This window comes from Cannabis sativa, chromosome 4 (genome assembly GCF_029168945.1).
Source record: "Cannabis sativa cultivar Pink pepper isolate KNU-18-1 chromosome 4, ASM2916894v1, whole genome shotgun sequence".
NCBI classification, from domain to species: domain Eukaryota; kingdom Viridiplantae; phylum Streptophyta; class Magnoliopsida; order Rosales; family Cannabaceae; genus Cannabis; species Cannabis sativa.
Window position 1 is genome coordinate 19,227,827 of NC_083604.1, and position 144,179 is coordinate 19,372,005.

The window sequence follows — 144,179 nt, forward strand, 5'->3', positions numbered from 1 at the left end:
TTTAAGCTTTAACTCTCCTTGAAGCAGATTTTCCCAAGTTTCAAGCAACTGCAGTGAAGAACATACATGGTTAGTAGACCCAGAATCAACAATCCAGATGGATTTTTCGTTCTCTAAAACACATGATTCAAAGACAAAAGCATTACCTTCGTTTGAATTGTTTAGAAGCCTGGGACATCGTTCTTCATGATGTCCCTTTTCATTACAATTCGAACATAGAAGATTATGTCTGATAATTGTACTTGAAGAAGCAGCTTTGCTAGATCCTTCATACCTAGTCCTTTTCCTCTGATTATGAATTGCAAACCCAGGGGGACCCATTGCAATCAAATTCTGTTCATGGGCTCGTAATTCTGCTTCGAGCTTGTTCATGTCGGAGGAGTTGGAATTGTTAATCATGTAAGAGATAACAAATTCATTATACTCCGGAGGAAGACTATTAAGGATGAGTTGGACCCATTGTTCTCTTGATAAATCAATTCCTAGTAGATTTGCCTTTTGGAACTTCAGATTCATCATCAACAGGTGCGAATTTATGCAACTACCAAGATGCATTTTCACATTATAGAGTTCTTTTGCTAAGATATTAACTAGGAGAGGATCGGGGTGAGGGTTATTCATAATGACACTACAACACATCAATAAAACAGAAGTAAGGTTTTGGTTCATAAATTCATACACAGTTCAGAAAATAACAAGTAATCACATATGTTATAGAAATACTAAATCTAACATAGTTTATTTTCCAAGGTTTTTCAACAAACTGATACAGTGTCCCGTTTAGGCGAGAGTCAAAGCATCATCCATTGAATAGAGTTGTCAACTCATCTAAAATGATAACCATTCTAGCAACCTTTTATTCGATCAAGATTGGAATTCAGCGTTATCCCGTTTAGGCGAGAGTCAAGGCAATTCTATCTTATGAGCTTCCACCATAGTTTCATAATTTGCAAGTCAAGTATGGTCGCCACCATTAGGGTGATCCATACCATACAAAACACTTACAAAATACTTATCTTTCGAGATTAAACGGTGCGAAATTGCTAATGAACATTCCTCCATTAGGGAGGATTACTCACTAAAACAAACGCGGTGTAAAACCAACAATGGAGATCGAATGTCTCTTGATTAAAAGCTCATTATTTAAAAAAAAATATGTATTTTGTATAATCATTTTATTCGATATTATAATAATGAAAAATTACAAAGTAAAGTTGGTTTAAATAAAAAATCAACTTCAATTAATTTTCAATTATTATTTAATTCGAAAAATAAATTCGAATAAATATCGAACAAGTTCCATATTATAATAATGAAAAATTACAAATCAAAGTTGGTTTAAATAAAAAATCAACTTTAATTAAATTTTAATTATTATTTAAATTCGAAAAATAAATTCGAATATTAAATGGAACAAATTTGAAAATATCTTATTTAAGTTGTTTTAGAAGAATCTAAAAAAAACAACTTAAATATCTTTCAAATCAAATTTAATTAAATAAAAATTAAGTTGTAACCACTTAATTTGAAAATATTTTATTTTAAGTTAATATTCGAAAAGATATTAACTTAAAAAATATCTAAAATATTCTATTTTAAGTTAATATTCGAAAAGATATTAACTTAAAAAAAAATATCTAAAGAATCTTAATAACCAATGCCTAAAATACCTCAACTTAATTTTGAAATTTTAAATCCAAAAGATATTCAGATTTAAGTTGGTTAGTTGTAGATAACTAAATATCAACTTAAATAGGAATATTTAATGAAAATTTAAATTAAGCTTCAGAAAGAATCTAGATGGTTATAATTCTATATTTAATTAAATACAAGAAAATACATATAGTTTAGCTTAGAATATAAAATTCTTTAAACTATGGTTTTCTTAAATTAATTTCAAAATAAATGAAATTAATTATGTTGCTAATCAATTTTATTAGGTTAAACTAGTGTAATTAACCTAGTACAGTTATTCAAATCAGGCAAATGGGCCTTCACAATTGGGGTGGTTCATGTGAGGGGGTGCTGGGTTCAGTATGTCGTACCCACTACTATGGCTCCCAACTCTCACACAAGGCCCAAAAGAGAGGAATTTAACCTTAAAATGAACAACAGTTATTAATTGAATAGGCCCAAAAACTAAATGGGCCTAAATAAAATCTATCAAGAACTATGACATTTTATTTAGCAACAACAACTTATATGCATCTATAATGAAATTAAACACATAGGCTCACACATGCACACTTTGGATGGGTCCTATCATATTGCTAGGTCATACACAGATGAAAGAAGATTGTAAATATACCTGTTACAAATTATTTACTTGACCAAGGGAGCCATGAGTTAAAATCAGATCATTGGATCTGTCAACAAGTTAACCATGGCTATTTGCAATCAAGCAATAATAGGTTTTAAAAACTTACAAACAAGCTAAAATACATACTCCTGCAACAAGGTTAGCTGGATAGTTGGATGTAGGATTTATTTAATTTTAAATAAATAATTAATTAAATAAAAAATAATTTTCGAAAATTTAAAAAAAAAATTGAAAAAAAAATTTCGAAATTAAATTAAAAATTTAAATTTAAAATTAAACCTACAATTTTGAAAAATTAGGTTTCAACCAACCTAAATATCATTTCAAAATATGCTAACTACTTTTAAAAAATTAAATGTTATTTTATAAATAAAAATTAAATAAAAAATTAAAAAAGATAAATGAATATCTTTTTCAGATTTTAAATGTAATTTAAATAAATAAAATAACAAAATTTAAAAGTTAGCAAAATATCTTACATCTATTTAAAATTACATGATTATAGTTATCTTATTTTAAATTTAAATAAGGTCAAATTATTTAAAAAAAATTTAAATTTAAAAAATTTAAAATCTCACCTTAATTTTAAAAAAAAAGATAAGATATAATCAAATTTAAAAATAAGATAGATAATTAAGCAAAAAAGATAGATATTGACTATTTCAAATTCAAATTACACTAATATCATGAATTAAATTTAAAAAATATTAAATTAATTCATTATGATAATTAGAGTTGAATTAGGAATAGTAAATATATAAATACAGAACTACACAAAAAATCGGAAGTTAATTCCATGAAAAAGCATGAAAAAACGAAGAAAAACGAAAAAATTGCAAGCTGTACGGACGGGTTGCAGTGCATACCCGTCCGCGCGCGCGTGCTGGGTGCTGGGCCGAGTTTGCTCGGCGGAATGCGTGTCACGCATGATTTCCACACGCGCAGGTGGGTGTCAGCTCAACCCCGATTTTTTCGAAACTTCAAAAAATCATAACTAATTCAAATTAAATCGAAATTGAGTTATGTAAGAAAGTAACTTGCTTAATTTTTTCCATATTATCCAATAAAAATAATTCCAGAAACAGATATTCAATAATTTTTCACGAAAAATTCACAAACATCAATCAATCATCAAATAACACTCAATACAACATGATACCATCCAAAACATCAAACAATCGTTTTAAAGTCCAAATTTCTTGCAAGCAAATCAATTACCATGGCTCTGAGGACAGTTATTGGAAATTATTTTACCAGGATCTTAGATCTACTCACAAGTACGTTGATTAACACCCTAAATATGAACTTTCTAAAACGATGAAATAAACACGTATAAAGTTTAGGAAACCTTACATTGGGTGCAGCGGAATTAAATGACTCCTTCCGTTCAGATCTCTAACCCTTGTATCCTTTCTGTAGCAAAGTATTATCAAGATCTGAACTTGGATATCTTTCTCTGAATCTTTGATGCTGAAACTCCTTTGCTGATGATCTTTCTTCAGGATCTTCCTCACTATGATTGAGGTATTGCTTGCTGTATATGGGAACTACTCTAATCACTAAAGTGTTTCAAAATTATCAAGGAAGAAGAGAGAGAGAGAGTGGCGGCCAAGGTAGAGAGAGAGGCTCAGGTTTTCTGAATCAGAAGTGTAATTTTCCTGAAGCCTTCACTACCTATTTATAGCATTCCACTAGGGTTAGGTTTGAATTATTTGGCATTAAAATAATGAAAATATCAGTTTAAATTGCCTACAAAAGTGGCCCGCCATGGCTTATTGGGTTTGGGCCTTGCTTTTTGCAATTTTGCAGTTTTAACACTTTTGTATCTGATTTTCTCAAAAACGCCAATTTTCTAATTCAACCATTTAAATGCCAATTCTAACTATTTAATAACTATAAATAATTATTAAATAATATTGTTATTTATCATATATATTAATTGAACCATACAAAGTATCATAATTAACAAATATGCCCCTAACTACTCTTTCTTTACAATTTCGCCCTTACTTAGTGAAAATTTCACAAATAGACACAGTCTAATTTGAGAATTATAATTGATTAATCAAAACCAATTACATGAGTCTTACAATATTATCTCAACTAGTGCGGGGACCATGGGTCTATATAACCGAGCTTCCAATAAGTAGATCAAGTATTTAGCACTAAAATTCACTAACTTATTAATTCTTCGTTGAATCCACGCATAGAACTTAGAATTGCACTCTCAGTATATAGAATGCTCTATATGTTCTACCATATAGACGCATCATTAGTTATCCATTGTTATAATCCTAATGTGATCAATGATCCTCTATATGAATGATCTACACTGTAAAGGGATTAGATTACCGTAACACCCTACTATGTATTTTATCCTTAAAACACTTGACCCCGTATAAATGATATTTCAGCTTATGTGAAATGAGTACTCCACCATTTATGTTCGTTTGGTCAAGCTGGAAGGAGATCATCCTTTGCTTACTATTCACCAGATAGAAGCTATAGATTCCATGTTTATGTTAGCGCTCCCACTCAATTGCACTACCGTGTTCCCAAAATGTACGTATCACCCTGACCTAAAAGTAGGCTTAACTAACAAATCAAAGAACACGAATAGCCTTTCAAGATTGAGCCTAATCATAACAGGATTAAGAACATTTGATCTAGGATCAACTTGGCGATATTGACTTGAATAGATTTTACGGTAAGTTTAATTAAATCTAAGTCAAAGTTCAATATCGGTCCCTTCCGATGCATACTCCATGCATCCAACCTGAGCTTTACTTTAACCAATGTTCTTGAAAGAACATAACATTTCTCCATATGCAAGTAAACTCTTGTTGTGGATTATCATATCAGTAAAATCCTGTGTCTGATAAATCTAGGAAACTTTATTCACATAGTCATGTTTACTTTCCAATGTGATGACAACACAATAAAACGGATCAAGTATGTGAAAAGGGTTTAAGATGAATTTATAAACCAAATAGACTAATTGATAAAGTGAACCAAAACATACACAAATGAATGAAAAATACTTCTGTTTCTTTATTGATGTTGAATAAAATAGATTACATTGAAATGGAGTTTTATTTAGGGCATAAAACCCAACAAAAATCCCATGCATTAAACTTTCTACAACTCTTCTTATATATAACTTAACTGGTTGTCGAAAACCTCGATCAACATTTTGGTGCTTTCATTGAGAGCTGAAGGAAGCATCTTCAAACAGACAATAATCTGAGAAGTTGAGTCAACAATGGTGGAAACTCGCAACAACACACGTCAACCCCGTCCTCCTCAGGATGCTAAAAATCCAGAGGACGAGGAAGTGGCCTCGAGAGTAAACGTGGACTCGGAAGAACGAGATGAGGCCAACGACGACGAGTACGAGGGAAACTTTGATGAGTATGACGCCTACAACGAAGGAAGTTATATAGAGTTGTTTCTATTGAGACAAAAGGCCGCTGATCATGAAGCTGAAATCGCGACCCAAAAAGAACAAAATAGAAAGATGCAAGAGGTGATGGTCGCCATGCAAAAAGCCATGGAGACAGTAGGGATTCATATACACCCTAAGGCCATCCAGGCAGGACCCGAAGATACGCCGGAAGAATCCTCTCCAAACACCCAGAAACATAAGAGTAGGGAACCAAGTTATATACGGTACCCTTCCAAAGAAAACCAAAGAAAAAACCCTACCTCTATCCCACGGAAAAAGAAAAAGGCACAGGATCCGCGAAAGGTCCGCTCAAATTTCCCAAAAGGGAAAGGTCCACAGAGGGGTAGACTCTAAAAAGGGAGTCTTGGCCCTCAGGATCGAGAGGACCGAAAGAGCGTGTCCGTGCACCAAGAGCCTGGGGAGAGAGGAAGGGGAAATCGGAGATACCATCCCGTTAACTTAAGACACCAAATCAACAAAAAGCACGGGGATTTGTGGGGTCACCTGGACAAAATGAAACATATACCAGCGGTCTCCGCGGGGACACTAAATGAAGGAATTTTAGCAGAGTTGGCGACACTGCGCAAAGACGTCCCTCGGGTCTCCTTGAGGCAAAAAGGGGATGAAGACTCCGAATGCGAGGATCGAGAGCCATGTGCCCGGCACATATTGGAGGCAGAGCTTCCCAAAAACTTTAAGATGACTGAAATGGCAGCATACACCGGAGACTCGGACCCCAGCGACCACTTGTCTCGTTTCAATCGGGTAATGACGGTCATGAGGGTCAGTAATGACGCCAAATGTTTTTGCTTTCCACTAACATTGAGCGCCTCTGCGGAGGAATGGTTTGAAAAATTGGAACCGAGATCCGTGGATTGCTGGAACAAGTTGCAAGTTAGCTTTCAGAGACAGTTTGTTGCGGCAAGAAAGATTAATCTCGAAGTCAGCGCCTTGACTAACATCAAGCAACTACCCACAGAAACCTTGAAGAATTTTATGAAGAGGTTCAAAGAAGAAGCCTCAAAAACTAAGAAGGTTGATGACGAACAACAACTTGCACTTCTTCAAGCCGGGATCTGTACAGGGACCCCAAACTGGAATGAATTACAACAGGAGGGAGCTGCCAATCTCTAAGACTTCCAGAAGAGGGTCCAAAGTACATCAACTTGGAAGAGGCCCAAATAGTGGCCTATGGAGGGTACTATCTAATTGGGGTATCAAGGTATGTACCCGGAGCACAGCTCTCGGGGACCCTTCCTCCGGTTACTCCACAAATGAGCGGAATACGATTCTCCGCTACCCAGGATACAATTAGAGCCCAGCCTTGGCTCCCGCATCATCGCATTACGGGAATACCCTAAGTAACCCCTCAGGGATGAGCAGACAAGCCCCGTCTCACTCCGCTCCTACCGCAAGCCTAACCGGACCTCCTCAGAGCTCTCGGAGCAAGAGGTCCTCAAAAGGCAGCAACTGGACGGAGGACAAGCGTCAAAGAAGGGGGTGTACTCCCCAATATACCCAATACATAGAGTTGACGGACACACAAGAGCGAGTGTATTTCGCCACAAGGCAAAGCACACACTACCGAAAGCCTCTTCCTCTGTACAGGGACAGTTCACGAAGAGATCCCAGCAAGAGATGCGAATACCACAACAATATTGGTCACAGTACCAATGAATGCAAGAATTTGAAAGACGAAATCGAAAACTTGATCCGGTTGGGTCATTTGTATGAGTGGATTAAGAACCGGCTGCCCCATCTTAACCTAGTTCCGGCAGTAGGCCCGTTGCCTCAAGAGGCACCAGGGGGTGCGCCCGGAGCAGTAACACCCGTGGTACCCCCCAGCGGGACGATCCCTCAGCAGACCCCTAGGCAGCCACCAAGACCCCTAGGCACTCGTGGTACCCCCCGGCAGGACGATCCCTCACCACGAAGTTTGGGAAGTCACCCAGCTTCCAGCACAAAGACCTGACTCATGGATCAGCCTATTACCTTCACGGAGGAAGACACAAAACTGGTGCGTTTCCCTCATCATGACCCCTTGGTCATAGAGACTCCCATTGCTAACAAAATTTTGGCTAGAATATTGATCAATAATGGGAGTTCCGTGAACTTATTATTCAAAGAAGCCTTCACACCCATAGGCCTCACGGACCAGGATCTATCACCCAACGGTTCCCAACTCAATCGATTCAATGGAACCATGCTTATCCCAATGGGAAAAGTAAGGTTGCCAGTCACCCTATGCCCGGATACACCTCAAAGTACTTTTAAGTACTGCACCTTTGTGGTGGTAGACTGCCCAACTGCGTACAACGCAATCCTTGGTCGATCGGCCTTGGTAGATTTTAGCGCAATCACATCCATTCGGCACTTGTGCCTGAAATTCCCCACTTAGGAGGCCAGATTCGGAACAGTGAGGGGCAACCAGGGAAAGGCCAGGCATTGTTATAATGTCGTAGCCCACTTGCCAGTGTTGATGGTCCGTGAGAATTTTGAGCCAAAGTTGGTAAAAGAAGATGAATTGGATCCCCGTGTGGGATCCGAAAAAATTGTAGAACCCATGGAAGACGCCGAGGAAGTGCAAGTATGCAACCTTGACCCTACCAAGATCCTCTGCCTGGGAAAGAGCCTAGAGCCGGAGGAGAGAGAGAAAATTATCAAATCATTAAGGGCGGCCACAGATCTTTTTGCGTGGTGCCAAGGAGACATGACCGACATAAGTCCACATGTGATTACCCATGTCCTGAACGTCAATCCAGATATGCCACCAGTACAGCAGAAGTGGTGTCCCCTTGACCCAATAAAGGTGGATGCCCTAGAAAAAGAAGTGGATAAGCTGCTAGCCAATGGCCTAATTTGGGATGTGTATTACCCAGAATGGCTGGCCAATCCGGTGCGGGTGCCAAAGCCAAATGGGACATGGCGGGTATGTATAGACTTTACCGATCTCACAAGGCCTGCCCTAAAGACTGCTTCCCCTTACCCCGGATTGACCAGATGGTGGACGCCACCTCCAGGTTTAAGCTATTGTCCTTCATGGATGTCTACTCCGGTTATAACCAGATTAAGATGCACGTTGCAGATCAAGAATGCACTAGCTTCTGGACCGATAAGGGGGTATACTGCTACTTGGTCATGCCTTTCAGACTAAAAAATGCTGGTGCAACATACCAAAGAATGGTAAACTGGATGTTCAAGGGCCTTCTAGGATGAAATATGGAAGTTTACGTGGACGACATGCTGGTCAAGTCCAAAGCGTGCGTGAGCCATGCGGACGATCTTACAAAATGCTTCGAAGTAGTCCGGAGATATGGAATGAAACTTAACTCGAAGAAGTGCACTTTTGGGGTCAAGTTAGGGAAATTTTTGGGATTCATCGTCAGCCAAAGGGGAATAGAGGCAAGTCCTAAAAAAATTCAAGCCTTACTGAACATGCCTTCTCCTAAGAAGCACAAAGATGTGCAAAGCTTGACGGGAAAGGTTACCGCCTTAAGCTGATTCATTTCTCGATCAACCGACAAGTGCATCCCTTTCTTTAACATTTTAAAGAAGTGCCAAAAATTTGAATGGACTGAAGAATGCGAGGAGGCATTCAGAAAACTGAAAGAGCACATGACCAAACCACCAATTCTATCAAAGCCAGTTCACGGAGAAGACTTGCTATTATACCTGGCCGTCTCCGAGAACGCTGTCAGCGCAGCCCTAGTCCAGGAAGAAGAAAAAGTCCAACATCCTATGTACTACGTCAGTAAGCGTACGATAGGGACCGAGATACAGTATCCATTGATTGAGAAGCTAGTTTTCTACCTCCTGATGGCTTCAAGAAAGTTAAGACCCTACTTCCAAAGTCCTACAGAAGCCGGAAGCGTCAGGGAGACTCCTCAAATAGACCATGGAATTAAGTCAGTTCGACATACACTACGTACCACGCATTTCCATAAAGGGACAAGCCCTAGCTAACTTCATAAGAGAGTGCAATGAAGCAGAGGCTAGTGCAAGCATGCCCAAACCACAAACCCCGACATGGAAAATATTCGTCGACAGAGCGTCGAACAAAAATGGATCAGGAGTCGGGATAGTTTTGGTATCTCTGAACAGGCTTCGACTCCAGGCGGCCCTGCGTTTCGAATTTCTGGCTTCTAACAATGAATCTGAAAATGAAGCCCTCATTGCAGGATTGAAATTAGCAAAAATCGTGGGATCCGCGAGAGTAGAAGTCTTCAGCAATTCGCAATTAGTGGTAAACCAAGTCTCGGGAGAGTATCAAACGCATGGAGAAAAAATGGTTGCGTATGTAGCTATTGTACAGGAGCTACTCCATGAATTCATGGATTACAAAGTGGAAGAATCCCCAAAGAAAAGAATACTCACACAGACTGTTAATTGGCTAAGTTGGCATCAGACAAAGAGGTTGAGAGACTGGGGGTGGTGCCCGTTGAGCGCCTCACGGAACCAAGCATTAAAGTTAAAGATACTGTGGCTACAATTGAGCCGGAGCCCAACTAGATGGACCCCATCATCAAATACATAACCAAAGGCGAGTTGCCTCAAGAAAGGGCCCTGTCCAGAAGGATACAGTATCAAGCACATCGATATGTGATGATGGATAATATTCTCTACCGAATAGGACTTAGCATGCCGTACTTAAGGTGTGTATCGGACCCTGAACTAGATAGATTATGCTAGAGGTCCATGAGGGGTTCTGCAGAGATCATACCAGAGGTCCAAGTCTCTCAAAGAAAATATTGAGGCAAGGATACTTCTGGCCAACAATGAAAAAAGATTGTATAGACTATGTCCTGAAATGTGATTCGTGCCAAAGGTTCGCGAACATACCAAGAGGCCCACCCAACGAGATCACCCTGATGATTAGCCCATGGCCCTTCACGGCATGGGGGATAGATCTTATTGGGTCGCTACCAACAGGAAAGGGAGGGGTAAAGTATGCTATAGTAGCAGTAGACTACTTCACAAAGTGGACAGAGGCCGAGCCAATGAAGACTATAACTGCTAAAAAAGCACTAGACTTTGTTATCAAAAACATAGTGTGTCGATATGGCTTGCCTCATAAGATAGTCTCAGACAACGGGAAGTAGTTTGACTGCGAAGAATTCACCGACTTCTGCAACCAACACGGAGTCATCAAAAGCTTCTCCGCGGTGGCAAGACCACAAACAAATGGACAAGCAGAAGTCGTCAATAAAATCTTAAAGGTCACCCTAAAGAAGAAGCTGCTGGCCTGCAAAAACAATTGGCCTGAAGAATTGCCAAGAGTGCTATGGGCCTACCAGACCGCTCCAAGAACCACAATTGGCCACTCGCCATTTTCAATGGCGTACGGTTGTGAGGCCATGGTCCCGGTGGAAACACTGTCTCCATCCCATAGGGGAACGACTTACGATCCAACAATAAACAAGGCTTTATTACAAGAAGCACTGGATCAAATTGACGAACTCCGGGATGAGTCTTAAATACGAATGGCAGCTTATCAAAAGAAGGTGGCTAAACACTTCAACTCAAAAGTGAGAAACAGGAAATTCACTATTGGTGATCTAGTCCTAAGAAGGGTCTTCCCAGCTACTCAGGAACCCGAAGTGGGGGTACTTGGGCCAAATTGGGAAGGATCGTACGAAATTGAGGACGAAATCGGTTATGGGACCTACAAGCTAAAAAGAATGGACGGAACCATGGTGCCTAGGGCCTGGAATGTCGATCACCTCCGGAAGTATATTACCAATAGTTGAAAAATAAAGTTTATGTTCTATAAAGAAAATTTGTACCGAACAAATATGTGCAACCTCTAACTTGATTTTGTAAAACTGAGCGACTTAAAAATTGATTTTCATGTCACTCAGGGGGTAGTAAGGCATATCACACGGACAAATGTAAACAGACCAAAATTAGGAAAGTTAAAAGCTATATATATATTCAAACATAAATATAAATTGTTTGGATCTCAAAGAAAAGCTTTAAAAAGATAAATAAGGGCCTGAGGACGGGCCATAAGTGTCTCCCCTTATGAAAAAAGAAAATAAATTATCTTAAAGAAAGGGGAAGGACTGAATATGTAATAGAAAAAGAAAAAGAGAACATAATAGTGATGGTGGTGGTGAACAACCAGCTTAATCAATGCGGGGTGGAAGACGAGGGCCCCTGCGCTCCTCCAACACTGCGTCAACTTTTTTCTTCTTTTCTGAGAAGCAAACAAGGACCTCTTTAGGCTTGGGATAAAAGTCGAGCTTAAGATTCTGGCCATTGGTCTGCCAAGCCATGAAAACTCCGTCGTCAAAATGCTTCTTGTAGTGTTCGCATGTAATTGGGGCCAGGAGGGCATCTCTTTTCACCTTAGCCACCTCCACTACTCTTTGAATTCACGAAGCCCCTTCACGTCAACAATTAGGTTGGCTATCGTTTGCAAATTAGCTTGGTGCAGCTCTTCTAGAGACTTTAGCTTGGCGGAAAATTCCTGCACGGACTCCTTAGCATCTCGGAGCTCTCGCCTCGCCGTGCCCACAGCCGCGTCCCTGGCTTTCAACGCATCATCCTTAGCCTTCAGCTCCTCGGCCTTTGCCTTTAGAGCCTCTTGATGACTCTGTTCCAAAAGAGCCTCCCTCTGCTGGGCCTCCTCCCAGATAGCTTTTCTCAGTGCCGCCAAGTCCCGAAGACTCTTCATGGCCTCATCCATGCCCCCAAACTCGGACATGATGTACCCATGGTCAATCAAAGTCTTTCAGAGGCGACTAGTCTCTGCAGCAATCTGGCAAAACAAGAAAAATGTATAAGCACGTGAGGACAAGCGCCAAAAGACTAAGCCCTAAAACACTACTAGATAGAAACTTACCGCGGTCATGGCTGCACTTATATCCTGGATCTGGTAGACCGAGTTTGTGGAAGCACAGGCTGCATATCTCTTCGCCGAAAGTTGGGTCAGGTTGGAGACGAAGTGGCTTGTTAGTTCTGAGGCAAAAGGAGCAAGGGTAGGCCCGATGAAGTGGTTGAAGCAGTCTGTCAAAGGATACATATTTAAATCCCAAGCATTCCCAGAGTACTCACTGCGAGAGGAACTGTCCTGAGCTTCCCTTAGGACCTTTTTCAAGGCCTCCACCTCCGCGTTCCCCTTCGTGTATTCTGCCATAGCATAATTGTGCTTGGCAATCCGGAGTTGCGTCTTTCCTCATCATCAGAAATGGGGGTCAGGATAATACTGGGAGGAACAGTGTACTCCTCCGCCTCAGGTGGGATCCCCAAATTAGAGCTAGGGGCCGGAGTGTCGGCTCTCCTGGGCTTCTTGGCAGCCTCGACCTCCACCATCTTGCCTTTACGCTTCCGGTCCAGAGGGTTGAGAATCTCGCCCTCCTCTTCCTCCTCGACCTCCCCGTCTTCTTCAATAAGTATGATTTGGCTTAAAGGGAGGCTAGATGAAGGATTCTCGGAGGTCACCTCCAAGTCTTGTGTTTGAGGCTGGATCGGGTCGGGACTGTAAGTCTGAGAAAGGGTAGCCAAAAGTTCGTCCATTGGCCTAGCTGCTTCAAGAAAAAGAAATAAGTATCACCACGTTAACGAGAAACTGCGCACACAAGAACAAAGCAGTAAAACTAATCCTACCCAGACAATCTAATTCAGCGCTAGCAAAGTCCTGCACTAAAAGGCTGGCGTCGTCATCCCCAAGAAAGCTGTTTGAGGGGAGAAACCAGCTGGAAGACAGGTAGGCTGAATGATCCAGAAGGATAGGTGTAGGAGGTCCAGACCCCATCCGGGACCGGCCTAAAAAATGACCTAAGTTGTAAAAATAAAAACCTTTGGCATGATCGCCCCATCGGGTAGGGGCATTCTAAATCTAAGGAGACGTTCATCAAACTCTACAGGCCTACATCGAGAATAATATTGAGTAGAAGGGACATGATGAACAACTAAGGGAGACTTACCGGATCCGAAGGTGTTGGCGCCAGGAGCCCTAATGTTGGGAACTGGGAACAGCAGTTTAGGCCGGGAAGGCGCCTGCTCTTTCCCAGCTTCTATCCAGAGGGCCCTCCTAGTAGTGGCCTGAGCCTTAATATAAGCCAACTCTTGCTCCCTCCTAAAGAGGTATTTCTGGTACCGGTCTTCCGCTGAGGCAATAATGTCCGCCCAGAGTGCCTTTTCAGAGTCTGGACTGCGAATGTTGGAATAAAGAACCTTGGATAAGTTGAAATCATACACTGATTGGCTCTCTGTGATGAGCTTAGCCCTCCTGCAGTTTGCAGTTGTGACTAAGTCCCCCACATTCAGTCCGTCCTTGTCATATGTGGAGAAGACCTTGGCGTGCTGGAGGAAGAGTTGGGTAGAGGCAGTGCGGTGTATCGAAGGAACCCTAAAACACTCCGTGAGCAATTCTGGGCATTCCACGGCTTGGAAGCCAGAAGAAAAGAAAAACCGGTGACGATACTCTTTAACATTCTTTTGAAAATTAAAAGGAACAGGAACCTCATTAGCCAGATGGGCCCGGAGTGTTAAAAAACCGTCTTTAAGCCTATCCCCCTTCTTGGGGACAGACACAAGTTCGTAAAAGTATCAAATCTCGTCTGGGCTAGGTGAAGCCCAGCCTTTGGCTACATAAAAAATGTACAAGCCTGAAAGCAGGCGGTATGCTTGGGAAATAAGTTGATAAGGCCCAAGGCAAACAAAAACTAGAAAATTTATAAAATAGTGCTAAAGTGGAAGCATGGCTCCGGACATAAGGTGGGTCTGGCTCCAAGCTCCAAAACCACCATAGTTATGGTTGGGCGTCTCCTCATCTCTGGGCAAGCGGTGGAAGACCCCAGAGGCAGAAGGCTTAATCCCGGCCACAATCACGATCTTCTCCAACTGATGGGCACAGGTCAAAGTTGAGTGAAGCTCATCCGCCTCCCAACCGTTGGAGCGACACGTGTAATTCTCTTGGACAACAGGTCCCTTCATCACTTCTTTCAAGGTGGCCAGGGTAACCGCTCCTTGGCTGGAGGATTCAGCTTCGAATGTAGAGACAAACATTTCTCAAAGAGTAATAAGATTCTGAAAAAAGGAAAATCTAGCAGTTAGCCCCCAAACCAAACCCTAACGTGAAAAGAGGGAATAGGGGTCCCCTAACCGCTAGAAAGAGCCTCCCTCCGGATGTTTGCCAAAAATGGAAACTCCAGGGTTTCCCCTAGACAAACATCGGGTGCAAATATCTCAAAAGTAGCGAAAGCAGAGGAAAAGAAAAATAAAAGAAACATAACGTGGACGTGAAAACTGTCTCATATTCTGAGCAATCTCTCAGCAGAATGGTTGATTGGAAATTAAAAGAAAAAGAAAGTAGCAGAGCACAAATAAAAGAGGGTATATACACCACACGGAAGTCTTCGCCAAAGTCATTTCCTAGAAATCAAGCACTTAACCAATTTTTTTTTTACCCTAGCATGCAAGTGAACAACAAAAGTATAAAGTACCCAGAAAACTTACACAAAGGTTGTGAACTGGGGGCTGGTAGTGATCGACGGTAGAATGTTGATTGGCAACGACAGAGGAATAGCAGTAAAAAATCTATGGTTTCTAGAATTTTTCTCGAAGATGTTATTGGGGCGAAATGGCAAAGTGGTGAAGGTAACCCAGTGAAGAAAAAAGGAAGGCTTTTATAGACCAGAAAGGGTGCAAGGCAGCTGTGATCGGGCGCCATCGTACGGTGGGAATGGTAATCGATTCACATTCTACGAATCCAACGGTGGAGACAAATGGACGCCAGGGCGGTTGAAAACGTTTGAGTACTTAGCTGACACTCGGATTAAATACCCCGGTTTCTCAATGGATGGGAAGCGAATCGTCGCCTGCAAAAGGAAATCAATATTAATGACGGCCATCATAAATGTAGCCCACGCGCTTGAAGAACGTGCCAATAAATCAATTAACCAATCGGAGGCATCGAACAAGCCTCGTTCATCCTTCGCTAAACAAGGCTTAGGGGTAAATGTTGCCCTTATCTTTTCCCAAAATACGTGGACCTGGATAAGGCTGACACGTGGATCTGTAAGAATTAACACTTAGAAGAAATCGACTAAGTCCTAGGCGAAAGAGGAGTATCTCAGGAAGGTGTCTCCCGGAAGAGAGCATAAGAAGTATTTTTTCCCTTCGGGAGGCGAGATGTATGCTAAGGCATTTTTGGGAAGAACTGAGATCTCTTGAACAGTCCCTTCGCATTTAATGCTGCATGGGGGAAGACGTATTGAAATTTCCATAAAGGACATGACAGATGGCGTAACCCCCGTTTTTTAGCTATTACACTATAATCAATAAGGCTAGTGACGACTTCTTTATGAGGAATCACATCAATCAAGAGGGGATAAAAGATTATATCCACCTAACTCCTAAGATACCTACGGTATAGGTCATGTATTTCTTATTTTGTATCTATTGGGAATATGTGCCCCTATGAAGCTAACACAGAAAGACAAGTGATCCATTCCTTGAGATCACCCCAGAAAAACACTATAAATACCCCACAAACAGACTGAAAGAGGGTCGAACATTCTGGGCTTAAAGGAACCAAAGAGAGAAAATATGAGAGAAATCCACCAAGAACATTCTCTGTAATAAATACTCTCATTAATAACCAAGACTCCTGGACTAAGGCTCATTAATGTCCCAACCACGTAAAAATCCCATGCATTAAATTTTCTACAGCTCTTCTTATATATTACTTAACTGGTTGCCGAAAACATCGGTCAACAGTTATGTATGATAAAATCGAATTAAAATACACAAAATAAGTGAATAACTTCAATCAAATTATAATTAGTCTAGTGTCGTGTAAGTTCAGTCAATAATAATAATAGTACACACCTTACTTCAATTGGAAAGAAAACACCTTTTGTTATATTTTCTGAAGACAAAAGATATATAGTGGTAGTTCGATTAATATAATCAAATTCATATTTATAATTTTCTTTTTTTGGAAAAAGTTCACAACAATATTGATTTTATGTAATTCATATCGCAGAGTGTTATACCCGAAATTTGACTGTGCTTCAGAAAGTGACACGTGTCAATCTCGTGAAATGTGAACCAACAGATATAATAATGATTATTTCATTAAATGCAAAATGGAATAACTCATTAAATATGGAATTAATAGAATATATTCATAACTCGCTGACTGTATAGTCTTAAGCAAGACACGGATACACAAACTATCAATTCGTGTATTGACGAGAAACCATCTTGCCTCGGAAGGCATAATCCCGAGGGAGCTACAAACAGTGCATAGCAAGACACCTAACTCGCTACATGTAAGAAGGTATTGACGAGGAAAATCGGCTGTTGAAACACTTAGCGTATAATATAATAATTAAGTATAACAACTGGAAACATGGAGGACATGATTGTATAGTCTGCAAGGCCTTATGGTCAAACAACAGCTCTTAAGTTTGCTCAGAACACTGGTGCTCATCCCATTGCTGGAATACACATAGGTCAAGTCATTCATTCATCTATGTACAAAGCGAGATGCCTCTAGCGAGATGCTCCTATCCCACGTCCATGTCCACTACTTCAAAGATGAGAATAACAAACTGTTATACGAATTTTTAGCTATACACGTGTTAAAATAGGACGTGGTCAAAGTCCACGTTTCATGGAAACAGTTATGTATTTCAAATTCAAATGTAAATAATTGCCTACCTATATTCATATAAATAGGGGCAGATTATACAGAAAGAGGGACAAAAAATCTTTGAGAGGAAAAAGATCACTGATTGTAAAACCATAATTCTGTATCTAAAAATATCTTAATAAGATAGACTCGTGGACTGTGCACAGTTAACTGCAAAACTACATAAAAAAACCTGGTGTCACTATTGTTATTATTATTCTTCTCAAATTTCGTATAGTTTCTGTGTCTAATTTATTATGATAAAGGCTTATTGATTAGTTAACGAAAGTCTATGTTAACAGTTTAGTACTTTCATTGAGAGTTGAACTCAAGACCTCCCGCTTACCAAACGGGTGCTCTAAAGAGTAATTCTCAATGAAAGCACCAAATTCACCATGCAAGGTTTTAACATTGCATTTTGCAATCCCATTTTCTTCAGTGTATCCTTGTATAGGATATTCACCGAGCTCCCATTATCCACCAACACCCATTTTATTCTTTTGTTGACTAGCCGAATTGTAATGACGAGAGGGTCGACGTGTGGATACCTCACGTGCTTTGTGTCTTCCTCCAAAAATACAACTAGAGGTTCTTTAGTCTTGATCTTTTAGATGATTCTGGAGCGAAAATTGACCGCTCGTATTTTATTTCCTTGACATATCTTTTTTGGGCATTACTGCTTTCTCCAGCGAGATGCGGCCCTCACGAGATGACCAAAATGTCCTCTCCTTCTATAAGAGGAGGTTGTAATCTTTGGTTGACTGGATTATTGGGCAGATTTGGCTAGTTTTGTCCATTACCCTATCGTCTTGCATACTGCTGGAAATAACCATGTGAGATAAGGCTCTCTATCTCGTCTTTCAACTGACGACATTCTTTCGTTGTATGCCTTATGTCCTTATGAAATCGATAGAATTTTATTGCATCCCTTTTATGTCTCGCATGTCTCATGGGCTCAGGCTTGCGAAATGCAACCCTGTGCTCATTGGCGAGGAAAATGTTTTCCCAAGTTTCATTAAGCTTAGGATACATAGTGTCAATTGGCATGTATTTATTGTGCTTCTTTTGTTTTTTCTTATCTTTGGCTGATTCCCTAGAGTCATCTTTTCTCTTGGTGTTAGAGCCACCTGGATTGTGCCTTTGTCAAAACGGTGCTTACTAAGATAGTACTGGGTTTACTTCCCGAGCCACTCTTTAGCAATTTCATCTCGAAATTAACCAACAAGTGCTTACCATTCTTCAATGTGTTGCGAGGCAACAAAAATTTTGAATGGACAAACGAGTGCGAGGAAGCCTTTAAAAACATAAAGAATCATCTATCAACGCCTCCAGTAAGTATACCTTATCGCTGATTATCATGTCAGTCTAAATCCAGTGAACTGCCAAATCATAGGAATTAAACTTTTGAACATATAATCATGATTATATTCCATTGTGCTGATGACATTATGATCATGAACAAATATATACATATTTATATATGCTCTGGACTTAATAGAATTTATATATCAAACATAATCATGAAATAAATCATGTGAACCATGCAATATAAAAGCGATTTCTGTTCTTTATTAATTAGTAAATCTGATTTTATTGAAATGGATTTTATTTAGGGTACAAAACCCAACAGTTCCTTGTTTCCCCTGGTTGCTGCTCTTGAGGGCGAGTGGGGTTATTTGGCTCATGCTCTTCAATGTTGGGTCCTAGTGCCCTTTTGGTTCGTGAACCATAGGGCCTTCCTTGTGGTCGCCGCGTAGGCTGCTCTTCCTACATTGGTGGTGCATCATTTTGAGTCGCTCTAGCTGTAGCCATGGCCCATTCCAACTCCTAATTTCTTTAGTTGGATTTTGCAAGCCTCTGACGGAGTTGTCAATTTTCTAACTCCATAATGGAGACGTATCTTGTGGGGTCATAAGCATCTGACTCCCTTCTCTAAAGAATTTCTTTCTCAGGGTCACTTCTCTCAAAGTTCCTCTTAGTAGGACCCCTTCCTTGATTAGTCTGAGTTTGTGCCCACTGGGGCTCTTTTCCTAGTGGACGTGTTGTCTCTTCTTTCACGACTGGTTCATCGTGTTCAGTATTTTCCATGATAAATGGTCTGGTTTAAACAAGGGGAGATGTGTTTTGAGTTTTTTTTTTTATAAAGGCTCTCAATGAAAGCACCAAGCTCTTCACTCAGATTTTTGTTAACAATAAATGAAGCCTCGTAAATAAAAATTAATTATGTATATTTAATAAATATATGTGAAACACTATGAACTTTTACATGGTCTTGTAGTTAAAATCTACATACTCCACGAGTCATTATTATTTCTAAGTATTTTCTCATAATATCTCTGGATTACAAGAGAATAATTATTAATATTCACTCAATCTTACATGGTCTTTCTTTCCCAAAAATGATTGCCCTTTTCCCCTTTAGATTTTGTCCCTATTTATAGGGTTTTTAGGGATGACAGTTACTTCCTTTTTGATCTTATCTAGGTAACCACTCATGAAACGTGGACAATCTGTTGGAAGTTATTTTACCAGGATCTTAGATCTACTCACAAGTATGTTGATTTAACAACCTAAATATGAACTTCTAAAACGATATGAAATTAAACACATAAGAGTATCAGAAATCTTACAGTGATTGCAGCGGAATATATATGTCTCCTCCCACTCAGATCTCTAACCCTTGATTCCTTTACGTAGCAGCGAGTATAATCAAGAATCCCGAGCCGAAAGTCCTTCTTTGTTATCTCTGAAATCTACACAGCCTTCCTCACTATGATTGAGGTATTACTTGATGTGTGTGGGCACTACTCTAGATCCCGCTCATGGGCCCTCAACTAAGACTCGAGTTGGTCCATGTCGGAGGAGTTAGGATTGTTCAATAAGTAATATAGAACAAAACTGTTATACTCCTGAGGAAGACTATAAAGTATGAGTTTCACCCATTGTTCCTTTGATAAATCAATTCCTAGTAGATTTGCCTTTTGGAATTTCAGATTCATCAACAATAGGTGCGAGTTAATGCAACTACCAAGATGCATTTTCACACTATTGAGTTCTTTTGCAAAGATACTAACTAGGAGTGGATCGGGATGAGGGTTATTCATATTGGCACTACAACATATCAATAAACAGAAGTAAGGTTTCGGTTCTATAAATTCATACACAGGTTCAGAAAACAAACAATCACTTATGTTATAAAAATACTAAATCTAACATAGTTTATTTTCCAATGTTTCCAACGAACTGATACAGTGTCCCGTTTAGGCGAGAGTCAAACCATCATCCATTGAATAGAGTTGTCAATTCATCTAAAATGTCAAACATTCTAGCAACCTTTTATTCGATCAAGATTGGAATTCACCGTTGTCCCGTTTAGGCGAGAGTCAAGGCAATTCTATCTTATGAGCTTCTACCATTGTTTCGCATTCTTATAAGTCTTACATGGTTGCCACCATTAGGGTGGTCATGAACCATGTAAATAAACCTATAAGAATACTTATCTTTCGAGATTAAACGGCGCTAACTTGCTAATGAACGTTCCTCCATTAGGGAGGATTACTCACTAAAACAATAGCTATGTAAAACCAACAATGGAGATCGAATTTCTCTTTGATTAAAGCTCATTATTTAAACATGTATTTTGTCTAATCATTTATATTCCATATCTCAATAATGAAATATTACAAATTAAAGTAAAAACTTTAATCAAATTTCAAAAATGGAATAATTTTGAAAAATATCTTATTTAAGTTGCTTAGAAAATCTAAAAACCCAACTTAAAATATTCTTCAAACAATGACTTAATTAAATATTACCAATTAAGTAGTAACCACTTAATTTAGAAGATATTCCATTTTAAGTTCCCATATTTAGAAAATATCAACTTAAAAAATATCTAAGGAATCTTAATAACCAATTTCCAAAATTCTTCAACTTAATTTATAATAGGAAATTCAAAAATATTCAAATCTAAGTTGATTTGATAGATTTAACTAAATCTCAACTTAAATAGGAATATTTAATGAAATTATAAAATTAAGATTCAGAAAGAATTTATATGGTTATAATTCCATATTTAATTAAAACAAGAAAAATACATATAGCTTTCTAGAATATGACTATTCAAACTATGTTTTTCTTAAATTAATTTCAAGGAACCATGAAATTAATTATGTTGCTAATCAATCTTTTATTAGGTCAAACTAATATAATTAACCTATCACAATTATCCAAATCAGGCAAATGGGCCTTCACAATTGGGGTTGTTCATGTGAGGGGGAGCTGGGTCCAGTATGTCGCACCCAACCCAAGGCTCCCAACTCTCACACAAGGCCCAAAAGAGAGGAATTTAACCTTACAATGAATAACTGTTATTAATTGAATAGGCTCACAACTAAATGAGCCTAAATAAAATCTATCAGTTATGATATTTTATTTAGCAACAACCACCTATATGTATCTATAATAGAAATTAAACATATAGGCTCACACAGGCATACACATTTGGATGGATCCTATCATGTTGCTAAGTCATACACAGATGAAAGAAGTTTGTAAAAATTGCTTACAAATTATTTACTTGATCTATCGTCAATTGAACCTTTGGTTAAAACTAGATCAGCTGATCTATCTTCAAGTTAACCAAGGCAATTTAGATCAAGCAATAATAGGTTTTAGAAAAATTACAAACAATCTAAAACACATACTCCTGCAACAAGGTTAGATTTGGATAGTTGGATGTAGGATTTTTTTTTTAATTTTAATCATTTATTTCGAAAAATAAAAATAAAATTAAACCTACCATTTTGAAAAATTAGGTTTTGGGTAACCTAAATGTCATTTCAAAATAAATTGCTAACTTTCCTTTTAAATTTCATGTTATTTAATAAATTAAAAATAAAATAGAAAATGGTAAATACATACCCTTTTCTTGTTTTACAATTTAATTTAATTGAAAAATAACAAAATTTAAAAAGTTAACAAAAATACCTTATTTCCTCTTTTAAAATTATCATGATTATTGTGATCTTATTTTAATTAAGGTCAAGTTACCAAAAAAAATTAATATCTGACCTTAAAAAAAATAAAATAATCAAATTTTAAAGGAAATAAGAAAAAGGTAAGCAAAACTTGATTTTTTCCTATTTTCAAAATCAAATTACACTAATATCTAAAATTAATTTTAAAAAATAAAATTAATTTATTTCTGATAATTAGATTTGAAATTTGAAAAACAAAAATCAATATACAAAACTACACAAAAAATCGGAATTTAATTCCATGAAATAGCATGAAAAATCGAAAAAATTGGAAAATTGGATGAACTGTACGGATGGCATGCTGTGCATAGCCATCCGCGCGCGGATCAGGGGTGTTTGGCCGAGAAATCACGGCGCAGGGAGGCTGCAAGCAGCCCTTCCGCGCGCGTGATGAAGTTGCTCGTCACCCCGATTTTTCCAATTTTCAAAAATTCATAACTAATTCAAATTAAATCGAAATCGAGTTCTGTAAGAAAGTAAATTGCTTAGAATTTTCCAAACTATCCAACAAAAATAATTACAGAATAAAAACAGTAACCATTTTTCCCAGAATTCACAAACAACATTCAAACATCAATATGACACTCAAAGCAACATGATACCATCCAAAAAACAACCAAATCGTTTTAAGTCCAAATTTCTTGCAAGAAAATCAATTACCATGGCTCTGGTGCCAGTTGTTGGAAGTTCTTTTACCAGGATCTTAGATCTACTCACAAGTATGTTGATTTAACAACCTAAATATGAACTTCTAAAACGATATGAAATTAAACACATAAGAGTATCGAAATCTTACGTTGATTGCGGCGGAATATATATGTCTCCTCCCACTCGGATCTCTAACCCGATTCCTTTCTCGTAGCGAGTATAATCAAGATCCGAGCCCGAAAGTCCTTCTTTGTTGTCTGCGAAATCTACACGGCCTTCCTCACTATGATTGAGGTATTACTTGATGTGTGTGGGCACTACTCTAGCACTCATATATTTCGAAAACGGTGAAGGTATAGAGAGAGAGAGGGTGGCGGCTCAGAGAGAATTTTCTGAGAGAAAATTCTTTCAGAATAATGCTGAGAAAAGCTTTTTCAGAGATACAGAGATGTGTTAAAAATCTGAAGCCTTTTCCTTCTATTTATAGAAGACCACCAAGGGCTATGATTGACATTTTGAACTGAGAAAATCAAGGGAAAAGGAAGGTAAAGGGGGCCGGCCTAGGCAATGTGGAACAAGGCTTGCCTCTTTTCCAACTTTCCTTTTTCCTACACTTGATAGTTTCCCTTTTTGTGAAATATTGCCATTTCCATTGTTCAACCATATTAATGATAAATATAATTACTTAATAATTAAAAATAATTATCAAATAATATATTATCATTTATTTTATTAATAATGAAACTAATTAAAGTTTCCCAATTAATAAATATGCCCTTCAAAATCTCTATTTACTGTTTTGCCCTTAATGAGTGCCAAATTCTCAAACTGACAAGTTTATCTTGAGAATTCTTAATTGATTAATTAAAATCAATTAAATGAGTCCTACAAGTAATATCATCTCAACTAGTGAGGGGACCATGGGTCTATATATCCGAGCTTCCAATAAGCAGATCTTGAATTTACCACTTAAATTCACTGACTTATTAATTCTTCGTTGAATCCACACATAGAACTCAGAATTGCACTCTCAGTATATAGAATGCTCTGTATGTTCCACCACATAGACACATTATTAGTTATCCATTGTTATAATCCTAATGTGATCAATGATCCTCTATATGGATGATCTACACTGTAAAGGGACTTAGATTACCGTAACACCCTACAATGTATTTTATCCTTAAAACACTTAACCCTGTATAAATGATATTTCAACTAAGTGAAATGAGTACTCAATCATTTATCTCGTTTGGTTAAGCTCGAAGGAGATCACCCTTTGCTTACTATTCGCCAGATAGAAGCTATAGATTCCATATTTATGTTAGCGCTCCCACTCAATCGCACTACCGTGTTCCCAAAATGTATGTATTGCCAGACTACAGTTTTAGGCTTAACTAACAAATCAAAGAACACGAATAACACTCTTGAAATTAAGCCTAACCATATCAGGATTTAGATCATGTGATCTAGGATCAACTTCTGATATTGAATTGAATAGATGTTTACGGTAAGTTTCAAAATCTAATTCAAAGTTCAATATCGGTCCATTCCAATGCATACTCCATGCATCCAACCTGAGCTTTACTTTAACCTATGTTCTGGAAAGAACATAACATTTCTCCAAATGTAAGTAAACTCTGTTGTAGATTATCATATCAGTGAAACCCAGTGTTCTGATAAATCTAGGAATACTTTATTCACATAGTCATGTTTATTTTCCACTGTGTTGACAACACAATAAACATGTTCAAGTATGTGAAAGGGGTTTGGATGAATTTATAAACCAAATAGACAAGCAATTGATTAAGTGAACCAAAACATACACAAGTGAATGGAAAAATTACTTCTGTTACTTTATTGATATAGAATAATCTGGATTACATTGAAACATAGTTTTATTTAGGGCATAAAACCCAACACAGTCCCCACGTTTCACATTTACAACATGTGGATATAGTGAAATAAATATTGATAACCACTTTTTGATCTTATCAAGAAATAATCTTTTTGAAACCGAGGTTATGTATCCCAACTATGGCTCACGTCTTTTGATCAGTTTTCAAGAAATAGTTGGTCACATTCTGCAAGACATTAGTTATGATGATTGTCCTCGATGTTGCCTTTCATGAAAACTCCTAAACTAGTCTTTTGAGATTTCTAGGATATAAATCACATTTTTCTTATTTCTCTTAATCTTTTAGCATACTCACAAGTGTGTGGGTAAATGAGTTGCAAGCTTTAGAAATTCATTATCTACCCTTTCTAGCAATACAGTTTCAGTCTGCTATTTTGCCATCCTAGTTGCTCCCCCAGATGATCTCAAAATATTGCTACCTCGCAATGCTGTGTTTTATCAGTGCCATTGTTGGGACATGGTGCGAGACAGATATCTGTTTATTACTGCTTAACCTGAAGCCAGATATCCGTTGTACTTCATAAACTCATTCAATGTTCAAGACTATTATCCACGTGTCATGTCTATATTTATGGCTTGAAATATGGGCATAAGATGAGTGTTTGATTTAAAATTGTGGTTACCAAAATACTATAAACAGAGACCTATATGATTCATTTTTGTACCACTTATGTTCTTTCAAGATTGTACCTTGCTAGAAATATTTTAAGCTTGATAAATCCATAAAGTTATTATCACTTCTTTTCTTCCCTAAGTTCTTGTGGTAGGGGGCAATAATAGCTTTTGGACTAAATTGTAAAACCTTATTCAAGTTTGTTGATTCCCCTACTTGTCACTTGTGGTTTTAGTGTTGATATTGCTCTCACATTTTCTTTATATATTATGCAATTTATTTTGTGCTATTTACTTGTTGCTTATTGGTTTTGAGTTGCACTATTTTCTTCATCTTGTATTCTTCATTTTACATGTATTTTTTGAAATAGAGTTGTAACTATTTAATCATTATTATACTCTTTGTATTGTTGAGCACAGAGTTGTAATTTTGTTGATTTTATATTTTCATTGAAGATTAATATTTTTCAGTAGATATATATTTTTATTATCTTCTTGTCAATTTTTTATCTTCCTAATTTTTTATTCCTTCCTATTTTTTTCTTTGCTACCAAACATATAGTTTAGTTGTTTGTTCGTTTGTTGAATTGGACTTGCTGAGACCATCTCCAATGGTTAAACTAATTTGGTGTAGAATCTTCTACGTTTTGGTGTAACAACTGTAATGATTCACATTAAATGTCACACTAAATATTCCACTAAATAAATATATCTTACTTAAAAGATATTGCATTTTATATCATTTATATTAATAACTAAAATAACTAATTCATCATGTAATATCATGACTACTAATAAGAATTTAAGATTTTAAAATAATTTAATATCAAATAAAATATTAATATCAATAATTTAAACAGCGAAATTGTTATGTGAGGAAATAATTTTGAAATTAGTTTGTTTTAATAATAATAATAATAATAATAATAATAATAATAATAATAAAACTGAGTAATAGGATGGATATTGATGATGACTACAAGAAATGATGATAATACGGTAATGACATCAACTTTAAATGTAGTAGCGACTATAAGAAATGATGATAACACTTATTTTGAAATTATAAGATGAGTTTTCTATAAATTTATTGTATTCTTTATATTTTAAATCTATATTTTATGTGAGTATTGTTTAATTTAGTTCGTTATTATAATATACATTTGAAAATATTTTTTATGTGTTTTTATTTTATATATGAAAAATTGTACGAAGAATTGTTTTATTTAGAATTTTTTAGAGTAGTCTATATAAATTTATTTATTATTTTTAAATAAATATATACTTTTTATAATATTCAAACATATAATTTAAAATATTTATAAAGAGCTGCACGCAAAGTGCAACCTATTTACTAATTTTAATACTTTTAAGAAAAAATTTAAATAAAATCACACAAAATAATATATTATTGGAGATGCTCTGAGTATTTCTTTATTTGTTTAATGAGGTTCTTCCCTATAAAAAACAAATAATATAAGTTCCATCAAAAATTAAAATCGTAGATAATATTTTGCAACTTGCCCATGGTAATGTTTGTCTCATTCACTCTATTTATTTATAACTGACCATTAATTAAATTACAAGTTAATTATATATGTTACATCTAGGAATAATTTTCTTTTTGTAAGGAGGTACATCTAGGAATTTTTAAGTCTTCGACTATTATTATTATTATTATTTTGACAAAATATATAAAAGATATATAATATATAGGATTATTTAATTACTCATTCAAAGAAGGAAAAAAAAAATGCCCCCAAAGAAACAGAAGAGAGGAGAATAAGAGTAATCCTAATTCTATGTTTAACAGTAAGAATAAGAAGAGAGGAGGATAGAGAGAGAGAGGAGAAAGGAAACAAATCATAAAACATATAAAGAAAACAAAAAGTGAGAGAGAAAATGGTGACCAATAAAATTGAATCGATTACTGGAGTGAGCCAAGATGAGAACAGTAGTAATAATTCAAGCTCAGTGTCAGGGTCAGTGTTGGTTCAAAGGATTTTGAGAAGAACAGTTTTAATTGGAGCTGTGGTTTTGGGCTGTTATGTTCTATTCTCCTCCATAAGCCCTCATCAATTTCTCCCTTCTTTCTTTTATCCATTAACTTCCAATTCCTCTTTTCCGGTTAGTAATTATTACTCTATACTCTTCTCTTCGTTTTATATATACTTATCATCAGAAAATTAAAAGTTTTGCTTTAGTTTTTTTGTTTTTTTTGTTTTTTCCATATTTTTATTCATAAGTTTATCTTCTTTATTATGTATCTATACTTTGTACATAAAAAGGAAACTTACATGGTTTCATTTCATTATATGATGAGGTGTTACATCGTTTGATCTCCTTCTTCTTCTTTTATATAAGTTCAATACAAGTGATTTGTTTGCCTTTAACTTTAAAATTGATAGAAATCTCAATTTCTTGGAGAAATTTCAATGGCTTTAGAAACCAAACAAATTGAGATAATAAGATATTTAATAATATAGTATATTTAATTAACTCTCTTGTTGTAACATTTTAAATTATATATTACTTTCTAAATAATTAGTGAATATCAAAGAAATTAATATGAGAGAGAACAGTAGTGTATGTCCACAATAGAACGTTTCATTTAGTGGCCGACCTAGCATTAAAGGTTACACACTAGTCGTCAGGTTTCTATTGCTGTCTTTTTCTGGCAAAACTGTCAATTGAAAAAGGAAAGCTTATATATATTTTTGCCAAAAAATGGCAACCCACTAGGATAAGAATTTTCAACTACTCCCTCTCAATAAGTTCTAATGAAAAAAAAAAAAAACCATTTTTGATAAAAAGAATCTTTTTTGGAGGGTATCAGATCATAATCACGTTATAAAAATATTTAGGCCAGCTGTTTCAATTTACATGTTTGTTTGATAATATTATTTTATATATTTTTTGAAAAATTAATGGTAATAATTTTGGTAAAATAACTAGGAAAATAAAAGGAAGAATCTGTGTGTAAGTATATATAATATAAGCTTTCCTTTTCCTTATCGATTTAGACATACAACTACTGTTTGTTTATTTATTGAAAAAAATTGGAATATTCAACTTGTGTGTACCATATGATGGCTTTCGTTAAACAGTAAGCAGTAGGCACACATGGGTTCCATCGATATTAAAGTCTAATCACTTATGTAATTTATTTACTTAATTTGGCAGAACTAATTAATTAAATGATTGAGTTTAGGTGCCACCGTTGACTTAAAAAGTACATATTATTACTCTTGATTTCAGTACATGGTTAATTAAAAGTGAATTTAATTCCATATGCACTAATTTTTTTTTTTTTGAATTTCCATAAACTATTTTGTTCATATTTTTTTTTTTTTTGGATCTAAAAATGCCAAAACAATTCAACTTCATTGTTGATTGAATATTTTAATTTTAGTTCGGTTATTTTTGTAGTATTAAATTATTTAATATTTCACTAAATTATATTGATTTAGACCGGATATTTTCTACACTTTACTATTATTTAGATTACACACTATACTAGATTATTTACTGCATTAGCATTATTTAGTTCAAGATATTAATTAAGAGAAAATTTTAGTTGGTAGGATACTAGCTAACAATAAAATAAATAGGGAAATTGCAATTCAAATGAATCAAACATCAATTAATTTTAGAGTATTGTTAGTAGATACTAATAATTTTCATTAATAGGTGATATTTTGTGAAGAGTTATTTTTATATTAATTATTAAATTAAAATATGTAATACTAACATGACACTTGGTGATATAATACACCTACCGGTATTTTAATATTTTTATTAGCTTTATGAGATGGAGAAAATCATAGAATGTAAATTTCTTGTTTTTTTAATAATTATCTCTTTAATAAATAATGAATTGAGATGACCTTCAGCAAAAATAATGAATTGAGATGACGTGTAAATATAGTAGAACCCTTCTGATGATCTTTTTTTTTTTTTTTTTTTTTTTTTTTATTTCTTTCCTAATAATAAATATTGTATATATAGGTATGTTTTTAATGGGTATTACTTATATATGGGTATTTTATTATTGACTATTAAATCAAATCTAATAGTTGATATTTATAATCATTAATTAAATATTTTTTTTGAATCAACCATTAATTAAATATTAAAAATTAATATTTTTAATTTTCCCACTTTTTTGTTTGATTTTTTTATTTTCTCTACATTCTTAAAATAAATGACACTATTAATAGAAAAATAAATTATATATAAAATTGTTGTTAAAGAAGTGAAACAACACGTACAAAAAACTAACAAACTATTTTTTTTTTAACAAAAACCATTTTAAAGATTAAAAGAAAAGTGTATATTTATTTTTTATAAAATTTTTCCAATTTATTTTTGTCTACTGTTTGTTATGTTTATTATGCTTACACGTTAATATACATTAATATATATTTTTCCAATTTATCTTTGCCTACTGTTTGTTATGTTTAGGATTTTGCAATTTATCTTTGCCTACTTGTTTTTTCAATTTATCTTTGCCTACCAATTTTTCTAATAATAAATAATATATAAGAGCAACTCCAAGGATTCCTCAAATTTGAGGATGCAATGGCTAATCTTCTCCAAGGTAGCACCATTTTGATGGACAATATGCAGTCTTTGCTACAGTGCTAATGCATAAATGCAGTGCACTGTAGCAACTGTATTTTTTTATTATTATTATTAATATTTAATAACTGATTTTTGTTTATATATATTGTTTAATATTAAAATATCTTATATTTTATTAATATAATAATAAAATATATTTTTTGGTGTAAATTTTAGTGTTGTGGTTAGAGTGGAAATATTTTTTGACATCAAATTTAGTGATAGTGTAACACTAAATTTAATGTGTCCTTGGAGATGCTCTAAGGTTTCTGTCTTCTAATAAAAAAAAAAACACATTAATACACATGTAAGTGATTCTTAATTTTATAATAATAAATTAATAATTAAAGACCTCATAATTTTTTTTTAAAGGGAAGACCTCATAATTTCATAAAATAATAAGATAGTAATTTAAATTAGTTTCTAAAAATAATTTATAATTTTTTAACATATTGATTGTAATCGTTATATTCAGTTTTATAAAAGATAAATATAATTTTTTTAAAAAAAAATATTATTAGTAACTTACTATAAAAAGTTATTAAATTATTATATTATTAATTTTTTTTAGTACTCATCAATAATATTAATCATTAAAAATTGTTCCACATATATCTAAACAAATCGGTCAAACATTATTTATTCTTGCTTTTGAGTTTAAGATGGCTAGGTTCCTTACGCAATATAATACCATCATATAATTGTATTCGGTCATGTTTTTTATAAATGGTTTTTGATTTTTCTTGGTCTTCTTTTCTTTCTATTAATTGGTTGAATCAGAGAATAAGTGGAAAGAAATGATGGTTTTTTTTTTTTTTTTTTTTTTTTTTTTCTTTTGTTTGTTTTTATAAAATCACACCAATTAACCATTTAAAGGTACAAAAATTCTCTTGGTCAAAAAAAGTACAAAAATTCTCTTTGAAAAAAAAAAGGACACAATTAATTATTGTTGATCAGTTAATAGTTATGGATTAGTTTGATATGTAATTTTATAATGGATTGAACCGATCATTTAATAATAGTTATGTAGTATTTTGATTTAGATATTTTATATAATTATTTATTTGTGATTTAGTATAAATTTAATTTTCTTTTCGGTCATTTAATTAAAATATAAAATTTTAATATTTTTAAAATTAATATTTATATTATTTCCTTGTAAGTGTTCCATATATGTCTATATAAATATTCGGTAGTACCAGGGCCGTCTCAAGGTGTTGAGAGGCCTAGGGCGAATTTTGAAATGAGGCTTTTTTTTTTTTTTTTTCACAAAAATTTAAAATAAATATTATTTAAATTTTGACACAATATCGATTTTAACTATTTTATCTCCATATAACAAATAATTTTTCTTGCCACGTAAATTAACTCGATAATGTAATATTTAATTATTAATAACATCTCTATTGGAGTACTATATATTTTGGTACTTTTGTTAAAAATATAATAAAAAAAAATAGTATATCAAAAATTATTTTAATTTTTGTTACTAGTTTGTATCTTGAAATGCTACTGTACTTTATATATTAGAGTAATTTCATAAAAAAAATATACTAAATATAATATTGGGGCTCTTTCATTTTTACACTTTAAAATAGTTTTTTTTTTTTTTTTTTTTTTTTGCATTTTACGAAATTCTACATAGAAACCCCTATTGCAACTAGCGCTGCAACAATTTTAGAAAGCTAAACCGTAAATTTGAAAAAAAAAATAAAAAAAATAGTATATGGAGTAATTTCCCTTTAATATTTTCTCTAATTTTTGTACCAGTATGTACCTTAAAATACTATTGTACATTATATATTAAAGTAATTTCACAAAAAATATACAAAATATAATATTTGGTCCAAAATATTATATTCTTATTTTAAAGAAATAAATAAATAAAATAAACCTTACAAATTTAAACTAATTCTTCACTATGTATTTGTTCTTATATGGATGTATTATGTAAAACACAAAAAAATTTAAAATAACCAAAATTGGTCTCAACAATGAATCGAACCTTGGACCTCAACAATCTCTACAAAATTCAGCTTCCTTGCTTCCCACTTGTGCTACAGCTTTCTCTAGATATTTGTTGAACTAAAAGATATATATACTCTTTTGTGTGTATATATATCAATTTAATTTTTCGGGGGCCTCCAAAATAGTGGGGCCTGGGGCGTATGCCCCGGCCGCCCCACCCTCTGGCCGGCCCTGGGTAGTACACACATTTATTGTTATTATATGCTCTATTAAATGATGATATATCAGGTGTTGATGAATAATAATAGTGTGGATGAATTAGAAGGAGTTCTAAGAAATGCAACAATGAAAGACAAAACGGTAATAATGACAACACTAAACGATGCATGGGCAGAACCAAATTCAGTATTCGATCTATTTATAAAGAGTTTCAAAGTTGGGAATAATACAAAGGGACTATTGAAACATTTGGTGGTGATATGCCTAGACGATAAGGCCTACAGTCGATGCATAGACTCACACCCTCATTGCTATCAGCTTAGGACGAGTGGTGCGAATTTCACGAATGAGGCTGCCTTTATGTCCCCTCACTACTTGGACATGATGTGGAGAAGGATTGAGTTTCTTGGTTATGTTCTTGAGTTGGGATACAGCTTCGTATTCACGGTATGTATATTCTATATATTTAATAATAAAAATATATTAAATACCAATTTATTAGACCATCATTTTGTTTGATGAGCATTTTAATATTCTCAGTTTAATTATTTAATTAAGTGATTAATTAAATGCGGAATAATGAAACTGGTAACTCTGTAACTCCAGAGAAACCCAGAAATACAAACAGTGCATAAAAATAAAAACACACAAGATTTTTGTACATGGTTTCAACAATCCTTTCAGATTGTTACTAGTCCACGGGGCCACGCCCAGAGATAAGATTCATTAGATCAGTATCAAAAATACAAAGTAATTGACTTATGCATAAATAGACTCCCTCTTATTGTATGTCGCAAGCTTGATGTATTCCACCTACTAACCGAATCTTGATAAAACTCCAAGAGCTCGAACTCCCTTCGATCACCTTGAAGAGTGCTTGAATCCTCCTGATTCAAGGCTTAAAGGCTATCTCCCGAAAGCCTATACAACCATCTCCTGAAGGTTGTGTGCTTGTATCATCCTGATGCAAGACTTCAAAAGCAATCTCCCAAAACTTATAAAAACCCTTCTCCCGAAGGTGTGCTTGTATCCTCCCGATGTAAGACTTCAAAAGCAATCTCCCGAATGCTTGTAAATACCTTCTCCCGAAGGTGCACTGATGTTCTTCTTCGTTGTAGACTTGAATACAGACTCAAGACAATACAAACTACAAATAAACAGAGTAAGAGTCGAACAACTCTTCTCTACATAACAAAGACACTCTTTCCTTAAGATATGAAAGTGAAAATGAAAGAGATACAAAACCTAGCTGTTATACGATGTATTTATAATGAATATACATCTTATTGACATCTTACATTCGGTCTGAACAAGACCTCAGCCCACTAGAAACTTCCCTAAAATAATTCTTCAATCAGTCCAGGAATTTCTGTTCCTGTACCTACAGAATCGTGAGCAGTAAGTACAGCTTTCCTTTTATAGAAAAGGAAAGTTTAGCTCTGGTTTTCTCTTCAAGTAATCTGATCTGAGAAAATGAGAAACTCAACAAAGGAACAGATTATACAGCTGGTTAGATAAAAAACGAAATGGGTAACCAAACTTACCATTTTTACCTTCTTTTTTTTTTCTAAAATTAGGAAAGCTAGACAACTTTCCTTCCAAGTTTGAATACACAAAATAGGAAACCATATTAAAGCATACCATCCAAAAATATACAATGAATAATAAATTATTTTTGTCAATTAAATATGCCAAAAATAGAATTAACAATCTCCCCCTTTGGCACTTTGATTGACAAAACATTTTATTATGAGAAAACTTGCATCAAGTGTTAGAAACCAAAGCAAATAGCTTCTTAAAGATAAAAGAGTATAGAAAATACTCCCCCTGCATGAAAGCACTCTAACACATAAAACAAAGAACTTTTTTTGGACGGAAAAGCTTACAAACCGAAGACAACTTTTTAAACGAAAAAGTGCAAAACCACAAACAGCCAACTCCCCCTAAAAACAAGGGTCCAGAGTTGTAACATAGAATCCAAACAATGAATCCAAAAAAAAGAAAAAAACTACTCCCCCTTTTTGTCTATCAAGGAGCCAAAGATAACAAAAACAAACATGGACAAAGTCATAAGTTCAAGCATACAATAATAAAAAGCAAGAGATAAAAAAAAGTTGAACCACTTATTCATCATCATTGGGTCGGAAGTATTTCATGATGCTGTCCATTTTCCTAAGAAGCAAGGCTTGACTTGTCTCCATTCTTCCCAAACGCAAATTGAATTCTGCCATTTCTGTAGGAGCAGAAGTTGAAGCAGATGCAGCAGCACGATCATTTCTAATACCAATTGAAACTTTAAAGGAATACCAGTGTCCTCTGACAAATACTTTGCCAAACATAAAAGAGTCCTCATCGAGAAAATCATCAGTGATGTTAGCATAAAATTCCTTCACAATTCTATCCACATACCCATCGAAGCCAATCAAAGTATCCACCCATTGTCTTTCTTTCAACATGTTATAAACCACAAATGGCTTATGAGCAATGACATTAAAATTTTTCTCCACAGTAAAATTCCTATTCTCATAGAATTTCATATCTCTAGCATGATCATTATAACAAAAATAATGAGAGTGGGGCTTGAAGTTATCAAGAGAAATACCAGAGGGCCTCTTTCTTTTCTGTGGAAGAACAGGACTTGGAGAGACAATGGGCCTTTTTCCTTTGTCCTTCTTTAGAACTGTAGCACGGACAGGAACAGGTTCTGTAGTGACAGGATCAACTTCTGGTTCTTCACTTTCGGATGCAGAATCATGAACAGCAGGTTGATCTTTGGGCACAAATTCTTCACTTGAATCGGACAAGCCCTCTGAATCATGATCCTCCTCAGTTTCTTCTTCAGGTTTAGAATCCGAAGATGAGGCGGAAGGGGGATTCTCCTTGAGATTTTTGGCCTTTGAAGATGAAGACACCACCTTTTTCCCTTTGGAAACATTTTTGGGCAGAACCACTTCGGGCTTTTGAGAAGTAAATACCTTGGACCTTGTTCGAGAACTCACCATGGGCAAGGTCACTATAGCTTTGTCGACATTGGGAGCACCAATTGAAGAGGAAGACTTCGACAATGTGTGATCGGATGAATGAGATTCATCATGATCACCAAACCCAGGTGTTGAAGAAGCAATTGGAGAAGCAACGACTGGTGGAGAGGCGAGATTGATGACTGATTTTCGAGCTTGGGTCTTCGATTTTCTAGCAGATTTTGTCGGAGCAGAGGACGAACCAGGTACTTCAGTCACTGGTGCAGGCGGCGCAGGTGGGGTGATCGGAGATGCAGAAGTAGAGCCTCGAGAGGGCTTCTTGGACGGTTGAGCATTTTTGGTTTTTGACATTTCTCTTTGAAACCCTAGAAAAATACACTCTCACACTTGAAAAGATTAGACTTTTGAAAAAAAAAATAAAAAAGAGAAGAGAGAGTGGTGATCGTGGATGAGTGGGTAGTTGAGAATATATACACTTTGATTTTACTTACCCAAAATCAGAAAAAGAATGAAAAGGAAAGTAACTTTCTTACCTTAGACACCACGTGTGGAGAGGAAAAAGGGAAACCAAAAAGATTTTTCAAAAATTGGTCAAGGTTTCCTTAAATGGAAAAAGGAAACAACATATCCCCACACAATCTAAGAATTAAACACCCTACCAAAACCGAAATTGCCACCAAAAAAGGAAACCAAAAAATAATTAAATAATTTAGAACAAGTTTCCTAAAGCACCACAAGAATAAGACCAAATCTCCAAAAATAAAGGAAACACACTAGATATAAAGCAATTAACACATGCTTCCATAAATGCAAAAATAAAAGGAAAAAATATTAACAAAGAATCGAAAAAATATGCCCCCTTTTTTCTTTAATTTTTTCAAAAAATGCCCCCCAAAATAATTTGCAAATAATGAAAAAGAAAGCACATAGAGACACATAAAGCACCAATCAACACTTAAGAGCAAAAAAATAGTGCCTAAGAAAATAATGAAACATAACAAGATAAAGAACAAGAAATTTTTAAGAAAGCTCAATTGACAAAATCGATCACAATTTTTTTTTTTTTATTTAAAAGACAGAAAAATAAAATGACCTTGATATTTTTGCAACTAAAATTCACAATGTCCGCTTGTCTTTGTCCCTGATGAAAAAATCAAACTTATAAGAATAGTCAGAAATTATTTTATCAAGCTAATGAAGTAGTAGAATGAAGTCATACCGGTTACGCAGGAAAAAAATTGACTCAGTCACCAAGAATATTAAAGCAAATCAAACAGTATGTAACAGCTTTATAACACCATTGCCGAGGATAGAAATTTTTTACCACAAACTGTGTTAAGCATAAGTGTGTGAAAGTGTAAGCAGAGAACATTTCCCAATTTGTCAAAAAGACTTTTTCTGATAAATTGTAACCATAGGAGACGCTGTCACACTACCTCAATGGTAGCCCTTTTCAATGATAGCGTATCTTCTACATAACTCCTAATTACATAGTTCCAACTTACTCAGAGACGGCTTTCACACATTGAGATAGGTAGCTCTATTCATCCAATGGAACTTGAACACACAGTTTTTAAACATTATTATTCGAAAATGGTAGCTTACATAACACTGTTTGATGTATCTGAATAATCCTATGAGGAGTGAATACTTTTCCTGAACAAACATGTATGACACCATAACATTACAAACATTAGTAATAGAATAATGACTGTAATTCTTATAAGGTTGAGATTTTCTTCTAGGACAAGGACAAAACATTATGAACTCTAAGACAACTCAAATATCAAGGATCAATAAGTACAAACACATTAAACAGTACAAACCCCTAAGGATTTCCTTAGAGAAATAAAACGTACCGAGTCTAGAGCTTTAGTAAAAATATCTGCAATTTGCTTACTAGTTTCAACATATTCTAAGACAAGAGTTTTATTTTCCACAAGCTCTTTAATAAAGTGATGACGGATGTCTATGTGCTTTGTGCGTGAGTGTTGAACAGGATTCTTTGAAATGTTTATAGCACTAGTATTATCACAGAAAATGGTTAAAGTTTTCAAATCAAACCCATAGTCTGCCATCATTTGTTTCATCCATAACAATTGGGTACAACAACTACCCGCAACAATGTACTCAGCCTTAGCTGTGGACAGAGAGATTGAGTTTTGCGTCTTACTGTGCCATGAAACAAGATTGTTTCTAAGATAGAAACATCCACCACTAGTACTTTTTCTATCATTAGCATTACCTACCCAATCAGCATCACTAAAGCAAACAAGATTAGAGTTAGTGTCTTTAGAAAACCAAATCCCAAAATCAATAGTGCTATTTACATAGCGAATAATTCTTTTCACCGTAGAAAGATGGGATTCCATGGGATTTGCCTGATATCGTGCACAAACACCAACACTATAACAAATGTCAGGACGACTAGCAGTAAGATAAGGCAAACTACCTATCATACTTCGATACAAAGTTTGATCTACCTTTACTCCTTGCTCATCTTTGCTTAATTTTAAAGTTGTGCTCATTAGAGTGTTGGTATATTTGGCTTGCTCAAGACCAAACTTTTTCACCAAGTTCTTTACATACTTGCTTTGAGTGACAAAAGTTCCCTCATTTGATTGCTTCACTTGAAGACCGAGAAAATAAGTGAGTTCACCTACCATGCTCATTTCAAACTCCTTTTGCATTTGGGAAACAAAAACCTCCACTTCAGAGTTAGAAGTAGAGCCAAACACAATATCATCAACATATATTTGAGCAAAAATTACATCAAAATTAATATTTTTGATGAAAAGTGTTTTATCAACATTTCCTCTCTTGTAATCAATGGAAAGTAAAAATTCAGTTAGACGCTCATACCAAGCACGTGGTGCTTGTTTTAGACCATACAAAGCTTTGTCTAACTTATAGACATGATCAGGAAAATGAGAATCCCCAAACCCTTTAGGTTGTTCAACATACACCTCTCCTTTTAATAGCCCATTGAAAAAGGCAGATTTGACATCCATTTGATACAATTTAATATCAAGAATGCAAGCTATGGAAAGAAGTAACCTGATCGATTCCAGTCTAGCTACTGGAGCAAATGTTTTATCAAAGTCAATACCCTCAACTTGAGTGTATCCTTGGGCAACCAACCTTGCTGTTAGATATTAGTTGTATATTAGCGGTAAAAGAATTATATATTTAGTAGATATTTAGTCTCCTAGCTTTGTATATAAATATGTACTATTCTATGAAATATACACATAATTCGATCACTATTTTCTACATGGTATCAGAGCATTGTGATTCAAAATTCGAAATTCGAAATTAGGGTTCTTAAAAAAAAGAAAAAGAAAAGAAAAAATTAGGGTTTGAGTTTAGGGTTGTTTTTCGGAAACCCTATTTGGAGTTAAAATTTTTTCTCACCGCCCACATAGGAGGACTGCCCAGCCGCCAGACTGCAAAACCCAAAAATCCGACGTCCAGATTCACCGCGCGTGGGGCCCACGCCCGCCATTTGCCGCTGCCCGACATCCCACGCGCCGGCGCGTGAGGGCGCGTCCGGCGTCTTCTCCGGTGGCGGTCGACGTCCGTCACACTCCTGCCCCTTTCTCGTCCTCCTTGCATCGCTTTTCGGCGGTTCTTGGCATTTTGTGGTTTAATACTTTTGCCTTCTTTGTGTTTGGGTATCTATTCCTTTGAGTTTGCTCACTTCCTTTTTTCTATCAATTGTTTTTTTTTGGTTTCGAGATTATGGCAGAGATAAAATCAGATTCAAAATCAGTCGTTGTTTTTGATGTGGTTCCCGTGATGTCTTAAATCACGGACCATAAATTGATTGGTTCGAATTATTTAGAATGGAGTAAGACTATTCGATTGTATTTGAGGAGTATTGACAAAGATGATCACTTGACTGATGAACCTCCCAAAGAAAAAGACGATTCAAGGAAATTATGGCTCCGTGAGGATGCTCGCTTATTTCTTCAAATTCGAAATTCTATCGATAATGAGGTAATTAGTTTGATTAATCATTGTGAATTGGTTAAAGAATTCATGGATTACTTGGAGTTTTTGTATTATGGCAAAGACAACATATCTCGCATATATGATGTTTGCAAAGCCTTCTATCGTGCGGAGAAACAAGATAAGTCTCTTATGAATTATTTTATGGCGTTCAAGAAAACGTATGAAGAACTTAATGTGCTATTACCCTTTAGTCCTGATGTAAAAGTTCAACAGCGTCAAAGAGAGCAGATGGCTATTATGAGTTTTCTTGCAGGACTTTCATCTGAATTTGACTCTGCAAAGTCACAAGTTCTCTCTGGTTCTGATGTCTCCTCTTTACAAGATGTGTTTACTCGTGTTCTTCGCACAGAAACTACCTCTTCGCTCCTCTTAATAGCGCCTTGGTGAGTCGTAATACTTCTGCACCGGAAAAAAACTCTACTCCAAGTGGTTTCAAAGGAGGCAATTCACAAGGACCTGATAATCGAACACCAAATTCTAGAAGCATCATGTGCAACTATTGTAAGAAACCAGGCCACACCAAGTTTGAGTGTAGGAAGTTACAGTTTAAGAATCGACAACAACACTCTGCCAATATTGCAAGCACTAGTGATGCATCTGATAAATCGGTCCTTATTTCTGCTGATGAATTTACCAAGTTCTCAAGGTATCAGGAAACACTTAAGTCTTCATCTTCTTCTGTCACTGTGATTGCTGATTTAGGTAACTCTAATGCATGCCTTCTTTCCAAATCCTCAAAATGGGTCATTGATTCTGGTGCCACAGATCATATGACAGGTAATTCCCGTCTCTTTTCCACTTTTTAGTCTCACAGTCCCACTTCTATTGTCACCTTAGCTGATGGGTCAACAGCTTCTGTTCTTGGATTTGCACTATTGTTCCTACACCTATGCTATCTTTGTCATCAGTCTTACATTTACCTCATTTGTCCTTTAATTTGCTTTCTGTTAGTCAACTCACTCGTAATTTAAATTGTTGCATCTCATTCTTTCCTGATCATTGTTTGTTTCAGGATCTTATGACGAAGAAGATTATTGGTAAAGGACATGAATCTGGTGGCTTGTATGTTCTTGACCCACTTTCGCCAACCTCTATTGCTTGTTCGAGTGTTGCTTCCGCTTTTGAGGCTCATTGTCGTTTAGGTCATCCATCCCTTCCTTTGCTCAAGAAACTTTGTCCCCAATATAGTAGTTTATCATCATTAGATTGTGAGCATGTCAATTTTCCAAACATCATCGTGTTAGTTTGAGTCCTCGCGTCAATAAACGTGCTAGTATTCCTTTTGAGTTAGTTCATTCTGATGTTTGGGTTCCTTCTCCTATTTTGTCTCAACCTGGATTCAGGTATTTTGTTACTTTTGTGGATGATTATTCTCGTGTAACTTGGTTATATTTGATGAAAAATCGTTCTGAGTTGTTTTCTATATTCTGTGCTTTTTGTGCTGAGATTCAAACTCAATTTAATGTATCTATTCGTACTTTGAGAAGTGATAATGCGTAACAGTACACGTCTGCTCAATTTCAATATTATATGACCTCTAATGGCATGCTTCATGAAACTTCTTGTGTTGATACGACACCTCAAAATGGTGTTGCAGAACGTAAAAACAGACATCTTCTTGAAAATGCGCGTGCTCTCTTGTTTCAAATGAAAGTTCCTAAACCTTTTTGGACCGATGCAATTTCCACGACATGCTTTCTTATTAATCGCATGCCATCCTCTGTTCTTAATGGTGAAATTCCATTTAACATTCTTTTTCCTAATAAGTCATTGTTTCCAGTTGCTCCGCGAGTATTTGGCAGTGTTTGTTTTGCTCGCGATGTCCGCCCATCTGTCACCAAATTAGACCCTAAGGCACTAAAGTGTGTCTTTCTTGGTTATTCTCGTCTTCAGAAAGGGTATAGGTGTTATTGTCCTGATCTCAACAAATATCTAGTTTCTATTGATGTTACCTTTGTAGAAAATACACCTTATTTTTCATCTTCCCCTACTTCTACTAGTCAGGGGGAGGATGATGATTTGTTGGTTTATTCTGTCACATCCTATGCGCCTGATACATGTTCTGGCGGGTCTCTTGTTCCTTCACCTGCCTCGGTCGTCACCCCCACAATGTCTACACCTCCACCACCTCCACCACCTTTACCACCTCCTGTTTCATGTCCTGCACCTGCATCTTCGTCATCAGATCCGGAAATCCCAGATGATCTTCCCATTGCACTACGTAAAGGTAAACGCCAATGTACTTTTCCCATTTCTTCTTTTGTGTCTTATAATCATCTCTCCTCTTCTTCTTGCTCTTTTATTGCGTCTCTTGATTCTATCACTATTCCTAAAACTGTTCGAGAAGCGATGTCTCATCCTGGTTGGCTTGCTGCAATGATTGAAAAGATGAATGCTTTGGTTGCGAATGGTACTTGGGTCTTGGTTGATTTACCTTAAGGAAAATAGGCCATCAGGTGCAAATGGGTGTTCACGGTTAAATTCAATCTAGACGGCACAGTTGCTCGCTTAAAGGCCCGTCTTGTTGCCAAGGGTTATGCTCAAACCTATGGAGTGGACTATTGTGGTACTTTTTCTCCTGTTGCTAAACTCACATCTGTTCGACTGTTCATTTCCATGGCAGCTACTCATCATTGGCCTTTGCATCAGCTTGATATTAAAAATACTTTTCTTCATGGAGATCTTGAAGAAGAAGTATATATGGAGCAACCTCCTGGGTTTGTTGCTCAGGGCGAGTTAGGGCGAGTTTGTCATCTTCGCAAATCTTTATATGGATTGAAACAAAGCCCTCGTGCTTGGTTTGGTAAATTTAGTCAGGGTGTTGAGAAGTTTGGTTTGCTGAAAAGTAAGTCAGATCATTCTGTGTTTTATAAAAGATCAACTGCTGGTATCATTTTGTTAGTGGTGTATGTTGATGACATCGTTATTACTGGAAATGATACTGAAGGCATCTCATCCCTTAAGTCTTTCATTCACACCCAATTTAACATGAAATATTGAGGGGAGCTTAAGTATTTCTTGGGTATCGAAGTTACTCGGAGTAAACAAGGTATTTTTCTGTCTCAAAGAAAGTATGTACTTGATTTGTTAACTGAGACAGGAAAATTGGGAGCAAAACCTTGTAATGCTCCGATGAATCCAGTTGTGCATCTTACACGTGATGGGAAACCATTTGAAGATCCTGAGAAATATCGCAGGTTAGTTGGAAAGTTGAATTATCTAACTGTGACTCGTCCAGATATTGCATTCCCGGTTAGTGTCATAAGTCAGTTTATGTCTTCTCCAACAATTCATCATTGGGCAGCATTAGAGCAAATTTTATGTTACTTGAAAGGAGCACCAGGACGAGGTATAATTTACAAAGATCATGGACATACCCAGATTGAGTGTTTTTCTGATGCAGATTGGGCAGGCTCCAAAGTAGATAAACGATCTACTTCAGGATATTGTGTATTTGTTGGGGGCAATCTGGTCTCTTGGAAGAGTAAGAAACAAAATGTTGTATCTAGATCCAGTGCTGAATCAGAATATAGAGCTATGGCCCAGTCTGTGTGTGAGGTAATATGGATTTATCAGCTTTTGACTGAATTCGGGTTTAAGACTTCTATTCCAGCAAAATTATGGTGTGATAATCAAGCTGCTCTTCATATTGCCTCAAATCCCGTATTCCACGAGCGAACTAAGCACATTGAGATTGATTGTCATTTTGTTCGTGAGAAAATTCAACAAGGTCTGATCTCCACAGGATATGTGAAGACCGGAGAACAACTAGGAGATATTTTTACAAAGGCTTTGAATGGGGTGCGGGTTCATTATTTTTGTAACAAGCTGGGCATGATTAACATCTATGCTCCAGCTTGAGGCGTAGTGTTAGATATTAGCTGTATATTAGCTGTAAAAGAATTAGATATTTAGTAGATATTTAGTAGATATTTAGTCTCCTAGCTTTGTATATAAATATGTACTATTCTATGAAATATACACATAATTCGAATCAATATTTTCTACACTTGCCTTGTTCCGAATGATATTGCCAAACTCATCACTCTTATTTTTGAAGATCCACTTAGTTCCAATGATGTTCACAAACGGTGGTCTTGGAATCATTTTTCAGACTTTGTTTCGAACAAACTGATGTAGCTCATCCTGCATAGCAAGAAACCAATCTTCATCCATTAGTGCTTCTTTTACAGATTTTGGTTCTAAAGAAGAAATAAAACATAAGAATTGAATTATATTAGCATATTTTCTTCTTGTAACCATGCTCTCATCCAAGTTTCCAAGGATGAGATCTGAAGGATGATTCTTTTTAACCCTGGAGGATGGTTCCCTCTGTACGGGATCAGTGATTGAATTTGATGAATGCTCGGATTCTTTTGTTGTTGAGATTTCTGTAGCAACAGATTCCTGCACTGTAACCTCGACTACTGCTTCTGTAGCTTCGTCAGGTTCCTTTTCCTCGGCAGCAGGCTTTTCAAGCAGGTCTTCAATCTATTCTTCTGTAGAAAACTCAGACAAATCTTTTAGATCATCAACAACAACATTAGCAGATTCCATAATAGTTTGGGTTCTCATGTTATACACACGATATGCCCTACTATTTGTGGAATATCCTAAGAAAACACCTTCATCACTTTTAGCATCAAATTTACCAATATAATCACGATCTCATAAAATATAACAAGCACATCCAAACACATGAAAGTGACTTACATTTGGTTTCTTACCTTTCCAGATTTCATATGGTGTTTTGTGAGTACCTGGACGTAAGAATACTCTGTTGATGGTATAGCAAGTAGTGTTAATAGCTTCGGCCCAAAGACTCCTTGTAAGCTTCTTGCCATTCAACATTACTCTAGCCATTTCTGTTAGAGTACGATTCTTTCTTTCAACCACTCCATTTTGTTCAGGAGTTTTAGGAGCAGAAAATTCATGAGAAATACCGTTAACTTTACAAAATTCATCATATATAGTATTTTCAAATTCCTTTCCATGATCACTCCTAATCCTTACAATTTTTCCAATGTTACAATCTTTTTCAACTCTTAATTTCAAACACAAGGATTGGAAAGCTTCAAAAGTATCAAATTTTTCTCTCAAAAAATCCACCCATGAAAATCGAGAAAAATCATCAACACAAACAAAAATATACCTTTTACCAGTCCAGCTTTCTACTTGGATTGGACCCATCAAATCCATGTGCAGGAGTTCGAGAACTCTAGAAGTATTGACATCAGGGACACTCTTGTGAGAAATTTTCAGTTGCTTACCTAGCTGACATGGTCCACATTTTCCCAAAGACTCCTTACCTAATTTAGCTAATCCTCGAACAATCCCTGCAATAGACAATTTCTTCAGATTTTTAAAATGAATATGACCAAGTTTTTCATACCATAGATCAGTAACATTTTCAATGACAGAATGACAAGTAGCATACGTAGTGAGAGTATAACAATTATCACTAGATCTCAGCCCTTGTAAGAGAATTTCATCAAGAATATTATATACATAGCAATGATTGATATCAAAGCTCACAGTATAACCCTGATCACAAATCTGACTAATGCTAGGTAGATTAGCTTTTAGTCCTTCAACCAACATGACATTCTTTAGTTTAGGAAGCCCTTCGAACTTGAGAGTTCCCATTCCTATGAATTTTTCAGTAAGACCGTTACCAAATGTAAGTTCTCCATAGCGCATTGGTCTAATGTTCACAAGATATTCTTTTTCACCTGTCATGTGTCTAGAGCAACCACTATCAAAGTACCACATGTTAGAAGCAACAATTTTAAAACAAGTAGAACCTACCAAGCATTTGTTTTTGACAACCCATTTTTGTTTTTGTAAAACATGTTTATTTCCAAGATAATTAGATTTTAAACATGTTTTGCATGGTTATGCACTTAGGTCGAATGTGACCTTTTATTCTACAAAAATGGCAAATAGGGATGAAACGTCTTCCAATCCCTTTGAAATTGTCAAACTTACCGTGCTGCGTCTTTTCTGTAACAGCAGAGTGCTTTGCTGTAGAGACAGAAACCTGCAAGGTAGAAACAGTTCTTCCAGAAACAAAACTATTAGATTTAACAAAAGTGGTATTAGAATTAGGTTGAGTAGAAGCATAACCCAGACCAGCATGATTAGTTTGGCCAGATTTTTGAATTTTTTCAAAAATAGTGGAACTTGGATTTAGCATTTTAACATTCTTTTTAATGTTATCAAGTTCCTTGGTTAAAGAAATAATTTTAGACTCTTTCAAAGACAGTTCAGGTTCACAACATTTGAGTTTATCTTCCAACTCATTAATGTTGTTACACAAGACTTTATTATCTTTAACCAGGGAGCGATTTTCAGCACATGTTTTCAACCACTTACCAAACATTACCTTGTAAGATTCAGCCATAGAATTCTCATCAATTTCTGACTCATCTGATTCAGATCTAGATTCTTCCTTGTTGTCATCGATCAGGATATTATTCATGCAAATGGTCATTTCTTTTTCCTCCAAATTTCTTGACAAAACACTTGTTAGGACAACCTTTTCTTTTTCATCCTCACTACTCTCGGAATCATCACTCCAAGTAACATTTAACCCCTTTTTATTTTTCTTTAAGGTATTCGCACATTCGGATTGAGTGTGACCAAATCCTTCACATTCTCTGCATTTAATACCTTTTTTACTGTTAGATGAAAAAGGTTTAGAGGGAATATTACCAGAAATGTTACCTTTTGAGCTCTTTGAAAAGTTCTTTTTATTTCCAACAGATTTCATGTATTTTTGAAATTTTTTGCCAACAGAGCCATTTCATCATCATTTTCATCATCAGAAATAATATTTTCAGAAGCATTAAAGGCAATACCTTTACTTTTCTTATTCGAGAGACTTTGCTTACTCTTTTTCTTGATCTGTTGATTCAACTCAAAAGTTCTTAAAGATCCCATGAGTTCCTCAACCTTCATTTTGCCAAAATCTTTTGCCTCTTCCATTGCAAGTAATTTTGTGTCAAACCTATCAGGAAGCACTCGAACAATTTTCCGAACCAAGACAGATTCTTCTAATTTTTCTCCCAAGGTAAAAAACTCATTAGAAATATCAGATAATCTTTCATAAAAATCATTTAAAGTTTCAGTTTCTGACATTCTCAATTCATCAAATCAGTGGTACCTTCAAATTGAATTTGAAGGATTTCCCATGCCTCCTTTGCAGATTCACTAGATAAAATTAATTTAATAAAGCCTTCACCAACACCATTAAAAGTAGCATGTAAAGCCTTATTATTATAACCAGACAATTTTTCATCTTCAATAGTCCAATTGAGTTCGATTTTACCTTAGTATTACCTTTATCATCACTTTCAGTAGGTTGAGACTAGCCTGTAAGTATAGCTCTCTATGCCTTCTCATCTTGCGATTTCATGAATTCTCTCATCCTGACCTTCCAATAAGGATAATTCGACTCATTCAACAGAGGTGGTCGAGTGATAAAGCTTCATTCTGCAAACAAAGACATCTCACACAAAACAAGTCAAACGGAATAACCTCAAGATCTCACTAAGAATTTAGTGACTTTCTTTGACACCAAATGTAATTCTGTATTTTAATATTCCCAGTTTAATTATTTAATTGAGTGATTAATTAAATGCGAAATAATGAAACTGGTACTGAAAACAATTTTTCCGTAGTTACAGAATACAACTCTGTAACTCCAGAGAAACCCAGAAAAACAAACAGTGCATAAAAGTAAAAACACACAAGATTTTTGTACGTGGTTTCAACAATCCTTTCAGATTGTTACTAGTCCACGGGGCCACGCCCAGAGATAAGGTTCATTAGATCGGTATCAAAAATACAAAGTAATTGACTTATGCATAAATAGACTCCCTCTTATTGTATGCCGCAAGCTTGATGTATTCCACCTACTAACCGAATCTTGATAAAACTCCAAGAGCTCGAACTCCCTTTGATCACCTTGAAGAGTGCTTGAATCCTCCCAATTCAAGGCTTAAAGGCTATCTCCCGAAAGCCTATACAACCATCTCCCGAAGGTTGTGTGCTTGTATCATCCCGAGGCAAGACTTCAAAAATAATCTCCCGAAAGCTTGTAAATACCTTCTCCCGAAGGTGCACTGATGTTCTTCTTCGTTGTAGACTTGAATACAGACTCAAGACAATACAAACTACAAATAAACAGAGTAAGAGTCGAACAACTCTTCTCTACATAACAAAGACACTCTTTCTTAAGATATGAAAGTGAAAATGAAAGAGATACAAAACCTAGCTGCTATAAAATGTATTTATAATGAGTATACATCTTATTGACAGCTTACATTCGGTCTGAACAAGACCTCAGCCCACTAGAAACTTCCCTAAAATAATTCTTCAATCAGTCATGGAATTTTCGTTTCTGTACCTATAGAATCGTGGGCAGTAAGTACAACTTTCCTTTTATAGAAAAGGAAAGTTTAGCTCCGGTTCTCTTCAAGAAATCTGATCTGAGAAAATGAGAAACTCAACAAAGGATCAGATTATACAGCTGGTTAGATAAAAAACGAAATGGGTAACCAAACTTACCATTTTTACCTTTTTTCTAAAAATAGATAAACTAGACAACTTTCCTTCCAAGTTTGAATACACAAAATAGGAAACCATATTAAAGCATACCAACCGAAAATATACAATGAATAATAAAATATTTTTGTCAATTAAATATGCCAAAAATAGAATTAACAATCATCATAATTAATTTGAATTCTAATCTCTCAATAATAATAATAATAATAATAATAATAATAATAATAATAATAATAATAATAATAATAATATATACATTGTAATAATAATTTAATATAGTTTGGATTCTTTTTCTCACTGTTATTTTTATTCTTTCTCTCATTCATATAAATTGAATTTTTAGATCGAGTAACAAAAATTAAAATTAGTTGTTGTTGATTAAATTTAAGTAATTCTATTTTTTTTTTCATGTATTTACTTCATTTCTTTGAAGTAATTAAAAGTTTCATTTTTTAGTGTAGTAAAATTTAATATGTAAAAATTTTAACATTATTATCATGTAGTATTGACTTTAATTTATGATATAATTAATTTTTCCAGTCACACTCATGTTATTCATTTACTTAACATTCTTTGAATGTAGTTAGTTGATTAGTAAACTTTGTCTTAGCTATCATTATTAATTAAAGAGTTGTATTATATTATTTGTATTAGGACAGCATATACATAATCTTGATCAAGGTTTTATTGAATTAATAAGATCATTATTCAGTTCTTCTTTATTTTTAGCTGAGCTCTATGAGCTAAAATGGTATCAGAGCTTTAGAATTTCATTCTGAGTTTTTTTTTCACTTCATCTTCTCTGATCATGCTTCGATCGTTGTTTTTCTTCTTCATCTCCTTCGATCATGAATCAATTTCTTTTTTTTTTGAGCGCTTATGGCTCGTGGTGGTGGTCGTAATCAAGCTTTTGAATTAACTGGTGTTTAGACTCGGAGAAAGACAATGGAGGCGAATCATTTCTCAATCATCCATCTGTCTTCTCGTTTTGGTACTGATGATCCAAGAAATCATTATTTCTTAACTAATGGCGATCATCCAAGAGCTAGTTTGGTGGCAGAAGGGAGAAATTATAGCTTCTGACATCTTTCCATGACAATTGCATTTCTCACCAAGAACGAGGTTAAGTTCATCAATGGCTAACTGATGATGACTGCAATGCTTGGTGTCGCTATAATAATATGTTAATTTCTTGGATCATTCACATTTTCTTCTAAAATATCAGAGATAATTTATCTTTATTATGCTTCCATGATATAGAATGATCTTTATAAACACGTTTCATTAAAACAATGGGCCTTTTGTTTTTTAGGCTAAACGATTGATGCAATTATTCTGTAAAGAATCTACCAATGTTACGACCTATTTCACTCGTCTTAAAGAAATTTGGATTATGGTTAAAGAATATCGTCCTATTTCTATCGATCCTTAAGTATAAAGAACAAGACAGGGTTCTTGAAATTTTTATGTCTGAATGATTTATACAATACTGCTCATTCTCATCTTTAGATGCAAGATCCATTTCTTAGTCTTATCAAGGTGAATTATGAATTATACAAGAGGAATGACAACAAAGAATTCATCTTATCTCCTCTTCTTCCAGTGAGAGTTCTTATTCTTCTTTCTCGGGATAATTTGTCACTTTTACTAGCACAGTTTGCTACTGTTTTACCAGTGCATTTCGCAAACTGCGTTGGCAAAGAGGTCAAAGTTTTACCAGCATACATTTGCAGTGGCAAAAATCTAACTTTTACCAGTGCATTTACGCGCTGGGAAAAGTCATTTTTGCTAGCACTTTTTATTTTATGCTTGTAAAAGTTCTAATACCAACGTTGATTTGTCAACCCCCTTTTGCCAACACATCACAAGTAAATTCTATTTTACCAGCGCAATACTAACTTTTTGCCAGCACATTTTAGTGACATTTCTTATAGTATTGGTGCATCACATTTTGGGAGATCTAAGATAACCTATCATCACTGTCGAATCACTGGCCATACTATTTCTAAAAATTGTAAACTTCTTGGCTATCCACTAGGCCATACATTTCATGGTAGAGTGAAAATGCTCACCCTTAGAATAAACCTACTACTCATCTAGTTTGATCTTATTTCCAAACTCAACCAATGTCAAAAGATGATTGCCTTACTCTCTTAGAAGGTTCAAGACTACTCTTCCTTCTACATCTCAATCTCCTTCTCTTGATTAACTTTTGGTGTCACACTTCACTGGTAAGTTTTTATCTTTCTCTACATGCACTTGGATTCTTGACTAGGTGTCACCCATCATGTGTGTCATGATTTAGCCTTGTTTACTCAGACATATACTCATGCTTCTTTATCTTCAATTGCATTTCCAAATGGTAAATTTGCTATAGGTTTTTGCATTGACACGATTTCTATTTCCTATCTATTATATTAACTGATCTCTTTCAGGTTTCCAAACTTCATTATAATTTTGTCTGTGAGTGCTTTCACTTACTCATCTCACTACACTTTCACTTTTTTTGACAACAAATGTGTCATTCAGGACACTACTTAGAATCAGATGGTTGGGATGGTTGATCAAGTTGGAAACTTTTATTACTTACACACTTCAAATTCAAATTTACTCAATAAAACTCGTCACTTATTCATTTTTTTTTTCTAAAACTTCTAATGATATTGTGTGGCATTACCAATTGGGGCATCCCTCCTTTAAAAAGATTATCATCCTCTCAATAAAGATTTACATTTTTCTTCCTCTTCTTGTCCTAATTTCTATTGTTCTATTCGTGATTACGCCAAATAAAAGAAATTTCCTTTTATCTCTAATCATAATATTTCACCAAATAATTTTGATCTTATACATGTAGATATTTGGGACCCTTTCTAGCATTAATGGTTACCGATATTTTATAACAATTATGGATGATTTTTCTTGGGACACTTAGGTTTATTTTCTTAAGTAAAAGTCTGAAACATAGCAAGTTATCCTTGCCTTTTTAACTCTTATTAAAACTAAATTTAATGTCCAAGTCAAAGCTATTCGATTACAATGCAAAGGAACCTCAGTTCCCTACATAATTCACTTTTCTTTGCATTATTCATTATACTTCATGTGTCTAAAGGCTACAACAAAATTTTATACAGAGGAAACATTAAGATCTCGCTAGGGTCAGCCATGAGTTAAATTGCTTTCTAAAGCTGGTCGGGCAACACTTATTAAGTCTGTAGGTCTCTTTTTACCTATGTATGCCATGTAAACCACCATACTCTCTAATCGACTGGTTACCAAGATTGATGGTATAGTTTGTGACTTCGGTGGGGTTTTGAGAAGGGGAACCATGGGCTACACATGAAAGCCTGGGATATGCTTTGTCTTCCCAAATCAAGAGGAGGCCTTGGATTTAGGAAAACAAAAGAGATGAATCTAGCCTTCCTGGCTAAGTGGGGATGAAACTTATTTAATGGAAGTCAATCTTTGTATTTTAGGATTATGGAAGCCAAGTATTTAAAAGGGAAGGAGTTTGCAAGTATAAAGACTCGGGCTCCTGGTTTTGGAAGAATGTGGTGAAAGTGACTGATATCCTCCGAAAAGGAGCGTGCAAAGTGGTATCTGATGGCAAGGATACGAGAATTTGGGATGATCCTTGGGTGACACATGGAACATCTTTCTTCCCCAAATCACATGGGCGTTCAACGATTGGGTTCAATAGGATGGCATATCTTTTAACTAGTGATGGGAAATGGGACATCCCAAAATTGACAAGCTTGTTTGATCATGATACAATAGCTGCAATTCTGAAAGGGGGCAATCTTTCTGGTAATGGTTCTAATAAGTGGATTTGGCTAAGGATCGTAATGAAAGGTTAACGTGCAAGTTGGCCTATCTTGTTTAGGCTTTATAGAGAGATCCTAGTAGTGATGTTGCCCCTTCTCTTTGGAACAGACTTTGGAATATTAAAATCATGGAGAGACACAAAGTTCATTGGTGGTGCATTCTTTTGAATGCCCTCCCTCTTAGCGCCAACATTAAGAAAAGATTCCTTATTGAGGAAGTGAACTGCCCTTTATGTGGAGGGGAAGAAGAAACTACAGAGCATTTGTTCCTTTATTGTGACTTTGCGTTTAATCTTTGGAGATCGTCCCCCTAGGGGATTTATCCTATTACTAGTTTTGACATTCGTGTCCGGGATTAGGTCAAATTCTTATGGGGGCTCAGTTCTAAAGGTTTAAATGTTGAGGAAGTCTTTATTTATGCGTCAGTTGTGGTGGATACTATATGGCATGCCATGAATGAAAAGATCCTCAATAATTGATTTCTTAACTCGGATAATTGTATTGACTCTACCCTTTGTGCTTTTACAAATTTGAAAGGTACTTTGTTACCCGCTGTGACCTCGGTCCAGAGGGAAGACTAGCGCAATCTTCCCCAGTATTGGCTGAAGCTTAATTGTGATGTAAGAGTTGGTTTGGGTAGTTCCTGTATTGCTGTGGTTGCTAGAAACAATTTAGATGAGGTGGTCTAGCTTCATTCAGCTAGACTAGACTATGTGGATGCTCTCTCTGGTGAGGCATCTCTGGTGAGGCAGCGGCTTGATGCCTAGCCCTGGATATCGCAAAGATCAACGGTCACAAGTTCGTCATTGTGGAGAGTGACTCTGGGATTGTGATCAACTCTCTCAACCTTGTTTCGTCTTGTTGGGATATTGAGAACTACTCTAATTGTTGTTTTGAGCTCTCTAGATTTTTTTGATGGTTGCTTGTTTTGGTGTATTCCCAGAATTTGTAATTTTGTTGCCCATAATGTGGCTAAGTGAGCCTTCACCCACAATCAGTTTGGTTGCTTACCTATTTCTCACATTCGGAAAAGACTTATTTTGTAATGACCACGAGGTCTAATTTTCTTATTAATAGATGATCATTTAAAAAAAAATAAATAAATAAATAAAGGAAGAAAATTTAATATTTTAATTGTTGGAGAAAGGAAAAAAACCCAAAACGTTCAAGGTATACATATACAAAATGACCTATTTATTTTAGCCTTATCTTCTAGATCTTCAAATCCCTTTTTCTCCATATCTCTCTTCCAAGTACACTCATTCATCATAATCGACAAACTATGAATACAAATCAAAATACATTTGCTACTAGTCAAAGATTAATTGTTGGAAAAAACTAAATTGGTGAAATATGGTACAACACTATAGAGCAACTAGAAAATTAAGGACCCACATAAATTTTATATTATTTTAATCTATGCCATTGTCGGCCACTAGAGAATTGCTAAAAGGTGTCGTATCTAACACTTTTCTCAGTGTCATAATGTTATTTCATATAACTTAAGAAAATAATTTTTATGGAATATTGCTAACCAATCGTGAGGTGCTACCTATAAAAGGTGTTAGACACTACTAAAACCTAATAACAATGCTTTGGTTACTAAGGGAAATTTCAACTTCAAAGGCTTTCCGGTGAGAGGAATTCAGCCGTTTCTTGTCCAGGATTTTTTTTTTTTTTGGGTGATTGCCATCTGAGAATTTTAGTATGTTTTCTAACTTATTTGTGCTTGCTGGTAATTAAGTGTTCTATTACAAATAAATAAAATTATAAAATTAAATTAAATTAAAAAAAAATAATAAATTAAGAAAGTATACACACATAAAAAGTATATTCAAGTGTTTCTCATACAAGCAAAACCAAATTTCATTAAATGAAGTGTTATCATCATATTGGGTCCGACACACTCTATGGGATCTTTTCCCACGCCTCTATAAAATAATTGTCCTATATATTTATTATAATTATATTTTAATGAAATTATATATTGTTACTAAAAAAGAAATAAAAAACTTTACAATATAACTAAAGTTTTTAAAAATTAGATTTTGAACCTCCATGTTTTTTAATCAAACCTATTGAAGCATCACACACAATTTGGACAATATACAATATTTTGCAAAATATTATATTAAACATATGTGTTATACATATATAGATATGCATATTTATACAAGGTTGATGTTACGTTTAATGCACGTATAATTAGTTTTTTTTTTGTTTTTTAAATTAGGTGATGTTAAGTGCAATACATGTATGTTTAATTTTTTTTTATTAAGTAATGTATTTTTTTTTTAATTTTTTAATAAGGTTTGAGATTTTTATTTTTAAGAAAAAAATTTAACTATTTCTACATTAGTGTGTCATTTGGATATGATTATATATATATATATACGTATTTTTTAAATTTTTAAAATTTTCTTAATTAGGTAACGTATATTATATTCTTAACCAAAACTCACATGATTAGATTTAAGTGTGTCTATATATAGGTTGGATTCGTAAATTTGATAGAAAGATTTTTTATATCCGCACTTTATGAAACTTTACGAAAATATGGTGTGTGAATCGATTTACCATAATTAAAATGGAAAGCAATCAATTTCTTATTACAACCATCTTTAAAATATAAAATAAATAATAATAAAGTTAAAAATATGGTTAAAAATATTTATAAAATTTGAAATTTAAATTTCTTTATATAAAATATTTACTTAATTTTTTTAATTTTAATTTAAAATTAAACTAATAAATTTAAAAATATAATTAAAAATATTTATAATATTTTAAGTATTTTAAATTTAAATTAAAAGTTCTTTATATAAAATATCTACATAATTTTTATTTTTTAAATATATATATAATAATATTATAAAATTAATAAATAATATTTTGTTAATTGATATGATATTCGTTTAAAGTTAATATAGAAACTAAAAAAAAAAAAATCATTAAACCAAGAATTTTTTCCACACTTCATATTAAACCAACAATTTTGTTAAATAGTCACATTTTATATAGAATAGATATGTATAAATAATTAGTAAAAATGAAGTGAAGCACTTTATACTACGTATTTAAATTAATAATATTGTTTTAATTTTTAATATGATCGATCTGACCAGGACACTGATATAATGTGGCTACGAGACCCATTCGAGAGATTTTTCAAAGAAGCAGATTTCCAAATAGCATGCGATTACTTCAAAGGAAATCCTTACGACAGAAAAAACAATCCCAACGGAGGGTTTACATACGTGAGATCAAACACAAGATCCATTAATTTTTACAAGTTTTGGTACTTTTCGAGGTGGGCTCATCCAGGTCTACACGACCAAGATGTTCTCAACTTGATAAAGTTTGATCCCTTCATAAACAGAATTGGGCTCAAAATGGTATTTTTAGACACTGCTTACTTTGGTGGGTTTTGTCAGCCCAGTAGAGATTTAGACCTTGTTTGTACTATGCATGCAAATTGTTGTGTGGGTCTCCACAACAAAATCAATGATCTTACCATTTTGCTTGACCAAGATTGGAAAACATATATGCAACAACACGAACAACCAACTCTCAATTCTAGTACAAATTCTACTACTACTCATGCTTCATGGACTGTACCTCAAAATTGCAGGTACGTATATTTATATTTATTGAGTCCATACCCTTTTTACTTTTTTTTTTTTAATGTAGTCGATAGTGAAAATTGATTACATGATTCGTCCTGAAATGATATCAATATTAGAGTACATATAATTATTGACCATATTAAAATTATCAAGCATATTCACGACGAACTGTACTATTCTCTTAAAAAACAAACACTAGTTACTTGGACTTTCTTAACCGGAAATATCTAGATTATATATAATATATAGAGTAAATATTAATTTGAATCCTATATTTTGTAAAAATTATGGATTGAATTATTTATTTTATTAAATGATAATTAAGATAATATATATTTTAAAATAGTACAAAATAGTACTATAGACTAATTTTTCTTTTAAAATAAAATTTAATAATAATTTAATGACATAAAAATATTATAATTAATTTAATTTTCTACACATTTTTATATCATATAGACATTAGTTTTAAGTTGGTTATATTAAAAAATTAAATTATAAAATTAAACCAATAATACTATTTCGTACGGTTTTAAAAAAAAATATATAATTTAATTTATCCCAATTAATAAATTTTACAAAATAAAAAATCTAATAATTATCCTAATATATAAGCTTTTGTTGAGTTAAAGAGATGGACAAGCTAGGCAGTCGGCCACGTCCATATGAGAAATATTTAGGAATTTATATATATATTTTTTGAATATTTACATATATACATATATATGAGTCAATCAATACTGTAATAACTTAATCTTTTGGATTGGATATATAGATACGGTGTAAAAATATAATTGGTATGATTGATAATAAATCTAAGAGTAGAATATATTACGAGGGTACCTATATTTTCGTTTTGGTATGCATTCCATGAGAACTTTAATCTTAAAAGCCAAACCACATCAAACTAAATTTATAATACATCAAACTTTGATCAAAATTTATTCAAAAACAAAAGTTGTAGTACATAATAACATGTATTCTGTTTTTTTCCGAAACAAAATTCATTGTATATTTATATAAATCATATTTTTGTATAAATTAACACACAAATTGATTATATATAGAGAGATAATAAAATAGTAGCCTTTGTATGTCGAATATATTTATAGGGGAACGATTTAGTCCTGCCCAGTACGGAGGCGAAACATATCTCGTGGATGCAACGTGTTAAATCGAAGTGCTCAAATTGATATACACTTATTTAATCACCAGGCTATAGTGGTAGGGACAGATCATCCTAATACTTTTAGATGTTTTTTGTTATTTTTTTATATAACCTTTTTGTTATTTACTAAAATTTATTAATTGTTAGAAAATATTTGATATAATAAGTGGCTATCAAATTAAATGTTTTTTTTTTATTTTATTTTTATTTTTTTTATTTTATCACGTTTACATTTTTTTTAATACGACTACTTCTTTCTTTTTGAAAGGTAATACCATCATTTTTTAAATTAATATACACTAGTCATATTAATCATACCTTTAATTTTTCTTTTTCATGTTGGCTAATTAGCAATTTTCTCCCCCGAACTTTGACATGTACTAAATCATGCTCCCTGATTTTTTTTGGCGGTTAAAAATTCTCCTAAACTATTAAGATTGTTAAATTTAAAGATTTTTATCTAATTTTAGTAAAAAGAATTCTAACATGTATGAAAGTTCAGGGGGCATGATTTAATACATATAAAAGTTTGAGGGACATAATTTGGTAGATATCAAAGTCTGGGGAGCATGATTTAGTACCTGAAACAGTAAAATTGAATGAAATTAGACAAAAGTCCATAAATTTAACAATCTCAATAGTTCAGGGGGAATTTTTAACGGCCAAAAAGTTCAGGAGGCATAATTTGGTATATGTCAAAGTTCGAGAAGAAAAATTGCTAATTAGCCTTTTTTTTTTAAAAAAAAAAATAATATCTTTATTTTTTTTATTTTTTTTTTATTTTTACTACTCTTAATTAGATAGTATATTCTTTTCTACTTTAAAAACATGTGATATTATTTACCTAAAATTTTCTCATTTAATATATTATCATAATCATGTTAATAATAAAAAGCTGTATCATGTATAAGAAAAAATAATCACAAGTACAATAAATATTTAAACATTATTTTTTATATATATTATAAATTATTTAATTTTTTTGTTACAAAATTTACAAATAAATAGTTACAACATACATGACCATAAAAAAAAATTAAACTAATAAATTATCTTAAATGTCGAACTATATAGAAATTTATTGAAATAATCATTTAAAGAGTACTATACAGTTTTTCTTCTTTTTATATGATTGTTAGTTTACTATATGTTTCCATCTTTTCATTAATCTATTTTGCACAATTTTAATAAATAATGAAACATTTATACCTCAATTATCAGTTTTCTTAGTCACAAATAAATTTTAGGGATGAATTTTTACTTTTGTAGGTTATAAAGGTTTGATTTATTATTTTATTTAAATAATTATTTTATAAAGATATGTTGTTTTTTTTTTAGCTGTAAATTTCATTCAACTAGATCAACTCAACCTCAACAATATTAAGAACATCAAAAAAGAGATTATACTCCAAAAAAATATGATCAACATATAAGCAAGATGCTCTAACCTTAAGATGAGAAGCCTGATTAGCAGAGTGTTTGACAAAACGTAAAGAAACATCCCTAAAAGAAGATAAAAGTTGTTTACAATCCTCAACGACACCACCAAAAGTGGATGATAAAACATTCAAATTTCTAACAGCTTGTACCAATACTAGACAAACAGATTTAATGATACTAACACCTAGAAAATCGTGCTTCAACCATGATAACACTTCCTTGAGAGCCATGGCTTCAACAATCTCTGAAAAGACTTGCCCAATCCGTAATTTCGTAATCCCAGCCACGACCTGGCCCTTGGGATCCTAAACAATCCACCAAAACCATCCCTTCCCTCCTCATCAAACAATCGAGAATCAATATTCACCTTGAGTTTTTCATAACCTCGTTTAGACCATAGCTCATCTCCATCCGAAAGATACCAAGTATCAAACGCAGGAAACAAACTTCTTTCTTAAGCTTTCCTCCACTGATCAAGAGTGATACAAGCTAAATTGACAACGAATTCCAAATCGCCCAAATTAACATCACCGCCTAACCACTTTGTTCCTCACCCAATCGTGAGAACAAATGTAGAAACCAGGTCCCAAATGACCCTGCATCAATTGGAATCATAGCCAAACTCGCTACCTGCCGATAATTCTACACAAAATCACAGGTAACTAAACAGTGAAAAATTAATTCACCTGTCCCATGAAAAATCGGACACAACAAAGAGACATCCACATGTTTATTCTTCAACTAAACTCTCATAGGAAGACACCCACTAACCGCCCTCCATACAAAATCTTTTGCCTTTGGAGGAAGCTTTAATTTCCAAAACGCCACAATCTCCTCGTCAACACTACCCTCATAGTTTGCTTGTAATAATTTAAACACACTTTAACAGTATACTCACCAGAAGATTGAACCCCCCAATACCAGTAATCCTTAGTAATTGAATTAGAAGGGGAATACAAGGAATCGTGCCCGCCACTTCCTCATCAAACAAATCTTTGACAGCATAAACATCCTAAGCTTTCTCACCCACCACAAAAAAAACTACTAACCTTTTCATTATCCTAACTAGGATCCAAACTACCTTGACTCGGAATTGACCCATTTGGAAGCCACAAAGCATTAAATAAAAGAGTCTCCTCTCTATTACTAATATCCCTTCACACCCCCTTATGAATCAAATTCTTTACCGCAATAAGACTTCTACAAATATAACTTGGATTATTAACAAGTTCTGCCAAAAAAAAGTTCTCATTTTTAAAGTAACAAGCTTTGTACACTCTAGAAACTAACGAACCAGGCTGGGTTAGGAACCTCCAAAGTTTGTTTACCCAACATAGCCAAATTAAAATCATAAAGAAAGCGAAAACATATGTTGTTAATAAAAACGACTTTAAAATTAAAAAAAATAATTCACTTTAATTTTTATCCAAACACCTTCGGAATGACTTTTTTTTAAAAAAAAAGAGAAAAATCTATAACCTAACAAAACATCTATAGAAGTTAAGCCGGCTGTAATATATGATTATAAATTATAAAAACAAACTAACGAATAAGTGAAAAATAAAGTAGATGTAAGAAAAAGAACAATATATATATTAATTTAATAATGTAGAATTTAAACTAGAGAAACTAATTTATATGTTGCACAATTTCAAGTTATCAAATATCAACTATAATTTTTAATTTTCTTAATTTATATTTGATAACTTGATATTTTTAATTTAATAATCGAAGGTTTTGTACCTTATTTTTGTAATAAAAGCCAATGTTAAGACTTTGACCAAACGACAAAAGACAAAATAAAAGCCAAACTTGAAAAATGTGCCAAGTGACACCTTGTTTGAATGCCATGGCATGTTAAGAAGGCATGCACTAGCAGGGTCAAAATCAGTCCTTGCTCGTGTAAACTGAGTGTTGGCCTTAGGAACCCTTTTTCCAATACCTTAAACAGAGTCGACTCAAATCCTTTGTTCAAGACAACCATTTGGAAACCCTAATACAACTGACCACAAACAACGTAACACATCATAATCTTGCTTGTGTGGTATGGTTCAAGAACTAATAAATAATTCCACAAAGGTGGAAAACCTTACTTGGTTAGAATATCAAGATATGAAGAATGGCATTACCAATGTCAAACAAATGTAGAACTCGAGCAAAGGCACTATGGTTACCTTGCTCAAGTACGTCAAGGAAATTATAAAGGAGATACACAAGCCAAGGCCTGTGCATGCCCTTGCTTGTGCCCTATTTAAGAAACATAAGCAATAATCTCGAACAAAGACATTATTTTGACCTTGTCGAGTGTTAAACTCTAGGTGTACCAAGGTACACGAGCCAAGGTAGTAATGCCTCCTTGCTTGTGTAAGTAAATGGAGTAAAAAGCTAATTTACACGAGTAAATGCGCAAATGTACCCTCTCTCATGTAAGCATGATGATAAATGCTAAGTTACACGGGTCAAGGCACCAAGATACCCTTGGTCGTGTAACATGAAGATAAAAGAAGAGTGTGTACACCCTAGTACATGAGCAAGGCTAGAGACATGTCTTTGCTCATGTAGATCAATAAGGGTTAGGATTTTTGGGTAGTTAGAAGCCCAAGGCCATCAAAACTTGGACCAAGTCTCAAGAATTCAATCAAAGCATCATCAAGGTCCCTGGTGGGGAGTAATTCATAAAGCATGTGAACATGGTCAAGTTATGCCACTGATCATGTACAAGAACTAAAGAAATTTAGAAAGGTTTAAGGAAATTTTCTGAAGAGAAATATGTGATATACTCGAACATGATAGGAATTTTGCTCCTGTCAAGTATGTGAGGACCATCTAGAGTTTTTGACCTTATTAAACAAATGCATTGCCTTTTCCAAGAAATGAAAGCTTCTAGAAATATTTCATATGATAACTAACTCTGTGAATCAAGAGATAGTTGCATTTTATGTATTATATTTATTATTATTTAAATCTAAGGTATGTGATATCTTGTTATTCAAACTTGAATCCAAATTCAAATGTAAAGATCTCCCTAAATGTAAGGGAATGACACGTCATGCTCTAGTTTTATAAAAATCCTTAATCTAAGCGTATAAATAGATTCAATTCAATTCATTGAACTCTGAATCACACTTAGAAATCGTAGAAAGAGAATCTGTACTCATTATAATCATTCATGAACTACTGCGTTGGGAAAATAACCCTAGCACTGTTCTTGAGCATTGAAAACAATAAAGAAAAAATAAGTTGACTAGCCAGTTACTGCTGAAAGGGGGTGAACCACTGCCAAATTCATTCGTCATTATTATTATAAATTCTTATAATTGGTTTGTTTTTAACAACAATTAAAGTATTTTGTTCAAATTACTTGTTTATGATTTTTTAGATTAGTTGATGAAAAACTACGTCAATAATTTGGTACTTTCATTAAGTGCATTGAATTAAAGACAAGGTTGTCACTGCTCTAGATACCTCAACTCACCCTTCCCTAGACAATTGTGAGCACTGGACATGACATTCGTGAAGGCTGTTTTGTAATCCCACAAAATAACACAACTACTTAAAACCCTAGTGATGGGTTAAACTCCACTAGGTACAAATCTTTGCCATTATTGAGGAGATTGAAGAATTTAAAACCCCAAAGGTAAAAGAGATTGACCCTTGTATAGGTGATGACAGAGCTAATATCGACCCCATTGATGAACTTGAAGAGGTAATGCATAACCCGAATGAACTGTCCAAAACGGTCAAAGTTTGGAAATACCTCTACAAGGAAATCAAAAAGGCTATTATCTAATTTTTGTGTAAGAACCTTATGTTTTTGCTTGGGTGCCTTAAGAAATTGTGGGAATTAGTCCAGATGTCATTAGCCACATGTTAAAAAACCTTGGAAAAAATACTTAAAAAGCACCATAAACAGAGACTCTTTGATGAGGCAAGGTACGTGACCCTAAAAGAAGAGGTTGACAAAACTTGGGCCAAAAATTTCATTTGGGAAGAAGTGGTTGACAAAAATCTTGGCCAAAAATTTCTATCTCATATGGGCTGAAAACCCAATCTTGGTTCCTAAAACAAATGGGAAGTGGTAGACATGCATATATTTCATCTAATCAAAGCATACCCCAAGGATTACTTTTCCCTACTCTTTACGGAGATTTTTAAAAACTAAATTAAATAAGAGCTTAAACAATTAATTAAGTAATTAAGTAATGAGATGGAAATTTTTATGTGGTTCAGGTATTAATGAACCTTAGTCCATGAGTCAATGTATTGGCCTAAAAAGGCTTGATGTGTTACAAATGGGTCTTACAATTTGAAGAACCCTTATTCTTGCTATAATGTTTTTCTCTCTTGGTTTGTCTTAGAAGAAGAAGAAAAAAACTTAGAGAGAACTTAGAATACATGAAGTGGTAAATGGATTTTTCTTGGCTTAGATTTGGATTCGGGCATACTCGTGACCTGTTAGGGTTTTTATGCAAAATGGATCCACTATTGGGGTAAATACATAGAATATATGACTTTGAGGCCCATAACAAGATTTTGCCTCGTGGGGTGGAAACTTCCGTATGGAAGAGGGCCCACGCGGTCTGGATAGGTGTCACGTGAGGGTTCTCCTACAATAGATAGGAATGTCAGATGGTTGTCTTTGGACAAAAGGAATATATTCATTTTTTCAGTATGCGCAATACCATGTCCTGTCATAGGGGACATGATTTGATTTGGTGAGACCAAGCGTTAGAGGGAAACCATGTCACCCTATAAGGGCTTCTAGATGCATCTCTTAGACTTCCTATTCCAATATGCCTTATTGATTTTCTGGAGGACTTTGTTTGCTACGTCTCTTGGAAGGCCTGATGGGCTCTCGAGAGTGGAAAGATTGTGTCTTCAGAGGTGAGGCTCTTAGAGTTTAGAAGGGCTCGGGCCATCTCCGACTTGGACTGGGCCTTCGTACGCAAGAAGGCTTAGGCTTGGAATTATGCAGACCAGACAAACCTTGAGGATCCCACATGTCTCTTATCTGGAAATGTAGATAACACCTACCATGCATTGATCAGCTAGTTGATGCTACCACTAGATACAAACTCATGTCATTCATGGAAGCATATTCTAGATATATCTAGATTTCTATGAATGTTGTTGACGAAGAGCATACAAGCTTTACTATTGACATGGGTCCATATTTTTATATTGTAACACCATTTGGATTGAAAAACGGTGATGCCACATACCAATGTCTAATAAAAAATAATTTTGTTGACCAAATTAATAAAAACATGGAGATCTACGTAGACGACATGTTGGTGAAATCAAATCAAGCTTGAGACCACGTTAAGGATTTGGAAATATGTTTCACTTTGCTAAAACAATACAACATAAAACCCAAACCTTTAAATTGTTTCTTTGTTATTTCATCTAGAATGTTCTTGGGCTTTATAGTTAATTCAAGGGGTATCGAAGCAAACCTTGAGAAAATAAAAGCCCTCCCCAAAATTTCATCACCACAAAGAAAGGACATGCAAAGTTTAACTCCATTGATGATGCAATTGTATTATTGGCAACAATAAAAGAGGTTGAAATGCTAAACGTGATGCCAGTGGAATACCTACCTAAGCAAAGTATCACTCCCAAAGAAGTTCAAGACTATGTTCCAATAGACTTGTGGATGGCATCTATAAATGAGTAGCTCACTTATGAGATCTTTCCAAATGACAAAAATAGGCTCACAAACTACTATACAAGGTGCGAAGGTTTAGCTTGCTCGATGGAAGGTGGTATAGGAGAGGTTATTCCATGTCCTTATTTAAGTGCGTGACTACAAAGGAATCATAAGACATACTTAAAGAGATTCGCAAGGGATTTTGTAGCAACCATGCTGAAAGACAAAGCCTTATAAAAAATTAATTCAACAAAGATATTATTACCCTACTATAAAAAAGAACTCCCTCTAATACATACAAAGGTGTGACAAGTGTTAGTACGTCTCCTAATTCCACGCACACCTCCAGTAGAGTTGACTATAATGACATCCCCTTGGTCCTTCGCAATATGGGGAATATATCTAGTTGGGTCCTTACCTCCAGGAAATGGAGGTGTAAACTATGTCGTGTTCGTAGTCAATTACTTCACTAAATGGACTAAGGCAAACCTTTGGCGACAATAGAGTCAAAGAAAATTTTAGACTTTATAGTGAAGAACATTATATGTTGCTATAGAATACCGCTAAAATTAGCATTAGTTTGATAGTGACATCCTCACCAAATTTTATGAGAAAGATGGAATTACCAAGAGTTTTACTTCAGCCGCTCAACCTTAAGCAAATGGACAAGTAGAAGTTGTGAACAAGACTTTGAAATTTTCTTACAAAGATACTTGAAGAAGTGAAAGGAAGATGGCCTAAAGAGCTTCCCCAAGTACTTTGGCCCTATTGCACAACTCATCGAACTATGACTAGGAACACTCCCTTTTGACTCACCTTTGGTAGCGAGACGACGATTCTTATTGAAATCAATATCACCTCTCATCAAATATAGTATTACGAGCAAAATCAAAACCACTTACTAGTATAAGAAGTTTTAGGCATGCTTGATGAGAGAAGAGAAGAATCATAAATTTGCAGTGTAGCATACAAACAATGTGTCAAAAAAATATTATGACTCCAAAGTTCAAAATAGGGAGTTTGAAATGGGAGAACTTATACAAAGAAGGGTTTTCTTTTCTACTCGTGACCCATTGGTTGGAGTGCTTAGACAGAATTGAGAACATTCATACCAATATCATCCACGATCCGTCCTAGATGTGTAAACTTCCCAAATTAAAGGGGGAGTGTAGTGGCATGTAGAAAGAACCAAGGGTTGTCAGTGGTATCAAGGAAGAGGAATCGAAGAAAGAAGTTGACAGTGAACTTGTGGAAAGCCAATCTGGTTGGAGGATTTCTCCATCATTTTTTATTTTTAATAATTTGTCATTTTAATGATTTGGTTTTTATTTCTGGAACAATTATCATGTTTTGTTAAGTACTATTAGGGCATCATTAACGCAGGCAACAATAAATGTTGACTTCTTGATCTCACATAATCTTTTATTAATTTTTTAAATTAAATTAACCAATCAATTAAAAAGGAATAAATTAAAAATAAAGTTAAGCTATATTGTTTACTATTTTTCTACTATATATGGGCCTACCAATCTGACAAACAACATCAATGGCATTACCCTTGTTGGTGCTCTTAGCATAGGTATGACTAGTTTTCTTTTAAGAACAATTATTAATTTTAAGTTTTTCAATATTTTAAACTTAATATTGTCTAATATTTGTTACTACCAAACCCAACTAAACAAGTTACAAAAATAATTTAAAGTTTTATAACTTGGGGTATAAGGTATAAACATTTAACTACACTTGCCGTAAATTTTATAACTATTGTAGATAATAGTTCCTTTGAAAATTGTGAATGTTTTTTGAAAATTTGTAACATGCATAACTGGAACTATACGATTCGACAAGATTTGACATGATAGGTGCTTATCTAGTAAACTTTCTCTCAAATTTCATTTTTACTAGACCAAACTTTCACTTACTAGTTTTAGCTTACTATAAATCTATTTTTATGTTTTAATTTTTTAATTGAGAGTCAAAATTTTAAAAATTTTAAAAATAAAAAAAATGTCACTTTCCAAAAAATTTAAAATAATTTTTTTTTAAATCAATATTTTGGACTCCGACTAAACTTAGACCCAAGTCCCTAAGACTGGGACTTGGAATCGAACCCCGAACCCTTACCCTGGCCCCAAACCCAAACATCGAACCTAGCCCCAACCCTGAACCCAACCCTAACCCCGAACTTGAACCCAGCCCCTAACCCAAATGTCAAACCTGAACCCAGATTTCGGGCCCAAACCCTAGACCCGGACCCAAATCCCAACCTCGGACACCAGACCCCGAACGTCAAACCTAGCCCCATACCACAACCCCAAACCTAGCCTCAAACTCAAACCCAAGCACGAAACCTGAACCCGGATTCAGCCTCGAACCCCAACCTTGACTTTAAACCCAAAACGGGACCCAAAATGCAGCCCCTAGACCTAGACCGCAAACCCCGACCTGAACCCGACACCAGACCCCAACCCCCAAACTCAGACCCAAATGGGATTTAATTTAAATAAAAAAATTAAAAATAAAAATAAACGTTACAGAATACCCTTTTGTATTATGTTTTTATAATTAAAAAATAAAAGTGATTACAGAATGCATTTTTGTTTTTTAAAAATAAAATTTTGAAAAACATAATTTTAAAAACAAAAATTCTACTTTAATTTTTGTGATTAAAAAATTAAAAAAAACAAAAGTATTTCTAAACGCCACCTTAGGTTAATTACTTAGATTCCCAGAGTTGTATAGATAAATGAGTCAAAAGTTGTTTAACTAAAACAACAAAAGACCTTGGGCAAATCAATCCTTGGCCAGACACTAACCAAGACAAAAGAGGCCGAGCATTCTCAAAAATAAAATAAAAGCCCAAACCAAACATATGAGTAAAAAGAAAATATTACAAGGACTACTAGGAAGCCTCAAAGTCACAACAAATTAGCAAAATTGCTCAAGCACTAAAGGACAACAATAAAGTGATAAATAAATACAATTAAAAAATTAAATAAGTTGTACTAAAAGTCAAGAAGATACCCATCAACTCAAGAAGATGAAACCACATAAGAAGTGGCCCCTTGCTAGCTTCCTCGATCTCCATGTCAATTACCGTATCATTGGTGTGAGACCCTTCCACCTCGGCCCGCTCAATGTACGCTACTACCTCAAGTTCCTTGTCTCTAAAAACTCAAAGTTCATAGTCTTGTGTTGGAGCCAACACACAGAGACCATCAAGAAGACAATGTGCTCACAAAGCCTCTCAAGGTGAGCTAGGGCAGCTTTTGTGTCTACCTCGCATTGTTCCTTAGAAGCTTCAAGCTCTTCCTGTGATGTCTTTTATATGACCTCAACTACAATTTGACAAGCATCGAGAGACTCTTATTCATTGGATTCCACAATTCGACCTTTTCCTCAAAATATTAACCTTCAAGTCGTTAGCCTCCTCAACTGCCTTTAACTTGCCCTTGGCTTCTTTAAATTTTCCTTTAGATTATTGATAGATGTTGGTAAGTGAGGTCAACTATCCTTCCAACTCTTTCACTTTCATGGCCTCAGCATTACAAAGCACAACAAACTTCTCCTTTTCTTTCTCAAGTTGGATGGACTTTGTGAGAAAGAAATTGTGAGTACCGCTCTATTTTCAAACGAGCTCGGCATTTTCCGTGACTGCCTACCAAAGAAAGAAGAAATGTTAATATGCAAAGCAAAAATGATAGTTGTAATGAACATTTGGAAGAAAAAAATCTACTTTGGCTTAGATGTCCACACGCCTTTGTATGAGTTTATTAGGCATATGAGAGTCACTAGCAAGTTCCTACTAGATAGCTGCATTCATGTGGATGAGGCTAGTACTGAGTGAGTTCATTACTTTAACCCTTCGAATGATTAAATCCATCAAGTTGGCAAGGGGAAGTTCCACCTCTTTGTAGTGACATCTAATGGGTGATCCTTGACTGCTCGAATGGTGGAGCTATCATGGAAGAAGATAAAGTCATCGTTATCGAAGGGGTTACCAAGCCTTTTGAGGGCAAAGGTTGTGGTGGTGCCAGAGACTGTGGCACAAAAGCAATTTGAGTAAAGACCATAACCAAAGTAGAAGAGGAGTAGGGTCTACCTTCAGAGTCACCATCACAAGAGTAGGTGGTGTGATAGCAATGTTGGGAGCCACTTTCGATGTAGATCCACCATTCAAAGAAGGCAAAGACATCAAAGTCTTAGAAGAAGTTTTTTGTTTCTTTTGCTTCAAAGTTGATATGCATTTGATTCATATTACCTAAAAAAAGAGGAAAGCATGTAAGTTATTAAAATGTGTGTCAAAGGCAAAAGATGTAAGCATTAAGGAACCAAATCATTCAAGCAAGCTTTGAGCAAGATGAATACAATATGAGCAAAGTATTAAATCATAACCTATAGAAAAAAAAAGGAAGACCTTCTCCTAATGTTACGCTCTCTCGATCAAAGGGAAGTAACATGGAATTATCACTCTCTCGACGAAAGGGAAGTAACATGGAGTTATCTTTCTTAGACTAGAAATTGGAGCCATATTTGTCTAATCTAGACGCATATAAGACTTTAAAAGTTGGACTACTTGCAATCAAGGCCTCTCCTCTCCACCTATGGACTTTTTTGTCTACTCTCGTATAAAGCAACAACTCAACTCCCAGTTCTTTATTGGTAAAAAGAGTGAGTTCACTAGAAAGTTAAGTAGGGGACCACCCTCCACTAGAGAACCTAGTATATAAGTCGCACACTTTTCCTTCCAAATTAGAGGTCACACACTCAGTGTGTCATGACATAGATATTAATTGGGAGAGTTCAAGGTGTCTTCAAGCTTAGTTGGCGGTGGTCAGATAAGATGCACTGGCTCGATTATACTTTTCCAGTTTTCCACCTCGTCAAGGTAAGTGTCCTTGGTTTTCTTGTCGGTTTTAAAAAGACCATACACCCTAAAATGACATTTGTGAAGCAAGAAGCGAAGAGTTTGTTGCACTAGGGGAATGTCTTATAAAAACTAAACCATTGCACGACTTTAATCGATGGGTTCAAGGCAAACATCTGGCACTATAATCATCAAAATAATTTCTGTGAGCATGAGAAGATGAACTAGAGAAGAAAAAAATCTCAAGGTACCTGTTCACTGTGCTTGGCTATTAATTAAAAAATGATTCTAGAGTTTTACCTCAGAAAAAGTAGAATAGGAACAAGGAAGATGGATGGTAAGGCTCCAACAAGACTTGACTCGACTCTACACAAAAATAAAAAAAAATATGTTAGTCCAAGCTTAAATGTGCCATAACATCACCAGGAAAATTCAAGGAAAAAGTTCCAATTCAAAGTTGATTTCTTGGTTTAAGAACTAACATTTCACAACAATTTCAAGACTTGAAGTTGTAATACCATAGCCATCATGAGAAGTTCATCAACAAAGCTCAAGATTTAAAAATATCAAATTATTCATCTGTGCCAAGATTATCCAAGAAAAATTCAAGACTATCATAGTTATTTAAATATTCACATGGTCAAATAAACACAAACTAAGCTCTAAAACCCTACCTTGGGTCACGACCATGTATGGAGAAATTCAAAATTTTTCATTAATATAAATCCCAAATACAATCTAAATCCACATAAAAAACCATTAAAAAAATTTCCAAATCCAGTCACCACCATTATCTCGGTCACAAAGGAAATTTACAAGCTCAATTATATTCAAATTTCAACAATTCCAAATCAAGTTCTATTTTCCAAGGGTTCAACCACAAAAAGTTTCAGGAAAATTCAATCCCTACTATCAAGAACATCCCATGGCATGAAGAGTAAATTGCCAATTGAAAAGATATTAAAGATTTACATTGTAACTTGGGAAATGATGACAAAGATTGAGGACAAGGTTTCCCTTGATCTTTTGAAGCTCTCGACTAGAACAAAGAAAGGAAAAAAAGAAACTTTTCAATTGCTAAACCCTAGAAATAAGGAAAAGAAAATGGAGATGAGGAAATAAGATTTAGCTCTGGTCGTCTAGGTTAATGAGAGTGGAAGAGATTTTATTGTCTTTAATCTTGATGAGGGTTGAAATGATGAAGGAGAGAGGTTTTGTAAGGTCGCAACTATGGTGAGTTGTGGAGTGGTTTGTAAAAGATTTGAAATATGCAAAGGAGAATGACTTAAATAGGAAAAGAGAAAATCCCTTTGGGCCTGAGCGTATAATCCAAAGAAGCAAGGTATTGCCTAAAGAATTTGTGGGGGGAAATTATCTCTCAAATCAAAAATTTAAATTTTTACCACCAAAACCTATTTACCACGTATTAAAAAGAGTTTTTGGCGGTTAAATTGTCTTAATTATCATTTTACTTGCACTTAAGCCTTATGAACTCAAATTTTAGTAGTAAAACCCTCCCAACTACTAAACTCTTAGTACATTTAAGGCATCATCCAATCATCTAGTTAAATGCCAACATTTTTTAATGCAAAGTTAAATGTCAACATAGATTGCTTATGTGTACAATTTTATGTTAGACATTTATATGTATAATATAAAATATATGTATGTGTATAAAACATGCGGAATAAATAAACATATACACTATATGAATATAAGGATCGAAATACCTCCAGCCATTGATTCTTTGAGCATTAATCCCACATAAGCTTGATCTGCAAAAGAAACCGATTAATGTGGGTAATCGGGCTTCCTCGCTCTCTCAACTCTCTTTAGATGGATTTTGCTGTTATGAACAGAATGAGTGAGGAGCTCGGGGACCGAGACCCTATATTTATAGGTGAGATACTCCATCAGTATCTGTGCCACATTAATTGTCAGAATATTTTGACAATTAATTCAGGAAATTAAATCAGGTAATGAATATAGAAATCTGACCATATATAGAATATTACGTAATTGATTATCGAGATTCAATGAATATAAAATATTCATTTATCAGAATCAATAATATTATTTTATTTCCTTAATTAGAAATATTCTAATATTCTCCCACTTGGTCAGCATTTAAACTAAAACATTCAAACCCAAACGTTCCTCATTATATAACAAACATACGAATCATAGCGACAAGTCCTCATTATAAGTCGAGTATTATCTTCCATGTATTACGATATATTTATTATATAACAATGTACTTTATGTGGCAATGTACTTAAGTGAATAAACCCTAACCCTTATGTTTATTCAGGTCCTCTTACGATAGTTTTCTCAGATGAAATTAAGGTGCACATAAATATGAGAAAATATCGAAATTAGAGTTTCATTAAATAATTTTTGGTTGTACAAATAAAAAAAAACTGCATATGGGTTAACTGAATCCCATATTTACTTTATGATCCTTGAATTTGTGTTGCGGCATGCCTTTAGTCAAGGATCTATGCGATCACCCAATTCAGTTTGTGTGATTAATGACCACTTATCACACCTTTTTATGGCTAAATACTTAATGTCGATATGCTAGCTTCGACCAGTACTCTTAGAGTTATTAGCCATAAATATTGTAGCTGAATTTATCGCAAAATTTTTTTAATGGCCTAATGAAACTGTAATTCTGAACTCTAGGCCTACTATGAAACTCTATAATACATCATACGAGATGTATCCTCAAAACAATAAATGAATCTGACTTCTATAGTGGAAATAACAATCAACATTCTCTACAATGTAACTTACTGGTAATCTTAAGGACGTAATAAAATATTGATTTACGTGAATCAATACAACCAGTGAAGTATGTTAGAATCTAATTGGTTAACTATATTTCCAGATGGTCAATTCATCTTAAAATATGTATGAATATAATTTTTAGTATCTTAAAGATACGTCATCACTTTGTATGAAAAATAAAGTGGTCTTAACTTTAGTTATTCTGATACTACTTAACGATTCTGAAACAAATGTAATGCAAAGTCTTATTCAGACTCTTAGGCATACATTAGGCTTCTAAAATAGAAGCAAATGAATGTTCTTAATTTATTCTCGCTCCAGATTATTTTTCAGATGCTGGTTCGAGTTGAATTTATCACACTTAAAGATAAAAGTTATATCTAATGAATAATACATAATTTTATTTAATCAGAGATGCTGTGGCTACTCTCTAATTAATTAAAATTATATATATTATTTATATTCCTTATCTCAAAATAATAATTTAAGATATGAATGATTTCAACTTATATAGAAAACTTTTATCATCATTTGCAAGTAACATATTGTCGACGTATAAAACAAATATTACTCCCACTAACTTTTGGTATATAATTATTTCCATAATTCTCTTTTCAAACCTAAAGAAAAGATGATATAATACCAATTTGTGAGATGTTTGTTTTAATATATAGGTAGACACTTTAAGCTTGCATATGTTCACCACTATTAGAGGAAAATCTTTATGGCAGTCTATATACCTTCTCCTCTAGTTCACTATTTGGAATTGATTAATGAATTAAAACAAGCAACAAATGCCAAGGTCTATAATAGAATCTTTTATAAAAACAATTGAGAATGTAAATCTCCTTTGTTATTGATTCTTAGTTCAAAATGAACTTCTTGTAAGAATGAATATTCTTTTATATCTTTATGTTTCTCAATGTTGCCTAATGAATATTATTGGTGAAAAAATCTATGCTTAATTAATGTTCTCCACCCCATTAGGCAACTTTACTAAAGATAAACTTTATTGCTATTTAAGACATTCATTTCTTCATTCATGGCATATTGTACTACAACTTCAATTCTTTATCATTCTATAATTTAATTTGTGTTTCAAATTAATATTGTAGTTGAACTCTTATTGTACAAAATGTGATCACTAGAATACATTGATCTTACTGTTCTAATAAGTCATCTTAAGGATGGACCAACAAACTCTTAAAAGAGCAAATGGTTCAATAGCATGTTATTTTAGAAATTGTAAGCAATTACTAAATAACATAACTTATTAGAATTTTACCAATGACTTGTATATTATTAATGATTAGTTATGAATTCTCAATAACCATTAATCTTAAGGGTTGTTGTGAATCATAATTAATCTAACACTTGAGGTGGAAGTTTGAGAAAATATGAATGATCTTTCTCGGAAACTAGGTTCCTAGATTGATCACTCCCACTGATCAAGTCAAATCTTAATTCCACAATTCTAGTGTTGTGAGATGGATAATAAAATATGTAACCCTTAAACCTTATAGCTTTTCAAATGAAATATGCTCATTTATGGTTTAGGGCCCAGATCTTTTCTTTGACAATTGTAATCTAACTATATATGGGTATTTATAAAATGTGTACATGTCATCAAGTCAGTTTTCAGCCTTATCACAACTCAAAATATGTTCGAGAAACAACTTTGGTTAGAACACGATTCGATATGTACACCCCATTGCTTCGAGTATCAATAGACAAAGATTTAGGAAGGATTGGAGTTTGCTATGTAGGCTCCACCCCATGTCCAAAAAATGCTTAGTTTCTTAAATCTGTTACTTATAATTTTGGGTGTACCAAGCATATGTATCGGGCAATGAACCCATGCTTTTAAAGAAACTTTACAAATAGACTGGGAGTTTATCCATACTCAAGAATTTTAATGTAGTATTCTCCATTTTATATTTGATCTCACTATCTTAATATGAAAAATGCACCATTTCTCTACTTAAGATTTAAATGTCTTTGAAACATATAAATCTATACTTTTGTAGAAAAATTATTTATGTGAGTAATCGTTAAAAAAGAGATGCAAAATTTGAGTCCATGTCTTCAAAATTAATTGACTTGTATGATTTCTAATATGATAGAATTCTAGTATGCACCGATTTTGACTTGTTGGAATACATATTCTTAATGAAATTCACACAAGTTCTAAATAAAGTTAGTAAAATCACGTGTAATGAAGATCCCCACCATTTACTAACATTTATTCTATTTATGGAGATATGTTCCATAATTTTTGGTGCTATAATGTAGAAGAATTCTTATTAATAACACATTTCTTATTGTCAGATTGAACTTGCATATCTTTATGAGTGACATCATTTGTAGTAAAGACCTCTAAATGTGTCTAAATCAAGTTTCAATAGAATCTTGGAACATAAAGGTCTTTGCCAATTTTAAAACAAAGCCACTACTATATTGCTTGTTCCTTAAACTTCTAAATGTGAGAACTTATCTTGTCTGTGGATAAGATTTGCTCACAGTTACTGACTTTCTTAGGTTTAATTGTAAACCTTGCAAGAAATTATGAATGTGGAATAACAATCTAAAATAATCCACTATGCGTTAATAATCACATTAACTATATTAGAATGAATTCATACACAATAAATTAAAATTTATTGGTGATAATAAAGTGTGATTTATTTTTCTTAATTATACAGTAAAAACTGTACATTTTGGATGAAGTTATCAGAATAAATTTTGGAAATTTCTACTAGTATGGTAAAAATTTATGAATAGTGATGTAATAAAATTACATATATAGTTTTGACGTTTAAATATCATGTTTTTACCAATGAATAAACATGCTTACATATGAAATCTTATTAAACAAAAATTGCCTGTGGGCTAAATTTTTAATTTAATAAGATTAGATTTAGATGTAGATTATGATAGATTTACACAATTTATGAAAAACTTAAAGTTTAATATTTCTATCTCAATGAAAGGTATGAAACACTTAATTATTTATAAATGTTTCAAAATTTTATACTTTATGATAAAATTATTAAATTAAATCTACATAATTTCCTGTGGGATAAATTAAGAGAATTTAATTTAACATATTAATTATGTAAATATAATAAAATCCCTGTAGGGTAAGATTATTATGTTCACATAATTCATGTCCATTATGTGATCTTAATCCACTTAATATATATAATTTTATATAATTAAGGATGCTGTGGCTACTCCCTAATTATTTAAAATTATGTGGTTCACTAGACACCAAAGTATAAACTGAAGATTAAAATTTTACTAAATCCAAAATTGCCTGTGGGCTAAATTTTAAATTTAATAAAATTAGATGAACTTTATGATAGATTTAATTAAACAATTAGTTTTGAAAAATGAAGGTTTATTATCTATCTTTAATTAAATTTGTGATAACACTATTAAATTAAATCCCTATAACTCCATGTGGGGTAAATTAAGAGAATTTAATTTAACATATTATCCTAATTAATTATACAAATATAATAAAATCCTGTGGGGTAAAATTATTATACCTATATAATTAATTACAAGTTATGTCCATTAAGGTGAATTTTAATTAATGTATAATTTTATACAAATAAGGATGCTGTGACTACTCCCTAATTATATAAAATTATATTTTCACTTTGACATTAGGTATTGGGCTCTACCTAAAAGTAATTTCGTTGTTAACATAATAAACAATCACTGAGATTAGTGCTCCTAGTGTGGTCGTCCGAAGATCATTAAAAACCGTTTTAGATATGAGCATTTGTCCCAAGTTCATGTTTTCTTATGTCAAACCATAAAATTACTTACATTTTATTCATATTTTATTCATTTTAGGAAGTTTTATGAATATTTTATGAATAATTTTATGAATTTTTATGAAACTTAATGTGCTATAATAAAATATTCAACCTATCTTAATGTTTGAATATTGCTAAATATATCTAGCACTATAAAAGGAATTTATGTATAGCATTTAAATCATACAAATCAAATTTAATTGTATTAAAAATAAATTTGCCAAATAAATACAAATTAAAACAATTATTGTATGATAATAAATTAAATGCTTAATTCCATGACATGTAATTAATTATGCATTTATAACCATATAATATCTTAAATATTTATACTAATAATTAATTTGTATAAATAAGGTAAATATACAAATTAGTAAAATTAATTATATGGAATGAATTAAATGCAAAATTAAAGAATATACTTAATGACAGATTATCAATTAATTTAATTAATAAATTACTTAATTGGTAAATAAATACAATAATTGCGCACTTAATTGTAGAATAATTAAATATTCACATTCTTAAAATATCACAATTATTGTAATTACATGAAAAAATAAAACATGTAATTAATTTACCAAATTACAAACTTTCCATAATAATTTATTACTAAATAACATATAATATATGAAGATATATGTTAAATAAGAATGGAAAGTTAAACAAATGTAATTTAATTGACTAAATCAACAAAAATAAGGAAATAAAATAAAATTCCAAAAATAAATCAAAGTAACAAAATTTCGGAATTTTCTTAAATTTTTCTTAATTTTCCTTTTTTTTTTTTTTGAAAAAACTGCCATGAAAAACAACACCGATGACCAAAATTCATGAAACCAATTCCAAAATGATCTAAATGAATAAATTAAGAGATCCATATTGATTTCAAGCATCGAAAACACGTAAAATGTAGACTTTAATTTCATAAAAAAATTCTTTCGGGTCAGATCGTGTTCTTAAGAGAATTTTTTCAGTTTTCAGATGGGTTTTAAATCCTTTTCATTCATAAAATCGATCTAAAATATTATATGAATATAGTAATGAATAGAGGATTTAAAATAAATACCGAAAATGAAAACGAAAAAATTATAGACCGAAAAATAAAACTTTCATGTATATATATACTCGTATACAATGTATATATACTGCATAAAATCATCATTAATGTATGAAAGAGAGTATTACATACAATTTTATGCAACAAAAATATGAAAGCATTAAGTATTATACATAAACATATATACATGAAAATTATATGTATACACACAGTATATGAATATAAATATGAATGTGCATATATATATGAACATATAGATTATGAAATATTAATATAAAAGTATATATATATATAAATATATATACGTAAATGAAAAGAAAATGTATATAAAATATATATACAAGCAAAAACTAATACTGGATATGTATATATATACATATATACTTACATATACACATTAAACCATATAAAATATCATAAAGATATATAAAAGAATATGATAATCAATTATATGGAAAGAAATCAATGAATATAATATGAAAGTGTATACTCAGAAACATATATATATATTATACGGTATAAATGAATGTATATAATATATATATGAACGTAAATATGAAGATGAATATATATATGTATATATTAAAAAATTGAGTATATGAATATATATATAATCGGGAATTATATAATATGAAAGTATATATTATATTATAAATGAAGAACCCCGTAAATGTATGTATATATATATATATATATGAAACTCAAAATAAATCAAGGCAGAGATATATAATCCGCTCTGATACCAACTGTTAGACATTTATATGTATAATATAAAATATATGTATGTGTATAAAACATGCGGAATAAATAAACATATACACTATATGAATATAAGGATCGAAATACCTCCAGCCATTGATTCTTTGAGCATTAATCCCACATAAGCTTGATCTGCAAAAGAAACCGATTAATGTGGGTAATCGGGCTTCCTCGCTCTCTCAACTCTCTTTAGATGGATTTTGCTGTTATGAACAGAATGACTGAGGAGCTCGGGGACCGAGACCCTATATTTATAGGTGAGATACTCCATCGCATTCGTGCCCACATTAATTGTCAGAATATTTTGACAATTAATTCAGGAAATCAAATCAGGTAATGAATATAGAAATCTGACCATATATAGAATATTACGTAATTGATTCTGTCCAGATTCAATGAATATAAAATATTCATTTATCAGAATCAATAATATTATTTTATTTCCTTAATTAGAAATATTCTAATATTTTATACACGTGACACATTTATATCGGTACATGTAATATAATTATTTTAAAATTCACACTAAAATTAAAACATAATTTAGCATTATTAAGAAAATTAAAAAAAAAAAACTAAACAATAAAGATATTTTCTTTAATTAAATAAAAAATATAAAAAAAATAAAAATAAATGAATCATCTTCTTCATGAAAACCCATTCCCTGCAAAAATAAATTCTCAGAAAATTTGAAGCAACCTTATTGCATTCAAACTCCATAGCCACTTTACCTTCTTCGGCACCATCTGAAGCTTCCCCTTAGCCAACAGAGCACCTGAGAGTCACTAAACAAGCACATTAACCATTCGATATTGGTGGCATCTTGCTGGAGTAGATCGAAAAAATGTTTAGGATATGAAATTTGAAAAATATGATCAGTGACCACGACTTAAGCACCATTCTTGCCGTGAAGCCATTTTCGTCAAAACCAACCCAAATCGACTTTGACCTAGCCACCATTATTCGCGATCGAGAAGATCAAACAGATCCAAAGTTAGAGGCTCCACCACCTCTTCATTGGGCTGGACTTTGAGTTGCGACATTCCATTGATTTCTATGTTGAGAAACCAGCATGGGTTGCACCATTCTAGATCTAAAATTTTTTTTTGGAGGGAATGGGTTTTCACGAAGAAATTGATTCGTTCATCTTTACTTTTTATTTTTTATTTAATTAATGAAAATATCTTTATTTTTTTAATTATTTATAATAACAGTAAATTATTTTTTTAATTTTAGAGTGAATTTTAAAATAATTATATTAGGGTACCAATATAAATGGTCACATGTATAAAAGTATGCACATAAACAATCCATGTTAGCATTTAATTAGGTAAGTAGATGATACCTTTGAATTTGCTAATGGTTTATTAGTTTGGAGAGTTTTACAGCAAAAGTTTAAGTTCAGAGGATTAAGTAAAAGTAAAATAATAATTGAGAGGGTTTAGCAGCCGGAAAATCTATGAAAAATGTATTGGTAAGTAGGTTAAGATGATTAAGTCCCCACATGCTCAAATTCCTATTCATTAAAAACAATGGCTTGAAAATTAATTATGTGAAAGAATAAGAATTTGTCTCATGAAAATAAGTTAATTTATTATAAACAAGTATAATATTCTTGAAATATAATTAATAAATTCAAATTAAATTTCTTGATTTACAAGAAATATTTCCTTAGTAAATAAAAATGCAAAAATGCGTTGCAAATCTGTAAATACATAAAATGTGAAAAACAGATTAAATTCTTGTCTCGTAAGTATCTGACTCAAACTTGAATTTACATGGGTACTTGGAGAACTATTCTGAGTGATGAACATAGCGCCCATGATTTGGTCAAGATGGAGGCAGGAAAACTGCAAAAGTCTTTCTTTAATGTTTACGACAAACACTTTTGGAGGTAGATGTTGTATCCGATTTTTTTACAAAATCGTAAAAGTCAATGATAAAACTTTGACCAAGACAAAAGATGAAACAGAGGCCAAACTCGAATAGTGTGTCAAGTGACACTTTGTTTGAGTTCCACGTGGCATGTTAAGAAGGAATGCACGAGCATGGTCAAATAGGTCCTTGCTCGTGTAAACCTAGGGTTCGCCTAAGGGAACCTTTTCCATGACCTCGAACGGAGTTGACTCAAATCCGTTGTTCATGACAACCATTTGAGAGCCCTAATAACACTGACCACAAATAAGGTAAAACATCATGACCTTGCTCATGTGTTAGGATTCATAAACCTAGAAAGAATTCCACAAAGGTGCCAAACCCTACATGGTTGGAATATCATGACATGAAGAATGACATTACCAATGTCAAAACAAGTGTTCAACCCAAAAAAGAAACTGAGGTACTCTTGATTGAATACATTAAGGAAATTATATAGGCCATACACAAGCCAAGCCCTATGCATGCCCTTGCTTGTGCCTTATTAAAGAAACATAAGGAGGAATCTTGAACAAGGCAATTTCTTTGACCTTGATCGAGTGTCAAACTCTAGGTGCACCAAGGTACACGAGCCAAGGTACTAATTTGTCTTTGCTCATTTAAGGAAATGGAGTAAAGAGCTAATTCACACGAGTCAAGGCACAAAAATTACCCTTGCTCATGTAACCATGAGGATAAATGCTAACTTACATGAGCCAAGACACCAAGATTTCCTTGCTCATGTGACACATAAATGACAAGGGACACGAGCCAAGGCAATAATATTTCCTTGCTCGTGTAACATGAAGACAAAAGAAGAATGCCTACATCTTACTACATGAGTAAGGCTAGAGACATGTCTTTGCTCGTATAGATCAATAGGGATTAGAGTTTCTGGTAAATTTAGAATCTCATGGCCATCCAAACTTGGACCATGTCTCGAGGATTAGATCAAAGCATCATCAAGGTCCTTGGTGGGGAGTATTTGATGAAGCATGTGAATAGGGTGAAGCATATGCCCGTATTTTTGTATGTTAAGAACCAAAATTTTTTTAGAGGTTCACGGTAATTTCTCAAGGATAAATAAGTGATATACTCGAACATGGTAGGATCTATGGCTTTGTTCGAGTATGTGAGTACCTTCTAGAGTTCGGACCTTATCAAACAGATGTAATACATTTCTTAAGAATTTGAGGCTTCTAAAACATTTCAAATGATAGCAAACTCCGCGTATCAAGAGATTCTTATATTTTATGTATTATATTTATTATTATTTAAATGTAAAGTACAAAATATACTATTATCTAAACTCAAATCAAAATTATAATGTAAAGATTTTCCTAAATATAAGAGAGTGACATGTCAGACTTTAGTACTATAGAAAGCCTTAACCTAAGCGTGCAAAGGGATTCGATTCAAGTCATTAAACTCTCAGTCAGACTTAAAAACCCTAAAGAGAGAATCCTTACTTATTGTAATCACTCAAGAATAGTCGCCTCAGGAACATAACTCTGGCACTATTCCTAAGCATTGAAAACAATAAAAATACTAAGTGGAGTAGTCTGTTACCACTAAAAATAGGTGAACCACTATAAAATCCCTGCATAATTATTGTTATAAATTCTTCAAATCAGTTTCTTTTTTAAAACCATTGAAGTCTTTAGAACAAGTTGCTCATTTACATTCTTCTTCGACCACTTGAAGAAAAACCGCGTCAACAGAAAGGATGTAAAAGTAAATTCTCAATTTGTAAGCTAAATGATTATAAATTATGTTTTTAACAAAAAATAAAGAAACTAAATGGAATAATTAAAAATATATATTTTTAATAATGTTGAATTTTAATAGAAATCATACTGAAAAATAGTTTTAACAATTATAAGGTATGTTTATACAAAATGATATGAATATTTTTAATAATGAAATCTATTTAATTAAGTTAGTAATTTTAATTTTAATTTTATTTTAATATATTTAAATAATATTATATATATTCATTTGAAGTTGACAATTTTTTCATTACTATATATGTGGGGTCATCGTCAAGTACATCCTTTCAACGAATGCAACACTAGCTCTCGCAGTAGCGGCAAACAAAGGAGTAGAAGTTGAAAATTTATTTTTATTTCTGTATTAATGGATAAAGGTATTTAATTTGTTAGATTTTTTTTTACTTTTCAGGAGTTTCCATTAATCAAAACTCTATTTTGCCAAGCAAATTTTCAACCATTTGTTTCATTTTACTTAAAATTCTATTTTGTTTTGTTTTGTCTTGTTTTTTTTTTCTTTTTTATTTTACCAAAAATATTGTAACTCATAATCATTCAATATAGCATAATAAAACAATTTTTTTTTGGTATTGGATGATTGCGATTGAGAAAAGAAATACCTACAAATAAATAAATTTTATTGTAATATTTTTGTTATATTTCTGAATATAATCAATTAATTTAGTATATCAAATCTTTTTCTCCAAACATGTCTAATATTAATTTAAGCGTCTAATTATGTACTTTAGTAACATACAAAAATGATTGACAAAACTGTAATATAGTGAGAAAAATTAGATAGTTTCTTTGGATAGTACTTTTAATAGATTTTTTTTTTTACAAAATTATATTCAAAAAATTTATTTGGACATGTATTGTTCTTTTGGTAAATCAACTTCTGTATATTACCTCAACAAAACTAATGCAAGACAAATAGGTTACTTATAGAGCTTTATTTTGAAGTTTCCGCCCAATTTCTATCTACCTTATTCAACTTTTTTAGACTCACAAAGTCTATTCTATTACAAACATCATGTTTCACCATTTCGAACATTACATGAATAGTAAGAAGGAAAAAAATTCACAAAACTTTGTTTCTACAATGCCAAATACTATACATCAAAGCATTGATTACACCACAAAAATCTTCCTTTTACCCCTTGAGGCTTTACAATTCTGAATCCACTTTAAGATTTGATGAAGCTCTATTTTAAGGTACTTATCATATCCTGACTTCAACAGTTTTTAACAGTGTTATAAAACTACTCTAAGTTTTTCCAAAAAGAAGAGTACTTGAATGGCTTCCTGGTACTTTTTTTTATCTCCAGATAAACCAAAATCAACATGGGTGAATGATTAAAGTCCCCTTCTAGCAAGAAGGTAACTTCTCCAGTTTCAAACTTCGATAACCAGCCAGCATTTGCAAGGACACAATCCAACTTGGCATAATTCCTGTCATTTTCTTCTTGCTTATTGTTCCAAGCAAAATAATTACGATTTTACTTGACATATTCTAAACTACAAAAGCTTATACAATTTTGGAGCGGAACCATCTTTTTAATATTTCCTCTATAGTTTACCCTTTTCTCCATTGACAAAACAGAGTTGAAAACCCCACAAACAATCCAAGGGTCCTTATTACTGGCAGTAATGGAAGTCAAAGCACTCCACAAATCTTGCTTGCCTTTGCTTTCATTAAAGGCATAAATCACAGTAATCACAAACTTTTTTTCTCTTTTCGGAGTCACAAATTAATGAATCACTAGCTAGACTATTCCTAATGTCCACATCAAAGATGTTTGGGTTCCAAGTAATAACAATTTTACCATTAGGATGATTAGAAATGTTGGAAGTAAAGCACCACCATTATAACATATTAAGGTATAAGACCCCTAATTCGGAAGCCTTAACCATTGTTTCGAGGAGACCTACAATGTTCTTATAATTTATCATTCACATGACATCTTTTTGCTTATTGGCTTTGTTATCCCTCAAACATTCCATGTGAACAATTTACCCAATTATTAGTGGAGGGTCACCCTCGCCATCAACAATAGAATTAAAATTACAATTAACATTTCCTACTAGCACTTCTTAAGCAAAAATCTCCTCTAAAGCTTCAAAAACATTACTTGTTTTCACTTTATAAAGGGCTACTATAACAACTTCTTTTCCTTTTACTACCTTAAAACCTTGGTCATCCACTTTGGCTTCCTTATTAGTTTTTCCTTAGTTATAGGGGCTTTTGGCTATCATCTTTTAGAATTGTTCTATCTTTTTTCCTTTCTTTCATACCTCTTTTGTGTGCCCAATTTCTTTGTGATTCTCACATTTTTCTGGGTTCCATTCATAAGCTACATTAATGTATACCATGTTTCATTTCTCATCTTCAAAACTAAGATTGTATGGAATTCCTTTTCAGATATCCATTCCAATTAAGACCTGAGCATAATGTAATTTGTCTCTTTTCATTGTAGCTTGATCATATTTTAGCATTTTCCCTAACATACTGACTATTTTTGACATAGATTGTTCTCCCCAATATTTCAATTTAAGTTGCCACAACTGTATCCACAATAGAATTTGCCAAACTTCCTCTCTAGTAAAACTTGTGTCCGGATCCCAAGCTTTCATTATCAAAGGTTCCTATAAAAAAATTGATATTCTACTTTCAAAACACAATCCCTTGCCTCTAAGTATGGAACTGAACCAAAAAAACCCCATGAGTTTGCAAACTCACTTTATGTTGGGATTTTATGCCCTAAATAAAACCCATTACAATTTAATCTGATTTGTTACCAATAAGAGAATTAGAAGTGTTTTATGTTAACATGTAGTTTTCATGCTTATGGTTTAATATATGAACAAAATCTGTTAAGTCCAGAACATATAGTCATTCACAATTACAGTGATGTCAACACAGTGGAATGTGATTGTGATTATATGATTTGAAAGACTAAGTCCTTGTTTTATCAGTGCTTTGGATTTACACTGATATGATAATCAGCGATGAAGTATACTTACACTTTGCATAAGTGTTATGATCCTTCCAGAACATTGTCAAAGTATACTAGTTTCGAATGTATGGAGTATACATTGGACTGGACCGATATTGATCTTAGTTAAGATATTATAATACTTACCATTGTATCTTTCCAAGTCAATATCACTAGTTGATCTTAGATCAAAAGATCCAAATCCTGATATGCTTAGGCTCAATCTCAGGAGTGCTACTCCTGTTCTTTGATTTGTTAGTTAAGCCTACTTTTGGGTCAGGGTGATACGTACATTATGGGAACATGATAGTATGATTGAGTGGGAGCGCTAAACATAAATATGGAATCTATAGCTTTTATAGGTGTTTAGAAGTCAAGTGACGATTTCCTTCGAGCTTAGTTAAATAGAAGTAAATGGAAGAGCTCTTGTTTCAGTGATTATATTTTAGTTCACTAAAACATCATTTACAGGTAGCTAAGTGTTTTAAGGAGCAAAATAAATTGAGGGGTGAAACGGTAAATTTATCCCTACTCGATGTAAATCATCTACATAGAGGATCTTTGATCAATTCAGATTATAACTATGGTTAAATGTGATAGCGTATCTATATGGTGGAACATATAGAGCGTTCTATATAACTGAGAGTGCAATTCCAAGTTCTAAAAGTGGATTCAACAAGGAATTAATAAGTTAAGGAATTTACTTGGTAAATTCGGTTCAACTTATTGGAAGCTCAGTAATATAGGTCCATGGTCCCCATTCTAGTTGCGACCATACTGCTTGTAAGACTCAGATAATTGATTTTTATTAATCAATTATAATTCTAAAATTAGACTAAGCAAGGGCAAAATTGTCAAGAAAAGAGATTCTAGATTTTATTTATTAATTAAGAGACTCTATATGTCTAATTAATAATTATGTTAAATGAAAATATTATTTAATAATTTATTTTAGTTATTAAATAATTAGTTTTAGCATTTAAATGGTTATGTTGACCGAGGTTTTCGGCAACTAATAAAATATGATTATACTATTGAGCTGTAAGAAAGTGAGAGAAGGATTTTTACGTGGTTGGGGCGTTAATGAGCCTTAGTCCACGAGTCTTTGTTATTTATGGATGTATTTAATACAGATTTTATACTTGGGAGAATGTTACCCTTATAAATACAGAGAATGTTCTTGGTGAGTATTTACTCTTCTTGCTCATATGCAGCCCAAGATTCTCGATCCCATTTAATGAGCTTTGAGGGGGTATTTATAGTGTTTTGGTGGGGTAATCTCGAGAATTGTTCTTACAAGTGTATCTGTAAGTATCCATAAAGTTGGGTATTCCCAATGAATATACCATGAGTAATGCATGGTCAAATCCCTAGGTGTTGTAGGGTTTTTATGAAGAATGTCCTTTTTGCCTTGTGATTGATGTGACTCTTCCCAGTGTAGCCGTCGCTAGACTTAAATGATCATTACTGTGGCGCTGCTGGTTGGAGGTTGTGCCGTCAGACTTTATTACGTGTTGCAGTCCCAACACGCTTCCTCCCATACATCATTTAATGCGACTTGATTGCTCAGGAGAATCCTGACACCTCACGGAGAGGCTTTATGCTATGCGAGCTTCCGGGAGCACCTTGCACTCCGGGTGCCTCCTCCGGGATCTATGTCCAGGATGTTTCCTGGTGGCATACAAAGACTTAGCAAATATTTATAAATTATCTGATCCACGTGTCCCTGTCCGGTTGGTCCACGTATATTGGGCGAAATCAGGGGCAACATTTACCCCCCAAGCCTTGTTTACTTGACAAATAAACCAAGGCTTGCTCAGGTGCCTCCGCTGACTCTGGTTTCCTTCGGCTCACGCTTAGAGCGCGTGAGGGTGTATTTTAATGATGGCATTTAATGCAACGATTCGTTTTTTGCAGCAGGTGTTCCTGGCCGACTCCTCATTTCCTAAGACGAGCTTAGAGCGCGTGAGGGTGCATTTAATGATGGCATTAAATGCAGCGATTCACTTTTTTGCAGAGGTCGATTCGTTTCATGCCCATTGATTGATGCGGCGCATTAATGGTTTCAGACGGATACTCAAACGTTTCCACCGCCTTTATTGCGAATCAATCTGGCCCGTTAATCTTTGGGTATTTGAATCGTGCGTTTCCCCCACCGTTCGATTGGTAGGTGGTGACGCCTGTTCCTCATGCACTTTTGCCTATAAAAGCCACCATCTTTCCTTCGTTTCTCGTTACTTTCCCATTTCTTGCCAACTTTGCTCGAATTTCCTAGAGAGAAAATTCTCAAACCCAAAGACGAAACCTTTGAACACTTTGCAATTTTCCCGCTTCTTCCTTGCTTGCTGCTATCAGTCCTTCTCGTCTTTACGCGACTCACATCAGGACCCCCAGTTCAACACTTCATTGTAAGTTTCTTGCATCCTTTGGTAGTGACATGCTTTTACTCGTTCTGTTTGTTCTTTTCTGGGTTCGCATTCGAGATTTCTGGGCATGCAAGTGTTTAAGTCCTTCATGTATTCTGTTTTGCATTTACTGCTTTAGTTGTAGGATCGCCATTGTCATGCCTCTGTTGTTATTGTGCATTTTTATTGTAGAAGGCCATACTCTCTTTGTTCAATGGTTGTTTAGGGCATAGAATAGGATCTTTTCTTTCTGTTCCCCTTATTGTGTGAAACCACCTTCTGCGATTTTACTGCACCCGACACTTGTTCAGGGAATCCTTCTAGGGTTTCCCGTGTGACACGTGTCCGGAGGCCTTTTCCACAGCTAGGGGACCCCCATTCCTTTTTTCTTGACTTAGGGTTTGGTACGGGGCCTAACTGCTGGAATTTTTTCTTTGTTCTTTTTTTTTTCACAGAATAGACAATGTCTGCCTCTGGTTCGAAGTCCTCAAAGAAAAGCGGGAAACGCATGGCTACTCTAGAGGAGGTCTCCTTGGGACCCGTTGCCCAGGAGGGGTATAAGTCCCGGGAGACCGGATGGGAAGCGGCCGAGCTTCATTCCACCTTAACCTGTCCCCATGAACTGGAGAATATTGTGGAAGTTGCCGGGATCAAGCCTTCCACATCAGGGACCTACCATCGGCCACCTCGCGACGCGGAGACGCCCAACCATAATTATGGCGGCTGTGAGCTGAGCGACGCACCCGATGGCCGTGCCATGCTTCCTCTTCAGACTATTTTGTTAATTTTCTTGTTTTTGTCGGCCTTGCGCCATACCAACTCATTCCCCAAGCTTATCGCCTGCTCTCAGGCTTATTTATTTTTTATGCCGGCCGCGGATGGGGATCTCCCCGCCCGGCGGAAATTTTGTATTTTTATGAACTTGTATCCGTCCCCAAGAAGGGGGACAAACTTAAGGACGATTTTTATGGGTTCCGGATCCATCCTGCTAACGAAGGGGTGGTTCCGTATAATAGGCAGACTCACGTCAAGGAGTATCGCTATCGCTTTTTCTTTTCCTCCGGGTTCAGGGCAATGGACCACCTGGAGCTCCTTATTGAGTGGGTGAGGATCCCTCCCTATCAGCGGACGGCCCCTACACAGACCTTCCTCCGGAGGGCCCAGGCCTTTGCCTCCTATGACCGAGCCGATCTTGACGTCGGGGGTTTGGTCACTACGGAAAACTGCAGGAAGGCCAAACTTATCCTTCCGCATCAATCCGTGGAGGACTCTAACCTCTCCCGGGTCATCTGTCCCAATGTAAGGGTGCCGGTCGCGGAGAAGACCTTCCAGGACGAGATTATCGCCACTACAGAGAAGAAATACCAGACTATCTCACCGGAAGGCCCAAGAGAAGGCATACTCAAAGCCCGTGCGCCTCCTGAGGGGACTTCGTGTGGGGAGTCCCGGGTGGTGTAAGAAGCCAGGCGATTGCCGGGAAGTCCGAGGCTAAATTTTTTGACAAGATTCTTTAAGAAGAGATTGGGGATTGTCCCGCCGGGAGGCCCCTTCGCATTGAGGATTCTTCGGAGAGAAGGGCTCCCAGGCCACAGCCTTCCTTCCGCAGCCAAACTCGGGGCCTCGGTGCCGCACTTCCGTGCCTGGCCAGTAAGTCTCCTTTGATAATTCATTATGTTCCTTCCGTTGGCGAATATGCCAGTCGTAGGCCCGTAGGGTTCGACGAGCGTCTATATAGGTTTAGGATGCCCTCGACCCGGTGGGGGGATCGTTTGAAGGAGTTTTACTTTTCAAACTTAGGAGATTTTCTAGGCCTGGCCCCGATGGGTTCCTGCCCTCCGAACTCGTTCCCTTAGGTCCTTCAGCCTACATTACATCCACTGTTCCGCTTCGACAAATTATCTCGAGATGATGCCGGCATTAAAGTTCGTGACTTTGCTAGGGCCGAATTAGGAAGTCCGGTAGGAGTAGCTTATTTGCCATACCTTGTGTAAGTGGTTTCCCACGGATGTCTAACACTTGCCTATTTTTGTTAAATGTACCTCCATGGACGCCATCTTGGACCAGCTTTGCCGTAGTTCATACTCCCGAGGCTCCTCCGCCTTTACTTCTTCCCCAATAGCCCCCGCCCCTAAAGGCCTCTTCCGCCGCTCCCCCCGACACTATTGACTTAGTGGATGACGAGGAGGTGCTGCCGGGAGAAGGTCAAGAAAAGCAATGGGGCTTTTCTGAGGAAGTCGCAGAAGGTGCGGGAGAGCTCCGGGCTCTTCCTGAGGAAGCTGAAAAAAGGTGAAGAAGAGCCTGAGATTGCTCTGATTCGCAAGCACAAGGGCAAGATGGTTGCCCAGGACGAGCCCAAGCGGCCTCGGAGAGCTGACACTCCTGCCCATGGTCTCGACGGTGGGGTCTCCCCCATGGAAGAACATCCTGCTCCTCCCAACATTGTGCTGACTCCGGGCCTTCCCGGGGATGAGGTGAGGCAAGAGCTCGGATAGCCAAGCATAACTATGCCATGGACGAATACTCCCGGGGTATGCCGAGGTGGAAGCCCTTAGGAGGGTTTTGCGAGTTGAGGTACAGAAAGTATCAACAAGCCGAGTACCGTGTTCCGTGGGACCTTAACTTGGACCCCCGTCTGACCGGTTCCGTCGCTTCCTTGGGGCCCACCTTGGCTCCCTTCGCCGCGAGATGACCGGCGAGTTCTCTTCTCGCCCACCCGTGCGCGCTGCGCTCGCAACTTGCGCCTCCCTGAACTCTATCTTCCAGGTCCAGGACCTCAGCCATTCCCTCACCGTGGTAAGTGTTTTACAAGTTTGCTTTTCCCTTTATTTTTCTTCTTGGGAATTCTTTCTTACGCTTGTGTTATTGTTCAGCTTGCTGCTGAGGCTGGCCGCCTCTCCAAGAACATCATTAATCATGGCTTCGTTCTGTCTGATTTTGGGGACATGAACGACGTTAGGAAGGTCCTTCAGGACCTCACTGCAGAGGCAGGCCACCAGAGGCCGGCCGAGCGCCCAGAGGCGGCCGCCAAGGCCAATGAGGAGGAGGCCAAACAGAGGGAGGCCCAAGCGAGGCCATGATCCGGACGAGGCCCACGGAGGGACAGCCGGGAGGCCCAAGCATCGGGAGGAGCCGAGGCACAAAGCGAGGCCGCCGATAAGGCGAAGCGCGGAGCTCCGGAGGCCGGGGAAGCTTTGGATGAAATGGTTGCCAAGGTGAGATCCCAGAGGAAACTCACCAGCGAACTTAGAGTCCAAGGCCGCTCTAGCCGCGGAGTTGAAGGAGCTCAGGGACTTCAAGGAGCAAACCATCAAGAAGGCAAAAGAGCCGAGCTCCTTTCTCCTCGTTTCGCGGCCGGCGGCCCAAAGCGCTTCGACGATGGAGTCTACATGGCTTGGTCTACCAACGACCAAAATATCAAGCTTACCTTCTATCCCAAACCTGAGGAAATGATTGCCAAATTTCGGGAGAAGAAGAAGAAGCTTGATGCCATGGTAGAGGCGCGTATTGGACCTCGCCTTCCTCTGCGCATTGACTGAGCTGCTTTAAAATTGACCCAGTACAACCAAGATTCCACCCGCTTCTTTTATTATTATTATCTCTTTTTTTCTTTATTCGAAGGGGAGACAATTTTTTAAGGCCTATCCCCGGGCCGTTTGTATGTATATGACCTGCTCTTTGGGTCAGGATATTTATATGTGATCTTTCTTTTGCCACATACTTCTCTTTTTAACCTGTCCTTTGGATCAGGATTTTTATACTTATGCTTTTTATTTTTGTGCACACTTTTAACTCTCGCCCTTTGGGTCAGATATTTTACTTAGTTTGTTTTCTCGTCCGTCCGTGCGTATACCCTAGTACCCCCTCGAAAGGGCATAGAAACTTTGTTTTTAAGGCACTCGCCTTTATTCAACATGTAGAGGAGGTATACATTTGGACGGTACAAACTCTTTGAACAAAATCTAAGTTATATTTTTGCTATTGGTAATATTTTCTGAGGTGATCGGCATTCCAGGCTCTTGGCACAATGGTTCCATCCATTCTTTTTAGCTTGTAAGTGCCGGAGCCGATTTCGTCCTCGATTTCATATGGTCCTTCCCAATTTGGCCCAAGTACCCCTACTCCGGGTTCTTGGGTGGCTGGGAAGACTCTTCTTAGGACCATATCCCCAATAGCAAATTTTCTGTTTTTAACCTTAGAGTTAAAATACTTGGTCACCTTCTTTTGATAAGCAGCCATCCGTATTTGAGACTCATCCCGGAGTTCTTCGACTTGATCCAAAGCCTCTTGAAGCAGAGCTTGATTCGTGGCAGGATCGTAAGTCGTCCTCCTGTGGGATGGGAATAATGTTTCTACTGGGACCATCGCTTCACAACCGTACGCCATTGAAAAAGGCGAGTGGCCGGTCGTGGTTCTGGGGGTCGTCCGGTAGGCCCATAATACCGTTGGCAATTCTTGAGGCCAGTTGTTTTTGCAGGCCAGCAGCTTCTTCTTCAAGGTGACCTTCAGGATTTTATTGACTGCTTCCGCCTGGCCGTTTGTTTGAGGCCTGGCTACCGCGGAGAAGCTTTTCACTACTCCGTGTTGGTTACAGAAGTCAGTAAATTCCTCGCAATCAAATTGCTTTCCATTTTCAGAGACTATTTTGTGAGGCAAGCCATATTGACACACTATGTTTTTGATAACAAAGTCCAGTGCTTTCTTGGCAGTTATTGTCTTCATAGGCTCAGCCTCTGTCTATTTGGTGAAGTAGTCTACTGCTACTATTGCATACTTTACCCCTCCTTTTCCTGTTGGTAGGGACCCCATGAGATCTATTCCCCAAACCGCGAAGGGCCAAGGACTAGTCATCAAGGTGATTTCATTTGGAGGAGCTCTCGGTATGTTCGCGTACCTTTGGCACGAGTCACACTTTTGGACATAGTCTATACAATCTTTTTTCATTGTTGGCCAGAAGTACCCTTGCCTCAATATTTTCTTTGAGAGGCTGGGTCCTCCCGTATGATCTCCACAGAACCCTTCATGGACCTCTAGCATGATTTGTCTAGCTTCAGGGTCCGACACACACCTTAAATAAGGCATGCTGAGTCCTCTCCGGTAGAGAATTTGATCCATCATCACATAACGATGAGCCTGATACTGAATCTTCCGAGACAGTGCCCTTTCTTGGGGCAACTCACCTGTTGTTATGTATTTTATGATGGGGACCATCCAGCTGGGTTCTTGCCCAACCGTTAGTGTGGTCTCTTTTATTTTGATGCTTGGTTCTGCCAAGCGTTCCACTGGTACTACCCCCAGCTCTTCGATTTCGCTATCCGAGGCTAACTTAGCCAGACAGTCCGCGTGAGCGTTCTTTTCTCGGGGGATTCTTTCTATTTTTTAGTCCGCGAACTCGTGGAGCAGCTCTCGTACTATTGTTACGTACGCGGCCATCCGCTCGCCGCGAGTTTGGTATTCTCCGGATACCTGGTTTACGACCAGTTGGGAGTTACTGTAGACTTCCACTCTTTTGGCTCCTACAGCTTTTGCTAATTTCAGCCCTGCTATCAGGGCTTCATATTCGGCCTCATTGTTTGAAGTTGCGAAGTCGAATCGGAGGGCCGCTTGGAGTCGCAGTCCAGTTGGTGATATCATAGCCACTCCGGCTCCAGAACCGTTCTCATTAGAAGCTCCGTCCACAAATACCCTCCACGTGGGGATTGGTGGTACCGGCGTGTTTCCTGTTGCCTCGGCTTCGTTGCATTCAGTAATGAAGTCTGCCAAGGCTTGGCCTTTTATGGAAATCCGGGGGACGTAGTGCAAGTCGAATTGACTTAGTTCCATTGCCCACTTGAGGAGCCTTCCGGACGCTTCAGGCTTTTGGAGAACTTGCCGGAGCGGGTGATTGGTCAGAATCTTGATCGGATGGGCTTGGTAGTATGGCCTTAACTTCCTTGACGCCATCAGGAGGCAAAATACCAGTTTTTCAATGACCGGGTATCTCGTTTCGGCCCCTATCATGCGCTTACTGACATAGTACACGGGATGCTGAGTTTTTTCTTCTTCCCGGACCAGGGCGGCCGACCGCGTGTTCAGAGACGGCCAAATAAAGAAATAAGTCTTCTCCGAGGACGGGTTTTGATAGGATAGGAGGCTTGGCCATGTGGTCTTTTAGCTTTCTGAATGCCTCCTCGCACTCGTCCGACCATTCAAACTTTTGGCATTTCTTTAGCACGTTGAAGAAGGGTATGCACTTGTCCGTGGACCGTGAGATAAAACGACTCAATGCAGCTACCTTTCCGGTCAAGCTCTGCACATCTTTATGCTTCTTGGGGGATGGCATATTCAGGAGGGCCTGGATTTTTTCCGGATTTGCTTCAATCCCCCTTTGGCTGACTATGAAACCCAGGAACTTTCCTGATTTGACCCCGAAGGTGCATTTCTTTGGGTTGAGTTTCATGCCATATCTCTGGACAACTTCAAAGCATTCTTCTAAGTCGCTTGCATGGCTGCTGCATGCTTTGGATTTGACGAGCATGTCGCCCACGTACACCTCCATGTTTCGCCCCAGGAGGCCTTTAAACATCCGGTTAACCATTCTTTGATAGGTTGCTCCGGCGTTTTTCAGTCCGAAAGGCATGACTAGGTAGCAGTATACCCCCTTGTCGGTCCTGAAGCTAGTGCACTCCTGGTCTGCCGTATGCATTTTTATTTGATTGTACCCAGCATAGGCGTCCATGAAGGATAACAGCTTGAATCCGGAAGTGGCATCTACCATTTGGTCGATCCTGGGCAGCGGAAAACAGTCCTTTGGACAAGCTTTGTTTAGATCGGTGAAGTCTATACAAACTCGCCAAGTTCCATTTGGCTTGGGCACGAGGACCGGATTGGCCAGCCACTCCGGATAGTACACGTCGCGGATCATGCCGTTAGTCAAAAGTTTGTCCACCTCTTTCTCTAGAGCTTCGGCTTTCACCGAGTCGAGCGGGCGTCTCTTTTGCTGGATAGGAGGCATGTCCGGGTTGACATTGAGTACATGTGTGATGACATGAGGGCTTATGCTAGTCATGTCTTCTTGGCGCCATGCAAAGATGTCGATGGCGCCCTTCAGTATTTTTATTATTTTGTCTTTTTCCTCCTGGTCAAGGTTTTTCCCTAACCGGAGTACTTTGGTGGAGTCGACGTCGCACACTGATATTTCTTCGACGTCCTCCATTGGTTCCACGATTCTTTCGAACCCTACACGAGGGTCCAACTCATCCTCTTCAGCCATTTCTGGCTCAGCGGACTCCCGAACCATAAGTACGGGCAGGTGGGTTGCGACATTATAACATTGCCTTGCTTCCCCCTGATTTCCCCTCACTGTCCCGACTCCGGCCTCCTGGGTAGGGAACTTTAGGCACAGATGTCGAATTGAAGTGACAGCGCCAAAGTCTACTAGGGCCGGTCGGCCGAGGATCGCATTGTAAGCTGTCGGACAGTCCACCACCACGAAGGTGCAGTATTTAAATGTGCTTTGGGGAGTATCCGGGCACAGGGTGACCGGGAGCCTCACTTTTCCCATTGGGATAAGTGTCGTCCCGTTAAACCCTGTGAGCTGGGATCCACTAGGCGAGAGGTCACGATCTGTCAAGCCTATCGCGGTGAAGGCTTCTTTGAAGAGCAAGTTCACGGAACTCCCATTGTCAATTAAGACTCTAGCCACCACTTTATTCGTGATGGGGGTCTCTATGACCAACGGGTCGTGATGAGGGAAGCGCACCGTCTTGGCATCTTCTTCCGTGAATGTGATGGGTTGGTCCATCAGCCGAGGCCTTTGAGCTGGGAGTTGAGTAACTTCCCATATCTCATTGTGTTTTGCGGCCCCGGCGTATCGCTTTCGCTCCTTGCGAGTATTCCCTCCGCTATGGGGACCTCCGGAGATCATGGCAGTCCGGGGATATGCTGGGCATCACCTGCGGGAGCAGCTGGAGCCAATACTCCTGCTGTACCCCCTGGTGTTCCTGGAGGCATACCCCCAGCCACCTGACCCGGATTGAGGTGGGGCAACCTATTCTTGATCCACTCATAGAGGTGGCCCAATCGGATTAGATTTTTGATCTCGTCCTTGAGATTCTTACATTCATTGTTGCTATCACCAATGTCGTTGTGGTACTCACATCTTTTGCTCAGATCTCTCCGGGAGCTGTCTTTGTACAATGGCTGTGGTCTCCGGAAGTGTGTATTTTGCCTAGTGGCGAAGTACACACGCTCTTGGGAGTCCGATAGCTCCGTGTATTGAGTATATTGAGGGGTGTACCCCCTTTTTTGGCGCTTCTCTCCCGTCCGGGTGCTGCCTTTGGAGGACTTTTTACTCCTTGATCCCTGGGAAGGGCTCGTTAAGCTAGCAGCCGGAGCGGAATGTGAAGGAGTTTGCCCATTTACTCCGGACGGGTTGCCAAAATGAGAAGATGCTGGTGCCAAAGCTTGGCCCTGGCTATACCCGGGGGTAGCAGAGAATTGTATGCCACTTGCTTGTGGAGTTGCGGTCGGGGCAGTACCTGAGGGCGATACTCCGGGCATGTACCCTGCTATCCCGGTGGGATAGTAGCCTCCATAAGCCACGATTTGGGCTTCTTCGAGGTTGATATATTTTTGGACTCTCTTTTGGAAGTCCTGGAGGCTAGCAGCCCCTTCTTGCTGCAACTCATTCCAGAAAGGAGTTCCAGTACGGATTCCTGCTTGGAGAAGTGCAAGCTGTTGTCCGTCATCAACCTTTTTGGTTTTTCGAGGCTTCCTCTCGGAACCTCTTGATGTAATTCTTCAAGGTCTCGGTGGGCAGTTGCTTGATATTAGTCAAGGCACTGACCTCGAGGTTGACCTTTCTTGCGGCGACAAACTGTCTCCGGAAGTTGGTCTGAACCTTGTTCCAACAGCTCACGGATCCTGGTTCCAGCTTTTTGAACCATTCCTCCGCGGACCCACTCAGAGTGAGTGGGAAGCACAGACACTTGGCGTCATTGCTGACCCTCATGACCGTCATGACACGGTTGAACCGTGACAGGTGGTCGCTGGGATCGGAGTTCCCGGTATATGCTGCCATTTTGGGCATCTTGAAGTTTTTAGGGAGCTCCGCCTCTGGGATGTGCTTGGCACATGGCTCGCGATCCTCGCTGTCCGAATCGGAGTCGTCTCCCTTCTGCCTCCGGGAGACTCGGGCAATGTCTTTTCGGAGTATGGCGAGTTCCGCCATAATTCCTTCATTCAACGTACCCGAGGAAACCACGGGCCCGTATCTTTTTTGGTCAAGGTGATCCCGAAGGTCACCTTGGTTCCCATTGATTTGGTTTCTCAGATCAACGGGAGGACATCTCTGTCCTCTTCTCCCTCTACCCCCGGGTTCCTGGTGTACAGAAACGATTTTTCGGTCCCCTCGATCCTGAGGGCCAAGACTCCCTTTTTGGGGCTTGCCCCTCTGCGGACCTTTCCCTTTAGGGAAATCTGAGTGGACCTTTCGCGGATCCTGCACCTTTTTCTTTCGCCCAGGGGTAGAAGTAGGGTTTTTTGTTTGATTCCCCTCAGCAGGATATCTTATAGGGCTAGGCTCCCTAGATTTCTGCTGCTGGGAATTAGGCGAAGATGTCGCTGGCTCCTTGTTGAGTCCAGCGGTCATTGCCTTGGGGTGCACGTGAATGCCAGCTGCTTCCATGGCTTTTTTCACGGCCAGCATCACTTCCTGCATTTTCTGGTTTTGCGCTTTCTGAGCTTCGATCTCGGCTTCGTGATCGATAGCTTTTTGTCTAAGAAGCACCAGTTCTAAGTAACTACCTTCATCATAGGCATACTTATCGAGGTTTCCCTCGTAGTCATCATCGGGGACTATTTCTTCTTCCTCGGATTCCTCTGCTGCTCTTGAGGCTACATCTTCCTCGTTTGGGTCTTGAGCGTCTTCCAGAGGGAGAGGCTGATGAGTACTTCTTGTCTCCACCATATTTGTGAAGTCAAATGCTTGTTTTGTAGCAGCTTCCTTCAGCTCTCAATGAAAGCACCAAAATGTTGACCGAGGTTTTCGGCAACTAATAAAATATGATTATACTATTGAGCTGTAAGAAAGTGAGAGAAGGATTTTTACGTGGTTGGGGCGTTAATGAGCCTTAGTCCACGAGTCTTTGTTATTTATGGATGTATTTAATACAGATTTTATACTTGGGAGAATGTCACCCTTATAAATACAGAGAATGTTCTTGGTGAGTATTTACTCTTCTTGCTCATATGCAGCCCAAGATTCTCGATCCCATTTAATGAGCTTTGAGGGGGTATTTATAGTGTTTTGGTGGGGTAATCCCGAGAATTGTTCTTACAAGTGTATCTGTAAGTATCCATAAAGTTGGGTATTCCCAATGAATATACCATGAGTAATGCATGGTCAAACCCCTAGGTGCTGTAGGGTTTTAATGAAGAATGTCCTTTTTGCCTTGTGATTGATGTGACTCTTCGCAGTGTAGCCGTCGCTACACTTAAATGATCATTACTGTGGCGCTGCTGGTTGGAGGTTGTGCCGTCAGACTTTATTGCGTGTTGCAGTCCCAACACGCTTCCTCCCATACATCATTTAATGCGACTTGATTGCTCAGGAGAATCTTGACACCTCACGGAGAGGCTTTATGCTATGCGAGCTTCCGGGAGCACCTTGCACTCCGGGTGCCTCCTCCGGGACCTATGTCCAGGATGTTTCCTGGTGGCATACAAAGACTTAGCAAATATTTATAAATTATCTGATCCACGTGTCCCTGTCCGGTTGGTCCACGTATATTGGGCGAAATAAGGGGCAACAGGTTAGAATTAGAAAATTGATATTTTTGAGAAAATAGAAATGAAAATTGTCAAAATTTTAAAATTCCAAGTGGGGCCCATTAACACCATGGCCGACAACTTGGAGAGGCTTTTTTTTAATTAATATTTTCATTATTTTAATGCCAAATAATTACTAACCTAAACCTAGTGGTTACCTATAAATAGATAGTGATGGCTCACACCAAAATAAGTTTTTCAAGTGGTTCAAGAGATTGCCTTCAGAAAATTGAGCCACTCACTATCCTTCTATAACCGACCCCCTCTCTCTCTCTTTTCTTCTTCTAATTTCGAATATCTTGAGTGATAGAGTAGTGCCCACACACATCAAGTGGTACCTCAATCATATTTTGGAAGATCGTGAAGAATCCAAATTGAAGAGAAGGACATTCGGACTCAAATCCTGTTGATACTCTGTGACAGAAAGGATACAAGGGTTAGACATCTGAGTGGAAGGAGATATATTATTCTGCTGCAACCAATGTAATGTTTCCTAAACTTTATATGTGTTCATTATCATTTTAGAAGTTCATATTTAGGATGTTAAACAACATACTTGTTAGTAAATCTAAGATACTGATAAAATAAATTTCAACAACTGGCCTCAGAGCCATGGTAACTAATTTACTTTAAAGAAATTTAGACTTAAAATGATTTGTGTGTGATTTGGATGGTTTCATGTTGATTTGTGTGTTATTAGATGATTGATTGATGTTTGTAACGCCCGTATTTTATATTTACTAAACTCGAAAGTTAACTTTAATGTATTATATCTTTATAACCATATGAGTCGGGATCCCGAGTATCAAAATACAACTTAAAAGTATTTTACTAATATGTACATGTAATTTTTTTAAAAAAAAACCCGCTAGCATGCAACCTCAAAATACAGACTCCAAAATAGTAAAAGACCGAAACCCTCCAGGCTGCACTGCCGCGATATGTACAATCACTGCCGAGCCCTATCTCACTGTTCCTCCAGCTTTGCTTTTCCTTTACCTACACAAGGTAGCAAACTGATGAGTCAACAGACTCAGTAAGATATGCAAGATATATATATAAAAATAAAGCGATGCCGGGATTATGATTAAGCCGCCCTGAGCTCAATAATTAAGCTCACCAAATGGATAAGAACGTTCTTAAGGGAAGTACGGCTACTGTACCAAATGCACTAAAGTACCAATTCTGTACTCGTGTTGGTAGAGCCTTAACTGTACTCCCGCGAATTACTAAATGTTGTACCACGAACACGACGTACCATTGGTACTCGTGTTGGTAACACCGTAAGCACACTAATATGCAACACTGTACTAACACCCTAATAATCACATTCACATTAGTGCTAGTAGTGCAAATAACTAAAACAAGCATATATTCATATATATATATTCTTATGCTATCTTACCTCGTTGCTGTTGGGTTTTATGCCCTAAATAAAACTCATTTCAATATAATCAGATTTACTTATTAATATAGATCAGAAATAACATTTAATGTTGCATGGTTCACATGATTTATTTCATGATTATATGTACATAATGTATAAACTCATCTGAAACCCTTTTCACATACTTGATCCTGTTTATTGTGTCGTCAACACATTGGAAAGTAAACATGACTATGTGAATAAAGTTTCCTAGATTTATCAGACACAGGGTTTTACTGATATGATAATCTACAACAGAGTTTACTTGCATTTGGAGAAGTGCTATGTTCTTTCCAGAGCATTGGTTAAAGTAAAGCTTAGGTTGGATGCATGGAGTACGCATCGGAAGGGACCGATATTGAACTTTCACTTAGATTTATTAAACTTACCGTAATATATATTCAAGTCAATATCGCCTAGTTGATCCTAGATCAAATGTTCTTAATCCTGTTATGATTAGGCTCAATCTTGAAAGGCTATTCTTGTTCTTTGATTTGTTAGTTAAGCCTACTTTTAGGTCAGTGTGATACGTACATTTGGGGAACAAGGTAGTGCAATTGAGTGGGAGCGCTAGCATAAACATGGAATCTATAGCTTCTATCTGGCGAATAGTAAGCAAAGGATGATATCCTTCGAGCTTGACCAAACGAACATAAATGGTGGAGTACTCATTTCACATAAGCTGAAATATCATTTATACGGGGTCAAGTGTTTTAAGGATAAAATATATAGTAGGGTGTTACGGTAATCTAATCCCTTTACAGTGTAGATCATTCATATAGAGGATCATTGATCACATTAGGATTATAACAATGGATAACTAATGATGCATCTATATGGTGGAACATATAGAGCATTCTATATACTGAGAGTGCAATTCTAAGTTCTATGCGTGGATTCAACGAAGAATTAATAAGTTAGTGAATTTTAGTAATAAATTCTTGATCTACTTATTGGAAGCTCGGTTATATAGACCCATGATCCCCGCACTAGTTGAGATAATATTGCTTGTAAGACTCATGTAATTGGTTTTGATTAATCAATTATAATTCTCAATTTAGACTATGTCTATTTGTGAATTTTCACTAAGTAAGGGCGAAATTGTAAAGAAAGAGTTTTAATGGCATATTTGTTAATTATGATACTTTGTATGGTTCAATTAATAAATATGATAAATAAAAATATTATTTAATAATTATTTATAGTTATTAAATAGTTAGAGTTGGCATTTAAATGGTTGAATTAGAAAATTGGCGTTTTTGAGAAAATCAGATGCAGAAAAGATAAAACAGCAAAATTGCAAAAAGTGAGGCCCAAATCCACATGTATAGGGCCGGCCACTTTTATAGGAATTTACCTCTGATATTTTCATTATTTTAAATGCCAAATAATTCAAACCTAACCCTAGTGGAATTCTATAAATAGATAGTGAAGGCTTCAGGAAATTTACACTTAAAATTTCTACACTTCTGATTCAGAAAAACTGAGCCTCTCTCTCTCCCTATCTTTAGCTGCCACTTCCCTCTTCTTTTCTTCTTCAATATTTCAAAATTCTTAGTGTGAGAATAGTGCCCACACACAGCAAGTGATACCTCAATCATAGTGAGGAAGATCGTGAAGAAAGACTTTCAGCAAGAAGGAGTTTCAGCACTAAAGAATCAGAGAAAGAGATCCAGGTTCAGATATTGATAATGCTCTGCTACAGAATGGAATCAAGGGCTAGATATCTGAACGGAAGGAGTCATTTAATTCTGTTGCACCCAATGTAAGGTTTCTTTAACTTTATACGTGTTTATTTCATCGTTTTAGAAAGTTCATATTTAGGGTGTTAATCAACATACTTGTGAGTAGATCTAAGATCCTGGTAGAATAATTTTCAACAACTGGCATCAGAGCAATAGTAGTTGATTTACTTGCAAGAAATTTGGACTTTAAAACGATTGTTTGATGTTTTGGATGGTATCATGTTGTATTGAGTGTTATTTGATGATTCATTGATGTTTGTGAATTTTCGTGAAAAATAATTTAACATCTGTTTCTGGAATTATTTTTATTTGATATTATGGAAAAAATTAAGCAAGTTACTTTTTTTACAAAACTCAATTTCGATTTAATTTGAATTAGTTATGATTTTTTGAAGTTTTGAAAAAATCGGGTTGTGTCGCTGCACCACGTGCGCGCGCGGAGAGGCTGCAAGCAGCCCCCTGCGCCTACGTTTCACGCCCACAAGTGCGCCCATGGACAGTATGCTTGGCATACTGTCCGTACAGCTCACAATTTTTTCTTTTTTCTTCGTTTTTTCATGCTTTTTCATGGAATTAACTTCCGATTTTTTGTGTAGTTCTGTATTTATACTATTACTATTCCTAATTCAATTCTAATTATCATTATGAATTAATTTAATATTTTTTAAATTTAATTCAAGATATTAGTGTAATTTGAATTTAAAAAAATAGTAAATATTTATCTTTTTTGCTTAATTATCTATCTTATTTTTAAATTTGATTATATCTTATCTTATTTTTAAATTTAAGGTCAGATATTAAATTTTAAAATTAATTTTTTTAAAAATAATTTGACTTTATTTAAATTTAAAATAAGATAACTATAATCATGTAATTTTAAATAGATGTAAGATATTTTGCTAAATTTTAAATTTTATTATTTTATTTATTTAAATTACAATTAAAATCTGAAAAAGATATTCATTTATCTTTTTTAATTTTTTATTTAATTTTTATTTATAAAATAACATTTAAATTTTAAAAGTAGTTAGCAAATTTTGAAATGATATTTAGGTTGGTTGAAACCTAATTTTTCAAAATTGTAGGTTTAATTTTAAATTTAAATTATTTTTAAATTTTCGAATTTTTCAAATATTTTTTTTTTAAATTTTCGAAAATTATTATTTTTATTTAATTAATTATTTTTGATATTAATTATTTAATTTAAAATTAAATAAATCTTACATCCAACTATCCAGCTAACCTTGTTGCAGGAGTTTATGTTTTAGCTTATGTGTAAGTTTTCAAAACCTATTATTGCTTGATTGCAAATAGCCATGGTTAACTTGTTGACAGATCCAATGATTTGATTTTAACTCATGGCTCCCTTGGTCAAGTAAATAATTTGTAACAGGTAATTTCACAATCTTCTTTCATCTGTGTATGACCTAGCAACATGAAAGGACCCATCCAAAGTGTGCCTGTGTGAGCCTATGTGTTTAATTTCATTATAGATGCATATAGGTTGCTCTTGCTAAATAAAATGTCATAGTTCTTGATAGATTTTATTTAGGCCCATTTAGTTTTTGGGCTTAGTCAATTAATAACAGTTGTTCATTTTAAGGTTAAATTCCTCTCTTTTAGGCCTTGTGTGAGAGTTGGGAGCCATAGTAGTGGGTACGACATACTGAACCCAGCACCCCCTCACATGAACCACCCCAATTGTGAAGGCCCATTTGCCTGATTTGAATAACTGTACTAGGTTAATTAAACTAGTTTAACCTAATAAAATTGATTAGCAACATAATTAATTTCATTTATTTTGAAATTAATTTAAGAAAATTATAGTTTAAAGAATTTTTTATTTTAAGCTAAACTATATGTATTTTCTTGTATTTAATTAAATATAGAATTATAACCATCTAGATTCTTTCTGAAGCTTAATTTAAATTTTTCATTAAATATTCCTATTTAAGTTGATATTTAGTTATCTACAACTAACCAACTTAAATCTGAATATCTTTTGGATTTAAAATTTCAAAATTAAGTTGAGGAATTTTAGGCATTGGTTATTAAGATTCTTTAGATATTTTTTTTAAGTTAATATCTTTTCGAATATTAACTTAAAATGGAATATTTTATATATTTTTTAGGTTAATATCTTTTCGAATATTAACTTAAAATGAAATATTTTTGAATTAAGTGGTTACAACTTAATTTTTGATATTTAATTAAATTTAAATTTGAAAATATTTAAGTTCTAGATTTTTTCTAATACAACTTAAATTATATATTTTTTCAAATTTTGTGGAAAAGATACTTAGTCAAATAAGATATTTTCTAGATAGTTATTTCTAGACTACTTATTATTTCTAATATTAAAATAGGAAAATATTATAAATTGTGAAATTAATTATTTAAATAATTAATTTTGGTACAATTTATTTTAAGTATATTTTTTCCTAGTATTAAACTAGAGATTAATAATTAAGCCTTCTCTACACTTAATTATTTATTTCTTGAATTTAATACATTTAATTAATTTGAAAATTAAATATCTAAGTTGATTTTCATCATGATACTTAAATATTTCTTTTTCATGACACTTAATTAAATAGAAAATTATTTTAGTTGAAATTTATTTTTTCAACTAAATTTAAATAATTTTCAAAATATATTTTTCTTTATTTTATGAATCAAATTTCGAAATTGCATTTGTTAAATGCTGGGATTTCGAATTTTATTTGAAAAATAGATTAAAGTTGTAAATTATTTATTTTAATTTTGGACCAACTTAAATCAATGATTTTTTCATTTAATGATTAATTAAAATAAATGAAGTAAAACATATTTTTCTTTATTTTATTAATCAATTTTCGAAATTGCATTTCTTAAATGCTGGAATTTCGAATTTTATCTTGAAAAATAGATTAAGTTGTAAATTAATTATTTATTTTAATTAATTTTTGGACCAACTTAAATCAATGATTTTTTCATTTATTGATTAATTTAAAATAAATTGAATTAAAGTATATTATTAGAAATTGAATTAATTAGTCAAAGGAAAATCTAGATATGTGATATTTTTTGCTTGAAGTATTTTTCTAGTGTATTTAATTAAATAGAAAATTAATATTTAAGTTGATTTTCATCATCATACTTAAATATTTGAAATTTTTCTTATATATTTAATTAAATAGGAAAATTATATTTTTTGTTGTAAATTAATTTTATTAATTAATTTTGGGCCAACATTAAATTAGAATAATTTTTCTAGGATTAATTTTTTATTTTAACATGCATTTTCGAAAATTGTATCCTTGAATACTTTAATTTTTCGAAATGCAATATATATTTATAGAAAATTCAATTTCAGTTGTAAATTAATTTAAATTAATTTTGTAACAACTTAAATTGAATATTTTTCTAAATATTTATTGGAAATTATTACTAAGATGGAATTAATTCATGTTATTTTCTTATCCATCTAAGTAAAATTTATAAATATTAAATTAAAATTTATATTTAGAATTTTTCATTCCAAACTGGAAATTTTAATTAAATAAATATATATTTAAAATAAATAGATTAAATAAAGAGAATCAAAAAAATACAACTCTCTATAAATAATGAGCTTTTAATCAAGAGACATTCGATCTCCATTGTGGGTTTTACATCGCGTTTATTTTAGTGAGTAATCCTCCCTAATGGAGGAACGTTCATTAGCAATTTCGCACCGTTTAATCTCGAATGATAAGTAGTTTGTAAGTGTTTTGTATGGTATGGATCACCCTAATGGTGGCGACCATACTTGACTTGCAAATTATGAAACAATGGTGGAAGCTCATAAGATAGAATTGCCTTGACTCTCGCCTAAACGGGACAACGCTGAATTCCAATCTTGATCGAATAAAAGGTTGCTAGAATGTTTAACATTTTAGATGAGCTGACAACTCTATTCAATGAATGGTAGCTTTGACTCTCGCCTAAACGGGACACTGATATCAGTTTGTTGAAAACCTTGGAAATTATTTAGGATTGTATGTTTTAGTATTTTCACTTGTCATTCCTACTTGCTATATGTTTAATAATTTCTGAATTGTGTATGAATTTATATTGAACCATGTTATTTTCTGTTATTAAGTTGTAGTTGAATTTAGAATCTTCATTGTTGGTCTAACTTGGTTTGTTTATCTAATGAGATAAATCCCTAATGGATTTTCACCATTAGACATACATAATAGTGTTAGATCTCGAAAGTTAAATATTGTATATGCGACATCTAGCTATTCATCAATTGATGACACCTTTTACTAGTATTTTTACGATATGAAACAAGAAGATTATATAAATAAGATTACTTTGTCTTTCGCTAATCGAAGCATCGTTGGATTCTTATTTAAACAACGAAATCATCCTAATTCCTCTTAGCTTATTCATTTCGAATTAGCTTCAAAACATATCATTGGATGAATGGTCTATAAATCATTTCATGTCATTCTATATTTTCTCTTAAGAAATTAAATGACGCATATGATTATAATCCCAAAATTCTATTCCCAATCGATATAAATTCTCAATCTTAGAAATCTCCCGCTTGTATGGGCAAATCAGACTTAGAATTAAATTAGTAGTGGTGGTCTAAGATAGAATTACTCATTATATTTGGTATAAATTTTAAGTCTTTGACTTTAATTTTAGATTCCAAATAGAAATTTGCTTATATTTCGAATTCTAGATACAATACAGTTACACTTTCTCAAGTGTTTGATATCCATCTTCTATTAATGGATTCAAACTGTACGGAATATGAGTTTGGTATTCTGTGACCAGGATCCACTTGCACTATTCTAAGAATTCTTTGATGTAACTAAACCTAAGTCATCAAAAGACACTACCAAATTTTTATTAATCTATGGCATTTGTATCTTGTTCATAGTGGATTTGACAAGATCAATCTCTGCAAAGAGTTAATATGCCTATATCCACTGAAAGTAGTTCATCTCATTCACAGATGGATGTACATTCAGGGGTGGATATGAGTTTTTCGTTGTATTCTGAAAACATAACTCTAGATTATACCTTATGCAAAGAAATTTGAAATGTTTGAAAAAATTTCATTAATTTCTAGCAATGGTTAAAACCATTAAGGTAAGTGGTTAAAGATCTTGCGAACTGATAGGGGTGGAGAAATAGTTAGTAGATATGCAGTTCAAAGATCATTAAATTAATTTTTTGAATTATATCCAAACTTACCTCCCTAGAAATTTCGAGTTGCATATTGATGATTAGTTACTAATCGTTGCCTAATTCCTTCTATGGTAATACAATTTCAGAATGATGTAATGGTTGTATACTTAATGTAAATCATTACTAGATTCATGGATGACCTAATCAAAATCTTAAGAAAAGCTAGAACTGTTAACCAAGGTTTGTTAGCTATTCTAAGTGATTAGGGGTGGACCATCCCATTGTCAATAGATGAGAAAGTGTTTGTTCAAACAAACACTACTTTTCTAAGAAAATGACTAAGTCCGAAAACAAGTAGCAAATAAAGGAGATATTTTTCTTGATTCCGAAAGTGTTCTATCATCTTATATGACATATGATGATCCCACTAGCTCTGTTTTCTTGTCACAACCGAAGAGATCAATACCATGAAGTTTTCTTAGACATAATTCACGGTACCTTGTCGTAGTGGGAGAGTTTCTAGGAACTCACCTTCTTATGACTTGGGAGACACTAGTGATTAAAATCCATTCTGAGTTTAAACAAGTAATGGATTGTCAAGATAAGAAACTAAGAAGAAAAGCCAATAAAACTATGGTTTAATCCATTCACATGGAATAACCTAAATTTTTCTATTACAAGGACGTAAAAGGAAATTTTGTATATAAGTCTGTTCAATGGACTTAACAAAACTTCATGTTCCTAGTATTATAGGTTTGAGTTTATCTAAACCTATGGCTTGTGGTATACCTGGTAATTACTTACTCTAATGCAAGCAACTTACTTTAGTAAGATGCTAAAGCATCTTCTTTCTAATGGCAATCTATAGAAGCTTCACAACTTCTTAGACATAGATTTTATTTATCTAAGGAAAAGTCTCAACTATTCCAGAAAAGATAAAGCCATGAAATAATTTCTTAAATCAACAGTGAGAGGTCTTAGATATGCTTTTGTATGCCTTAGACCAGACACATGCTGTTGAGTGAGAGTAATGAGTAGGTATCAGATTAATCCAGGAGAAGAACATTGGAAGACAATCAAGTAAATCTTAAGATTAAGAAGAGGAACTATATGTTAGTCTATAAGGGTGTGTTTAAAACTCTTAGACTACACCACATCAAATTTCGAAATTTTGCCTTTGTGCTAGAAAATCTTTCTGATAAGATGGTGATTACTCTGGGGGTGGAATAGTGATTTTGGAGTAGTGTAAAAACCTATCTGAAGTCTCTAGGTCTACCAGAGAGGGACTGAATGTTAAGGTTGCAGGAAAGGTACTTATTCAGTCTAAGGAAAGTTCTATACATTTTTGGCATCATTCCAAATTGCCTTAAACTACTAGTGTTAATTTCTTGATTAACCAAAAGTAGTTGCCAAAGATATAGAATCCAGTATCCCAAGAGAGTATACATATAGAGAGGAATTTCACATTATCAATGATTTTATGATTAAGAAAGAGTAATGGTGGAGAAAAGGTTGTGGTTAATTCAACCTTTCAGATCCTATTACGAGGAGTTTACTACTACTATACTTGATTTGTATATCAAGGTGTTGAGATTATTTGAAATGCACATTTTGTTTTATATTAGTGCAAGTGGGAGTTTGTTGGGTTTTATGCCCTAAATAAAACTCATTTCAATATAATCAGATTTACTTATTAATATAGATCAGAAATAACATTTAATGTTGCATGGTTCACATGATTTATTTCATGATTATATGTACATAATGTATAAATTCATCTGAAACCCTTTTCACATACTTGATCCTGTTTATTGTGTCGTCAACACATTGGAAATTAAACATGACTATGTGAATAAAGTTTCCTAGATTTATCAGACACAGGGTTTTACTGATATGATAATCTACAGCAGAGTTTACTTGCATTTGGAGAAGTGCTATGTTCTTTCTAGAGCATTGGTTAAAGTAAAGCTCAGGTTGGATGGATGGAGTATGCATCGGAAGGGAGCGATATTGAACTTTGACTTAGATTTATTAAACTTACCGTAATATCTATTCAAGTCAATATCGCCTAGTTGATCCTAGATCAAATGTTCTTAATCCTGTTATGATTAGGCTCAATCTTGAAAGGCTATTCGTGTTCTTTGATTTGTTAGTTAAGCCTACTTTTAGGTCAGGGTGATACGTACATTTGGGGAACACGGTAGTCCAATTGAGTGGGAGCGCTAGCATAAACATGGAATCTATAGCTTCTATCTGGCGAATAGTAAGCAAAGGATGATATCCTTCGAGCTTGACCAAACGAACATAAATGGTGGAGTACTCATTTCACATAAGCTGAAATATCATTTATACGGGGTCAAGTGTTTTAAGGATAAAATACATAGTAGGGTGTTACGATAATCTAATCCCTTTACAGTGTAGATCATTCATATAGAGGATCATTGATCACATTAGGATTATAACAATGGATAACTAATGATGCGTCTATATGGTGGAACATATAGAACATTCTATATACTGAGAGTGCAATTCTAAGTTCTATGCGTGGATTCAACGAAGAATTAATAAGTTAGTGAATTTTAGTAATAAATTCTTGATCTACTTATTGAAAGCTCGGTTATATAGACCCATGGTCCCCGCACTAGTTGAGATAATATTGCTTGTAAGACTCATGTAATTGGTTTTGAGTAATCAATTATAATTCTCAATTTAGACTATGTCTATTTGTGAATTTTCACTAAGTAAGGGCGAAATTGTAAAGAAAGAGTTTTAATGGCATATTTGTTAATTATGATACTTTGTATGGTTCAATTAATAAATATGATAAATGACAATATTATTTAATAGTTATTTATAGTTATTAAATAGTTAGAATTGGCATTTAAATGGTTGAATTAGAAAATTGGCGTTTTTGAGAAAATCAGATGCAGAAAAGATAAAACTGTAAAATTGCAAAAAGTGAGGCCCAAATCCACATGTATAGGGCCGACAACTTTTATAGGAATTTACCTCTGATATTTTTATTATTTTAAATGCCAAATAATTCAAACCTAACCCTAGTGGAATGCTATAAATAGATAGTGAAGGCTTCGGGAAATTTACACTAAAAAATTTCTACACTTCTGATTCAGAAAAACTGAGCCTCTCTCTCTCCCTATCTTTAGCCGCCACTTCCCTCTTCTTTTCTTCTTCAATATTTCAAAATTCTTAGTGTGAGAATAGTGCCCACACACATCAAGTGATACCTCAATCATAGTGAGGAAGATCGTGAAGAAAGACTTTCAGCAAGAAGGAGTTTCAGCACTAAAGAATCAGAGAAAGAGATCCAGGTTCAGATATTGATAATGCTCTGCTACAGAAAGGAATCAAGGGCTAGATATCTGAACGGAAGGAGTCATTTAATTCCGCTGCACCCAATGTAAGGTTTCTTTAACTTTATACGTGTTTATTTCATCGTTTTAGAAAGTTCATATTTAGGGTGTTAATCAACATACTTGTGAGTAGATCTAAGATCCTCGTAGAATAATTTCCAACAATGCCGTGCTCAAGTGTGTCGGTCAGCCTGAGTGGAAGCGCAGCTCGACGTTTTACAGGGCCCTAAACCATAATGTTCAAAATTCGATGAGAGACATGCTAAAACACTTATCGGCGATTTAAAATAGAAACTAAGCTTAACCTTATCGATAAATAGAATGCCAATACCCTAAATTACTTAAAAACGGGAAAAAACTAGGGCTCAGGAAAAAGCCCCAACCGGCAGACCGGTTGCCAACTGGAAGTCCGGTTCCTGGCACCAACCGATCGACCGGTTGCAGCAGGCCCCTAGGAACCGGAATTCTGGTTCTAAGCTGGGAACCCTAAAATTCTTCCCCTTAATCCCAAATCTTCTCAAAACTTCCAGAATACCTGTAAACATTATACTAAACCAATCCCAATCAATAGAACTCAACAATCCACACAAATTCCCAATTCACCATTAGAGAGCTAGGTTTGAGTTCTTAAACTCTAACTTTGCTCAAACCTCCATTCAACCTATAGTTTCGATTGAAATAAGCTTAAACAACCTCAAACCATTTCCAGAATACCAAATTAAACCATTTTAAATCATACAGCAACCTAGAACCTAAATTCACATGTAAAACCTAACCTAAACTTAAGAAAATTAAGAAGGAAGAATTACCTTGAGTCAAAGCTCCCAAGAATCACTAAAATCCCTTGTTTAAAACTCAAAATCCCAACTCCCAGCTACTGCCCAAGAGAATCAAAAGAGAAAGAGAGAGAGAGAAAAGAAGATATGAACCTTTTCTCTTGGTTTTCTTCTAACTTAAGAAATGTCAAATTTTCTTTTTTCTTTTTTTTTTCCAAATTAATAACTTAAGCTCAGCCTTAAAATAACCCCAAATAAGACAAAATAAGTCTTTACCAAAAGACCTCCTTGCCCTTCAAGCTAATTAGATAACTATAAACTCCCAAGGGTTAATTGGTCAAATAACAAACTCCGAAAATTCTAACGCCTCTAACATCTAACTATAACACCCCGCTAATATTCTAGACATACAAAATATGACTCTCTAAAGGCCCAACGTCGCTTTCCACAGCTTCCGAACACAACACAGAAATTAAGTAATTTACATAAAATAGCATAATAACATATATGATATTAAATATATTTCCCAAAATATACATTTCATAAATTTTAATTTAATCTCTTTCATAAACCCTAATTATTTAATAATCCAAAGTATTAATCATATGCGGTCTTTACAATTATTCCCCCGTTAAAAGGATTTCGTCCCTGAAATCTACCTGAACAACTCTGGATGCTGAGCCCTCATATCAGACTCCAGTTCCCAAGTGGCTTCTTCCACTTTACTATTCCTCCAGAGTACTTTAACCAATGCTATGGTTTTGGTTCGAAGGACCTTTTCCTTCCTATCTAAAATTTGCACTGGTTGTTCATCATATGATAGGTCAGGTTGCAATTCCAATGCTTCATAACTCAAAACGTGCATTGGATCAGACACGTACTTCCTCAGCATGGAAACATGAAATACATTATGCACTGCTGACAATGAAGGAGGTAAGGCTAACCGGTAAGCAACTTGTCCAACTTTCTCCAGAATTTCAAAAGGTCCAATAAACCTAGGGCTCAACTTGCCTTTCTTTCCAAAGCGTCTGATCCCTTTCATTGGGGATACTCGTAGAAAGACATGATCACCAGGTTGAAATGTAACATCCCGTCGCTTGGGATCTGCATAACTTTTCTGCCTGCTTTGAGAAGCAAGCATTCGAGCTTTAATCTTGTCTATTGCTTCATTTGTTTTCTGGACCAACTCAGGGCCTAAGTATTTCCGTTCTCCAGTTTCGTCCCAATGAATTGGGGAACGACATTTTCTGCCATAGAGCAGCTCATAAGGAGCCATTCCTATGGTACTTTGATAACTATTATTATAGGAGAATTCAATCAGAGGCAAATACTTACTCCATGACCCTCCAAAATCCATGACACAAGCTCGTAACAAGTCTTCAAGTATTTGAATAGTTCGCTCAGATTGCCCATCTGTTTGAGGATGGAAGGCCGTGCTGAATTTCAAATTAGTTCCCATAGCCTTCTGCAAACTCACCCAAAACTTCGATGTAAATTTAGGGTCTCTATCTGAAACGATAGACTTCGGTACCCCATGAAGACGAACAATTTCTTTCACATATGCATACTGATCCAGTGTATAGGTTACCTTAACAGGTAAGAAATGTGCTGACTTTGTAAATCCACCACAACCCAAACTGAGTCGTACAATCTTGTGGTTCTAGGCAAGCCAACCACAAAGTCCATTGCAATGTCTTCCCACTTCCATTCTGGAAGTGTTAATGGCTGAAGTAATCCTGCCGGCCGTTGATGCTCAGCTTTGATTTGCTGACAGGTTAAGCACTTAGTGACGTAGTCCACCACATCCCTCTTCATCCCATACCACCAAAAATAGGGTTTCAAGTCTTGATACATTTTGGTGGTTCCTGGATGCAATGAGTAAGGAGTAGTATGAGCTTCTTCCAGAATTTCTTTCTTAAGCTCATTGATATCAGGGACACACACTCGTGCTTTAAACAATAACATTCCACTGTCAGAAGCTGAAAAGTCCTTAGCTTTGCCCGCTAAGACATCTTCTCGAATTTTAACCAATTCAGGATCTTCTAATTGGGCCACTCTGATTCTTTCCAACAAATCTGACTGAAGTGTCAGATTAAATAATTTCTCAGTCACCAACTCAATGTTTGCCCTAGTCATCTCTGAGGCTAACTGAGGAGAAATCATGATCATGTTGAATATCTGATCAGGTCCTTTTCGGCTTAAGGCATCAGCCACAACATTTGCCTTTCCAGGGTGATACAGGATTTCACAGTCATAGTCTTTCACCAACTCTAACCACCTTCTCTGTCTCATGTTCAGATCCTTCTGAGTGAAAAAGTACTTGAGACTCTTGTGGTCAGCATAAATCTCACACCTTTCACCATATAAGTAATGTCGCCAAATTTTCAAGGCAAACACCACTACTGAAAGTTCCAGGTCGTGAGTTGGGTAACTCTGTGTTGGAAATTATTTTACCAGGATCTTAGATCTACTCAAACGTATGTTTATTAACATCCTAAATAAGAACTTTCTAAAACGATAAATTAAACACATATAAAGTTAAGAAAACCTTACATTGATGCAGCGGAATTAATGTCTCCTTCCACTCAGATCTCTAACCTTTGATTCCATTCTGTAGCAGAGTATAATCAAGATCTGAGCCCGAATGTCCTTCTTCTTCAAGTTTTGATCCTTCACAGTCTTCCAATCTATGATTGAGTTACTGCTTGCTGTGTGTGGGCACTTACTCTTTCACTAGGGTCACGAAAAAGATGAAGAAGAAAAGAGAGAGGGTTTCGGCCAAGGGGTAGAAAGTGGGGAAGGCTCAGTTTTTCTGAAGAGAGAAATTTCTGTCAGAAAGGCTTATTCAAAGATGTGTATTTGACTGAGCCATCACTTTCTATTTATAGGCAACTACTAGGTTTAGGTTTAGAATTTATTTGGCATTAAAATAATGAAAATATTAATTTGAAAAATCAACTTAAGTGGCCGGCCATGGTGTTGTAATGGGCCTCACTTAATTTTGCAATTTTATCAAATTTTATCTCTATTTTCTCAAAAACGCCAATTTTCCAATTCTAACCTTTTAAATGCCAAAACTAATTATTTAATAACTAAAATAGATTATTAAATAATATTGACATTTAATTTAATTATTAATTAGACATATAAAGTCCATTAATAAATAAATAAACCTAGAAAACTCTTTTCTTTACAATTTCACCCCTGCTTAGTGAAAATTCATAAAAATAGACATAGTCTAACTTTAGAATTATAATTGATCAATCACGAATCAATAAATGAGTCTTACAAGCAGAATGTTCTCAACTAGAATGGGGACCATGGATCTATATGCTAAGCTTCCAATAAGTGAACCAAATTTACCAAGTAAATTCTTACTTATTAATTCTTCGTTGAATCCACTCTTAGAACTTAGAATTGCACTCTCAGACTTATATAGAGCATATTGTAGGTTTCACGATATCAATATACTATCTCATTTAACCATTGTTATAATCTTATTGTGATTTAAAGATCCTCTATATAGATGATTTACATCGAGATGGGATTTCTTTACCGTTCTCACCCCTCAATGTATTTTGCCCCTTAAAACACTTAGCTACCTGTAAATGGTGTTTAATGATCTAATAATTAGTCAGTTAAACAAGAGCTCATCCATTTACTTCTATTTGCTAAGCTCGAAGGGAATCATCACTTGACTTCTATACACCAGTAGAAGCTATAGATTCCATATTTATGTTCAGCACTCCCACTCAATCATACTATCATGTTCCCAAAATATACGTATCACCCTGACCCAAAGGTAGGCTTAACTAATAAATCTAAGAACATGAATAGCACTCCTGAGTTGAGCCTAAGCATATCAGGATTTAGATTCTTTTAATCTTAAGATCAACTACTGATATTGACTTGGAAAGATATGTATAACGGTAAGTTTGTAATATCTTAACTTAGTTGCAATATCGGTCCAGTCCAATGTATACTCAATACATTCGAAACTAGTATACTTTACTAATGTCCTGGAAAGAACATAACACTTACTCCAAGTGTAAGTACACATCATCGCTGATTATCACATCAGTGTAAATCCAATAACACTGATGAAACAGGGACCAAAACTTTTGATTCATATGATCACAATCACATTCCACTGTGTTGACGATACTGTAATTGTGAATAAACATATGATCTGGATTTAACTGATTTTGTGTGTATGAATGTAATAAACATATCAAACATATTAAACCATTAGCATGTAAAATTCATGCAAACATCAATCACTTCAAATTTCTTATATTGATAACTAATCAGATTGTAAAGAGTTTTATTTAGGGCATAAAACCCAACACTCTGCTCGTAATCTTTCAATTGTCGAGAAGCATAGGCTATGACTTTATCTGTCTGCATTAACACACAGCCCAAACCCTACCTTGATGCATCACAATACACCACAAACTTCTCCTGATCAGATGGCAGGGCAAGAACAGGAGCTGTAATCAACCGTTGCTTCAGCTCTTGAAAACTCTTTTCACACTTATCTGACCATATAAATCGCTGGTTCTTTCTAGTTAACTCGGATAACGACATTGCAATCTTGGAAAAACCCTCCACAAAACGTCGATAATAACCCGCTAAACCGAGAAAACTTCGAATTTCAGTGACTGTTTTAGGTCTAGGCCAATTTTTCACCGCCTCAATCTTTCCCGGATCTACCATAATCCCGTCTTTCCCCACAATATGCCCCAGAAAGGACACTTATGACAGCCAGAACTCACACTTTTTGAACTTTGCATAGAGTTTATGATCTCTAAGTCGCTGCAGAACCATTCGAAGATGTTGCTCATGTTCTGCTTCTGACCGAGAGTAGACAAGAATATCTTCGTTAAATACAATTACAAAATTATCAAGAAAATCCTTGAATACCCTATTCATGAGATCCATAAAGGCTGCCGGTGCATTTGTTAACCCGAAAGACATAACCAGAAACTCATAATGACCATACCTGGTTCGGAAGGCTGTCTTTGGAATATCCTCTTCTCGAATTCTCAACTGATGATATCCAGACCTCAAGTCAATCTTAGAGAATAGCGTTTTGCCCTGAAGTTGATCAAAAAAATTGTCAATTCTAGGCAGAGGATATTTATTCTTAATGGTTAACTTATTCAGCTCTCGATAATCGATACACATCCGAAGAGTTCCATCTTTCTTCTTCACAAATAGAACTGGAGCTCCCCAAGGTGACACACTAGGCCGAGTGAACCCTAGATCCAACATCCCTTGAAGTTGTATCTTCAGTTCCTTTAACTCAGCAGGTGCCATTCGATAGGGTGCTTTCGAAATAGGTTCTGCTCCAGGAATCAAATCACTGATGAAATCTATCTCCCGCTGAGGTGGTAACCCAGGTAATTCTTCTAGAAATACATCCAGGAATTCTTTAAGCACTTTAACTTCTTTGGGTCCAAGTAATACAGGTTTACTGGAATCCACTACCACTGCTAGGAATCCAACACATCCACTACGTAGCAAATCCCTAGCTTTCAATGCTGAGATTCTTGGAACACGAGAACCTTGGACCGAACCAACAAAAACAAAAGGTTCCTCATTCTCCGGTTCAAAAGTTACCATTTTCCGTTTACAATCAATACTAGCAGAGTATTTAGACAAAAATTCCATGCCAAGTATAATATCGAACTTGGCCAATGGTAACTCCACAAGATCAGCGCTCAATTCTCTATTTTTAATTCTAATTAACACTGAGCTAACCCACTTTCTTGAAATAATTAATTCTCCATTAGGCAACAGGGTTCCAAACCCCGTCTCAAGAATATCACTAGGTCTATCAAACTGGTCAAGAAGTCTTGATGACACGTAAGACCGAGTAGCACTCGAATCAAATAAAACAGTATAAACAAAACCATTGATTAGAAGCGGACCTGTAACTACTGAAGGGCTGGCAGAAACATCAACCTGAGTTATAGCAAATACACGAGCAGGTGTAGGCGCAGGTTTAGCTTCAAGTTTTGATTCTTCTTTCTTTAGCCGAGGACAGTCTTTTTTTTAGATGTCCCACTGAACCACATTGGAAACAGGCTCTCCGGTTACAAGTCCCGGGATGATGCTTCTTACACCGCGGGCACTCTGGATAGGAGTAAGTCTGACGCCCCCCTCTATTTTGGTTCCCTCTAAACCTTTTTCCTTGCCCTGAACTTCCCGAAGATGGGAAAGTTCTTTTCTTCTGCTCAAAAGTAGAATCACCACTCTCTTTTACAGGACCAGACATAGGGAGAGTAGTGATCCCACCAACACTAGGAGGCTCTCGAGTTTCTTTCAAAAACTTAACTAGTCCTTCAGCTCGAAGAGCCTTGTCAACCATTTCTGCGTAAGTTGTGGTATCATTCGTTGTAATAACCAGGTCATGCCTGATTTTGGCATTCAGTCCAGCCAAATACTTTTCCTTCTTGCTAAAGTCTGTCGGTACAATTCCAGAGGCTAGCTTAGCCAGGCGATCAAACCTGGTTGTGTATTCAGTCACTGACATACCCTCGCCTTGTACCAACTCAACAAACTCCTTCCGCTTTGCACTGCGGACCGCTTCGTTATAGTATTTAGCATTAAACAATTCTTGAAATTCCTCCCAAGTCATTCTGGCAACATCCCTTGTAAGAGATATCATTTCCCACCATATTAAAGCATCTTCCTGGAATTGAAACGTGGCACATGCCACTCTGTCATTTCCGACCACTCCCATGAAATTCAATATTCTTTGAATAACGGTCAACCACTGTTCAGCTTTTAGAACATCAGGACCTCCCAGAAACACTGGAGGTGTCTGCTTCCTGAATCTCTCATATAAAGGCTCCATACGGTTACCAGCAACATGTTGCTCAGCTGGCACCGCAGGAGCTGCAGGAACCGCAGCAGGCGGTTGCAGGGAAAGCTCAACAGGAGCATCCCGTTGCCTGAGGTGGATTCTCCTGGGGCCTGGGGTGGGTTCTCTTGTCCACCTCTCGGAACACGAGGGCGGCCTCTACCGCGTCCACGAGGTTTTGGGGATTTCTACCACCCCGACCACCTCCGGTCTCAACCATTTCACCCTGCCTTTGAACTTTTCGCTGGGCATCCATTATTAGGACTTAGCCTGCGAACCCACAAGGCACGTAGGTCATACAGTGGTCAAAAATATTTTCAAGACCGCAATTAGGGTTTTATAACATCTATTTAATCATATATATAACATATCTTAAAACAGTTTGCAAAAAGAAATAAAGCTTACGGAACCGTGAGTTGAGCTCGACATTGGCCTTGATTGTACATATCTTGACGGTCTTCAGTGGACAACCTGGTGGCTCTGATACCAAACTGTAACGCCCGTATTTTATATTTACTAAACTCGAAAGTTAACTTTAATATATTATATCTTTATAACCATATGAGTCGGGATCCCGAGTATCAAAATACAATTTAAAAGTATTTTACTAATATGTACATATAATCTTTTTTTTTTAAAAACCCGCTAGCATGCAACCTCAAAATACAGACTCCAAAATAGTAAAAGACCGAAACCCTTCAGGCTGCACTGCCGCGATATGTACAATCACTGTCGAACCCTATCTCACTGTTCCTTCAGCTTTTCTTTTCCTTTACCTACACAAGGTAGCAAACTGATGAGTCAACAGACTCAGTAAGATATGCAAGATATATATATATAAAAATAAAGCGATGCCGGCTTTATGATTAAGCCGCCCTGAGCTTAATAATTAAGCTCACCAAATGGATAAGAACGTTCTTAAGGGAAGTACGACTACTGTACCAAATGCACTAAAGTACCAATTATGTACTCGTGTTGGTAGAGCCTTAACTGTACTCCCGCAAATTACTAAGTGTTGTACCACGAATACGACATACCCTTGGTACTCGTGTTGGTAACACCGTAACCACACTAATATGCAACAATATACTAACACCCTAATAATCACCTTCACATTAGTGCTTGTAGTGCAAATAACTAAAACAAGCATATATTCATATATATATATTCTTATGCTATCTTATCTCATTCCGTGCTCAAGTGTGCCGGTCAGCCTGAGTGGAAACGCAGCTCGACGTTTTACAGGGCCCTAAACCATAATGTTCAAAATTCGATGAGAGACACGCTAAAAGACTTATCGGGGATTTAAAATAGAAACTGAGCTTAACCTTATCGATAAATAGAATGCCAATACGCTAAATTACTTAAAAACGGGAAAAAACTAGGGCTCCGGAAAAAGCCCCAACCGGTAGACCCGTTGCCAACCGAAAGTCCGGTTCCTGGCACCAACCGGTCGACCGGTTGCAGCAGGCCCCCAGGAACCGGAATTCCGGTTCTGAGCTGGGAACCCAAAAATTCTTCCCCTTAATTCAAATTAATCCCAAATCTTCTCAAAACTTCCAGAATACCTGTAAACGTTATACTAAACCAATCCCAAGCAATAGAACTCAACAATCCACAGAAATTCCCAATTCACCATTAGAGAGCTAGGTTTGAGTTCTTAAACTCTAACTTTGCTCAAACCTCAATTCAACCTATAGTTTCAATTCAAATAAGCTTAAACAACCTCAAACCATTTCCAGAATACCAAATTAAACCATTTTAAATCATACAGCAACCTAGAACCTAAATTCACATGTAAAACCTAACCTAAACTTAAGAAAATTAAGAAGGAAGAATTACCTTGGATCAAAGCTCCCAAGAATCACTAAAAGCCCTTGTTTCAAACTCAAAATCCCAACTCCCAGCTGCTGCCCAAGAGAATCGAAAGAGAAAGAGAGAGAGAAAAGAAGAGATGAACCTTTTCTCTTGGTTTTCTTCTAACTTAAGAAATGTCAAATTTTCTTTTTTCTTTTATTTCCAAATTAATAACTTAAGCTCAGCCTTAAAATAACCCCAAATAAGACAAAATAAGTCTTTACCAAAATACCTCCTTGCCCTTCAAGCTAATTAGATAACTATAAACTCCCAAGGGTTAATTGGTCAACTAACAAACCCCAAAAATTCTAACGCCTCTAACATCTAACTATAACACCCTGCTAATATTCTAGACATACAAAATATGACTCTCTAAAGGCCCAACGTCGCTTTCCACAGCTTCCGAACACAACATAGAAATTAAGTAATTTACATAAAATAGCATAATAACATATATGATATTAAATATATTTCCCAAAATATACATTTCATAAATTTTAATTTAATCTCTTTCATAAACCCTAATTATTTAATAATCCAAAGTATTAATCATATGCGGTCTTTACAATGTTTGTAAAATTTTATGAAAAATAATTTAATTTTCGTTTGTCGAATTATTTTTATTGGATAATTTGAAAAAAAATTAAGCAATTCGATTTTTTACAGAACTCAATTCCGATTTTATTTGAATTAGTTATGATTTTTTGAAGTTTTGAAAAAGGATAGGGTGATCACCCTCATCCCAAGCGCGCGGATCACTCATTCGCTCGGTCAGGAGCGTGTTAGGACAACGTTTTGTCCGAGCGACACGCCGAAGGATGTCTGAATCCCTTATCTGCGCACGCGGAAATCATGCAGGGACCTCTGGCGTCGAGTTTTTCTTGGCTTATCACCTTGTGGGGCGCGGGGATGAGTATGCTACTGCATACCATCCTTACAGCTCACATTTTTTTTTCGTTTTTCTTCGTTTTTCATGCTATTTCATGGAATTAACTTCCGATTTTTTGTGTAGTTTTGTATTTTTATTTTTACTTTTCATATTTCAAATCTAATTATCATAAATAAATTAATTGGATTTTTTAAAATTAATTTAAGATATTAGTGTAATTTGAACTTGAAAATAGGTAAAAATCTATCTTTTTGCTTAATTTTTTATCTTATTTTTAAATTTGATTATTTTATCTTATTTTTTAAAAAAAATTTAAGGTCAGATATTAATATTTTTTAATTTTTTTTAAATTATTTGACCTTATTTAAATTTAAAATAAGATTACTATAATCATGATATTTTGAATAGAAATAAGATATTTTGCTAACTTTTAAATTTTGTTATTTTTTTTGTTTAAATTAAATTATATAATCAGAAAAGTATATTAAATTATCATTTTATTTTATTGAATATTTAATTTATAAAATAACATGGAATTTAAAAGATGGTTAGCAAATTTTTTTGAAAAGATATTTAGGTTAGTTGAGACCTAATTTTTCAAAATTGTAGGTTTAATTTTAAATATTAATTTATTTTATTTAAATTTATTTAAAACTGAATTTTTTTTATTATTATTTTCGAAATTTTATTTAATAAATTAATTAATTAAATAAATCCTACATCCAACTATCCAATTCAACTTGTTGCAGATATGTGTTTTAACTTGTGTGTAAGTTTTATTAAACCTATGATTGCTTGATCTAAATTGCCATGGTTAACTTGTTGACAGATCCAGTGATCTGATTTTAACCCATGGTTCAATTGTCAATAGGTCAAGTAAATAATTTGTAACAGGTAAATTTTACATTCTTCTTTCATCTGTGTATGACCTAGTAACATGATAGGATCCATCCAAATCTGTGTGCCTGTGTGAGCCTATATGTTTATTTTATGTTATAGATGCATATAGGTTGTTCATTTTTTTAATGAACTAGGTTGCTAAATAAAATGTCACACCATGATAGTTTTTTATTTAGGCCCCTTTAATTTTTGGACCTATTCAATTAATAACATTTATTCATTTTAAGGTTAAATTCCTCTCTTTTGGGCCTTGTGTGACAGTTAGGGGGTCAATAGTAGTGGGTTCGACATACTGAACCCAGCTCCCCCTCACATGAATATCCCCAACTGTGAAGGCCCATTTGCCTGATTTGGATAACTGTACTAGGTTAATTAAATTAGTTTAACCTAATAAAATTGATTAGCAACATAATTAACTTTTAAAATATATGAAATTTATTTTTCATTTTAATATTTTAAAGTTAATTCTAAGAAAAACACTCTTAGTTTAATAAAATTATTTTTAGATAAACTATCTGTCTTTTTCTTGTATTTAATTAAATAAAGAATTATAACTAACTAGATTCTTTCTGAAGCTTAATTTTATTATTTCATTAAATATTCCTATTTAAGTTGTAAAATTAGTGATTTCTAACTAATTTTTTTCAACTTAAATTTCAATATCTTTTAAATTCAAAATTAAGTTGAGGAATTCTAGGAATTGGTTATTGAAGATTCTTAAGATATTTTTTAAGTTATTTTTTTAAAATCAACTTAAAATGAAATATTTTTTTTTAATTAGGTGGTTACAACTTAATTTCGATATTTAATTAATTTTATTTGAAAAATATTTAAGTTGAATATTTTAGATTTTTTCTATAACAACTTTATTTTTTTTTTAAATTTTAGAAAAGACACTTAGTTAAATTGAAATATATTCTAGATGTTATTTCTAGTACTAGTTATTTTTTCTAATATCAAAATAGGAAAACATTTTAGATTGAAAAATCAATTGTTTAATAATTATTTTTTTGGTACAATCTAAGTTAAGTATATTTTCCTAACTATTAAACTAGAATTAATAATTAAGTCTCCTCTATACTTAATTATTTATTTCTTGAATTTAATACATTTAATTAAATTTAAAATTAAATATCTAAGTTGATTTTCATCATGATACTTAAATATTATTATTTTCATGATATTTAATTAAATAGAGAATTATTTTAAGTTTGTTTTTTTTTTTAAATTTTTCATAACAACTTAAATTTGAATAATTTTCAAAATATATTTTTTATTTTATTAATCAATTTTTCGAAATTGCATTTAATTATGCAAGATATTTTTAAATTTATCTTGAAAAATAGATTAAAGTTGTAAATTAATTATTTATTTTAATTAATTTTGAACCAACTTAAATCAATGATTTTTTTTTCATTTAATGATTAATTTAGAATAAATGAACTAAAATATATTATAATTAGAAATTAAATTAATTAGTCAAAGAAAATCTAAATAGATATTATTTTTTGCTTGAAGTATTTTTCTAGTAATGTTTAATTTATTTTATTTTATTTTACAGCATTTCAAAAATTGTGTAATTATATACTTTAATTTTTTCGAAATGCAATATATGTTTATAGGAAATTAAATTTGAGTTGCAAATTAATTTAAAATTAATACACCTTAAATTAAATAATTTTCTTAATATTTATTGAAAAATTACTACTAAGATGGAAATAATTCATTTTATTTTCATATCCATCTAAGTATAATTTTATAAATATTAAATTAAATTTTATTTAGAATTTTATTCTAAATTGGAAATCTTAATTAAATAAATATATATTTTAAATAAATAGATTTAAATAAATAATAAAAGAAAATACATTTTAAATAATGAGCTTATTTATTAGGATATTCGATCTCCATTGTTGGTTTTACATAGCTATTGTTTTAGTGAGTAATCCTCCCTAATGGAGGAACGTTCATTAGCAAGTTAGCGCACGTAGAATCTCGAAAGATAAGTACTCTTTGTAAGCATTTTATTTTAGTATGGATCACCCTAATGGTGACGACTTTAGTAAGGCTTACAAAAGTATGAAACAATGGTGGAAGCTCATAAGATAGAATATCCTTGACTCTCGCCTAAACGGGACAACGCTGGATTCAAATCTTGATCGAATAAAAGGTTGCTAGAATGTTTATCATTTTAGATGATCTGACAACTCTATTCAATGGATGGTAGTTTTGACTCTCGCCTAAACGGGACACTGATGTCAGTTTGTTGAAAATCTTGAAAATTATTTAGGATTGTATGTTTTAGTATTTTCACTTGTCATTCCTACTTGCTATGTGCTAATAATTTTTGAATGAGATTTTGTGTTAAACCTTAATTGAATTATTTTTTTTTTTTTTTGTAGAATCCAATATGACCATGACCAATCCCATGTTATCACTGTTGACTGATAATAAGCTGAATGGATCTAACTTCCTAAAATGGAAAGAGAACATTAACATTGCTCTCATAGGTGAAAGTGCCTTGTTTGTGTTAACTGAACCGTCTCCTGAACAGCCAGGTGACAATGCAACTAAAGCTGTAAAAGAGAACTACGAGCGTTGGTAGAATGCTAACAACAAAGCTCGATACTTCATGCTTTCCAGCATGGTTGACACCTTGAAAACAAGGTTTGCAAACAGTGTCACAGCTGTAGAAATCATGACGAAGTTAACTAAGCTACTCCAAATGGCATCAATTCAGTCTCACTTTGATGCGACAAAGAAATTTATCAATGCATGGATGGAACCCCATCAGAATGTGCGTGATCACCTTCTCCAGATGGCAAGTTATTTCCAAGAAGCCCAAAATCATGGAGCTGAAAGGGATCAGACAACCCAAGTGAGTCTTATCTTGAATAGTCTGACTCCAGCTTTTCTACCCTATACATCAAATTATGTCATGAATAAGAAGGGAAAAGACTTTCACACATTAGTCAAGGACCTTCAGACATATGAAAATTTGATTGGAGGACACAAGAAGAAAGGGAGTAAACCTCATAATTCTGGAAATGGTAGTGGGACGATTAAAGCTGAGGCAAACCTTGCCTCTACTTCCAGACCTAAGACAAAGAAGAAGTGGAAAAATAGCAAAAAGTCTGTTCAAGCTGTGAAAACAGTTAAAAAGAAAAAGGCTGGTACTCCTGGTGATATATTAAAAGGAAAGTGTTTCTATTGCAATGAAAAAGGACACTGGAAACCACAATATCCTAAACTTCTTGCAAAGAAACAAGGTATTTCTTTTACTATAAACTGATGTGTTTTAGTGAATTATTATCCATTTGGATTATTAATTCTGGACCTACTAACCATGTTTATTTGTTTTTTCTTCTTATTACAGCCCAAGCTGCTTGAACTCGGATGCTATCTTAGCGAGTTGAATCGGAAAGTTGGACAAAGGAATGGAGATCGTCCAAGATAAAGATGAAGCTCGTTTTTTATTTTTTTTTTGAATTAATTGTTTCAGTTTCAGAACAGTTTGGATTTCAATTATTAGTTTGGAATTTTATTCCCTATTTTTTTTCATATTGTTGCAAACAATTCCTTTATTTTTAGAAGATTTTATAATAAAGTTTTCTATTTTGGAAATAAATTGCAATTTCTGAGTTGAGCTTCATTTACTTTATCCTGTGTAACCAATACAAATTATATTTATATGTTTGTATGTGTATGTGTTTTTTTATTATTGATACAAATTCTATAGTATCTTAAACTCTTCAAAGAGTTAATACTACAAAAACACTAAGAATTTATTTTCTATGTTTATGAATAATTGTTAATTCTAAAACAATTATTAAGAATTTAAGATAATATGCAGTTCAACGATCTTTTATATCTATTGAACTCTGGATTATATTCGTAACTCCACATAATCTCTATAACACTTAGAGAACCGTGATCTCTATATCCCTTAGGGGTGGATCATAATCTCTATATACTTAGTGGTGGACTATATACCACAGTACTCTTTGTGACACATAATTTTAAACATGGAAGTAATATAATGAATTAGCAATTATCAGAATAAATTCTTGATCTTGATTATATGTTCCAGTTTATATTTACTGTTGTAATAGCAATTGATACCAATAAAGTTCTTTGATAATGTATCACACTACCTTATTTGAGTGGGACAATTTTAAAATTCTTTACCCATCTTCATTTAGTTGACACTTGTGATAGGAACTTAAGAACACTACTGAGAAAGTAAATCTAACCATTCGTGTGGATAGAACTAACTTATCAGAATTATGAGAATAAGATAGAAGAATTCTTGCATAGTCTATTCGAATGACTTGAGCAAGGATTTCTAGTCCTCATAAAATTTTATGGTATCTCAATTTGAATACTAGATTGCTATGTTGATGACTTAGTCTAGAAGTTTCAGACTAAGATAATATGTCGCACCTAAATATCCCTCAAAACAATAGTAAGAGGTTAAAATGTATAATTTAACCAGACACCTACTGTTGAGTGGGAGCCATATGAGATGTAATCAAATAAGGAACATTAGGGCACAGTCAAGAAAGATTTATGAAAGTGACCTATATGTTAGATATTAAGGAACTATATATTGGTAATCCTTATATCTACACCAACTCATAAAGAATTCGAGATGGTGGTTACTCTTGAGGTGGAGGAGTTATTCTAGAAGAGTGTAAAAACTCATATATAACTTTGTAAATTCGAAATTACCAGAAAGTTACTCAACAGAAGAAAATTCTACACTGTATTATCTCTGTTTCAATCTTTAAAGAATGAGAGGTATGTCTTCTGTTTATTCAGATGTACTTAATAACCAGTAAGGATTTTAGTATCCCTTGATGAGTAAAGCATATAGTAAAGGATGTTGCATAATGTTTTATGAACTTGGTTCCAAAAATTTGGGTTGAGTCAAATATACTACACTTGATCTGAAGATCAAGACAACAGATTGATTGGAATGCACAACTTGTTTTATGTTAGTGCAAGTGGGAGTTTGTTAGGATTTTATTCCCTAAATAAAACCCATTACAATTTAATCTGATTTGTTATCAATAAGAGAATTAGAAGTGTTTTATGTTAACATGTAGTTTTCATGCTTATGGTTTAATATATGCACAAAATCTATTAAGTCCAGAACATATAGTCATTCACAATTACAGTGATGTCAACACAGTGGAATGTGATTGTGATTATATGATTCGAAAGACTAAGCCCCTGTTTCATCAGTGCTTTGGATTTACACTGATGTGATAATCAGCGATGAAGTATACTTACACTTTGCATAAGTGTTATGTTCTTTCCAGAACATTGGCAAAGTATACTAGTTTCGAATGTATGGAGTATACATTGGACTGGACCGATATTGATCTTAGTTAAGATATTATAATACTTACCATTGTATCTTTCCAAGTCAATATCACTAGTTGATCTTAGATCCAAAGATCTAAATCTTAATATGCTTAGGCTCAATCTCAGGAGTGCTACTCATGTTCTTTGATTTGTTAGTTAAGCTTACTTTTGGGTCAGGGTGATACGTACATTATGAGAACATGATAGTATGATTGAGTGGGAGCGCTAAACATAAATATGGAATCTATAACTTCTATAGGTGTTTAGAAGTCAAGTGATGATTTCCTTCGAGCTTAGTTAAATAGAAGTAAATGGAAGAGCTTAGTTCACTAAAACATCATTTACAAGTAGGTAAGTGTTTTAAGGAGCAAAATAAATGGAGGGGTGAAACAGTAAATTTATCCCTACTCGGTGTAAATCATCTATATAGAGGATCTTTGATCAATTGAGATTATAACCATGGTTAAATGTGATAGCGTATCTATATGGTGGAACATATAGAGCGTTCTATATAACTGAGAGTGCAATTCCAAGTTCTAAAAGTGGATTCAACAAGGAATTAATAAGTTAGGGAATTTACTTGGTAAATTCGGTTCAGCTTATTGGAAGCTCAGTTATATAGGTCCATGGTCCCCATTCTAGTTGAGACCATACTGCTTGTAAGACTCAGATAATTGATTTTGATTAATCAATTATAATTCTAAAATTAGACTATGTCTAGTTTATGAATTTTCACTAAGCAAGGGCAAAATTGTGAAGAAAAGAGATTCTAGGTTTTATTTATTAATTAAGAGACTCTATATGTCTAATTAATAATTATTTTAAATGACAATATTATTTAATAATTTATTTTAGTTATTAAATAATTAGTTTTGGCATTTAAATGGTTAGAATTGGAAAATTGGTGTTTTTGAGAAAATAGAAATGAAAATTGTCAAAATTGCAAAATTCCAAGTTGGGCCCATTAACACTATGGCCGACCACTTGGGGAGACTTTTTTCAATTAATATTTTCATTATTTTAATGCCAAATAATTACTAACCTAAATCTAGTGGTTACCTATAAATAGATAGTGATGGCTCATACCAAAATAAGTTTTTGAAGTGATTCAAGAGATTACCTTCAGAAAATTGAGCCACTCACTATCCTTCTATAGCCGACCCTCTCTCTCTCTCTCTCTCTCTCTCTCTCTCTCTCTCTCTCTCTCTCTCTCTCTCTCTCTCTCTCTCTCTCTCTCTCTCTCTCTCTCTCTCTCTCTCTCTTTTCTTCTTCTAATTTTGAATATCTTGAGTGATAGAGTAGTGCCCACACACATCAAGTGGTACCTCAATCATAGTTTGGAAGATCGTGAAAAATTCAAATTGAAGAGAAGGACATTCAGACTCATGATCTTGGTGGTACTCTGCGACAAAAATGATACAAGGGTTAGAGATCTGAGTGGATGGAGACATATTATTCCGCTGCAACCAATGTAAGGTTTCTTAAACTTTATATGTGTTCATTATCATTTTAGAAGTTCATATTTAGAATGTTAAACAACATACTTGTTAGTAAATCTAAGATCCTGGTAAAATAAATTCTAACACTTTATCAATCTCCTATTTCTGCCATACATGCTTAAAAATCCCTCAATCACATGATTGGAGGATTAAAACCCAGAATATGGCTAACTAAGGTAGAGTTCCAATAATGAATTTCCTCAACTTTGTCTTCTTCACAAATCTTAGCACTTTTAACTTAGCAATTTGTGTTTCAAAATGAGTAATTGGAAAAGAAGAATTAGAAGCCTCACCTTAATTTTATTTTCCACCAGATTTATTCGCTCGAGCGCCAATTATTTCAAAAAAGGTTGCCCTCATTTTTTATTGCAGAAGGTGAAGTTTCGACGATTTTGGGGAAAGGCGAATTCCCACTCCATCGTCACCCACCATTGATTTCACTAAAATTTGTCGAAAATCAATCTCAATTGAACCAACCAGGAAAGAATCCCAAACATCTTTAAACTTAGAGTCTAGGAGCTGAACCGCTTCTACTCCCATCAATTGATCCATTGATTTTTTCCTTTTTACAATATTCGAAGAAGTCGGTCCCCTCTTCTTCTTTTTCCTAATTGGGTTTATTGGGATTTTATGCCCTAAATAAAATCCCTTTCAATATAATCTGATTTGTTATCAATAGAAGATTAGAGGTCATTTATGTTTACATGTAGTTTCATGTTTATGGTTTAAAGTATACAATTTCTGTTAAATCCAGAATATATAGTTATTCACAATTATAGTGATGTCAACACAGTGGAAGGTAATTGTGATTATATGATTCCTAGTATAATGTCTCGTGATTCATCAGTGCACTGGATTTACACTGATGTGATAGTAAGCGATAAAGCTTACTTACACCTTGGATAAGTCTTATGCTCTTTCCAGAACATTGGCAAAGTATGCTAGTATCAAATGTATAAAGTATACATTAGACTGGGACCGATATTGATCTTGGTAAAGATATTATAATCTTATTCTTGTATCTTTCTAAGTCAATATCACTGGTTGATCTTAGATCAAAAGATCTTACTCCTAACATGGTTAGGTTCGGTCTCAAGAGTGTTATTTGTGTTCTTTAAGTTGTTAGTTAAAGCCTACAATTTGGTTCGGGTCACACGTATAACTTGGGAACATGATAGTACAATTGAGTGGGAGCACTAAATGCAGATATGGAATCTATAGCTTCTATCTGGACATAGAAGTGAACTGATGATTTCCTTCGAGCTTGGCTTAATAGAGATAAATGAAAGAGCTCTTATTTTAGTAATTATATTAGTTTACAAAAATATCATTTATAGGAAGCTAAGTGCTTTAAGGATAAAACACATTGAGGGGTGAAACGCTGCATTTGTCCCTACTTGGTGTAAATCATCTATAAAGGATCTTTGATTATTGGGATTAAAACGATGGTTAAATTTTCATAGCGTATTTATATCGTGAAACATATAGAGTGTTCTATAAAATTGAGAGTACAATTCCAAATCTACAGTGGTGCAAGGAGGAGTTAATAAGTTAGTGTTGGGAATTATTTTACCAGGATCTTAGATCTACTCACAAGTATGTTTATTAACATCCTAAATATGAACTTTCTAAAACGATAAAATAAACACATATAAAGTTAAGAAAACCTTACATTGATGCAGCGGAATAAATGTCTCCTTCCACTCAGATCTCTAACCCTTGATTCCTTTCTGTAGCAGAGTATAATCAAGATCTGAGCCCGAATCTCCTTCTTCTTCAAGCTTTGATCCTTCACAGTCTTCCAATCTATGATTGAGTTACTGCTTGCTGTGTGTGGGCACTTACTCTTTCACTAGGGTCACGAAAAAGATGAAGGGAAAAGAGAGAGAGAGAGATTTCGGCCAAGGTAGAGAGTGAGGAAGGCTCAGTTTTCTGAAGAGAGAAATTTCTGTCAGAAAGGCTAATGAAAGCATATGTTGTGAATGAGCCATCACTTTCTATTTATAGGCAACTACTAGGTTTAGGTTTAGAATTATTTGGCATTAAAATAATGAAAATAATAATTTAAAAAATCTAATTAAGTGGCCGGCCTAGGTGTTGTAATGGGCCTCACTTAATTTTCCAATTTTATCAAATTTTATCTCTATTTTCTCAAAAATGCCAATTTTCCAATTCTAACATTTTAAATGCCAAAAATAATTATTTAATAACTAAAATACATTATTAAATAATATTGTCATTTAATTTAATTATTAATTAGACATATAAAGTCTATTAATAAATAAATAAACCTAGAAAACTCTTTTCCTTACAATTTCACCCCTGCTTAGTGAAAGTTCATAAAATCAGACATAGTCTAACTTTAGAATTATAATTGATCAATCACGAATCAATTAATGAGTCTTACAAGCAGAATGTTCTCAACTAGAATGGGGACCATGGATCTATATCTTTGAGCTTAGATAAGTGAACCAAATTTACCAAGTAAATTCCTACTTATTAATTCTTCGTTGAATCCACTCTTAGAACTTAGAATTGCACTCTCAGACTTATATAGAGCATATTGTATGTTTCACGATACCAATATACTATCTCATTTAACCATTGTTATAATCTTATTGTGATTTAAAGATCCTCTATATAGATGATTTACATCGAGATGGGATTTCTTTACCGTTCTCACCCCTCAATGTATTTTGCCCCTTAAAACACTTAGCTACCTGTAAATGGTGTTTAGTGATCTAATAATTAGTCAGTTAAACAAGAGCTCATCCATTTACTTCTATTTGCTAAGCTCGAAGGGAATCATCACTTAACTTCTATACACCAGTAGAAGCTATAGATTCCATATTTATGTTCAGCACTCCCACTCAATCATACTATCATGTTCCTAAAATATACGTATCACCCTGACCCGAAAGTAGGCTTAACTAATAAATCTAAGAACATGAATAGCACTCCTGAATTGAGCCCAAGCATATCAGGATTTAGATTCTTTTTAATCTTAAGATCAACTACTGATATTGACTTGGAAAGATATGTATTACGGTAAGTTTGTAATATCTTAACTTAGTTGCAATATCGGTCCAGTCCAATGTATACTCCATACATTCGAAACTAGTATACTTTACTAATGTCCTGGAAAGAACATAACACTTATTCCAAGTGTAAGTACACATCATCGCTGATTATCACATTAGTGTAAATCCAATAACACTGATGAAACAGGGACCAAAACTTTTGATTCATATGATCACAATCACATTCCACTGTGTTGACGATACTGTAATTGTGAATAATCATATGATCTGGATTTAATTGATTTTGTGTGTATGAATGTAATAAACATATTAAACATATTAAACCATTAGCATGTAAAATTCATGCAAACATCAATCACTTCAAATTTCTTATATTGATAACTAATCAGATTGTAAAGAGTTTTATTTAGGGCATAAAACCCAACAAACTCCCACTTGCACTAATATAAAACAAACTGTGCAAATAGGTCAATCTGATATCTAGATCTTCAGATCAAATGTAGTATATTTGAATCCACCCAAACTTCTGGAAACCAGTTCATAAATACTCTTATGAAACATCCTTTACTATATGCTTTACTCATCAAGGGATACTGAAATCTTTACTGTTTTAAAAGTACATCTGAATTAACAGAGGACATATCTCTCATATTTTTAAATATGTAATTGAGATAATACAGTGTAGACTTTTCTTCAGTGATATAACTTCCTGGTATTTTTGAATAGACCAAGTTATAGTTCTTCTCTGGTAGAGCTTGAATTATTATACAATAATTCCTCCACCCCCAAAGTAAGCACCATCTTAAGAATTTTGAAATTAGATGGTGTGATACAAAGACAACTGATACACAGTTCCTTAATATCTAACATATAGATCACTTTCATAAATCCTTCTTGAATATCTTCTAATGTTCCCTATTTGATTACATCTCAGATAGCTCCCACTCAATAGCAGATGTCTGGTTAAATAATACTTTTAACCTCTGATTGTTTGGAGAGTTACCTAGTTGTGACTTTTGTATTAGTCTGAAACTTTAAGTCAAGACTAAGTCATCAACATGGCAGACTAGTATTTGAAGTGAAAAATACATGCCAGAGATAAAGTAATCAAAATTAAGATACCAACAAATTTTATGAGGATTAAGAATTCTTGGTTCAAGTCATTCGAATGGTCTGAACTAGAGTTCTTTATCTTATTCTCATAATTCTGATAAGCTATACCTATCCATGTGAATGGTTAGATTTGCTTTTCAGTAGTGTTCTTAAGTACCTATCACAATTATCAACCTAATGAAGATGGGTATAGAACTTTAAAATTCTCCCACTCAATTAAGGTAGTGTGAAACTTTAACAAAGAACTTTCAAAGGTATCAAACTTTTACTTACACCAGTAAAATCGAAATGGAACATACAATCAAGATCAAGAATTTATATTGACAATAGCTGACTCATTATATTACTTCTATGTTTAAACAAGATATGTGTTTCAAAGGGAATTGTGGAATAGACTCCACCCCTAAGAATATACATATAGGGTACTATGGATAACCTCCACCCCTAAGTATATAGAGATTATGATCCACCCCTAAAGGTTGTAAAGATCATGATTCTCTTAGTGTGATAGAGTTTATGTGGAGTTGAATACTATCCAGAGTTCATTAGATATAAAAGATCGTTGAACTGTATAGTTTTCTTAACTTTTCTCCACCCCTATCAGATCATAAGATCCTTTTATTAAACAAATTCTCAATAATTGTATGAGAATGAACAATTATTGATAAACATAGAAATAATTTCTAGTGTTTATATAATATAACTCTATGAAGAGTTGTAAATATTATAGAATTTGCATCAATAATAAAAATACTTACACATACAAACATACAAATATAATGTGGTAATAATTGATGAAGATAAATTAAATGAAGCTCAATCTCATAAGTTGCAATGGTGATTTCGAAAATAAAACTTTATTAATAATAAAATAAAAAATGTATTGCAACAATATGAGAAAAACAGGGATAAAGATCCCTAACTAAGATTTGAAATCCAAATTGTCTTTAAACTAAAACAATTAATTCAAATTGAAGAGCTTCATCTTCATCTGGACGATTTTACCCTTTGGTCCAGCTTTCTGATCGAACTCATATGAGTTCAAGTAGCTTGGCCTAGAAAAAGAAAATAAACAAAGCTAGTCCAGAATCATAAATCCAATTGGATAATAATTCACTAAAACTCTTAAAGTTTATTAATGGAAATACCTTGTTTCTTTGCAAGAAGTTTAGGACACTGGGGTTTCCAATGACCTTTCTCATTGCAGTGGAAACATTTTCCTTTAAGTGTGGCATCACCGGAAGGAGCAGCCTTTTTATTGGCTTTTGTTCGCTTTTTGGTGTTGTGCCACTTCCTCTTCGATTTGGGTTTTGAAGCAGAGGCAACATTTGCTTCAGGTTTTATCGTCCCATTACCATTACCAGGATTATGAGGTTTGCTCCCTTTCTTCTTGGGTCCTCCAATCAAATTTTCATAAGTTTGAAGGTCATTGACTAATTTATGAAAGTCAATTTCCTTCTTATTCATGACATAATTTGATGTATATGGTAGAAATGCTGGAGTCAGGCTATTCAAGATAAGAGTTACTTGAGTAGCATGTCCATTTCAGCACCATGATCCTGGGCTTCTTGGAAATAAATGGACATGAGGAGAACATGGTCACGCACGTTTTAATGAGATTCCATCCGTGCGTTAATGTACTTCTTAGTCGCGTCAAAGCGTGACTGAAGTGATGCCTTACCGAATAGCTCATTTAACTTCGTCATAACTTCAGCAGCCTTCTCAGTTTTAGAAAATCGAGTTTTGAGGGTGTCAACCATGCTAGAAAGCATAAAGTATAGAGCTTTGTCATTTGCCTTCTGCCAACGCTCATACTTTTCTTTCACAGCTTTGGATGCATTATCCCCAGGCACTTCAGGTGACGGCTCAGTTAAAACAAACAAGGCACTTTCTCCTATGAGAGCAATATTAATGTTCTCATTCCATTTATTAAAGTTAGATCCATTCAGCTTATTTTCAGTCAACAGTGATAACATGGGATTCATTTTGACAAAACAGGATACTACAAAATAATAGAAATCAACAAATAGAAATTAATAATGGTTTAATACACAAAATCAATTCAGAAATTATAAGCACATAGCAAGTAGGAATGATATGAGAAAATACTTAAAAAATTCAATCCTAAATAATTTCCAAGGTTTTCAACAAGGCGATATCGATTGTCCTGTTTAGGCGAGAGTCAAAGCTACCATCCATTGAATAGAGTTGTCAGCTCATCTAAAATGTTAAACATTCTAGCAACCTTTTATTCGATGAAGATCAGAATCCAGCGTTGTCCCGTTTAGGCGAGAGTCAAGGCTATTCTATCTCATGAGCTTCTACCATTGTTTCGCAATTTGCAAGTCAAATATGGTCGCCACCATTAGGGTGATCTATACCATATAAAACACTTACAAACCACTTATCATGCGAGATTAAACGGTGCGAAATTGCTAATGAACGTTCCTCCATTAGGGAGGATTACTCACTAAAACAAACGCGGTGTATAAACCACAATGGAGATCGAATATCTTAATAATAATAAAGCTCATTGTTTAAAATGTATTTTCTTTATTATTCTAATAAATAAATCTCATTAAATTCTATTTAAGAATTAAAATTCAAAAATAAGAATTTAATATAATATTTATAAAATTATACTTAGATGGTGATTGAAATAAAATTAATTATTTCCATCTTAGTAATAATCTTAAATATAAATATTAAGGAAATTAATTTAAGTTGAATTAAATAAATAATTAGCAACTTAAAAATTTCCTTTGAGAATATATTTATTGGGTTCAAAAATTTAAAGTACATAAAAATACAATTTTCGAAATTAATAAAATAGAAAAGAAATACTTCAAGCAAAATATCGCCTATCTAGATATTCTTTTGACTAGTTAATTCAATTTCAAATAATATATATATATTTTAAATTCATTTATTTTAAATTAATCAATTAAATGAAAAAAATCATTGACTTGAGTTGGTCGAAGAATTAATTAAAATAAATAATTAACTTACAACTCAATCTATTTTTCAAAAAAAAATTCGAAAATATTGCATAATTAAAATGCAAATTTCGAAATTGATTAATAAAATAAAGAAAAATATATATTGAAAATTATTTAAATTTAAGTTGAAAAATTAAATTTCAACCTAAAAATAATTTTCTATTTAATTAAGTGTCATGAAAAATCAATAAATATTTAAGTATCATGATGAAAATCAACTTAGATATTTAGATTTTTCAACTTAATTAAATGTATTAAATTCAAGAAATAATAATTAAGTGTAGAGAAGGCTTAATTATTAATTTCTATTTAATACTAGGAAAAATATACTTAATAAAATTGTACCAAAATTAATTATTTAAATAATTAATTTCACAAAAGTATAATATTTTCCTATTTAAATATTAGAAATAATAAGTAGTCTAGAAATTACTATCTAGAAAATATCTTATTTGACTAAGTATCTTTTCAAAATTTGAAAAATATCTAATTTAAGTTATATAGAAAAAATCTAAAACTTAAATAATTTCAAATCTAGATTTAATTAAATATCACAAATTAAGTTGTAACCACTTAATTTGAAGATATCTTTTAAAGTTAATATTTGAAAAGATATAAACCAAAAAATATCTAAGATATTCCATTTCAAGTTAATATTTGAAAAGATATTAACTTGAAAAATATCTTAAGAATCTTTAATAACTAATGCCTAAGATTCCTCAACTTGATTTAAAATTTAAATCAAATATTCAAATTTAAGTTAGTTAAGAAAAATCAGTTGATACAACTCATTTATAACTTAAATAGGAATATTTAATTAAATAAGCTCCAGAAAGAATCTTAGTTAGTTAAAATTCTATATTTAATTAAATACAAGAAAAATACAAATAGTTTGTCTAGAAATAATATCTAAACTAAAAGTGTTTTTCTTAAAATTAACTTTAAAATATTAAAATGAAAAATAAATTTTCATATATTTTAAAAGTTAATTATGTTGCTAATTCAATTTTATTAGGTCAAACTAATATAATTAACCTATATGCATCTATATAATAAAATAAACATATAGGCTCACACAGGCACACTTTGGATGGATCCTATCATGTTGCTAGGTCATACACAGATGAAAGAAGATTGTAAAATTTACCTGTTACAAATTATTAACTTGACCAAGGGAGCCATCAGATCATTAGATCTGGCAAAAGTAACCATGGCTATTTGTAATCAAGTAATAATAGGTTTTAAAAAACTTACACACAAGTTTAAACCACATGCTCCTGCAAAAGGTTAGCTGGATAGTTGGAAGTAGGGTTTATTTAATTTTAAATAAATAATTTCGAAAAATAAATAATTAAAAAATATTTTAATTTTCGAAAAATAAAATAAAAAAATATTTTAATTTGGGAAATAATAATTTAAATTTCGAAATAAAAAAAATATTTAAAATTAAACCTACTTTTTGAAAAATTAGGTTTCAACCATACTAAATATCATTTCAAAAATTTGCTAACTACTTTAAAAAATTAAATGTTATTTTAAAAATAAAAATTAAATAAAAAATTAGAAAAGATAAATAAAATATCTTTTCAGATTTTTAAATTTAATTTAAATAAATAAAATAACAAAATTTAAAAGTTAGCAAAATATCTTATATCTATTTAAAATTACATGATTGTAAATATCTTATTTTAAATTTAAATAAGGTCAAAATATCTAAAAAGATTTAATTAAAAAATCTTAAAACATAAGATATTTTTAAAATATCTTAAAAAATAAGATATTTTTAAATATCTTAAAAGATATTATAAATATCTTAAAAGATAAGATATTTTTGAATATCTTAAAAGATATTATAAATATCTTAAAAAAAATCTGACCTTAAATTTAAAAAAAATATAATCAAATTTAAAAATAAGATAGATTTTTAAGCAAAAAGATAAATACTAATTCTATTCAAATTCAAATTACACTAATATCTTGAATTAAATTAAAAAAAAATATTAAATTAATTCAAAATGATAATTAGAATTGAATTAGGAATAGTAATAGTATATATACAAAACCATACAAAAAATTGGAAGTTAATTCCATGAAAAAGTATGAAAAATTGAATAAAATAGAAAAAATTCGAAACTGTACGGACAGTTCTGCGATCGCAGGAAACTATCACCACAGCCCCGATTTTGTCAAATCTTCAAAAAATCATAACTAATTCAAATAAAATCCAAATTGAGTTCTGTAAAAGGCTAACTTGCTTAAATTTTTCCATACTATCCAATAAAAATAATTCCAGAAACGAAATCACAATTATTTTTCACGAAAATTTCACAATCATCAATCAATCATCAAATAACACTCAATACAACATGATACCATCCAAAGAACATACAAACAATCGTTTTAAAGTCCAAATTACATGTAAGTAAATCAATTACCATGGCTCTGAGGCCAGTTGTTGGGAATTATTTTACCAGGATCTTACTCACAAGTATGTTTATTAACATCCTAAATATGAACTTTCTAAAACGATAAAATAAACACATATAAAGTTAAGAAAACCTTACATTGATGCAGCGGAATAAATGTCTCCTTCCACTCAGATCTCTAACCCTTGATTCCTTTCTGTAGCAGAGTATAATCAAGATCTGAGCCCGAATCTCCTTCTTCTTCAAGCTTTGATCCTTCACAGTCTTCCAATCTATGATTGAGTTACTGCTTGCTGTGTGTGGGCACTTACTCTTTCACTAGGGTCACGAAAAAGATGAAGGGAAAAGAGAGAGAGAGATTTCGGCCAAGGTAGAGAGTGAGGAAGGCTCAGTTTTCTGAAGAGAGAAATTTCTGTCAGAAAGGCTAATGAAAGCATATGTTGTGAATGAGCCATCACTTTCTATTTATAGGCAACTACTAGGTTTAGGTTTAGAATTATTTGGCATTAAAATAATGAAAATAATAATTTAAAAAATCTAATTAAGTGGCCGGCCTAGGTGTTGTAATGGGCCTCACTTAATTTTCCAATTTTATCAAATTTTATCTCTATTTTCTCAAAAATGCCAATTTTCCAATTCTAACATTTTAAATGCCAAAAATAATTATTTAATAACTAAAATACATTATTAAATAATATTGTCATTTAATTTAATTATTAATTAGACATATAAAGTCTATTAATAAATAAATAAACCTAGAAAACTCTTTTCCTTACAATTTCACCCCTGCTTAGTGAAAGTTCATAAAATCAGACATAGTCTAACTTTAGAATTATAATTGATCAATCACGAATCAATTAATGAGTCTTACAAGCAGAATGTTCTCAACTAGAATGGGGACCATGGATCTATATGCTGAGCTTCCGATAAGTGAACCAAATTTACCAAGTAAATTCCTACTTATTAATTCTTCGTTGAATCCACTCTTAGAACTTAGAATTGCACTCTCAGACTTATATAGAGCATATTGTATGTTTCACGATACCAATATACTATCTCATTTAACCATTGTTATAATCTTATTGTGATTTAAAGATCCTCTATATAGATGATTTACATCGAGATGGGATTTCTTTACCGTTCTCACCCCTCAATGTATTTTGCCCCTTAAAACACTTAGCTACCTGTAAATGGTGTTTAGTGATCTAATAATTAGTCAGTTAAACAAGAGCTCATCCATTTACTTCTATTTGCTAAGCTCGAAGGGAATCATCACTTAACTTCTATACACCAGTAGAAGCTATAGATTCCATATTTATGTTCAGCACTCCCACTCAATCATACTATCATGTTCCCAAAATATACGTATCACCCTGACCCGAAAGTAGGCTTAACTAATAAATCTAAGAACATGAATAGCACTCCTGAATTGAGCCCAAGCATATCAGGATTTAGATTCTTTTTAATCTTAAGATCAACTACTGATATTGACTTGGAAAGATATGTATTACGGTAAGTTTGTAATATCTTAACTTAGTTGCAATATCGGTCCAGTCCAATGTATACTTCATACATTCGAAACTAGTATACTTTACTAATGTCCTGGAAAGAACATAACACTTACTCCAAGTGTAAGTACACATCATCGCTGATTATCACATTAGTGTAAATCCAATAACACTGATGAAACAGGGACCAAAACTTTTGATTCATATGATCACAATCACATTCCACTGTGTTGACGATACTGTAATTGTGAATAATCATATGATCTGGATTTAACTGATTTTGTGTGTATGAATGTAATAAACATATTAAACATATTAAACCATTAGCATGTAAAATTCATGCAAACATCAATCACTTCAAATTTCTTATATTGATAACTAATCAGATTGTAAAGAGTTTTATTTAGGGCATAAAACCCAACAGTTAGAGAATTTACTTGGTAAATTCTAGATCTGCTTATTGGAAAGTTCTGTTATATAGGCTCATGGTCCCCATATTGGTTGAGACAATACTGCTTACTCAGTTAATTGATTTTAATTAATCAACTATATCGTTTTAAATCCACATTTCATGAAAGTAAATCATTACCAAGGCTCTGAGGCCAGTTGTTAGGGATTATTTTACTAGAATCTAAATTTACTACCATGTATGTTGTTTAACATCCTAAAATTGAATTTCTAAAACAATAGAATTTAAACACATATAAAGTTCAAGAAACCTTACATTGGTTGTAACGAAATTAAATGACTCATTCCACTCAGATCTCTAATCCTTGTATCCTTTCTGTAGTAGAGTATCACCCAGATCTGAGCCCGATTCTCCTTCATTTGATTGGGTTCTTCACAGTCTTACAGACTATGATTGAGTACCAACGTGCTATGCGTGGGCATGTACTCTATCTCTATAAGGGTTCAAATTTTGAAGAGAGAGAGAGAGAGAGAGAGAGAGAGAGAGAGAGAGAGAGAGAGAGAGAGAGAGAGAGAGAGAAAGAAGGATTTGAAATAGAGAGAGAAAGAGAAGGCTAGTGAATGCTTAAGCTGTCAGTTTTGAGTCCATCACTATCTATTTATAGGAATCCTTCTACGTTTAGGTTTAAATTATTTGGCATTAAAAAATTGATAAATAAATGGTAAAATCAAGCATTAGTGGCCGGCCGATTTGGGCCCACTACTTGCAATTTTGCTATTTTTCACTATTTATCTGTAAAGACCGCTTAGCTTTAATTTGGAAATTAGCAGATAATTAGGGCTTTATTATGAAAGTTAATTATTAATATTGAATTAATTATTTACGATGATTTATTTGAATTCAGAATGCATTTTTATGTCACATATAGAAATTTTATAATTTTACATAGTTTGGTGCCCGGCAACATTGGAACGCGGTGTATGGCTTTTTGAATCACATCTTAGTATTTTTACTATAGTAGGACAATAGTTAGACATTTGGAATTCCGGGAATAGATGGGATTTTAGAGTTTCCCAAAATACCCCTAAGTACCCCTTTTATGTTATTTTTATGTGGGAGGGGCAAAAAGGTCATTTTGCCCCATATGTGTGTTTGTCTTTAGTGATGATTAATTTAATTTATACTCTGATTTTAATGGTAAATTAGCTGGTATTTTATTTTAAATAAAATAAATGTAACTACTCATTTTGTTTCAAAAAAGAAGAAAATCCTAAAGAAAAACATTTCCACTCTCAAACTCTCTCTCTTTTTCGTTCCACCCTAGAGCATCTATGGTTTCCTTGCTCTTCTAATATTCAGGAAATTCAAGCAAAACAGATAATATCTATCTAGACTTTCATTGACTAGTTAATTCAATTTCTAACTATAATATATTTTAGATCATTTATTTTAATTAATCATTAAATGAAAAAAATCATTGATTTAAGTTGATACAAAATTAAAATAAATAATTTTCAACTTTAATCTATTTTTCAAGTAAAATTCGAAATTTCTGCATTAAAGAAATGCAATTTCGAAATTGTGGGATAAAAATTAATAAAATAAAATAAAATATATTTTGAAAATTATTCAAATTTAAGTTATTCTGAAATAAGATTCCAAACATAAGATGATTTTCAACTTGAATTAAATAACATGAAAATAACAATGTTTAAGTATCATGATGAAAATCAACTTAGATATTGAAAGTTTCAATTTAATTAAATGTATTAAATTCAAGAAATAAATAATTAAGTACAGAGGAAACTTAATTATTAATTCTAGTTTAATGCTAGGAAAATATTCTAAACTTAGATTGTACCAAAATTAATTATTAAACAATTAATTTCAGAATCAATGATATTTTCCTAGTTAATATTAGAAATAAAAACTAGTATAGAAATAACTATCTAGAATATATATCATTAACTAAGTGTTTTTTTAAAAAAAATTAACTTTAAAATATTAAATGAAAAAATAAATTTCATAAGTTAATTATGTTGCTAATTCAATTTTAATTAGGTTAGACTAATATAATTAACCTAATACAATTATTTAAATAAGACAAATGGGCCTTCACAATTGGGGTAGTTCATGTGAGGGCGAGTTGGGTTCAGTATATCGTACCCACTTCTATTGGCCCCCAACTCTCACACAAGGCCCAAAAGAGAGGAATTTAACCTTTAAATAAACAATTGTTATTCATTGAATAAGCCCAAATCTAATTGGGCCTAAATAAAATTACTTATGTCAAATTTTATTTTAGCAACCTAGTCCATTTACTTAGTAAAACTTAAATGGGCTTCCTATATGCATCTAAGCCCAATAGCAAACATATAGGCTCACACACGTCAAATGATTTGGATGGGTCCTATCATGTTACTAGGTTTACACAGATGAAAGAAGTACAAAAAATTACCTGTTACAAATTATTTATAAGATCTATTGACAATTGGACTATGATTAAAATTAGATTGTTGGATCTGTCAATAAGTTAATCATAACAATTAAGATCAAATAAATAATAGGTTTGTTAAATTTTTTTTTTGAATAAACAATATAAATAAATAAACAAACATTGTCCATGTAACAGATGTGAAATAAGATATTAATATAATTAAATTATTATTTTTAAATTAACCAACTAAATTTTGAAAATTTAGAGTTGTTAAAACAAACCTTAAAAATCTCAAAAAAGGAAACTAATTTTAAAATATCTAAGTTTATTTGAATCAAATTAAATTAAATATCAAATAAGATCAATGATTTGAAAGGAAAGAATCTTCAAAATCACTTTCAAATCTTATAATTTAATAAAATAAACTAATTTTAAAATAGATTTGGTTAGATAATTATTATTTTAGGAATAAAATAATATATAAATAATAATTACCATAATTATATGTCAAAATATCTCAAATGAAGCAATATTCAAATTTCTACAAAATATCTAAGTTATTTAAATATTCAAGATATGATTTATAAATTTCCAATAAGGAAAAAAAATGATATATATAGAAAAATATCTTGTTAAAACTTATAATTTATAAATAATTAAATATTTAACAAAATAACAAATTTTGAATTTGAAAATATTATGGTAAGTATATCTATAAAAATTTCTATGTTAATTTCAAATTTATTCATTATTTAATATGCCATATAGGATAGTTTTAATATAATATTTTAAATAAAAAGACAAAATTATCTTTTAATTTAAAATATGTTAAATATCAAAATTTCTAATCTTATAATTAAATAATATATAAATATTAAAGAAGTTAACAAAATTTTTTAAATCTGACCATAATATGAAATATTTAAAATTGGAAATATTCCAAAATGGAAATATTTTTTTTTTAAAAAAAAGGAAATATTTCAAATTAGAAAAATCTAAAATTGGAAATATCGGATTTTGGGAAACAATCGCATAAGAAATTGGATTTTTGGGGGAAAAAACACAAAATTCGCAATTGATGCACCCACTCAACAGCCTTAAATTCCGATTTTCCAAAATTCATAACTTTTTCAATTTTTATCGGAATCGAGTTCCGTAAAAAACAAAATTGCTTAATTTTTCACAAGGAATCTAAATAAAATATTTTCAAAAATAGAAAAAAATATTTTTGATGAAAAAATTTCGTACAACACAAACATTTATCACATAAGCACATAAACCAACATGAAACCATCCAAATCAACACATAACATATAAAACATCATTTTAATTCATATTACATGAAAGTAAATCATTACCATGGCTTTGGTGCAAGATGTTGGAAATATTTTACAAGAATCTAGATTTACTACCAAGTATGTTTGATTAACATCCTAATATGTATTCTAAAATAATGAAATCAACACATAAGAGTTTAAGAAAACCTTACATTGGGTGCAGCGGAATATATTGACTCCTTCCATTCCGATCTCTAGCCCTTGATTCCTTTCTGTAGCAGAGCATAATCAAGATCTGAACCTGGATCTCTTGCTCTCCTTCTTTGATGCTGATTTTCCATAGTCTTACATACTATGATTGAGGTACCACTTGATGTGTGTGGGCACTACTCTATCACTTAAGGGAATTTCGAAATTAGAAGAGAAGAAAAGAGAGAGAAGGGGCGGCTTGGCTTTTCTCTGAAGGAAACAATGTGCAAAGTTATGAGTTTCCTGAAGCCAACACTTTCTATTTATAGAATGCCCTCTAGGTTTAGGTTAGAATTGTGTGGCATTAAAATAATAGAAATATAAAATGGTAAAAGCCTATGCATAGTGGGCGGCCCATATAAGGAAATTGGGCCTCACTTTGCAACTTTCTATTTTTTTATTTCTCAATTCCATTTTCTCAAAAATGCCAATTTTCCAATTTAACCTTTTAAATGCCAATTCTAATTATTTAATAACTTAAAAATAATTATTAAATAATATTGTCATTTAATATATTTATTAATTTAGACATATAAAGTATCTTAATTAATAAATAAACATAGAATCTCTTTTCTTTACAATTTCACCCTTGCTTAGTGAAAATTCATAAAGTAGACATAGTCTAACTTTTAGAATTATATTGATTAATTAAGATCAATTAACTGAGTCTTACAAGAAGTATGGTCTCAACTAGTATGGGGACCATGGGTCTATATAACTGAGCTTCTAATAAGTCGAACTGAATTTACCAAGTAAATTCTCTAACTTATTAATTCCTTATTGAATCCACTCTTAGAACTTGGAATTGCACTCTCAGTCATATAGAACCCTCTATATGTTCCACGATATAGATACGTCATTAGTTATCCATTGTTATAATCCTAATTTGATCAATGATCCTCTATATAGATGATTTACATTGTAAAGGGATTAAATTACCGTAACACCCTACAATGTATTTTATCCTTAAAATACTTAACTCTGTATAAATGATATTTCAGCTAAGTGAAATGAGTACTCCACCATTTATTTTTGTTTGATTAAGCTCGAAAGAAATCATCCTTTACTTTCTATTCGCCAGATAGAAGCTATAGATTCCATATTTATGTTAGCGCTCCCACTCAATTGCACTACCGTGTTCCCAAAATGTACGTATCACCCTGACCCAAAAGTAGGGTTAACTAACAAATCAAAGAACACAAATAACACTCTTGATATTGAACCTAATCATATAAAGATTAACATCATTTGATCTAGGATCAACAGGTGATATTGAATTGAATAGATATTACGGTAAATTCTAATATATCTAATTAAAGTTCAATATAGGTCCCTTCCGATGTATACTCCATACATCTGATACTGGTAAACTTTGACAATGTCCTGGAAAGGACATACTTTTCCAAGGTGTAAGAATACATATCGCTGATTATACCATGTCAGTCTAAATCCAGTGTTCTGACAAATCAGGGAATAAACTTTTGAACATATAATTAAGATTATACTCCACTGCGTTGACAACACTATAATCATCAACAAATTCATATGTTATGGACTTAAATGGAATTCATACATTATATATGTAATCACGAAATAAATCATGTGAACCATGCAACATAAAATGTTATTTCTGATCTTTATTAATAAGTAAATCTGATTATATTGAAATGGATTTTATTTAGGGCACAAAACCCAACAGAATCAATGAACAAGAAGAAGTGATTAGACATTTAAGACAGCAGGGTACTCCTGCCATGCCTGCTCCAGAAATTCCATTGGCACTTGCCCCTGCTGTCCAGGCAGAACCAGTGGTGGCAGTGAATCAGATGGAACCCCTGTATGAAAGGTTCCGCAAGCAAGCACCTCCAGTTTTTCTGGGAGGTCCTGATGTTATGAAAGTCGAGCAGTGGCTAACACTGATTACAAGAATTTTGAATTTCATGAGCGTCA

General features: G+C 34.1%; 1 protein-coding gene across 4 annotated transcripts; it reads left to right on the plus strand.

Annotated features, from left to right (window-relative positions):
• The first annotated feature begins 27,259 nt into the window (after positions 1-27,259).
• Positions 27,260-81,278, plus strand: LOC115713214 (uncharacterized protein At4g15970). Of its 4 annotated transcripts, none has more exons than XM_061113410.1 (4): positions 27,260-27,753; positions 32,506-32,883; positions 54,949-55,454; positions 56,562-56,813. In XM_061113410.1, exons 1-4 carry the CDS (start codon positions 27,529-27,531, stop codon positions 56,572-56,574), a joined length of 1,122 nt encoding a protein of 373 aa, XP_060969393.1. In that variant the 5' UTR covers positions 27,260-27,528; the 3' UTR covers positions 56,575-56,813. The 4 variants fall into 4 exon arrangements, with proteins under 4 accessions (XP_060969393.1, XP_060969391.1, XP_060969392.1 ...); XM_061113409.1 differs by lacking the exon at positions 56,562-56,813 and adding an exon at positions 80,972-81,278 and having other exon boundaries at positions 27,271-27,753; XM_061113408.1 differs by lacking the exon at positions 56,562-56,813 and having other exon boundaries at positions 27,268-27,753; positions 54,949-55,559.
• The last annotated feature ends 62,901 nt before the right edge of the window (positions 81,279-144,179 follow it).

What these genes read in the sequence shown, in the direction of transcription:
- LOC115713214 (XM_061113408.1), top strand. Translation starts at nt 27,529, where the DNA reads ATGGTGACCAATAAAATTGAATCGATTACTGGAGTGAGCCAAGATGAG. An exon ending in CTTCCAATTCCTCTTTTCCG is followed by an intron (nt 27,754 to 32,505) that starts GTTAGTAATTAT and finishes ATGATATATCAG; the next exon opens with GTGTTGATGAATAATAATAG. An exon ending in GATACAGCTTCGTATTCACG is followed by an intron (nt 32,884 to 54,948) that starts GTATGTATATTC and finishes CGATCTGACCAG; the next exon opens with GACACTGATATAATGTGGCT.